General features: G+C 37.8%; 7 protein-coding genes and 4 non-coding genes across 19 annotated transcripts in view; 6 read left to right on the top strand and 5 right to left on the bottom strand.

Moving 5' to 3' along the window:
* LOC131367547 (inositol-tetrakisphosphate 1-kinase-like) overlaps positions 1-7485 on the bottom strand; it is an 8649-nt gene extending 1164 nt beyond the window's left edge. The window contains exons 1-10 of one of the 5 annotated variants that reach the window (XM_058412908.1): positions 7365-7461; positions 6183-6237; positions 6081-6105; positions 4755-4877; positions 3737-3854; positions 3306-3404; positions 1224-1264; positions 917-1082; positions 173-240; positions 1-12 (exon numbers count right to left, since the gene is read on the bottom strand). The exon at positions 1-12 is cut by the window's left edge and continues 151 nt beyond it. In XM_058412908.1, coding sequence (XP_058268891.1) covers positions 1-12; positions 173-240; positions 917-1082; positions 1224-1264; positions 3306-3404; positions 3737-3854; positions 4755-4859 — 609 coding nt within the window. In that variant the 5' untranslated portion in view covers positions 4860-4877; positions 6081-6105; positions 6183-6237; positions 7365-7461. Of the gene's footprint in view, positions 13-172; positions 241-916; positions 1083-1223; positions 1265-3305; positions 3405-3736; positions 3855-4754; positions 4878-6080; positions 6106-6182; positions 6238-7364 lie in introns of all 5 variants that reach the window. The other 4 variants (XM_058412906.1, XM_058412909.1, XM_058412907.1 and 1 more) reach the window with 4 other exon arrangements.
* A 17566-nt stretch (positions 7486-25051) lies between these two features.
* Positions 25052-29567, top strand: psma6l (proteasome 20S subunit alpha 6, like). The gene is made up of 7 exons (XM_058412939.1): positions 25052-25267; positions 26796-26890; positions 27422-27503; positions 27581-27736; positions 27887-28065; positions 28629-28723; positions 29277-29567. Exons 1-7 carry the CDS (start codon positions 25192-25194, stop codon positions 29332-29334), a joined length of 741 nt encoding a protein of 246 aa, XP_058268922.1. The 5' UTR covers positions 25052-25191; the 3' UTR covers positions 29335-29567.
* An 8757-nt stretch (positions 29568-38324) lies between these two features.
* On the bottom strand, positions 38325-41873 carry otx5 (orthodenticle homolog 5). The gene is made up of 3 exons (XM_058414144.1): positions 41777-41873; positions 39421-39572; positions 38325-38960 (listed from the first exon to the last, which is right to left on the bottom strand). Exons 1-3 carry the CDS (start codon positions 41871-41873, stop codon positions 38325-38327), a joined length of 885 nt encoding a protein of 294 aa, XP_058270127.1.
* A 12983-nt stretch (positions 41874-54856) lies between these two features.
* LOC131368450 (mitogen-activated protein kinase kinase kinase kinase 5-like) lies at positions 54857-88374 on the top strand. The gene is made up of 32 exons (XM_058414596.1): positions 54857-55185; positions 67958-68015; positions 68357-68447; positions 69833-69897; positions 71627-71682; positions 71947-71994; positions 72549-72591; positions 72707-72779; positions 73338-73469; positions 73566-73628; positions 73747-73828; positions 74418-74534; positions 74695-74776; positions 74905-74963; positions 75895-75953; positions 76121-76165; positions 76793-76813; positions 76899-76944; positions 77028-77190; positions 77313-77410; positions 79457-79489; positions 79572-79650; positions 80531-80607; positions 81065-81125; positions 81361-81460; positions 81913-81971; positions 83972-84075; positions 85830-86007; positions 87009-87077; positions 87442-87534; positions 87753-87879; positions 88092-88374. Exons 1-32 carry the CDS (start codon positions 55078-55080, stop codon positions 88186-88188), a joined length of 2586 nt encoding a protein of 861 aa, XP_058270579.1. The 5' UTR covers positions 54857-55077; the 3' UTR covers positions 88189-88374.
* A 651-nt stretch (positions 88375-89025) lies between these two features.
* On the top strand, positions 89026-99110 carry zmp:0000000529 (WD repeat-containing protein 20). The gene is made up of 4 exons (XM_058414017.1): positions 89026-89388; positions 94066-94248; positions 94466-95824; positions 96455-99110. Exons 1-4 carry the CDS (start codon positions 89038-89040, stop codon positions 96512-96514), a joined length of 1953 nt encoding a protein of 650 aa, XP_058270000.1. The 5' UTR covers positions 89026-89037; the 3' UTR covers positions 96515-99110.
* Positions 99111-101193: 2083 nt separating this feature from the next.
* Positions 101194-101265, bottom strand: trnaw-cca (transfer RNA tryptophan (anticodon CCA)). The gene has a single exon. It is a non-coding gene; the product is annotated as a tRNA-Trp (tRNA).
* A 158-nt stretch (positions 101266-101423) lies between these two features.
* On the top strand, positions 101424-101495 carry trnaw-cca (transfer RNA tryptophan (anticodon CCA)). The gene has a single exon. It is a non-coding gene; the product is annotated as a tRNA-Trp (tRNA).
* A 640-nt stretch (positions 101496-102135) lies between these two features.
* trnap-agg (transfer RNA proline (anticodon AGG)) lies at positions 102136-102207 on the bottom strand. The gene has a single exon. It is a non-coding gene; the product is annotated as a tRNA-Pro (tRNA).
* Positions 102208-102583: 376 nt separating this feature from the next.
* On the top strand, positions 102584-102655 carry trnag-ucc (transfer RNA glycine (anticodon UCC)). The gene has a single exon. It is a non-coding gene; the product is annotated as a tRNA-Gly (tRNA).
* A 2574-nt stretch (positions 102656-105229) lies between these two features.
* On the top strand, positions 105230-112933 carry efhd1 (EF-hand domain family, member D1). The gene is made up of 4 exons (XM_058414408.1): positions 105230-105672; positions 108476-108623; positions 110197-110331; positions 112296-112933. The coding sequence occupies exons 1-4, from the start codon at positions 105320-105322 to the stop codon at positions 112428-112430; spliced, it is 771 nt and encodes a 256-aa protein (XP_058270391.1). The 5' UTR covers positions 105230-105319; the 3' UTR covers positions 112431-112933.
* Positions 112934-114761: 1828 nt separating this feature from the next.
* kcnj13 (potassium inwardly rectifying channel subfamily J member 13) lies at positions 114762-132389 on the bottom strand. 5 transcript variants are annotated; one of them, XM_058414404.1, is made up of 4 exons: positions 119305-119887; positions 118244-118755; positions 116369-116947; positions 114762-115821 (listed from the first exon to the last, which is right to left on the bottom strand). In XM_058414404.1, exons 1-4 carry the CDS (start codon positions 119355-119357, stop codon positions 115811-115813), a joined length of 1155 nt encoding a protein of 384 aa, XP_058270387.1. In that variant the 5' UTR covers positions 119358-119887; the 3' UTR covers positions 114762-115810. The 5 variants fall into 5 exon arrangements, with proteins under 5 accessions (XP_058270387.1, XP_058270389.1, XP_058270390.1 ...); XM_058414406.1 differs by lacking the exon at positions 119305-119887 and adding an exon at positions 132216-132389 and having other exon boundaries at positions 114762-116947; XM_058414407.1 differs by lacking the exon at positions 119305-119887 and adding an exon at positions 122945-122968 and having other exon boundaries at positions 114762-116947.
* Positions 132390-144179: the final 11790 nt, after the last annotated feature.

The following is a 144179-nucleotide window of genomic DNA, read 5'->3' as shown; positions in this document are numbered from 1 at the left end:
GGTCTCATCCAGCTAGGTGAAAATCGCACAATGTTGTACAATATCATCATTGTTATACCTATAATTATTAACAGCATGTAATTAAAACGCTATTAATGAAAATAAGTCATTTGTTTATTAATAATTATGCTAACATGATTTCTATTAATTAGACTTAAAATAACTTGCTTACTGCAGTAAGATGAGAGCAGGACTCGGGTTTAGATACCTCGTGGCTGTTAAAGAAGATGGTTTTCCTGTCTAAGCACAAATGTACATGATACATGAAGATAAAAACCTATGCCTTCTGTCAAAGCATTGAGTAATATATTCTTTTTCTGTAGCTAACTAGCCTAAATGCTAATTCAGATTTCTTCTAATTATATCCTAAGTACCATAAGGTATCTTGCTAATGATCTGGCAAAATAAAATCTAGCTTACTAGCTTGCAAATCAGACTATATATTTCTAAAGTTTTCATTCATCAGCAGAATTGGGACTTTCCCAAGTATGCTAATTTATTGGAACGATTCCTCAGACCAACTTTATGGTCCTTGTGGTGCATCGATTCTTCAGTTCCTCATTTTACAAACTTTGATGACAACTACCCATGATTCGGTCCCATTTATGCACAAAATGGAAGAAAAACGTATAACTGCAGTGTATAGAGACATTCGAGTGAAAGTGAAATCTGTCAGTGAAGTTCAATACAAAGCCTAGCACAAACAATCACTTAGTGCACTGTTTCATTTAACTAGCTAACTTCACATGAGCGTTCAGAGCTAAGAAATTGCTCGACTGGCCACACCCACAAATGCCATCAGTAGGAACATAAAGTTGATAAAGTAATAGACCATTCCTCATGCTGACTTGATAATCGTGCAGTGAAAATGGTACTGAAATAAAGCCATGGTGTGATTGTGGTAGTGTGCACTCACCATAGGGTCCAGTGGGGAAGTTCTTGAGCGATGGCCGCTCCACAGTGAAGTGTTGCTCACCCACGACAAACACTTTGTGCAGCACGGCACCATGATTCACAAAACTCTGAAGCACGCAGGGAGGACGAGCGTCTCTCAGACCGGCCTGACTGAAGATTAGAGACATCTACAGAGAGAGAATACCCACAATGCACTGTGCTATTTGAAGGTGATATAATCTATGTGGTGAATAAGGTGATTTGGGACACAACCAATAGACCCGACGTGGTGTGTGGTGATAGTTTCACAGAATGACTGAGAACTTTACCTCATGTGAGCGGGATCCATGAGCCACCCTGGTTTTACAGACTACAAAACAAAACAAAACAAAAAAAATAAAAGTTAGCAAACAGGGAAAGGAAGTTAGCTAATGCAAGTCTCTCCAGGAAGCTTTTTTACCAAAGAATAGTGTTGTGAACATTAGAAAAATATCAATATTTAATATTTCGATTGAATATAGTCTCTTTTATTTGCTAGCATTGCTAATGATTCCTGATAACTAGCAAGTTTTAATTTTTTTATTTGTGACTTTAAAATATTTTTTATCCAGAATGTAACCTAGCAATATATGGAATATAAACAACAGGGATATACACTATATTGCCAAAAGTATTCGCTCACCCATCCAAATAATCAGAATCAGGTGTTGCAATCACTTCCATGGCCACAGGTGTAAAATCAAGCACCTAGGCATGCAGACTGTTTTTACAAACATTTGTGAAAGAATGGGTCGCTCTCAGGAGGTCAGTGAATTCCAATGTGGAACTGTGATAGGATGCCACCTGTGCAACAAATCCAGTCGTGAAATTTCCTCGCTCCTAAATATTCCACAGTCAACTGTCAGCTGTATTATAAGAACGTGGAAGTGTTTGGGAACGACAGCAACTCAGCCACGAAGTGGTAGGCCACTTAAACTGACGGAGCAGGGTCAGCGGATGCTGAGGCGCATAGTGCGAAGAGGTCGCCAACTTTCTGCAGAGTCAATCGCTACAGACCTCCAAACTTCATGTGGCCTTCAGATTAGCTCAAGAACAGTGCACAGAGAGCTTCATGGAATGGGTTTCCATGGCCGAGCAGCTGCATCCAAGCCATACATCACCAAGTGCAATGCAAAGCGTCGGATGCAGTGGTGTAAAGCACGCCGCCACTGGACTCTAGAGCAGTGGAGACGCGTTCTCTGGAGTGACGAATCGCGCTTCTCCATCTGGCAATCTGATGGACGAGTCTGGGTTTGGCAGTTGCCAGGAGAACGGTACTTGTCTGACTGCATTGTGCCAAGTGTAAAGTTTGGTGGAGGGGGGATTATGGTGTGGGGTTGTTTTTCAGGAGCTGGGCTTGGCCCCTTAGTTCCAGTGAAAGGAACTCTGAATGCTTCAGCATACCAAGACATTTTGGACAATTCCATGCTCCCAACTTTGTGGGAACAGTTTGGAGCTGGCCCCTTCCTCTTCCAACATGACTGTGCACCAGTGCACAAAGCAAGGTCCATAAAGACATGGATGACAGAGTCTGGTGTGGATGAACTTGACTGGCCTGCACAGAGTCCTGACCTCAACCCGATAGAACACCTTTGGGATGAATTAGAGCGGAGACTGAGAGCCAGGCCTTCTCGTCCAACATCAGTGTGTGACCTCACAAATGCGCTTCTGGAAGAATGGTCAAAAATTCCCATAAACACACTCCTAAACCTTGTGGACAGCCTTCCCAGAAGAGTTGAAGCTGTTATAGCTGCAAAGGGTGGACCGACATCATATTGAACCCTATGGATTAGGAATGGGATGTCACTTAAGTTCATATGCGAGTCAAGGCAGGTGAGCGAATACTTTTGGCAATATAGTGTATTTATTTTCTAGCATTATCTTATTAGCAAGCTTTGTCGATAGTGTTAGCTAGAATGTTTTTTGGTTAACTAGTTCATCATTTGTTTGTAGTGGCTAGTGTTCATTAGTTGTAGCTAATTGGTGAGTGTTAACTGGAAACTTTATTGATAACTTTCTCCAGGAATCTACCTTCGTTTACTTGCTAGCATTACCATGTTAGCTAGCTGTGGTTTTTGGTTTTTTGATCAAATAAGTTGTGGTTGCTTTAAAAAGTTTTTAAAAAGTAGCATGTTAGTTCATTTGTACAAGTGGGGTTAAGGCAAAAGTTTTCCTGGAAAGCCAGCTAGCTCTATAAAATTCATGGGCAGTGAGTGCTCTTAATTTCTAGCACTAGTCTGTTAGCTAGCTGTCTAGTTTGTGTCTGTGTTCATTTTGGTAGTAGATTTAAAGTAAAAGTTTATCAAGAAGACAAGCTAGCCTTTAAGCTATACATACAGACATGATGCAATGTTAATGTTAGTGTGACTGACTTAAGGGGTAAGTGAGCTGCTTCCTGTCCACTGCTTCCTGGATGGCCAACATGTCAGTGGTGTTAATTTCAAGATACGGTGGGCAGCAGATACTCTTTCCTGTATATGAGGGATAAAAAGGAAGAAAATTTTGAAGAAGAATATTTTTTTAAACCAAAATAAGCCACTGAAACAAATATTAATGATGTTTATGCTTAACATAGGAAACCTCACAGACCCAGACACACACAAATATAACATATCAGCTACATTTATTATAAACAGCTAACTAGTATGAATTAGGGATTCATGCAAAACTAGCGCTCTACATTGATGCTAATCTCACATTAACCCTGTGATAACTTGGATGTTAGGCAATTAGATTGGTTACAGAACTACATAGTTAACTTTGTTTTATTTTTTGCTTTAGCTCAATTTGGGGTGTGTTGGACCTCTCAGTGTGTTCTGTAGTTTGCTGATGATTCTGTATGAGGCAAAGCGGTCCAGTAACTGTTTCATGGCTGGCAGTGGATCCAGCAGGACAGTGCTAGGGTGTTTAGACACATAAGTCTGAAATAAAATAAACACACACACAAACACACACGCGAAGACAAAGACATAAAAATAGTAGCAACAATGGATGGAGGATCTAATTAAGAAGTGGATGATTTAATTACTTTTTGATGATCTGTTATAGGTGACCAAGTTGATCATAACCAGATTGGACAATTTAAGAAGATTATTTATTGAATAAACTGATAAGATGCCTTATTGGATGATCCAATTGGATGATCTAACTGGATAGTCTGATTTTAACCTGTTGAATCTAATCAGTCCTCTGATGTGATGGTGTGAACAGATCACCTATCGGATTACCTAATTGGATAAATAGATAATCTGAATGCATACCTTAACTGGAAGACCTATTCAAATAACTGATAGGATGTTTTACTGGATGATTTGATCTCATGATCTAATTGGATTAGATCATTTTCATCTGACCTGTGATCTACTAAAGCATCTAATTAGTTACTTGTTGGATCATCTAACTGAATAAGCTAGATGGATGAATTTTAGATGATTATTTGGTGATCTTTTTGGCATCCATTTGGATGATCCTGATTGGTGATTGGTAACTGTGGTTAAACAGTATGGCTGGTGGCATGTTAGTGGGTCTGATTGGACAATCTTACCGGATTAACCATTTAATGAATGGACTGGATGATTTTGGATATTCTGGTTAGTGACCTATTGGAGAATCACATCAATTACCTGTGAGGTTATCTGGTTAGATGATTAGGTGACATCATGAATTATCTAACTGATCTCAATGAGTTTACTTCAAATCTCACTTTCCAGAAACTGATGCTTAATGGGGTATAATTATTTAACGCAATATATTCATTACCAAATGATGCTTTGGTAAAATGTGGTGTATTAAAATTATACTCTAATGTTTGGCTGTGTTACCTGGAAGTTGTCTAGAAGCTCTTGTGATTGGCTGTCATGCTCCGCCTCTACAATCACATCGGAGAGTTTGTGTATGATGATGTCGAACGGGCCCTGAGACTCCATCGGCTGACTCAGGTCTATCTGAGTGAAAAAATAAATATGTGATTCTCAGACATTCAGCGGTTGTAAAGAAGACTTTAAGTATCAGTGGGACCTGTTAAAAAGAGAAAACAGAGCACAAATACACAGCACTAATCTTTACCTGTTTTAATCTGTGATCAGCACACTTTATTATCTTACACTGGAAATCAGTAGACATGGATTCTATTGTTTAGGACAATTAGGACAATTGGTGTGTGTGTGAGAGAGAGAGAGAGAGGTTGTGCAGGTGCCTGTGACAGTGAATACACTAATGTAAGCAGGACCACCTGCAAAAGACAAAGAGAGAGAGAGAGAGAGAGAGAGAGAGAGAAAGATTGTTTGTGTGTGTGTGTGTGTGTGTGTACAATGATATCTGTTTTTTAAAGCTTAATGACCAGTGATTGAAGAGGTGCTGGTGTCTCTGGTGTAACCATCCTGACACTGTGATCTACTGGCGCTCTTGTGATTAACTCACTGATTGACTAATTGTTTGACTCCATGTTGGGCTGATTCATTGACTGACTCATTATTTGACTCAATGATTGATGCATTGTTTAACTCACTGAATTTCTAATTCACTCACTGATTTACTCACTGATTTACTTGAATTGTTTAATTGACTCATTATTGGACTCATTGATTCACTAATTGTTTGTCTCAGTGGTTGACTTAGCAACTAACTTATTGATTGACCCATTGCGCCTCTCACAGATTGATTCATTGTTGGACTCATTGACTGACTTTCTGTTTGACTTACTGACCAAATGGTGACTTTGATTGCCTCTTTGATTGACTTAATGACTGACTCACTGCTTTACTGACGTAATATTTGACTCACTAATTTACTTATTAATTGATTCATTGTATGACTCATTTGTTTAATAATTCACTGAATGATTGACTAATTGTTTGGTTGACACTCTATTTGACTCACCAAATCACATTTAACTTTAACACATATTGATTGATTGCCTCACTGTTTATTGGCTCATTTATTTATGTATTATTTGACTAATTCATTGACTCCCTGTGTGACTATGTAACTTACTAGTTGATGTTTTGGATGATTTATTTATTAGTTGTTAATGAGTCAAAGCCTGATTGACAGCTCATTTCTAACTGAAGCAAGAAAAACTTTTATGTAATTGTCTAATTACGTAAGAAATGTAATGCTTAAACAACGATCCATTAACACAGACTTACCTCAACCACCTCAATACCTCTGCCTCTAAAGAGAGACCAAATGACCAAATTAATATCAACAAATCTTCTGTCTGTTGTACTTAATCTGTACATTACACATACCCTTTTTAGTCCACTAGATGTCCGAAAATGCTAATTGGGATTCAGCTCCATGTTCCTGATAATTGCAAAAGTATGAGGCCACTTGTGAGGATACTTTTATTTTGCAATACAATTTTTTTTTTTCCATTTGAAGTTATATCAGCAATGTGAGTCTAAAGTTCAATCTTCTTCAATATTTACATAAATTTCAGAACTTCTTAATATTTGGTATACCCCCTTTTTTGCATTATCAAACATCCTGATGTGAATGTAAATGCAAAGTCTGACGTTAAATCCTTCAAGAATGTCACCTGAACACCAAGGAAAGTGCTATCTGGCCTCTTCCACACAGATGCACACAACTGGCTAATGTTGCTGTGATTGACAGGGGCGAGAGAGATTAAGCCCCTCCCACTCAGCACATATTTCAAATTTTAAATAGAAAAAAAAATTCAGTGTGGTGTCAGACTACTGAACCTGATGCATATGCAGTACATATACTCAGAGGCTGGAGCTGAGTCCTAATTACTTTATTATTTTTATTTAATTAGACATCTAGTACTAATTATATAGGGTATATGTTTTAAATACTACATTATGTACTGTAAATAGAAACCACATGACCACATTAATAGCAGCATATCTGCTAATGTCCATTTTATATAATCTATCATAGAGAAATCTAGACACTATGTAGTGTGCTGGATGTCTAATAAAAATGCAAATATGGGCTTCAGCACCCTTCTGCCCAGAAGTGCCTTTTACAGGGTAAGTAATAAGTCAATATGGTCAGTAGGGAGTGTAAGCCTTCTCACTACTAGCCACAATCTATGTATGTGTATGTGTGCTACATATACTACTTATACGTACATACAAGCTGTATGAAACAATGACGTCACGCAGTCGTGCACGAGACAGTAATTCGAAGAATAATGTGAGTTTTAAGGACTTCTGCTTCTACTCCCTATTAGGCTTCCTGATCACTATAAAAGGCACAATACATACTATGTGCTCTATATGTTGCAGCAAAGAGTGTAAAAGTGCACATTAGCTAATTAATGCGCTACAGTTACATGTTCCTCCTTTCTATATACATGCATTAAATAGAATATAAAATGATTGATGCCTTATACGCCATGTAAAGCACTAACATTCCTCTAATTAACTTAAAATAAAGTTGAAAATCAAGTTTCCGGTTCTCACGCGCACAGGTGAGCGAACGCGCCCAGGTTCATCCTCCGCCGTTTCTTCACGCTCAGACAGAAGCCCACTCTCCGGCTCGCCATGTCCGGTCCGACCTCCACAAAAACACCAAGAGAAAGCAGAGGAGTGCACACCAAGATGCTCACGCGCTCACGACAGGAGAGGAGGAGTCAAAGGTTAGCTCTAATGCATATTTAAATTGATCTCAGTTTGCATTAACAGTTTACAGCGCCAGTACTGTAATAAGTAATAAAAAAGAATAACAACATATATTTTTTGTTATTTACTTATTTATATATACTTTATATCAGTGGCGGACTGTGCATTTCACACCTAGACCTTCACTGGTGTCCTTCCTGAATTAATCCAATATGATTGGATAAATACTCTTATCATAAATATACACTACTTGAAGCAGCGCAACCGAGAGAAAAGCTATGAAATGTAGAGAATTGACTATCGAGAATAATTTAATACACATTCATGGAAAAATATATTAAATATATTAAAATGCAAGTCAGTGATTCAGATCACTGCTGTTTAGGCCAGCAGAAAAGGCCTTGCTGGCCCTGACGGTCCGCCACTGTCATGTGACATCATCACGACACACATTCAGCCAAAGCCCTCTTCTATTCACGTGCATCAAACATTGAGTATGAATGCAGCTATCATAGAAAACAATTAGGTATGTCATCACTGGTAGGAGTTTAAAAGAAGGATCCTGTGCGTTAAGTTTTGCCAAATTCAAGTAGGTAATCATAAGTGATATATGAAATATGAGCATTTAATTTTTATACACCGTTCACAAATACTAGTAACCCAGCATGCATTTGTGAGAGCTACACACACACACAAGTTCATCAGTTAGTTATCGAGCTAGCTAGCTGCTAGTACACTTTTCAGTAACAGAGTCTCCAGTTGCATTGTTAGATTCTTAATGTGTTGTGACAGTAGACAAATCTGTGAAAATATACCATAGCATTTTGTACATTCTTCACATCAGTAAAGCAGTTTTAGCATGCAGGTCCCCAGGTGCCATATCATTCTCTAGATATTTGCATATTGGTCATGACAGACCTAAAGCTCTGGAGCTCATTCTGTGGCACAATAAACTGAGCTCATACATAATGCTTACTGAAATATCTTCGGTTAAACGTCTACATAAGGAGAAAAAAGTGAGATAATTAATTTTTAAAAAGCAGATTTTGGGATTCAGCGGTACTTTAAATCTAGTACACAATATAATTCTCTTTATTTAGTTAGCCTCACAGACGTGCGTGTGCTACAAAATATTGTCTTATACGTATCTATCTATCTATCTATCTATCTATCTATCTATCTATCTATCTATCTATCTATCTAGAAAAAGGACCCTTATATAAAGATTATATAATATTTTTAGGGCTGAAACAACAAATCGATAATGATCGATAATGAAAATCGTTGGACATTATCGATTAGTTGGCCGGCGCACGTCACCACGCGACATGTCGATGAACGAGCACATAAAGTTTAATACAGATTTGTCATGTGCCATACTTGTGTGCTTAATGTGTTGGTCATTCACACAGAACGTGTTTTATTCCTAATCCCTTTTCCATTATTTTTAATGAATGCGATATATGAATGTGTTTGATCGTTGCGCGCGCATCTTTTGCAGACCCTCGCGCGTCTCATGTTCAAATCATTTCAACTTTTTCAAGCAGCGCAGCTCATCAATGTCACTCACAGAACATTGGACCAATCAGAAGGCCCCAGAGGCGGGGCAAGCGTTGTAAGCTTCGTTTACAGTAGCAGGTTGTCATGGCAACTTCATGGCACCTGAGCCCTTGGAGTTCTGTACTGCGCTTTTTAAACCATTCCTAAACACCGAGTTTTGTATTTTGTAAACACAAACATAGGGCTGAAACAACGAATCGAATAAATCGATAATAATCGACAATGAAAATCGTTGTCAACATGACATTATCGATTAGTCGGCCGTCGCACGTCACCACGCATTCACTTATAGCGTTCCAGGGGGACATGAGAAGAATGGCGGAGAGTACAATCACGTCGGATAAAAGTGTGTGACCCAAGTCCTCTAAGGCATGGGAGCATTTCATATTAAATTCCGCGCGGAATGTTGGAACTTGCAAACTTTGCAAAGCGGAGCTTCAGTGACACGGAAACACGACAATGATGAACGAGCACATAAACCGGAAGTATGCGGGAATCACAGATGAAGGCGAAACTTGAAGACGGCAGCATTTAATGTAGATTTGTCATGTGCCATATTTGTGTGCTTAATGTGTTGGTCATTCACACAGAACGTGTTTTATTCCTAATTCGTTTTCCATTCTTTTTTAATGAATGCAATGTACGAGTGTGCCCCTCGCGCGTCTCATGTTCAAATCATTTCAACTTTTCTAAGCAGCGCAGCTCATCACTGTCACTCACAGAACATTGGACCAATCAGAAGGCCCCAGAGGCGGGGCAAGCCTTGTAAGCTTCGTTTACAGTAGCAGGTTGTCATGGCAACTTCATGGCACATCCTGAGCCCTTGTAGTTCTGTACTGCGCTTTTAAAACCCATTACTAAACACCGAGTCTTGTATTTGTAAACACAAACATACCTTCTGTGTGAATGCTTTATTCTGTGTGAATACTTTATCTGCATGCTTACAGTGTCCAGTGTTTATTGTATAAAGAGCGCTGTGTTACTCCTCATTCACAATGTAGATGATAAACAGAGCTAATAGTTGTAGTGCAAGTACTGTCAAATTAAAACAGTTTAATCAAAATAAACAAACAATATTTGTTTTCAATATCAGTATTTGTTACCAATTAAAAATAATGCAATGCAAAATTTCTGGAAGACTGAACGGATCATAACTTGGTAGTCTAGTAGTTCTGCCTCTTTAAGAAACACAAACAGTTTGTGGTTTAAGTTTTAAAAGGTCAAAAGTTTTCTGCTTAAAAGCTGGAAAAAACATTGTGGTAGTGTAAAGTCTTAGTTTTACTTTCATATTCGTAATTATATTGTATTTCATATATTTTATTTATTTTATTGTTATATTTTTATAACCTAACTTTTATTAGATTATAAGATGATTAAATTATTAGATTTAAATGCTCGAGTTGGAAATAAATAAACATACACAAAGTTTGTTCTCAAAATGTAATAAGAATTCAATCAACAATCAGATAAATTATTTACAAGGAGATTGCAATAATAGTGATGAGTTTATAGATATTTTTGATTGTTCTTCTTCTTTTTCTTCTTATTCTTCTTATTGCCACTTTTGAAAAATCCAATTCAATTCAATTTTATTTGTATAGCGCTTTTAACAAAGAGCATTGTCTCAAAGCAGCTTTACATGAGAAAACAACAAACATATAAACAGACAAACAGACAGACAGTCCTAGATGTTATCCCAAGTGAGCAAGCCTGAAGTGACTGAGGTGACTGTGGCAAGGAAAAACTCCCTTAGATGGTATGAGGAAGAAACCTTGAGAGGAACCAGACTCAAAAGGGAACCCATCCTCATTTGGGTAACAATTGTGTGATGCAGATACAGCATGTATATAGTGTTATGAAAATCAATAAGGAGGTTGTTGTCCATGGCGCTGCTTGAATATCCCAATCCTCACAAGCAGAACCCAGCTGTAGCTGGTCCATCTCCGGAGTCGCTGGAGCCGGCACAGTCTCTGTATGCCTCGGGATGGGTAGAAGAAGGGAAACAATGGAACAGCATTAGCGTAGCTGCTGTTCATAATATTAGCAGTACTAGATGAATGTGCATTTAATCAGATGTACTGGAGTACAAGGTTATGGGAAGTGTTAGATGTATGCCAGGCTGAAGAGATAAGTCTTTAGTCTACATTTAAACTGGGAGACTGTGTCTGAGCCCCGAACACTGTCAGGAAGACTATTCCAAAGTTTTGGAGCTAAATACGAAAACACTCTACCCCCTTTTGAGGACTTTGATATTCTGGGAACTACTAGAAGTCGATATTACACCCAGGTCTTTCACTGTTGTGCTAGTGGTAACAGTGCATCCTTCTAGATGCAAGCTAAATTGTGAGAGCTTCTGTGTACTAGTTTTTGGGCCAATAAGTAATATCTCTGTCTTGTCAGAATTTAATAATAGGAAATTATCGGTCATCCAATCTCTAATATCTTTGACACACTCAGTTAGTCTAGACAATTTAGATATTTCATCTGGTTTTGATGAAATATATAACTGGGTATCATTGGCATAACAATGGAAACTAATCCCATGCCTTCTAATGATGTCACCCAATGGAAGCATGTATACTGAGAAAAGCAGAGGTCCTAAAACTGACCCTTGTGGGACCCCGTATTTCACTGGCACTACACTGGACAGTTCTCCATTTAAATCTACAAAGTCGTATCGATCAGACAGGTAGGATCTAAACCATTTTAATGCCTGTCCCTGCATACCTGTGTGATTTTGTAAGTGATCTTTGAGGATATTATGATCTATAGTGTCAAATGCAGCACTAAGATCAAGCAGGACTAAATTCGAGATGCAGCCTTGGTCCGAAGCTAAAAGCAGGTCATTTGTGATTTTAACTAGTGCAGTTTCTGTACTATGATGGGGCCTAAAACCTGACTGAAATTCTTCAAGGATATTGTTTTCCTGTAGGAAGGAGCATAATTGAGCTGACACCACCTTTTCTAATATTTTAGATATAAACAGAAGGTTTGAAATCGGTCTGTAATTTGATATTACATCAGGGTCTAGTTTCGGTTTCTTAAGAAGGGGCTTAATAACTGCTAACTTAAGAGATTTTGGGACATGACCTAGAAATAACGAAGAGTTAATAATACTAAGAAGAGGCTCTCCAGCTGCATGTATCACTTCTTTCAGCAATCTAGTTGGAATTGGATCTAGCAAACACGTTGTTGGTTTAGCCGTGGTGATAAGTTTAACTAGCTCTTCCTGCCCTATGCTGGTAAAGCATTGTAGCTTTAAGTGTGGAGCTATAGGCTGGTCTGGATCACCGGATGTCGTCAATGGTTGAACATCCAATATTTTGTTCCTGATACTATCAATTTTTTAGTGAAGAAATTCATAAAGCCCTCACTACTAAACTGTGCTGAAATACTCTCTCCAGAAATCTGATGCTTTGTTAGTTTAGCCACTGTACTAAATAAGAATCTGGGATTGTTCTGGTTTATTTCAATCATATTGCTCAGATCCTCAGCCCTAGCAGCTTTTAGAGCCTATCTATAGTTGGCTAGACTGTTATATGCAATTCTAAAAACTTCTAATTTGGTTTTTCTCCACTTTTGCTCGAGATTACGGGTTGCTCTCTTGAGGGCGTGAGTATGACTATTGTACCATGGTGCAGGTGTTTTATCTCTGATCTTTTTTAGTCGGATGGGGGCAACAGTGTCTAGTGTGCTGGTAAAAATATTGCCTATGCTGTTGGTTACTTCATCTCGTGCATCTGCATTTCGGGGTCTAGTAAGAAGTTGAGACAGATCTGGCAGATTGTTTGTAAATCTGTCTTTAGTGGTCGGAGTTATAATTCTACCAAGTTTATAACATGGAGAGACATGTCTAATATGTTCTACAGGTAGAGTGTACACTAAGAGGTGATGGTCTGTGATGTCATCACTTTGAAGTAGAATGGTTATATCAGAAACATCAGTCCCATGTGATATAACTAAGTCTAGTGTATGATTAAAACAATGAGTTGGTCTATTAATGTTTGGTTTAACCCCAAAGGAATTTAGTAAATCTATAAATGCGAGTCCTAATGCATCGTTAGCATCGTCTACATGAATGTTAAAGTCTCCTATGATTAACACTTTGTCAAAACTGATCAAAAGATCTGAGAGTAAATGTGAAAACTCATTAAGAAAAACACCGTAGGGCCCCGGGGGTCTATACACGGTGGCCAGAGCAAGATATAGTAGGGATTTTTTATGCCTGTCTGAGAGTGCAACATTAAGGACAAGCACTTCAAATGAATTAAACCTGAGTAACGGTAAGAGAATTATTATAGATAGTGGCAACACCACCACCACGACCTGTCTGACAGGGCTCATGCTTATAGGAATATCCTGACGGAGTAGACTCATTTAGGCCAATGTATTCATTTGGTCTAAGCCAGGATTCAGTAAGACAGAGTGCATCAAAACTATAATCTGAGATCATTTCATTAATAATAAGTGCTTTCGGTGCAAGGGATCTAATGTTCAGAAGCCCAAACGTAAGAAATTGTTTTTCTTTACCTATTTGGTCTTTTTCAGGATTAATTGTGATAAGATTATTTCGAGAGTTATTAACGAATTTATCTTTTAATCTCACTAATCGGGGAACAGACACAGTTTCTATAGGACAAGCTATGTGTGAACTTGTATTAGTCTGGCAAGTTGAACAGTAGCTATTATAGACATAATCTGAGGAATGACTTACCAGTCAGATGGTGCACAGTGTCTTGGATATGTTGTCCGAGAGGACTGCTGCTCCAGCTCTGCTTGGGTGCAGGCCATTGTAATGGCAGAGCCTAGGATGCTCTGTTCTTGACACCAAGACTGTAACCATTCCTTAAATGCGAAAAGCCTACTGAACCTTTCGATTCCTCGCTGGAACGTGGGAAGTCGTCCTGACATGATGATCCTCGTCGGGGGCGATGTGGTGCGAACCTTCTCCACCAGGTTATTGAAGTTGTTCTTCAGGATCTCCATCTGCCTCAGCCTGATGTCGGTCGTGCCAGCATCGAGGACCACAGCTCCAGTGTTCTTGGTGAGGATCGCGGGTACCTGTGCAGCGACATCAACAACACGAGCACCAGGAAAACAACGAGTGCGCACCTTACCTTTACCCGCGGTAGCACGGACGTGCCAGACAATGGAGTCTTCGATGATCACCGCGTTGCGTGCCGTCTTGCGAAGCAGTTGCGGGTCGAGATCTTGAAGACGGGTGGTGGTGGAGGGGGAGAGGTCCTCGGCCGGGGCAAGGCGCATGTCTTCTGCTGCTGCTGCATCCAGGCTCCGTGGTACCCCGGCGCCGGAGTGAATGAAACCTGGGCGGGCTGCCTCCTAGCTGTGCTGGGCCTGGGCAGAGAAACACGCGGTGTTGAGGTTGTGGGAGTGACCGTATCATGCCGCGGATTTACCTGGGACAGGTGAGCGTCAGCCCGGGATGATTCCAGCGTGGCTCTCCGCTGTCGCAGCTGGGCTAGCTTCATCTGAAGGTCACGGATCTGCTTCTTCACGGCCTCCAGCTCCACATCCACCGAGTGAAGCTCGAAGGAATCCTCACCTGCACTCAAAGGCAAACCCACAACCGACATAGTGTTAAAATGAAGTAGAATAACAGAGATAATTGGTGAAAATGTAAAATCTAAACAGACTCGAGATAGCTGGGCTAGTGGGTTAGCGTGCTAATAGCAGGACTAATGGGTTAGCGTGCTAGTGGGCTAACCAGCTGTGAGCGGGTGTTCAGGAAAACAAATAAAACTAGTGATATAAAAAGCGTTTGGGATGAGAATGTTATGTGGCACTATCAGCTAGTGAAGATGTTATAAAAAGTTATGATCTAGGATAGAAAACTAGGAAACTTAGCCAAAATTGTAGGTCAGCTTGACGGAGCTCAGAAAAACACGTCTGAGCTCATACATTCCCGTAAAATCAGAGCCGGTCTAGCAGGACAAGAATTGTTAATAGAAAATCATCTTCAGGCTTTAGTGAAAGTCAAATGCAGAAGTCAGAAGTCATTTTTTAAAAATTCCTGTGTACATTGCGAATTGATGATATGATCCCTTTAAATATGAGTCAATATCAGCAATTTTTGATTAAAGATCCTTACCGGCTTGTAACCAGCTGCTCTTGCCTTCAGCAAGGCGTCCATTTTATCCACCTACAAATATACAAACACACACAATAAAGACTGAGGGAGTAGTAGGTGGGGCTTTGTTTCCAAATGACCCAAGCTAATACATCATGTCAAAGATGCTTACAAATCTAATTTCAAACACTTGCTATGTTGCTTGAATGTATATTTCTTGACTGTGTGTGTGTGTGTGTGTGTGCTCACCTTGGCTTGCAAGAGCTCGGGATCACTAATAATGTTCATAATTTCGAAATTGTTCTCTTGTTGAACAATCATCCATGTAATCTGGTTAGCATCCGTAGGGTGGATTTCTTCTACAAGTGGCAACGTGTAGTCATCTGCAGAGAGAGAGAAAGTGTGTGAGGTGTGTGTGGGAGAGAATAGAAACAGAGGCAGGTAGCATGGGTGGTGGGGCTCAGACTCAGACTTTTGTAAGCGCTAATATCAAGTACAAACAGAAGCGTGTAGAAGTTTTCAGTCAACATGTGACGATGAAGTCAGATAAAAGTGGGATAAAATGCTGGAGAGCAGGAGTGTATATGAGACAGATGTACAGTATGTGTGTGTTTTTGTGTATGTCAGTGTGGAACTCACGAGCCATCTGGACCTGGTCTTCTAGAGCCGCTGACTCTAGTATGTAGATTGTCAGCCACTTCTTGGGTGGTGGAAGACTGCTCCTCTGGAGCAGCTGTCTCAGCAGCTTCCAGACTTTCCTCTGGGGCAGCTGTTTCAACAGCCTCCACCTTATCTTCTGCCACAGTAGAAGAGGAAGTGGTGCCGACAATTCGGACAATGTCCTCTGTGGCAGATGCCTCGATTGTTTGGACGGTGTCCTCTGAGGCAGATGCCTCAATTGTTTGGACAATGTCCTCTGAGGCAGATGCCTCGATTGTTTGGATGGTGTCCTCTGAGCGAGGCGGCTCAACAACTGGGGTTCTCGTCTCGAAGCAGGGAGGGTTAGGGTTAGGGTTGACTCGTACTGGATGTACCCAAAGCCTTTTGATTCCACATCCTTCAGGAGAAACGCAGTGGGTCAACACACAACAACACACTAATCATGTAACACAGATATTCAGCTATTCAGAACAGCTCAAAGCTCAAACCTTGCATTACACAATCTTCCCGAATTTAGAGAAAGTGTCGAACAGGCAGATGCTGTTGACGGACCGATCAAGGTTCCTGATGAAAATTTTTCCCCCCTCGATGATCTTGGCTTTGGGTTCGCAGTTCGACCACATGATGCGCATGGGTCTTCCCAGGAGCAGTTCAGAATTAAACATATTTATAGCTCTCTGAGCTAAGGGAGGAAAAATAAGTCATTAATTACAATAAAAACATGTCTATTATAGTCTATATATAACTCATAAAAACATCATATCTTTTTTGTACCGTTTAAAACATGACCTTATCCATATAATAAAACTATAAGCTACTGTATAAATTACACATGTAGCCTCAAGTCGGCTGCAAAAACAGGTAAGAAAGTTTGTTTTACCATCATTTCCATAGCGGAAGTTGACGTAGGCGTTTCCTAGAGGATAACCCGTCCTCTTGTCCCTGCATATATGGACAGACTGGACATGTCCTGCATGGCTAAATCTTTTTGCAAGTATCACCTCTGTCACTTCAGGGTGTAGATTCCTGACAAAAAGGGATGCCATTGTAGAAGCTGTATAAAATACTTGCTTCTAAACTGCTGCTAAATTCACTGGTGAACTGCTGTTAAAAGCACCGGTAAACTGCTGGTGAAATCACTGGTAAAATACTGCTGAATTCACTGCAAAAATGCTGCTAAACTCACTGTAAAGTCTCTGACAATCAAGATCTGCTGTTGTTCTCTCGAAAGCTGTAGATGATCTCATAGAAACCAAACACATACTCAGGTATGTCCAGGGATTCGGTTGCATCTTTCTGCTTGTGTCTCCTCTCACCAAAAAATATCTAAAAATAAATAAATAAAAATAAAAACTACAACTACTACTACTACTAATAATTATTATTATTGTTATCATTATTATTATTATATAATAATAGCAACTGTTATTATTATTATGGAAACCTTTCCATAACAACAACAATAATAATAATAATAATAATAATAATAATAATAATAATAATAATAATATTGCCCCTCCCTGAACCGCCACCTTATTGTGGTGGAGGGGTTTGAGTACCCGAATGAGCCTAGGAGCCATGTTGTCAGGGGCCAAGTGCCCCTGGTAGGGGCAAATGGGTCCTAGGTGACGGGTCAGACTAAGAGCGGTTCAAATCCCCTCATGAAGAAAAAGAAAGCAAGGACCGTTACGTCGCCCGAATTGGCGTTACCAGGGCCCCAACCTGGAGCCAGGCCTGGGGCTGGGGCACACAGGCGAGCGCCTGGTGGCCGAGTCTTCGCCTATGGGACTTGGCCGGGCATAGCCCGAAAGAACGACGTAGGCCCGTCTTCCTGTAGGCCCACCACCCGCAGGAAGGAGCATAAGGGGCTGGTGCGATGTGTTTTGTGTAGCAGTCATGGGCAGGGGCCTAGACGACCCAAACCCTGGTTAAAGAATCTGGCTCTTGGGACATGGAATGTCACCTCACTGGGGGAGAAGGAGCCTGAGCTGGTGGGGGAGGCTGAGCGGTACCGGCTAGAGATAGTCGGGCTCGCCTCCACGCACAGCCTGGGCTCTGGAACCCAACTCCTTGAGAGAGGTTGGACCCTCTACTACTCTGGAGTACCTCATGGTGAGAGGCGGCGGTCTGGGGTGGGCTTGCTTATAGCCCCCCAGCTCAGCCGCCATGTGTTGGAGTTTTCCCCAGTAATCAAGAGGGTGGTTTCCCTGCGCCTTCGGGTGGGGAATAGGGGTCTCACTGTTGTTTCGGCTTATGGGCCGAACAGCAGTGTGGAGTACCCAACCTTCTTGGAGACCCTACGAGGGTCACCAGGACACCTTAGGCTGGAGGTCGATGATCGACTTTGTGGTCATGTCATCTGACCTTCGGCCATATGTCTTGGACACTAGGGTGAAGAGAGGGGCTGAGCTGTCAACTGATCACCACCTGGTGGTGAGTTGGATCCACTTGCAGAGGAGGATGCTGGACAGACTTGGCAGACCCAAATGTATTGTGTCTGGCTGAACCCTCTGTTAGGGAGGTCTTCAACTCCCACCTCCAGGAGAGTTTTGACAAGATTCCGAGGGAGGTTGGGGACATTGAGTCTGAGTGGATCATGTTCTCCTCCTCCATTGTTGACACAGCCACCAGGAGCTGTGGCCGTAAGGTCTCTGGTGCCTGTCGTGGCGGCAATCCCCGAACCCAGTGGTGGACACTGGAAGTAAGGGATGCTGTCAAGCTGAAGAAAGAGTCCTATCAAACCTGGTTGGCTCGTGGGACTCCGGAGGCAGCTGATGAGTACCGGCAGGCCAAGCGAGCTGCAGCCCGGGTGGTTGTGGAAGCAAAAACTCGGGTCTGGGAGGAGTTCGGGGAAGCCATGGAGAAGGACTATCGGTCGGCCTTGGGTAAATTCTGGCAGACTACCCGGCGCCTCAGAAGGGGTAAGCAGCTCTCTGCCAACACTGTGTATGGTGCTGGTGGAGAGTTGCTGACCTTGACTGGGGATATTGTCGGAAGGTGGAAGGAATACTTCGAGGATCTCCTCAATCCTACTGACACGCCTTCCGTAGAGGAAGCAGAGGCTGAGGACTCAGAGGTAGATTCATCCATTACCCAAGCTGAAATCACTGAGGTAGTCCAGCAGCTCATTGGTGGCAAGGCGCCAGGAGTGGATGAGATTTGCCCTGAGTACCTTAAGTCTCTGGATGTTGTGGGGCTGTCTTGGCTGACACGTCTCTGCAACATAGTGTGGCAGTCAGGGACAGTGCCTCTGGACTGGGCGACCGGGGTGGTGGTCCCTCTTTTTAAGAAGGGGGATCAGAGGGTGTGTTCCAATTATAGGGGGATCACACTCCTCAGACTCCCAGGGAAAGTCTATTCCAGGGTACTGGAGAGGAGAGTCTGACCTTTAGCCGAACCTCGGATTCAGGAGGAACAATGTGGTTTTTGTCTTAGTCGTGGGACACTGGACCAGCTCTATACCCTTCACAGGGTGCTTGAGAGGGAGTTTGCCCAACCAGTCCACATGTGTTTTGTGGACTTGGAGAAGGCATTCGACCGTGTCCCTCGTGGCATCCTGTGGGAGGTGCTCTGGGAGTATGGGGTCCGTGGCCCTCTGTTAAGGGCTGTTCGGTCTCTGTATGACCGGAGCAGGAGCTTGGTTCGCATTGCCGGCTGTAATTCAGATCTGTTCCCAGTGCACGTTGGACTCCGGTAGGGCTGTCCTGTGTCACCGGTTCTGTTCATTATTTTTATGGACAGAATTTCTAGGTGCAGCCAGGTGGTGGAGGAAGTTCGGTTTGGGGACCATAGGATTTCATCTCTGCTTTTTGCAGACGATGTTGTCCTGTTGGCTCCTTCAAGCCAGGACTTACAGCGTGCGCTGGGGCAGTTCGCAGCCGAGTGCGAATCGGCTGGGATGAGGATCAGCACCTCCAAATCTGTGGCCATGGTTCTCGACCGGAAAAAGGTGGTTTGTCCCCTCCAGGTTGGAGGGGTGTTCCTTCCTCAAGTGGAGGAGTTTAAGTATCTCGGGGGTTTTGTTTACAAGTAAGGGAAGGATGGAGCGTGAGATTGATAGACGGATTGGTGCAGCGGCAGCAGCAATGTGGTCCATGTACTGGTCTGTTGTGGTGAAGAAGGAGCTGAGCCGAAAGGCGAAGCTCTCGATTTACCAGTCAATCTACGTTCCTACTCTTACTTATGGTCATGAGTTTTGGGTCATGACCGAAAGGACAAGATCCCGGATAGAGGCGGCCGAAATGAGTTTCCTTCGCAAGGTGGCGGGGCGTTCCTTTAGAGATAGGGTAAGGAGCTCTGTCACCCGGGAGGAGCTCGGAGTAGAGCCGCTGCTCCTCCACATCAAAAGGGGCCAGTTGAGGTGGCTTGGGCATCTGTTTCGGATGCCTCCTGGACGTCTTCCAGGGGAGGTGTTCCGGGCATGCACAACTGGGAAGAGACCCCAGGGAAGACCCAGGACATGCTGGAGGGACTATGTCTCTCGGCTGACCTGGGAACGCCTTGGAATTCCCCTGGAAGAGCTGGAGGAAGTGGCTAGGGAGAGGGAAGTCTGGGCATCTCTGCTTAGACTGCTGCCCCCGCAACCTGGCTACGGATAAGCGGGAGACAATGAATGAATGAATGAATATTATTATTATTATTATGGAAAGTTTTCCATTTTTAAAGTCCAGAGTCGATTTATTATATATCTGATGTCAAAAGCTGGACTCAGCAGATGTCTTTCAAATAAAGTAGACATGACAGGCAAAATACATTATAGGTCGAGAGGTGGACAAAGTACAGAACTCTATCACTTGAGTCAAAGTATAGAGACTCATGGTCATATATTACTCTGATAGACCCCTGACAAGCAAACACATACAAAACAAAAAGCATACATTCCGACATTGCACTGCATTATCCATTATAATACTTACTTTAACTTGCTGGCTTCTTTCTTGTTTCCCCCCAATGCACTAAATCATCAAAGTTCAGCTTATTTAACAAGCTCTTATTCAGGTGTGACAGCATGTTGGGCTCATTTTAGTTAATTTTGAATCCTAGCCATTAGGGAAAAATGAACATGCAGTTCAGGGTATACAGTCTACAGAGTATTCAAGCATACAGTCTTGATGTACATTTGTTTTATAAGTGTGTTTATTTGACTGTCTTTTACAGCCAGGTTCTGGCCAAATTTACAGGCCAACTAACTTTCGAAAACCACATTGAAGCAAAAAGGTCCGAAAATGCAGGCATTGGAAAAGAGAGATTTTTTTTCTTTTTCTCATCCTTTGCACAAACAAGATCACATGGAACGAGGAAACGAGGTCAATGTAGTGCAGACACATTTCTGATGTATGGATATAATCAACTCCAAAATTTCACTTTGCCTCTCTCTATCTTTACACTATATCTTACTACATATATATTATAGATGAACCATTATAGCATAAGGCTTAGTAACCAAAGTGTTTTGGTTTGCATTTTGATTGTGAAATATGATCGATCAGAAGGGGTTGATTAATTTTCTGCATCTGATGACATTGGTTTCTATAGTAACAGCTTTCACAGGGACTTGTATGAGGGACACTTCACTTTAAGTATTTAAGCATGTAATTGTTTAAAAGATGTTTATTTATGATTTTTGAAAGGAGTCTCCAGTATCAGCACTTTGTGACAGTCAGTAAGTTTTCTAACATGGAAAACGTCTCAAGGACTTTGCTTTAGTGTCATTATTTGAATATTAAGAAGCTGCAAAATCGACTGTGGTCTAAAGACAATTATTATTTTAGATAATTGAGGATTTGAGGATCGCAGAGTTTGCTCCAGGTTTCCTCCCGGAGCTTTTTTAACATGGTATTTTAGCTACATGCTGTCTTAGATGGCTAGCTGACATTTTCTTGTTTTAATTGACATGTTTACCTCCTTTAAGGCTTTTTTTCTTTGGTATTTTGTGTTGATTCTTCACATTGCTCTTGCAAATGCTTTCTCTGATAATGCTTCATATAATAACAGTCTGAGCATCTGACTAGACTTTGAGTAATGCTTTGAACATATATATATATATATATATATATATATATATATATACACTATATTGCCAAAAGTATTCGCTCACCCATCCAAATAATCAGAATCAGGTGTTCCAATCACTTCCATGGCCACAGGTGTATAAAATCAAGCACCTAGGCATGCAGACTGTTTTTACAAACATTTGTGAAAGAATGGGTCGCTCTCAGGAGCTCAGTGAATTCCAGCGTGGAACTGTGATAGGATGCCACCTGTGCAACAAATCCAGTCGTGAAATTTCCTCGCTCCTAAATATTCCACAGTCAACTGTCAGCTGTATTATAAGAATGTGGAAGTGTTTGGGAACGACAGCAACTCAGCCACGAAGTGGTAGGCCACGTAAACTGACGGAGCAGGGTCAGCGGATGCTGAGGCACATAGTGCGAAGAGGTTGCCAACTTTCTGCAGAGTCAGTCGCTACAGACCTCCAAACATCATGTGGCCTTCAGATTAGCTCAAGAACAGTGTGCAGAGAGCTTCATGGAATGGGTTTCCATGGCCGAGCAGCTGCATCCAAGCCATACATCACCAAGTGCAATGCAAAGCGTCGAATGCAGTGGTGTAAAGCACGCCGCCACTGGACTCTAGAGCAGTGGAGACGCGTTCTCTGGAGTGACGAATCACGCTTCTCCATCTGGCAATCTGATGGACGAGTCTGGGTTTGGTGGTTGCCAGGAGAACGGTACTTGTCTGACTGCATTGTGCCAAGTGTAAAGTTTGGTGGAGGGGGGATTATGGTGTGGGGTTGTTTTTCAGGAGCTGGGCTTGGCCCCTTAGTTCCAGTGAAAGGAACTCTGAATGCTTCAGCATACCAAGACATTTTGGACAATTCCATGCTCCCAACTTTGTGGGAACAGTTTGGAGCTGGCCCCTTCCTCTTCCAACATGACTGTGCACCAGTGCCCAAAGAAAGGTCCATAAAGACATGGATGACAGAGTCTGGTGTGGATGAACTTGACTGGCCTGCACAGAGTCCTGACCTCAACCCGATAGAACACCTTTGGGATGAATTAGAGCGGAGACTGAGAGCCAGGCCTTCTCGTCCAACATCAGTGTGTGACCTCACAAATGCGCTTCTGGAAGAATGGTCAAAAATTCCCATAAACACACTCCTGAACCTTGTGGACAGCCTTCCCAGAAGAGTTGAAGCTGTTATAGCTGCAAAGGGTGGACCGACGTCATATTGAACCCTATGGATTAGGAATGGGATGTCACTTAAGTTCATATGTGAGTCAAGGCAGGTGAGCGAATACTTTTGGCAATATAGTGTATATATATATATATATATATATATATATATATATATATATATATATATATATATATACATTTTTAATTACATGTTTTCGCCCAATGAATAGGGAAACGTCTCCAGCATGTCAGTGCACAGTAATTGCCGCTCCAGTGTCGGGTTGAAGGAGAAATTGAAATCAAATAAGCATTTCTTGTGTTCAACAGGTTTGAATTATTCATAGGTTCATGTGTTTCCATGATTGTGCCTGTTTGGTGATAAGTTGTGATGGTTTTTCCAACGATACTAGAAAACGCTACTCTTATTGATACTTGATGTTAATGCTATGTGTTTTTAAGTTACTTTTATTTCCAGTTTTTATTTTTAGCAAATCTATGGCGATTACGGTCAAAAGCACTCAGTCTAGTAAAATGTAACACTTATATGAACATTCAGGCACCAGGTTGCATTTATTTACCAGATTCATTGAGATGTACTTGTTCTCCATTATTGTAAAATTCAGTGTCCTCACACGGTGCCAGGTTTTCAGTCTGTCCAACCCATGGGTTTGCCTATTTGCCAAAAACAAATAGGTTGGCCAATTAGAGACTGCCTTCTTCAGACTTACATATTGGCAAGTACGGGAAATTGCTGACGTAATCGTATGCCTGCTAGATGGCCCCAGTGATGCCAACTCGAAATCTGATTGGTTAATGGAATAGGTTCATTACCAGTTATTTTAAGCTTCGGGCACCTGCACTATTGATTCTGAAGGCCTTACGGCTGCGCAAACCATGATGTCAGCCACTAGCTGAAATATGATTGGATAAATACTCTTATCATAAATATACACTACTGGAAGCAGCGCAACTGAGAGAAAAGCTATGAAATGTAGAGAATAGACTATCGGGAATAGTTTAATACACATTCATGGAAAAATATATTAAATATATTAAAATGCAAGTCAGTGATCCAGACCACTGCTGTTTAGGCCAGCAGAGAAGGCCTTGCTGGCCCTGACGGCCCACCACTGCTTTATATGACATTACAGAGGTGTCAGTGCGGCACATAAAAAAATTTAACTAATAATTTATTTATTAATGATTATAAATAATTAATAACTATTTTAAAATGCCGATAAAACAAATGACCCTTAGATATTATTTTGCATTTTATTGACCTCTATTTAAATTGATCAGAATTAGTATGAGAACGTTGAGAGAAGGTTGCTAACAGCTTACCGTTTATTTATGCTAATGAAATCTATTGCATTTTGACTTTCCATATAGAATTAATGAATTAAGATTTTTAAAAGTAAGTATTTTTTAAAAATAATTTTAATTCTAACAATAAACAATAAAAATGCATAGAAACCTATTTATGAAATAAAAAGTGTGTTGCTCATTTTACGTTTGAATTTACTCTACAACATTAATATTCAAATGTAAAAAAATATATAAACAGATGTCTAAAAATAATTTAAAAATGATATAATATTATATAATATAATGGAATAATATTCATAATTCAGGGATTATAAAACTGATTCGACTCTTTATCTCTTTTGTACAGTTAACCATTTTATTATCATATGAAAAAGACTTGAAATCCTAGTAAGATTTCATTGCGTGGCTTAATGACGTCACTTTTTTGTTATTTGCATGTAATATAAAATACAGATTAGACAAATGATATTAAAGTTATTTATTCCTTCATGATTAAGCATGAAGACACTGGGTTATTAGTTAGGAATGCTTAATATCCTTAATATTTACACTTCCGTATAATACTATTAGACTTCCTTTTATTTTACATAAGAAAGGTTCAACAATTCATACTAACCTACTAAATAGTATACTCGTGCCCCACGCTTGCTAGAAACATGGCTATTATTCTGGCATACTGTCTAGTCCGGAAGTATGAGAAACACACTCGATAGAGGCGGTTAAAAAGAAAGTGAAAGTAAAATAAACAACAGGAAAGCCGCTTTGAGCACACAGGAGTCTCTCATCTCCATGCTTAAACTCTAAATTGTGTTGGATAAATCTGTGTTTTCTTTTTTGTTTTAACATTTATCCGCAATGTCCCGGGGTTCAAACGCTGGCTTTGACCGCCATATTACCATCTTCTCTCCAGATGGACGATTGTATCAAGTCGGTAAGATGGTTATGGGGTTATGATATGGACAACACGGTTTGCTCTATGCTTTAGGCTTTGTCTTCTTTCTTTTTTTTTTACCATTATTATAGCAAACATCAAATGTTCGCATAGCTTAGTTTTAGACTGTAAATTGTGCCCTGTGTGTTTGTGGATTAGGTGTGGCACTGATTATTAGGCAGGTGAACAAACACCTTTATGTGTCTGTTGTGCTCGTGCTCGTAGTGCAGAAAAAGCTCCAAAAACTCCGTTTATAAGTGCACTACATAACCAGGGAGCACGGACATTCTTGTCCTAATGCTTTTTTTTTGGTTTTATTTGTATTCAATAATATATGACCTAATGTCCTCTACAACTTTTCTGCTTCACTAAATATACCGTAAATCCATTCCAGTTTTTGGACTGTCATGTCATCGTCATGTTAGCTAGCCTAGCTTAGCCGGGTAGAGGCTAACAGTGTTAGCTTAGTCTTCGAACATGAATAGTTAGCTAGTAAAATTATTAGCAAGTGGCCAGGTAGTTTTATAAACAATGAGCACTAAAAAATGTCCCAAATATTAACATCAAAATCATTCATTTGTGACTTTGTGTGGTTAGCTAGATTAGTTTAGCTAGTTTAACAAAACTTTAGCTTAGCTAGCACGGTGAGGTTTTTAACATTTACAGATAACTCTAATGTTCAGCAAGTTGAGAAGATAAATCAGCTAGCAACTGAATTGTGTTTGGTTTGTGTTTAATAATAGTTCATTGGGTGAAGCACAAATGGATCCTTCACTCACTGTAGGTTCACTATTTAGATGAAATAATGGCTGCTGTGGCTTAGAATGGTGAAGGGGAAGGTGTACAAGACAGTGGCGAGATCAGCCATGCTGTATGGTTTAGAGACAGTGTCACTGAGGAAGAGACAGGAGTCAGAGCTGGAGGTAGCAGAGCTGAGGATGTTGAGGTTCTCTTTGGGAGGGACACGGTTAGACAGGATCAGGAATGAGTACATCAGAGGGACAGCTCATGTTGGACGTTTGGGGGACAAAGTTAGGGAGGCCAGATAAAGATGATTTGGACATGTTCAGAGGAGGGAGAGTGAGTATATTGGTAGGAGAATGTTGGACATGGAGCTGCCAGGCAGGAGGCATAGAGGAAGGCCAAAAATGGATGTAATAAATGAGGATATGAAGCTAGTGGGTGCAAGTGTTGAGGATGCAGAAGATAGGGAGAGGTGGAGAGAGATGATTCACTGTGGCGACCCCTGAAGGGAAATGCCGAAAGAAGACGAAGTCAGTCCACATTAGCTAGTTTTGTTAACAGTTATAATATTTGCTTAACCAGGCCTTAGCTAGTTAATTAAGTAATTTAAACAATTTAGTAAATGTGGAAAAAATAAAATTAAAAATTGCAAGCATTGTGGGGAAAAAAGTCCATTATGGATGGCACCACATCTTTTTCTGACTTCTTCTAGAATGTAAGAGAAGAAAATGCGTAAAATCATCTCGTTATTCAGCCGTGTGTGTGTGTGTGTGTTTTTCTTCAGAGTACGCCTTTAAGGCCATCAGTCACAGCGGACTGACTTCTGTGGGCATCCGAGGACAGGAATGCGCCGTTGTTGTAACACAGAAGAAAGTTCCGGTACATCTCTTTACAACTAAGTCCAGAAGTATCTTACTTCTTATTTATTCAGATATTGGGCCTTGAGTATAAAGCTAGATATGATCGCATTTTTTCAGTAACTGTTTTCTCAGAAAATGTGGTATTCCTGGAAATTATATTAGTTCACAAAAACATTAGTATCCATTGAAAGTTCCTGAGTTTGTGTATATTTATGTATTAGGACACTCACAAATGTGATTTGATTCTAATTCTGTAATTGGTGCTGAGTTGCTGCAGTTTGATCCAAAACAATCCAAAACAAATCCATCAGTTCAAATTAGGACAAAAGTATTAGTGCCTTATAAAAGGCCAACCAACATGCAGAGTAAGAAGGATAAGGTGTAGAGGTCAGTGTTTGGGTTTTATGTTAGATAAAATTGTTAAGAGGGATAGAAAGTAGAATGTTCTTGAGTTACATTCTGCAACAGAGTCATTTTGTTATGTAGTTGGTGTGTGTGTGTGTGTGTATGTGTGTGTGTGTGATGGGTTATTCTGTCTTCTGACATGTAGGACAAGCTTCTGGACGCTTCTACAATTACAAACATGTTTCACCTCACGCCACGCATTGGGTGTGTGATGACTGGACATTATGGTGAGGCTCTCATTTTCTCATCTTTCTTACACACACACACACACACACACTGACCGCTGTTGTGTTTTGTTCTGTAGCTGACAGCCGCTCTCAGGTGCACCGTGCCCGTGTGGAGGCCGCTGAGTGGAAGTATAAGTTCGGGTACGACATCACAGCGGACATGTTGTGTCGGCGCATCGCTGATATCTCGCAGGTTTACACACAAAATGCTGAGATGAGGCCTCTGGGCTGCTGTGAGTTCACTTTCTGTTCATTCTTTGCTGTGTCCTATTGATCCAGCCATCTACAAACACTAGCATGATTATGATTATTATCCTTTATGGATAATGAATTCCTTTTTATTTCATGTACAAACTCACAAAACATGTCTTGACTTGCATCAGGTATGATGCTGATAGCTGTGGATCCTCAGCACGGCCCCGTCCTGTATAAGTGCGACCCGGCTGGGTATTTCTGCGGTTTTCACGCCACGGCTGTCGGAGCCAAACAGACGGAGGCCAACAGCTACCTGGAGAAAAAAATGAAGAAAAGACCAGAGCTTACTTTCAACAGGACAGTAGAGGTAGAACAACATTAATATATTAGCTAAATAAAAAATATGTTTATATTATTATACATTTATTATTACGTCCCTAACGTAAATCAGAACCTATGATTTCACAAAAGGGCTTCACTCCCTGGTAGATTCATAGCTTTGTAACTGCAGGTACTTACAAACTTGCTTATTCTTTGCAGTTTCACATTAGTTATACAAATACTCCAATACTGCAGGTGGCGCTGTTACAATTGTATATTAATTTATAACGATGATTCCAGAAAAAAAACACCAACACTTTTAAAGTCTACATAGAAAAAATGCTTGGGATCACTTCATGTGCATCGACCAATCACAGGCTTATTCATGCAGTTAGTCATCTCAGTCAGTCTTTAGCTTGCTGACCTAGCAACACTTTTTATATGACTTCAACTGCATGAATGGTGAATGTGTTGCATGCCCATATTACAGCCATGAATTACACAAGTTTCACTTGAACACAAAAACTTTGCTGGATAAATTATGCTAAAAACAGTGTCAGCATGCCTTCTATGTATATTTGAGTGTTGTGTTCTCCTCCCGACATGTAGTTGGCGATCTCCTGCCTCTCATCTGTCTTATCGATGGACTTTAAGGCCGCTGAGCTGGAGGTGGGCGTGGTTAGTAAAGACAAGCCCAAATTCAGGTATGAAGCTAAAATACTGCGTAGGAGCAAACTGTCAATCAAACTCCTCTCACTTTTCTGTGATGAGCGATACACCTCTATTCCTTTATCCTTCCTCTCACTTTTCTTTCTTAATCATTTTATCCCACTGTATACATTACTGTTGTTCGCTTTATCGCACTCCCTTTCTCCCTTCATTTTTACCTTTATTTCTCTTACTTCTTTCTGTGTTCTTTTCTTTTGTTGGTCTAACATTTTTTCCTGATTTTCATTCCTTCAGTCATTCTTTCCTTTTTTTTTGTTCTCTTTTAATTTTCTTTCTTTCTTTCTTTCTTTCTTTCTTTCTTTCTTTCTTTCTTTCTTTCTTTCTCTTGCATTGCTTGTGGCCTCAGTGCTCCATTTAATGTAACTCTTTTAATAAATCTTCTTTAGTTTTTGCACCTAGTTTTAAACCAGTGAAATGCTTAACAGCTTCTACATTAGATGAATAAATGGGTCAGAATGAGTCTGTGGACATCTGTGGACTCTCTCTTCTCTCTCTCTCTCTCTCTCTCTCTCTCTCTCTCTCTCTCAGAACTCTAACCGAGGAGGAGATTGAGACTCATCTGGTGGCGATAGCAGAGAGGGAGTAGGCGTGTCTCTTTCTAAACCACGCCCACCATCCCAGTTGAACCTGCTGTTTCACTATAGCTGTTTTTTTTTCTAAAAATAATTTCTGATAAGAAACACTCATCATGTTGCAGTTTTATTCAGTACCAAATTACACGAAACATTTAAAAAATATATTTTTTATTAAAGAGTCCGTTTGACTTTACATATACAAATAAAACTCAACTCCTAGACCAAGAAATCGTCTCAGTGTGCAGTTCCTAGTATGACCACCAGGTGGCACCAAATGCATAGAAAAACATAACTGCACATTTTTATTTTATTTGCTTCCACAGGTGAAAATGGGTGTGTCAGATCAGTGGGTGTACCCCAAATTAGCTTGATACTTTGATCATGTTGATGCCCCTGATTTTGGTGACTATGAAAAACAAAGCTACACCCAAAGTTGGTGGAGCTGTGATTTTGTGACAGCTGTGGCAATCACAGCATGCTGTTATCAAAGCTTTTGTAATTAAAAAAATTATTATTTACCCAGTTTGACTGGTCACACCCCTTTAAAATCCATCTTGCCTCTAACTCCCTTAGATCTAGGAAGTGTACAGTGAGCGGTATGCCCACTGTGGAGGTAGTCAGGTAAGTATGAAAGTAAATATTTAGTCATACAAGCTGGGTGTACAGCCTACTTACACCACACAATGTATAACAAATATTAATATGAAATATAAAGTTAATTTCACGCTTTAACAAAATCCCTGCCTGCTAAAATCCTATGTTTTATAGAATCCATATGTACGTTATGTATTTTAAAACAGTATTTGTGTTTAGATGTGGTCCTCATGCAAGTTCACCTTCTCCAAGGTTTGTTTGTGCGTGTGTGTGTGTGTGTGTTTCCGTAGGCAGCAGGATTACCGGCAAGCCGTCTGTCTGCTTTTGCAAAATGCTGACCAACAGAACGCAGATTAATCGGCGAGTGAGTGAGAAAGAGGGTAGAAAAGAGGGCAGATGTCTAGAAGGGGGGTTGGAACAGGATGCTAAAAGCCCTGTGTGTGTGTGTGTGTGTGTCTGAGTGTACATTTCTTTTTGAGACAGAAAGATGGACAGAGAGAAGGGAGAAAGTGTGTGTTTGTGTGTGTGTGTGAGGGAGGGAGAGAGAGAGAGAGAGAGAGAGAGATTAGAGGGGCCTGGTGATTAGTACAGCATAGTGCACAGAGGGATTAACCTTGTTCAGCCACGAGCTCAACCTGCAGCTCTGCAGTCATGCCGCAACACACACACACACACACAATGGTACCAGTCAGGGACAAAGGCTCTGTGAGGACACCTCTCATAAACACTTGTGGGTTTGGTGTGTGTGTGTGGTCATGTCAGTTTGTGTGTGTGTTTGTGTGTGTGTGTGGGGTCATATATTTAACATTTTGTGAGCACCATATGACATGGTCTCCATAATGACTGGCAAACATGACACTGTGAAAACATTCAGATGGTACATCTAAGAAAAAATGCTTAAAAAAATTAACTATTGATCTACTAAATTATTTTTATTTCCTTCTTAAATGATTCTGTTCAGAAATATAAACTAATTAGAATTCTGTTTAATTCTGTTGAAGTACTTCACAAGGCTTTGTAGAAAAATGTAGATATAAATTTAAAAACATGAAGATATAAATAATTTAGAGGCCAACCCTGCAAGGATCCTGAGGCATCCAGAGATGGACCAGCTCCTAATGGGTTCTTCTTCGTGAGGATTTGGGTATTCAATGCAACGTAGTCAACCCTATGTGGACTTTGAGGACGACAACAACCTCTTAATTAATTCAGAAAGGACAATGTTTATAATCACACTCTCTGGTGTTTAGAATAGTTTATAATCACACTCTCCGCTGTCACCCAAATGAGGATGAGGTTCCCTTTTGAGTCTGGTTCCTTTCAAGGTTTCTTCCTCCTACCATCTAAGGGAGTTTTTCCTTGCCACAGTCGCCCCAGGTTTGCTCACTACGGATGATTTTGTCTAACATCTAGGACTTTTTGCACTATGTTTTTGTATCTCATGTTCTGTAAAGCTGCTTTGGGACAGCGTTCATTGTTAAAAGCATTATACAAATAAAATTGAATTGCATTAAATTTAGTTTAAATCTTTAATCAATATATATTTTTTATTTTTTTCCTAAAATTTCCCCAAATAGTTAATGTTTGTAAAGTTTTTATGGAATGCTGTATTTAAGTCCTTTCTCCTTTAGTCATGCTGAATATACTGTATAAGGGTGAGTCAAATGTAAACCGTACAAAATGTGCAACATAAATGAGAGAAATGTATAGTTGCAAAAGCAAAAGCTTACAACAAAAGTGTGCATCATTCTCAAGCCTCGTCAGACGAATGCTAATACCTTTAAATTGAAATGAGCATTTTATTTGTCACATACATATGAAATCATTTGGATTCATCCACATTTTCTATACCCACTTTATTCCTAATTAGGGTCACAGGGATCTGCTGGAGTCTATCCCAGAACTCATTGGGCGGAAGGCAGGGGTACACCCTGGACAGGTCACCAGTCCATCACAGGGCCACACATTTAGACAGACAACCACACACACTCACACTCACTCCTATGAGCAATTTTAGAATTACCAATCAACCTAATGTACATGTTTTTGGACTGTGGGAGGAAACCAGAGTACCCGGAGTAAACCCAGGGGGAGAACATGCAAACCCCACACAGAAATATAACCCCACCTGTTCAAATAGGTATTACCATAGTATATATAGCATTTACGGTGGCAGAGAAGTGCAAAACAAAACAAATCCGAAAACACAATGACAATTTCGACAAACAGGAAAAGTTAGGTATAGTTTATGAATGGAATTCTTATTGCTGATTGGACGAGATATCTGCCACTCAGGATATACAGGAAATACAGCAGGCTTCAGCAGTAGAAAGTAGATTGGTGTGTATATGAACACAGCTCTGCTCTTGTAACGCTCCTTACATCGTTTAATCTGGAACAGTATTGTCTTTAAAACATTCCCATGTTCTTTAGGTGTGTTTTAGAGATTGCAATAATCTTTACGCCATGAAACACTATCAGTATATCCAAAATCACGCCAATATAGACGTCCTTCCTCAAAGTAGCGCTGAATGAATTCCATTTTCTTATCAATATAAATATATATGTTTGTTATTTTCTTGAAAAGGCTTAAAGTTGCACTATTGAAAAAAATGGTTTAAAGTGAACACAGAACTCCACACACGTACAGGAAATAAAGTAAGACACAATTTCCTACTGCTTGTATATCTTGAGTGACAGATGTCTCATCCAATCATTCCATATGCAAACTATACCTAATTCTACTAATTGTCCCTGTGTTTTCTGATTTGTTATTTTTTCCACTTTACAGCATTATATATATATAACTATAAACAGTACACTATATTACAATAGGAAAGGTAAATAGTTTTTTTTTTTTTGGTGAAATTTGAAATTATTTTTCAGTTAGGATTTAATTTTTGCCGTGGAAATAAACATTTTTTTTATACAACATTATAATCTAGTCTGAATTTTTCTGAATGAAATTTGTCAGACTTTATTTAATGAATATGTGAATGAATTTCACAATGAGCCACACATTTGATATGATTACACTAAATAATCTAAAGGATTATTTTATTATTAAATTTTAAAGAACACTGTGTTGATAAATCAGTGAAAAGTCTCTATGAGCAAAAAATGGCCAGAAATTACAGTTAGCAAGCATTAACTGCTAAGTAAAGCTTCTGTAAAGACTTCTGAAGTTGTAAGAACATCAAGAATGGACTGTTTTGTGTCGTCTTGTAAGGTTGCGGAACATATGACCAGATTTAACCACTGGGGCAATATAACCCTGTGTGAAAATGGTAAAGTAAAGTAAAATGACAAACTCTTCTTCTCCATTGTGATTTTGCCACATCCCAGAAAATGTCACATTTCAAAGCATCATTGGAGAAAGGCAATTTTCGCCGAATCCAAATCACTTTTGACCTTCAGTCTTGAAAAAAAATGAACAAATAAACATGTTGTTTTGGAACTCTTCCACTCGCCAAGTACCCCACCCCCACAACCCCTCACAAACTAGATGCACCCTGATAGAGTTCTCTGATTGGACAAAATGGCCTGCACTCGCTTGGATTAGCGTGTTTTTCCCTCCGTTGCCACGTCTATTCCGTATCATGTGACACATTACATCACAGGATTGAGGTCATCACTGGATTAGATCGGTAAGATTGAAAGTGAGGAATGGAGGGAGTGAGGGAGGGAGAATAGACAAAAACAGGGGGGAAATAAAGTGGAAGGGAAAGAAAAATGGACCCATCAGCTTGAGGTAACCTTCAAATCTGTCATTGTCATCAATATTTTTGATTAAGTTATTCAATTGGGATCACATGATTTATTACATTTATATACACTGATCAGGTATAACATTATGAACAGTGAGAGGTGACGTGATCTCCTCATCATGGCACCTGTTAGTGGGTGGGATATATTAGACAGCAAGTGAACATTTTGTCCTCAAAGTTGATGTGTTAGAAGCAGGAAAAATGGACAAGCATAAGGATTTGAGTGAGTTTGACAAGGGACAAATTGTGATGGCTAGACCACTGGATCAGAGCATCTCCAAAACTGCAGCTCTTGTGGGGTGTTCCCGGTCTGCAGTGTCCAGTATCTATCAAAAGTGGTCCAAGGAAGGAACAGTGGTGAACTGGTGACAGGGTCATGGGCGGACAAGGCTCATTGATGCATGTGGGGAGCAAAGGCTGGCACATGTGATCTGATCCAACAGACGAGCTACTGTTGATCAAATTGCTGAAGTTAACGCTGGTTCTGATAGAAAGGTGTCAGAATACACACTGCATGACGGGTCAGGGTTGTTTTGGCAGCAAAAGGGGGACCAACACAATATTAGGCAGGTGGTCATAATGTTATGCATGACAAGTGTATAACTCAGGTTTATTATTATTGTTAAACTGCATAAAGCATTGCATCACAATCTCACAATCACACAGGTTTCTCCAGCATCAGAAGGATTTATTTCAAAGAAGCCTCCCAGATCAATCATGTTCCATATGTTCCGTACTTCTAATCAGGCTCACTAAAGTAGAATCTTCTGAAATGACAACCAGGCTGTTTATTGAAGAGCCACAGAACATCATTGGAAACATGAAGGCTAAATAGACACCAGACAATCACCTGCACCACACAGTCTTCCATGAGCTACTACTGGATTTACTATGAAAAGCCTAGAGCTGGAATCTGTATCATCTAGAAATCATCATTCTCTGGATCTATGAATAAGAAAGGCAACAACACAATGGAATCTAGCACCAGAAATTCTACATAGAGCAATTCTAGACCATCCAAACAGTCTTAGAGCTGTACAAAAACTTCTGGTAATCCCCAGAGCACCTTCAAATCATATCCTAATAAATAATCGCTAGAGAATTTCCAAGCTTTTCATGAGCAGATCTTAAACATCTACAACTGTTTCACATCTTCAGGATCTCTAGCTGCTTCGATTCATCCCCAGAGCAACTTTAGATCATATCCAGACCATGAAGCGCATTTAAAACCACCACCAGAGGGCACCTCTAGGGCATTTAGGGTAGTTCAAGAAAACTCAGAGCTAATATCAGATGATTTCAAGAATCTCTTGAGTTTTTTCAGACATGTCCAGCATCTCTTGATCTAATGATGCTCTCCAGAATCTCTGGAGCAGGTCTGGATAATCTACAGGATATGGGAATTCTAGATCAGCTCCAGATCAGAGAGTTATAAAACCACATAAGAAAATAAGAAAATGTGTTTATCATCTAAGAGAGCCAAAAAATGGACAAGTAGATCATCATGCAGATGGAGACAGGGACTTGAGGAAAATAATATTGGTTGCAAGACTGAGAAAAAGACAGAGAGAGAGAGATAGATAGATAGAGAGAGAGAGAGAGAGAGAGAGAGAGAGAGAGAGAGAGAGAGAGAGAAAGACAGAGTGTAATCCTGACTAATTCACTTAGTGAGGTGATGAGGGCAGGACACTAAGAGGATTGGAACTGTCTTTAAATTAGATCAGAATAAATAACAAAGCAAGAAAAGGCTGGGAGAGACAGAGAGAAAGACAGAACAACTGTTTTTATGACTTTATTTCAACTTTATTACAACTTTATAAAATAAAAATTTTCAATCAAGGGTTCTGGGCAACACAGTGGCTTAGTAGTTAGCACTGTTGCCTCACAGCAAGAAGGTCCTGGGTTTGAATCCCGGGTTCAAACAGGCATGGGCCTTTCTTTGTGCTCTCCCCGTGCTTGTGTGGGTTTACTCTGGGTACCCACTGGGAACCAATTCCCTCACATTGGTTGATTGGTAATTCCCATAGTGAGTGTGTGTGGTTGCCTGTCTATATGTGGCCTTGTGATGGACTGGCAACCTGTCCAGGGTGTACCCTTGCCCAATGTGTGCTGGGATAGGCTCCGGCAGATCCCTGTGACCCTAATAATAAAGTGGATATAGAAAATGGATGGAAACTACATCTGGATCTCCTCTTATAAGCTCAGGTGCATTTGTGGTAGTAGCAGCAGAGCTATGATCACTGTATAAGGTGGTTTCTGTATAAGGCTCATGTAGTTAACCTACATATAAAGGAAGCCTACAGCTACCAATTCACTTTATGCAAAAATCACTTCTAGCATGCAATTCTACTTTAAACCTTAGGCCACGCCTCTTTACTGAGTCTGAGTCTGGCATCGAGTGACACCTAACTATGTGTCTAATTAAAGAATGACTGATGCAACTTCACAAATCCAACTGAGGCAAGTCTGTGATGATTTAAGCATATCTCACTGAATCAAACTTTACATCCCGATTTATTTAATGAAAGTTATGCATATTTGAACAGTGTCTAGACAACTGCCTTTAAATCAGAACATTTAAGACAGAAAATGTGGACTGAAGAAGGAAACATTCCCTTTCTTTACTTTTAAATGAAACATGATGAAGCTGAACCTTAGGGCAGGATATTAAAGAGAGAGATTCTGGAATTTTGTCCCATTCCATCCATAACCTCTAACTCGTCTTCTTGTCCTTGATTATTATATCTTTTATTCTGATGAAAAAGCTATGGAAGGAGTAGGGATTAGAGTTCAGTCTCTCTCTCTCTCTCTCTCTCTCTGTGTGTGTGTGTGTGTGGTCAGGAAGATCAGACCATGGCCAGCTTGTTGGTTTTTTTTAGGGATTAGGGAGAAAAGAAATGAATTATATTTTTAAGTCCTTTGTGTCTCCATCTGGTCACATGCTGCACTCAGGGATTAGAAACCTATCTATCTATCTATCTGTCCGTCCGTCCGTCCGTCCGTCCGTCCGTCCATCCATCCATCCATCCATCCATCCATCCATCCATCCATCTATCTATCTATCTAAAGACTCTCCTGTATCAGTAAATTACAGCTTTACCTCTGGCTGTTACAAAGCGCTGGTGACACTGGAGACTCCTTCCATAATTACCACATAAATGTCTTCTTACAAAAAGCTTGACCATATCAGTGATGACATCCTGTCTATCTTCCTGCCAAAATCTATCTGGTTTACCTAATTACTGAGAAAGAACTGAAAATGGAAAGAAAAAACTGGAACAATCAATAATTCTTTTATTAGAACTTAATTTAACATCTCTAAACAAACAAACTATCAAAATTCTGATGGAAAAAAAAAGCAAACACAATGTCAGGGGAAAAAGCAACGAGAAGAAACAGCAAATGCAGAGAATTTTTAAGGATCAAAATAATAAGAAAGAAAATGAGGAAGAATATTTATGAGTAAAAATGATTCATTTATGGCTTTCACACACAACCATAACAGAGTTACATTTACAGGTTAACCCCTGAGTTTGAAAAAAAAGAGTAAAATCTAAGATCAATAATAAAATGTTGGCAGTTTTCTAAACATTGATTGAAACTATTATATTAGATTGATTGCCATTTTCAAGTACATTTTAATATTAACAGAAGAAGCAAGAATGACAGGAACACACACACCTATACACACACACACACACACACAAAATTAGCCAACAATTATTTTTTAAATTGATATATCAGCATTATCTTTGAACAACATGATGATATAATTAACAGGAACCAAATAAAGCACAGTTCAACAATTCACAATTGCAATTAAAACAACCCATTATTAGTCTACGCAAAAAAGAAAAAAAAGGTAAAAGATGAAGAAAATGAATTTATAATGACATACGATATAGAACGTTCGCTTCTTTAGAATTTTGAAGAATTAAAAGTCAGCCTGTAAGTGGAAAAAAAGTGTGAGATGTTTGCAAGCTTCTCAGATACCATAAAACATTTCAAGAAAATTTTTAGTGAATGCTGAATGAAATCAGTCATTTGCAGACTTTTGCAGCACTCTATATGGTGGAAAATTTCATCTGAATTAAGTGGTAAAAAAAATAGACACTGTTAAATCATCCTGTTATGAATTTTTGTCATTTTGATATTGTGTAGAAATACAGATAAATGATCTGATTTTTTTAAAATCCCATATCATTTCTATGCAAGCCCATTAAATGTTCTTATGAGATCACATATTAACATTTTAAGCATTAAACCCACCCCACACTTAAGCTAATGTTAATTGTAATTTTACATACAATTTAGACTGACTGAATTGTACAGATTTGCGACTATGAGAATGTGTTTAAACTTAATATATTGAATTTATTTAACAATTTAATAAAAGCTGAACTCTGATCAGAAGATTTTGAATTTGCATATCTGATGCCTCACCTTGCACAATTTCAGTGCAAACATTTTATATGTGTTGTATACCTTCATACTTCAGTAAAAGTGAGCGCCTGTTTATGCCATCGGCTGTTTTGCAATGACAAGAAACACGGGAGATCATGTGAATTATATGAAATCGAAGACACAATTAGAAACAATATTAGCTTGTCCAAAATTCCCTCCTGGACTGCACCCCCTGCCTATAACACCTGGAACTTCCAGGAATTCTGGTCCTTGTAGTCCAGGCAATCAGCTGCACCAAAGTTGAGCTTCCAAGCTGTTTGGTCTTTATTGTAGTCCAGACAATCTATGGTGCTAAAACCGAGGGAAGCAGGGCCATAACCTTGTGAGACCTGTGACTGACCCAGAGCCATGGAAGAGGACGAGCCTATAGGGCTAAGGGGGCCACTCCCAGTGGCTGAGAGTGGTGCGTGCATTGGGGAGAGGTACGAGCTGCAATCTAGGCCGCTGAAATAGGACGAGGAGGTTGCGTAGGCCGGAGCATAGGCTGGAGTCTGAGCGTATGTCATTGCATATGCCGTTTTACTCGACACGCAGAGTGGATCAGCCAATGGCGAGACGGACGCTGGGCTCCAGATAGAGACACTCGCGTTAGCGTTTGTGCAGGTTGAACTCGGAGTGATGGCTGTAGGTGGGGCTGGAGGGGGCGGAGCCACTGGACTGTAGGATGCATTAGCAGTAGCGTTAGTATTAGCAGGGTCAGAGGTCGTCTCTCGGGCAGGGGATGTTTTCTTTTTCGGAGGCCGAGGTTTCGGCTGTCCGCTGCTCTGTTGCTGCTGCTGCCGACACTTAGCACGGCGGTTTTTGAACCAAACCTGTAAATTAAAAAAAAAAATTACATACAATTTTGTATTTTTAAATTAACATACAACATACAATTAACACCACCAATGTTTTAATTATTTTATCACCAAAAACTTTTCCAGTAACCCCACACCACATACCTGATATCAGAATTTTTTACTTTTGAAAAATGACACATTATACTTTATTAGGAAATCTTAAAGCTATAGATTTACCGCTGACTGAAAGCTCTGATACTGGAGACTCCTTCCATAAAACCTTTTTAAACTGTTTATTATCAGACATAGATTAGGTACGTACTGTGAATGAACTGTTGCTATAGAACAGCAAATGAATAGAAACCTGTGAATTGCAGCTACACTACTGTCAGAGTTGGTGTTCTTTAAATTCATTAATTAATTAATTAATCTACACCTCTGGACTAATCACAATCCAGAAAATTAAATTTTGCTCCTTAACCTGAACTCTCACCTGAACTCTGGACTCGGGCAGGTTGATTTTTAGCGCCACCTCCTCGCGCATGAAGATGTCGGGATAGCGCGTTTTAGCGAACAGCGCCTCGAGCACGTCGAGCTGCGCGCGCGTGAACGTGGTCCTCTCACGCCGCTGCTTCCGGGGTGTGTCTGCAAAGTAAATAAGTAAACAAATAAACAAACAAACAAAGAAAATAAATATTTATTTCAGTTCGGCTTTCATAACCACTGATAACCATTAATAAAATGCTTTATATTTCTTAAAAATCATTTGTACAAACTTGTGCAAAACTTCAAAGTTACAAGATAAAACATCTACGCTGATACAATAATCAATAATTAATAATAACATTAGCATTTTCCGTTCTAATATACAATGTCTGTGGTGCAAATGTCTGTGGTTAATCTCTGATTATTTCACGCTGATATCATGCAAAAGGCTTTTTTGCGTATTTTATTATTATATACTTTCCACCTGCTAGTAATTTGTAAGTGGAATAAACATTATAACTGCTTTATAAAGTCAGTGATTTATAATGTGGACACAAAGACAGTAGATCTGCCATGACTTGGGCCCTTATTATAGGCTACACATAAACAACCAACAAGCTTTAGAGCTTATCTAAGGGTTTGTTAAAGGTCCTATTTTAGAGAATTGATGAATTGTTCATTACTTTTATATAGATAAACAGAATATTTGAATACGTGTGCCGTCTGCAAACCTATACACGACAACGAATGAATTAACACTGTGTTATTGTTATGCTAGCTTTATTAAGTACTGATTATATGTATTAGTAATTGCATCAGCAGTATTAGTAGTAGTGTGATTAAAATGGCATTAAAACACCCATTTAACCTCATATCTTGAGTGTATGGACACAAACTGCGAGTTGTGTGTTATATGTTTGTTAAATCAATCAAAATAAGCAAACAAAAACGCGGAAATATGTTATCAAAAGTAACAGCAGATCTGTATGGATTTTCCACATGGAAGGGAAACAATTAAAAAAACGTAAATGTAAGAGTAAATTTTTTCATTCTTACAGCAAATCTTTTAAAGTCATTTCAAATTATTAATAATACATTGTTTTTATATTGTCTTTCTTTTCCTGCTTTTTTTTCAAGAAGTGCTATTGTTGTTGTCGTTCTTGATGATGAAGATGAAGAGTTACGTTTCTTACCGAATACAATAGACATAAATACCTGCCTTTTCCTTATACAAATGGAATACTGAAGTAAATGTTTGTAAACTAGATTAATTGTACATAATGTAATTTTTCAACACATTTACGCTGCTCTAGTGAAGTAAATCGATTTAAGCTAATTCTAGAATCTGCTAGAATGTATGAAGTCCAATTCCAATCCTGTCTCCCAAACAAGTATAAACACGTGCTACGTTCAGATGCCAAAAATCCTCTTATTGTTCATCTTGAAAACTAAATTTTGTTTTCATCAGATGCTTTAAAAAATAAAATAAATAAGAATAAGAATATAATGAAGAAGATGAAGAATCACCTTTCTGAAACTTCACAAGGCAACAAATAAAAAACTAAGTACTGTAAAAGACACTTCTGTATTTTGCATACTTTTTTCAGCTAAATACTTTGTATTATTATTATTATTATTAATTGATTGATTGGTTGATTGATTGATTGATTAATTAATTAATTAATTAATTGACTGATTGATTGACTTACTGTTTTGTAATTTCCATAATAATTTTTTTCCACAATAAATGTGTTCATGTGTGCATCAGGTTTTTTTGTGACAGGTTCTTTTTTTGATGCCACTAAGATCAAAATAAGATTTTGTGCTTGGAAATCATTACTCAGAAATAAAATAATATAAAAAAAGAACCACACTGTGAGTAAACAGGGGTACTAGACTGTGTGCACTATTTCTAGGTATGAAGCTGTAATAACTAGAACTTTCAAGTGTTTTATATTTCGATGGTCCCTGGACACCACTTTATGAACCGCGTCTTTAAGAACAACAAATTATGGCACCTCTGTAAAAAAAGCTTTTCTTTTTAAGAGATATGAAACAAATGAAAACCTCTTCTTCTTCTGTGACATACATTAGGGAATCATTAGAGTACATTAAACTTGTATTTGCAAAAGTAACAACGTACTCCTGGCCAACTGCTTTAAGTAGGCCTAAATTCCATAATAATAATAATAATAATAATAATAATAATAATAATAATAATAATAATATTTGACATAACATTGACTCGTGAAAATTTGTGAAGATCTTAATGTTGAAGGTCAAACTTTGGAAATATTGGATTATAATAACAATAAAAACAATAAATCAGTGCATTTTGGTGAATTAAGTTAAAAATCACTCACTCTGGTAGCCGACGGCGCTGTGGAGGAGGTCCATGCCCGGGCCGGACAGCGTTAACCCGTTCACTGCGTAATGAGGCTGCTTAATGTAGGACATCATGCCTGCACTGCCTTTAATCTCTCTCTCTCTCTCTCTCTCTCTCTCTCTTTCTCTCTCTCTCTCTCTCTCTCTCTCTCCCCCTCGTTAGCTCTGCTGTTCGCCTTTTTAAAGGGAAAAACAGTTTCAGTCCTCTAAGTAAAACCAATTCTATACTATCTCACAAAAACGCACGAGCTCTTTCTGTCTCTCTCTCGCTCACTCTCTTTCTGAGTGTTCGTCTTGTCTCTCTTTCTCTCCGTCTGTCTCGCTCTCGTGTGCGTGTATCTCTCTCTCTCTCTGTCAGTGACTGAGGCGTGTGTAACGTTTGGGACACAGCCGAGGACTGAGAGTACCAAGAAAGAGGAGGGCTAATTAGAAGACAAGGTGGAGAAAACCCCTCCCTCCTCAAGCTCTCTCTCTCTCTCTCTCTCTCTCGACCTTCCTGGTTTTTCTCCTTCCTCCTCAATCCTAGTAATGCAAATTGTATTAAAAAAAACCAACAAAAAAACAAAACAAAACGGAAATTCACTATTCACTTCAACAGAGACATGATTAGGTCACTTGTGTTAATAGGAATAATAATCAGAATCGATGTGTTTACCATGAATTATTTTATTATTAATAATTAAATTATGTGATATTGTATCGGCCTGATATATAATCTTTACAGCCTTGATTACAGACACTTTTACAAAACACAGAGGAATATATACAGGTTAATTATTTTATAGAACTCACCCATGATTTCAATTTACTATTATTATTATTATTATTATTATTATTAATAATAATAATAATAATAATATTTTAAACCGTACATATAGGCTATGTTTAAAATGGCCGACACCGAATATATATCTGTTTTTTGTGGATACACCATGTGTGTACTTGGTATTTTGTTAAAAACAGTGTCTAATATTATTTAATTTTAATACTCCAGTCGAAATGGCCGCTACAGCAAAACTAAAGCTTTGTCCTTTTAAATGGAAAACAGAGAAAATAAGTCAAATACGCAAATTTAATGTTGAAAAATTATGAGCACATGGGGTTAAAGAAGAAGTAGAAGGAGAAGTACATTTTTTCAGTTATTCCGACCTGAGCCATGTTAAAATTCATACGAATAAATTTGTGCAAAACGACATTAAAACACTTCATCTAATCTTCATGTTAAATGTTGAGGCTTTGTACTGAGCAGAAGGTTGCATGTGAGTTTAAATCCCAGCATCATTAAAGTGCCCCTGTTGTATCGCTGAGCAACATCTTTAACCCGCAACTGCTCAGTTCTAACTCGCTTTGGTCAGCCAGATGAATAGCTTAATGTTAAAATGTGCACAATAAATACTTGTATTCAAATCAAGACTGATTTATTAATGTATTTAAACAGTGAATAATGTTAAAGTAACAATCATGTAAATTGGGGGGGGGCTTCTTAGTAACAAACAGCACAAAATATTTAGTCAAATTCAAGAACAAAGAACACAACAAAATAGAAAAAGGAAAATCAGTGCATTGTGTTCAACCCGCAGAAAAAAAACTAAAACTCAATTATAGAGAAAAGAAAAACAAATCACATGCTACAATTATGTTTTTTAACAATTATTACAACGTTAAATAACGTAAAAAATGTTACATCATGTTATAATTGTTGTTATAATTGCGTGTCAGTGCAACAACTACATATGCATGTCTATCTATCTATCTATCTATCTATCTATCTATCTATCTATCTATCTATCTATCTATCTATCTATCTATCTATCTACTAATATTTATGTATTGCAAAATGCAGAAATAATTGGAATTTCGGAGTCGCGCGAGGCAGCAGAGGGGGGAGGATTAGGACACACACACACACACACACACACACACACAAATAATAATAATAATAATAATAATAATAATAATAATAATAATAATAATAATAATAAACAACAACAACAACAACAACAATAATAATAATTATTATAATCGTTATTAAAGGAATAAGGCAGTGTTGGGTTTTTGTACACGCAAACACGCACACCCACATACACATTTACAAATAAAACACTTTAAATCACTAAAATTATTTGTAAAAAGTATTTGAGTGTTCGTTTGTATTTTTAGTATTATAATAATAAGCAATAAACTGAAAAAGGGGTTCATAACGACCGATAACACTTTTTTTTAAAGAATTCTTTGATTTAGCAAGCCTTTTCTTCTTCTTCTTCTTCTTCTTCTTCTTCTTCTTCTTCTTCTTCTTTTCCTTAGTAGTAATAGTAGTAGTAGTACTAGCAGTGAATCTTCCCAAAAGGAGAAACTTGTGCAGTAAAGTGGAGTTGTGTCCCGGAGCTCTGCGAACTGAAGCGCGTGCAAAGCCGATTCTCTGCGCTTTGTTAACTGAATCGGATTTATTAGAAGTTTAAAATCCAAACTGCAATAAGGGGTTTATCTGAATCTACAAAGCCACTGTGGACATCTAAACACACACACACACACACACACAGCTCTCTGACACAGCCTCGTTCACGGTAAATTTTCACATTTAAAACTGAGAGTAAGGTCTTTTCTAAACATCTGCAGCATCTGTTCGCGTGCACAGGTGCGAGGGTTTTATTTTTTAACCTGAGGAATTTATCCTGACCCACCTGGTGGAGTTCACACAGGTAAGCTGAGCTTTCATCTCCTCACTGGACGTATCCAAATGCTGCCTTTAAAAAAAATAAAATTAAGAATATACAATATGATTTGTAATAAAAAATATGAATCAATCGACAAACAATAAATTAAAAATAAAAAAATTAAATTATATGTTGAGCAAATACCCCAAATAATATGTATATATTGGTAATGTAGGATGAATCCATCCAAATGCTGTTTCATGTGGAAAAGATTGTGCTGAAAAAAAGTGACACAGAAATGTCAAGTATTAAATAAAATCCCTACATGTAAAAAATTACACTTGCTTCTACTTGGAATAAACATTTTTTTATTAAAAAGAACATTTGAAATAACAGCTGACATGGTATAACTGAAATATCACACCGGGCCATTAACTCACAAAAAGAGAAATTTCTTTGCTTCCGGTCATTTTTTTTTCGTTTTGTTTCTTCAATCACGTGATCTTTGCTATTTCGTTCGCCAAATATCCTGAGAGCCTATTGAAGGGCATATTCTTCACAATTTACTAAAATCTAGAGTTTGCTTTAAAGGAAATGTTTAAAACACACTGCTTTGTCTGCTTGATCGATGGAAACACAAACAGCTTTTGTTTTTGCACTCAAAATGTCCTTTAGTCTTTGAACTGGAGAGCATTAGGACCCAGCAGAAATTGAAATTAAGGACACGGCCACCTCATAAGAGGCTTACTGTATCTAATCTGTACACACACGCACACACATACACACACAATCCTGCCACATTTGCATCCATAATAGCAGAATCTATCTATCTATCTATCTATCTATCTATCTATCTATCTATCTATCTATCTATCTAACACCTGTGTACATTCAAGTTTTTTGAGCAAATAATACATAAACTCAAAAAAGTCAAAAGTCAAAGTCAAAGAAGCTTTACTGTCACTTTAACCATATATAGCTGTTGCAGTACACAGTGAAATGAAACAACGTTCCTCCTAGACTCAAACAAATACAGGAGAAAAGCTTCAGTTACTGACCACTTCAAACAACAGAATGGGGGAAAATGTGATCCCAGTGACTTTAATCATAACAAGTTGTGTTTTTTTTTGTTTTTTGCAAATAAGCTTCTTTGAGTATGTCAGAAAAAAAAAACTGTGATTTTCACACACAACTGTCTCTCAAATTTACACAGAAATTTGGCCCAAAATCGAAAAACCCTACAATGAGTGTCAGATCGGTGAGTAAAAATGCCTTGTTGATGAGAGCGATCAGAGTTCAGACCTGTTTGAGTTGGCTGGAAGGCTTTGGTAACTAAAATAATCACTCTTTACAGATGGGGTGAGCAGAAAAGCATCTCAGAATGCACGTCAAACCTTGAGGTGTTGACAACCATGCCATGGCCTCTGTGATCACACTGTTTTTCCCATCTGATGTCTGATGTGAATATAAAATGAAGCTCTAGACCTATATCTTCATGATGTTATGCACTGAATATGTATTCCTATTCATGTGGCCAGATAGATAGACAGACAGACAGACAGACAGACAGACAGACAGACAGACAGATAGCTAGCTAGCTAGATAGATAGATAGATAGATAGATAGATAGATAGATAGATAGATAGATAGATAGATAGATAGATACATACATACATGAATAGACCTATGGCATTTGTTAGATGCTCACAAGTCACACAAACACACACACACACACACAGAGTTCAGCCGATTTATCATAATGTGCTTTATCTGAAAAGTAAGTATCTTAACATGGGATAAAGAGAGGAAACGGCAGTTTGGACTCAGATTGACAGTGGAGAACAGGATGGACACAAAACAAGTTGTTAGATAGAGAGAGGGAATGGTAGGAAGAGAGAGATGGGGGAAAAGAGAGGAGTGTAAGATTTGAGACACAGATAAACTGTTTCATATAAGGGCCTGTAAGCGGAGCAGTGTGGAATGACTTACACTTTCAGATTATATATATCTGGAATATGGACAGATCATTGACAGATGGATGGAGTGGAAAGAAACAGAAGTAAAAGGAAGTGTCTGGAGGAGGACAGAAATGCATAAACAGGTATGTGGAGAACCTAGGAAGAATCTGTGTGAGGAAGTGAACAAATCAGAGAAGGAAGAGGGTCATTTGAAGGGGTTGGGCTTACTGCGATACATTATTGTGTGTGTGCTTCTGTAGAGCTCCACTTTCACTAATAAGTGATGAATATTACCATTGTGACGATGCATTTAGTTTGTCATGCACAATTTCTTCTCACTAAATAGAGTACAGTAACCCAAATTTATCCATCCATCCATTTTCTATACCCGCTTTATTCCTAATTATGGTCACGGGGATCTGTACACCCTGGACAGGTCACCAGACCATCACAGGGCCAAACATATAGACTCCTATGAGCAGTTTAGAATTACCAATCAACCTAATGTACATGTTTTTGGACTGTGAGAGGAAACCGGAGTATCCATGCAGGCAAGGGGAGAACATGCAAACTCTACACAGAAAGTTCGAACCTGGGATTCAAACCCAGTACCTGTCTTGCTGTGAGGTAACAGCCCTAAGCCACCATGCTGCCCCCAAATCTATTCAGTAATTCAGTATTTAAAAAGCAACCTTTACTGACTATCAATGTATTTTCTATTTTTGATTTAATTTTTCCACTTAAGAAGAGTAATAAGAAGAGTTGATGTGATGAAATACACTCTTTGCACATGCTATAAGTGTAAAAGTAGTAAAGTAAACATAGTAAACATTTGAATCTCAGGCAGCAGAACAAGTAGCTGTCATTATTCTAAAGTTTGTGATTGCTGTTCTTTAGAAACTGGCTGATGAGGGTGAATATTCTAGAACAATGATCAAACACATTTTCTGAACCTTTAGCTGTTTATAAAATTGTGTGCTTTCTAGAGATAATTCTAAAACAGATTTTTGAAAAAAACTAAAACAAACTTAAACATGCTTAAAGGGCAGCATGGTGGCTTAGTGGTTCGCAATGTTGCCTCACAGCAAGAAGGTCTTGGGTTTGAATCCTGGGTTTGAACAGGCAGGGGCCTTTCTTTTCTGGGCCCTGTGATGGACTGGTGACCTTTCCAGGGTGTTCCCCCTGCCTTTCACCCAATGTGTTCTGGGATAGGCTCCAGCAGATCCCCGTGACCCTAATTAGGAATAAAGCGGGTATAGAAAATGGATGATTCAGTTTTTCAAATTTTTTTTTTTCAAATTTGCAGTCATCAAAAATTTTAGGTCTGACTCAAGAGTTGTAAAATTTTCAGCTTAAATTTTCAGCTTAAAGTTGAAAATAGAATGTTAAGTCTCAGACAAAGAGAAATTGACTGATTAGAATTTTTCCTCACAGAAAATAAATCTATATAAAGCGTTAAAATTCACTCCCACTCATTATAGAATTTGCATAGAATTCAGTACTGTTGTTAATCTTATACTGTGTTTTTTCATACTAATGTATTATAAAAAATGTCAAATTCCATATCTGTAACATTTTAAGACGAATGTTTATCAAAAAGAAAAGAATCGATTGTGCTGCACTTTTGGATTTTTTTAGCAATCATTTCTTTCTCTATTGTTATTTATTTAATTTTAATTAAAAATGTTTTTGTTTTTCTATTTGAAAATCTATTTTGTATAAAGATCAGTTTCAACACACACACACACACACACAGCCCATCCCTGATGGATTGAAGCAGACAGATTGATAATCCCTGGCAGACGACAGCAGGTGGATGTCTGAGTGGGTCAGCATATCAGCATCAACTCTGTGCGCGTGTGTGTGTGTGTGTAGATTAAGAAGGTTAACACCTGTTGTGTCCAGACCTGTCCCCTCTCTTTCTCCCATATATGCGCCTGTGCTCTCCATTATGGTTTTATTTCTTTTAAAACCACCACAGTTTACAAACAATTGATTTTTTTTAAAAAAACAATAATGTAAATTTTTTATCCATTAATTTTTACATTTAATGACTTGTAGCACCTGCAGATCCTGTTCTCACTTACATTAAATCAGCTATAAACAGTTATTCCCTCACCAACCTTTCTCTTTTTTATTCTCTTGAAGATAATATAAAACAAAAAGTACATGTCCCTGTTACTATAGAAACGATAAGGTATAAGGATAAGCATATTCGTATAAACCTGCACTACTGTCAGAGCTGCTGTAATAGAACATAAACACCTTCTGACCAATCAGAATCCAGAATTCAGAATCAAATGTTTGAGAGAATGAACAATGCTAAAGATAGATAGATCGATAGATAGATAGATAGATAGATAGACAGACAGACAGGTAGGTAAATAGATAGATAGATAGATAGATAGATAGATAGATAGATAGATAGATAGATAGATAGATAGATAGATAGATAGACAGACAGACAGACAGGTAGGTAAATAGATAGATAGATAGATAGATAGATAGATAGATAGATAGATAGATAGATAGATAGATAGATAGATAGATAGACAGACAGACAGGTAGGTAAATAGATAGATAGATAGATAGATAGATAGATAGATAGATAGATAGATAGATAGATAGATAGATAGATAGATAGATAGATAGATAGACAGACAGACAGGTAGGTAAATAGATAGATAGATAGATAGATAGATAGATAGATAGATAGATAGATAGATAGATAGATAGATAGATAGATAGATAGATAGATAGATAGATAGATAGATAGATAGATAGATAGATAGATAGATAGATAGATAGATAGATAGATAGATAGATAGATAGATAGATAGACAGACAGACAGACAGGTAGGTAAATAGATAGATAGATAGATAGATAGATAGATAGATAGATAGATAGATAGATAGATAGATAGATAGAGTTTTCTAACTATAAATAATTTAGGTTTCAGCTAGATAGTAAGGTTGTTAATCCCTCACACACACACACACACTTTTAAGCATGTCACAAGCTAGACCCCGATTTCATGACCCCCGTAACCAGCGCTCCCCAAACTTGTTCTTATCCACACACACACACACACACACACACACACACACACACACGCTTGAATGCCATGTGTTCAATAATGTAGCACAAAATGACTGCATGCCTCATTACACATATCAGCTTTGTTTTGTGCTTGGCTGTATAGGTCTGTGTCTGTGTGTGGTGGATGTGTGTGGAGGGTGAATGCTTGGTGGAGTGCTGGCTAGGGGGTCGTGAGTTCATATGGGGGGTCGGGGTCTAGATCGTGGCACGTGCTTGAATGCGTGTGTTTGCGTGCGTGTGTGTGTGTGTGTGTCCATATGGCATCAAGCAAAGAGAGGGCACAGTAATGAGGGAAGTGGTACAGAAGCCTTAGCTGAATAATCCTCCTCTGCACTTAGCCACGTGCCCCCCCCACCAAAAAAAGCACAATAATGTTTGGCTAAATGTAGTAACACAGATAATACAAAATAATACTTTAACACCATTGTCATTAGCAAATAAATGCATTATATATTGTACAATGCTATAATAATAATAATAATAATAATAATAATAATAATAATAATAATAATAATTGTTGTTTTTTTGGTGTTTTATTTATTTCAGTAATAAAAACAGCAGTTAAAGTTGTAGTCTGTGTCTATACTGTATATGCAAATGCTAAAAACCTAAAAATAAACATATTTATAGTTCTAACACATATTTTATAAAAAAAAAGAATAAAAAAGAAAGGGTCTCTTTATGCCCTTATATAAATATGATTGCCCAGTATATTTACCCCCACTTTACCCCAAACCCTAATGAGCATGCCAGGCCAATAGATGCCTCAGAAATAACATTAAGAGCATTGCATTTTGTGGTAGAGATGGTGAAATGTGGAAAGCAATCTTCAGTACATAAATAACAAATCCAAAAACAAAACAACAGATCAGAAAGCAAAATAAAAAATCCAAAAGCAAAATAACAAATCTGAAAACAAAATAATAAATCCAAAAATGAATGAATACATCTGAAAACAAAATAATAATTTAAAAAATGAATTAATAAATCTGAAAACAAAATAATAATTCCAAAAATTAAATAACAAATCTGAAAACAAAATAATAAATCCAAAAATGAATGAATACATCTGAAAACAAAATAATAATTTAAAAAATGAATTAATAAATCTGAAAACAAAATAATAATTCCAAAAATTAAATAACAAATCTGAAAACAAAATAAGAAATAAAAAAATTAAATAAAAAATCCAAAAACAAATTAATAAATCTGAAAACAAAATAATAAATCCAAAAACAAATTAATAAACCTGAAAACAAAATAATAAATCCAAAAATTAAATACGAAATGTGAAAACAAAATAATAAATCCCAAACCAAAATAACAAATCTGAAAGCACCACGACAGTTCAGATAAAAATGGGAAAGGTTGAAATGGTTTTGAATGGAATTCTTAACGCTGATTGGAAGAGACATCTGTCACTGTTTATTTATGATTTAAAACGTTTAGATCGTATACTAAATGAATATTTCAGCTTGATTGATGAGAAGTTGAGAAGCTGATGAGCAGGTTTCAGATCATCCGTGTCTCATAAATTTAGGAACAAACTGGAGATGGACACCTCTACCATGAGGTTAAAGAAAATAAATGCTAATGTTAAAAAACTTGTTAGACCTAACTCCTGAGCAGTTCAACAGGTTAGCACTTAACCTTTAGCTTTTGTAGTAAACTAGCTAACATTTTAACTAAATACCATTATAGGTATTATAGGTATAGGTATAGGTATTGAACTTGATTGCACTCTTGCCCCCCCCACTCACACACACACACACACACAATGGTCCTCTGAAGCATAATTGGCGGTGTAATCTTGTGGAATGTGTCTAATTAGCACACACTGGTGAACAAGCTCTTACCCAACCATACAATGGAGCTCTGTTACACACACACACACACACACACACACACACACACACACTGCACAGGCATCATGTGCTATGAAAAAAACACACACATTTTCTTTTAGTTCAATTCATTACACACACACACACACACACACACACAGCTCAATAATCATACTAGCATAAAATTATGTTTAAACTAGCATTATAATAAACCAGCCCAACATTTAAACTAGCATTACAGCAAACAGGTTAACACGCTAACATTTAATCTATACACCATTATAGATTATAGCTTGTTAACTCTTATGCTAGTCAGTTAAATATTAGCTTGTTTACTCTAATGCTAATTCTTTTAAATGTTACCTTGTTTACTAAATTTTTTTAGCCTTTTTAGCCATTTCATTGAAAAAGATGTACATTTGGGTGTCAGAATTGTTTGTAAACATGAAGTGATGGATGTGGTGTGTGTGTGTGTGTGTATGTGTGTGTGAAGTGCTATATGTGTGTGCATCTGATGCATTGTGTGCATGTGCGATCATGGCACAGGGGATTATGTGTGTGTGTGTGTGTTATTAAGATTGACAGAGGGCTGTGTATTAGGAGCTGGGTGGCAGATTTCTCCAGCCTGTTTTAGACACACTAATCTGGTTTTATCAAGCAACAGTGTGTCAGCAATGGTACAGCCACACACACACACACACACACACACACACACACAGTCCAAAGTATTTAGAAATTTATAATATGAATGATTACATTGCTTAAACATTGCATGCGACAAACACACACACACACACGCACACACACACACACACTCACACACAAAAGAGTTTATTCCTAAGTTTTCTCATATCTTTGCTGCCATAGCAACAACCAATAGTTCAAACAGTGACATCATTACTGACATCAGATACATTATCTTTATATCTAACATTAAACATGAATGTGGTAATGATAATTATTAGGTGTATAAAATCAATATTTTTAGAAACTGGCTGAAACAAAAAGACACAGTCTAGGTCTGATTTAATTCTTTTAATTCTATAATTTCATCTTTAACCAGCAGAATTTTTTTATTCATAAAGTCTAACACTTGCCCTTCAGTTGGACTCATTTAAGAGAGTGAACTCTGAACTGAATAGGTTTAAGTAATCAGTTACCATGACAACAAGCACCAGGATAACAAGAACAGGAATTAATGCCCATATAAGGAAATAGTCTTTATTATTATTATTATTATTATTATTATTATTATTATTATTATTATTATGGAGTTCTCTTCCCTTTATAGTGAAGTTATTCTTTAGAAAATAATAAAGTTTCACTGTTGTAATTTTCCCTTGATAATTTTCACAAACAAACAAACAAACTTTTAGGGAGGCATCTACTATAATTTTGCTTATATTTTGTAATGTTATTTTGCCTATGAAAACTATTAGATGTCTGTTGTCAGTTAAAATATAAAGGATTAGAATCTAGAATTTCAGGATTTCTATAAATAAAATTATATAATAATGAATGAAATGATGAAGAAATGTAAATGTTGTTTTTCTTTTTATTGTTGTTACAGATCAGATCACCAAAGCTGCAACAGGATTTACATTTGACCTTCAGACTCTGTGTATGTGTGTGTGTGTAGCATTAGACACATAATTGCACTTGACCTCGCTGATACTTTGTGTTTTGTACGCATGATGCAATTTAATGAGAAATAACATCTTTGCAAGTGAAAATACCTAATATAATGTTTATAGTATTTCCTATTATAAGAGCAATAAGCCAAATCTAAAATTATTAAACTGATTTCTAAACATCTAAATTTTATATATAAAATATTTTATATTTAATATATAATATTTTTGAATTTTATTTGAGGAAAGGATTTCCTACAATGCCAAATAACTGGGACAGTGATTTCAACTTCATTCATGTTTGTCATAATGTAACAAACATTAATCTGTTTTCTTTGTATTTTTTATTATGTAGTTCTCATATTAGGATGGAAATTCTTGTGTGAAAACATGTAATAATATTTGTTCCAAATAACAAAATAAATGAGATTTTACATAAACATTGTTTTATATCCACTAAAGAAATGTTAAAAATCAGTAAATATTAATCTATAGCTATGGGCCTGTCATATACAGTATATTTAGTGTATAGTTAAGTAGCTGCATGCATACGGATCTGAATCTAAAAAGATTTTGTAGCGTTAAATGATGCAATAAAGTTTACAATTCTTTTAAGAAACATTTTATATTAGACTTTTACTCTTGTGCATTAATCCCCCCCAATTTATTTGTTTATTGTAGATTCTATGTGTGTTTTATTTGACTGTGTATCGCTTCTATTAGCTTGATGTTAATGCGTATATTTTATTAATAAGACTCAACACTTTTGCTGTTAAACAGCTGGATTAATAGAAAATCAACACGGTGCACTACTGCCCCCTATCGGTTGTCCTGACTCACCAATACATTAACACTCGGCTCATCACGGTGTTGTACTGTATGTCGAACTATTCTGAAGCATTTTACAGTTTGATGCTTTATCTGAGGAATAATTAGATTGTATCCTTTAACATAGAATTAAATAATAAAATAAATACTTCTCAACAGCGCTCTTTTCGCAAAGCTTAGGAAATAAAAGGGTAAAAAAGCCCATTTATTTGGAAAAACACATCCACATTTGCTTTTTTATTTATTTCATTAATAAGTAAATAAATATGTAATCTTTTATTTTTTTTTAAATATATGAATTTTTAAAAAATAACCAAACACTGATGATACCCACTATAGACCAACAGGTGGGGTAAAAGAGTTAAAACCATTCAGAATTTTTACTTGATTGTAATGCAGGCAACAATTTTAGTCCATCAGGTGAGCCTGAATTAAGAATACACAGGTTTTCTATTTTCTAAAATACCCTATATAAATTCAATGAATTAATAAAAAATTGAGAAAAAAGTCTGTTCCATAAATTTGTTAACTTGTTTAATTTCAGTTCACATTTTTCTTTAAACTATAATTAATCTTTATCTGTCTATGAAATAACATGTACGACTACTGTCCACTAGAGCACAGTTGAATGGACAGTAGTGTGTGTGGGTGTGGGTGTGTGTGTGTTGTGTGTGAGAGAGAGGGGGGGGGTAAAAGTGAGATCAGATGGAGTTTTTTTTTTGTTTCACTTCGCTGCACTACAGGAAACCCAAAATTTAGCAGTGCAGCTTTGCAAAGTGCACACACACACACACGCACGCACACACGTACACATGGCCAACTATGTCTGCCTCAAACCGTTAACAAAGGCTGAAACACTCACACTTACACATTAGCTGACACAAACACACACGCACACACAGAGATACACACACACACACACACACACACACACACATGTGCATGCCAAACAGGAAATAAAACCAAACTTGATTTAAATGAACCACATAGAAGGGGGGGATAAGTGTGTGTGTGTGTGTGTGGCAGAGGGAGGTTCCAGTGAGGAGGAAGAAAGCACACAGCTCATTTTTCATTTTTTTATGCGAGAGCAACTAAGTGGATCTGCTGCTCTAAAGAAGAAGAGAACATCTCTCTCTCTCTCTCACTCTCTCTCTCTCTCACACACACACACACATACACATACAAACACACACACACACACACACACACAGAGACTCATGCAGATGAGTGTGTGTCCAATGCGTGCGTGTTTGTTGGAGTGATAATGGACCCTCAGCACCGAGCAGCGCTGGACATCTCCACCAAAAACCCACAGGATGACTTCGAGATGCTGCTGCGGGTCGGAGGAGGGACGTACGGAGAAGTGTACAAGGTCAGAGGTCATGGAAATAGATGGACAGAGAACGAAAGATACAGAAATATAGACAGAGAGCGAGAAATAGGGAAACAGAGAGAAGTGTTGTATAGTTACAAAATTGGGCAAAAGAAATGTTTACTGTTCGTAACCTTCAGAGTCAACAGGAAAAAAAACTGAGCACTAATAATTAATAATAAAAAAAAACCTAAGGTGACAAAGAAAGAAAGAAAGAAAAAAAGAGAAAAAGAAAGATAGAAAGAAAGGCATACTTCCTGTTTTTATAACCTGTAGGCCGCATCTTCCCTCATATTTATTTTTGATCAGATACACAGCAAAGAATTTCAGCAAGTGAGATAGAAAGAAAGAAAGAAAGAAAGAAAGAAAGAAAGAAAGAAAGAAAGAAAGAAAGAAAGAAAGGAAGGAAGGAAGAGCAGAAGACTAGAAAGAAATGTTCAAATGTTTTATTTTAACCCAATATAGAACGGATGTGCTTGAAGGGTCAAACTCCAAAGGCATTTTCAGGTGTATATAAAAAAAGAAAAGAAAAAAAAAGAAAAAAAAAAGTGATATCATTTATTCATGATTTTATTTCCTTTCTCTGTCTTTCAGTCCAATATATATATATATATATGTATATATATATATATATATATATATATATATATATATATATATATATATATATATATATAAACATATATATATATAAATTGGACTGAAAGACAGAGAAAGGAAATAAAATCATGAATAAATGATATCACACAGCATGCTAACATGTTGAAGCAGAGGCTCTTAAGGAGGAATTTGTGACTGAAAGGAAGAATAGTGCACTTTGAGTGTAGGAGCGAGTTTGGATTTTGTTTAATGCACATTAAGTCAGAGGTCAAATGTGAGAAGGATAGAAGAAGGCTATAGAACATTATTTTGTAAAAAAAAATTTGTGTTTTGTTGCACATTTGTGTATCAGTGACCTTGGTAGCTAGACATGAAAGAAAGCAGGAAATGAATGGATCCGTCATAGCAAGGCTCTGTGTGTTTATAGATCTGTGTGGTCATTTCAAATGAACTAGACCATTAATTTGTTCCATTTTGATTCAAATTCTATCATCATGCATAACAAAAAGCTATAGACCCTTTATATTACTGCATGACCTTCTACTTCTTACCTTGCTATATAACACGGTGCTACTGCAACCAGTAGTCAAGTCACAGGTTTATCTTAATGCGCTTGTTTTTTTTTTATCGTCTCCATAGCAACAGCTCATTCACAGGGAGTGGATCGGTGACAATCGAAAAGTCTAATAACAAACAGATTTTACAAAGTTAAAAAAAAAATCACTGATATGGTGAAGCTTTCTGTAATGCAACCTGTCTTTAACATTTGAGGAAGGAGTCTCCAGTGCCAGGGTTTTGTATCCGTCAGTGAGTAAGGACAGAGGAGTAATGTGACCCGCTGAGTTCTGTTACGATCAGTTTAAGAGAGAGAGAAAAAAAGGTGCGTGAATGGCATACTTTTAATGTAAGGATTTAACTACGTTTAACTGTTAAATGTAACTAAAAATGGATAAAAAGTACGACGTGTCATAGTTGAATAAATGAAACCGTTGTAATTGTTGATAAATTGCTGCAGTAGAAGAAGGATAAAAAAATGTCAGGACATGCTGTTGTTGATGAATGCGGTAAGTTGGCTTGACCTCAGACCATTGTTGGTGTAAAAGATGTAAGTGAGTGTTTTCGGAGTAAAAGGACTTTCTGGCTGCACTGTCTCCAAGTTGAGCTTGTGTGAATTTGTAAACTGTAAATATTACTCATTTGTTGGTATTGTTGTTTCATAGCCATAAACTTCTCTTTAATCGCTCTTTTGTTTATTAATCAGCTACTAATCCCCAGCTCGTTACTAGTAACTATGCTTCATCACACTTGATCCTCATCACATCATGCTGGTGTTGATAATTTTCCTATAACAGTCGCTGCATCAATTTAGTTTTTCTGATTGACAGGTGAGTCCAATGAGACTAATCTTGAAACAGGTTTTAGCTCAGAGGTCAATAGCTCAGATCTTTACTTTTATTCCACCAAATCCTTACTTTAACGTTCGTGCAAAAACCCATTTACATGAACATGCCTTTAAGAAACCGTGCTTTAATATGTCATTTATTAGTCATTGTTCAACACCCATTGTTCGGACTTTCAGGGCCACCGATGCTGAACTTCTGGTGTTGCCTACAACCTAACCAGTGAGGTGTAGAGGTTTCAGTGCTATTTCCCCCAAATGTTTGGAATCTCATTCTCCAGAACCTTTGTGTCTGCTCTTTCTTCTCCCACTTCCTCTTTCCCTTTCTTCCCCCTACTAAGAATGTAAAAAAAAAAGTTCAGTTTCAGTTGATGTTCTGTGCATTGTTAAACCATGCCTCATCGCTTTATTGTGCTCTCTTTCTCTCTCTCTCTCTCTCTCTCTCTCTCACACACACATACACACACACACAGAGTTGTTCTAAATAGGTCTTAAATAAGTCAAATTAGGTCAGAGGCTGGTGACGGAACAGTGTATGTATATCGTAAAAAAAACTGTAACAACTAATAACAAGAAGTAACTTTGGAGATATTCATGCTCTGCAACAATAAACGTAATGATAAATAGATTAAAAAGCATGATGTATTAAAACAATGTAACTGGTGGCAAGCTGCTGTGGTGTAAGAGGAATGAAACGCTAAAAGATGTGCTGACAAATAATCGGTAACAGTAACTTCGCTTCACGTCAAGCTGCATCACACCAACCTAGTGTTGATTATTTTTTTTATAGAACAGCACAAATGTCAGTGTGTTAGTGGGTTCGTTTTTCTGCTCTTTTTGTGAGAAAAAAGAAGTCCCTTGAGACCTGTTTTTTTTTTTACTGTGAACTGAGGACTCATCCAAAAACAGGTCTTACATTCATATAAACTGTGATTTTTATTCTGTTCCAACCCTCAGTGTAAAGTCTCACCTCAGGACATAACTGAGACCGATTGCAGTGTACATCTGTGTGAAAACACATCTACAACTGTTACTAAGCCACTTTTATAGCAATGCGAATTTGTGCGTTGTGACTACTAGTCATGGATTCACAACTAACTAAGCCAAGAGTTTGGCAGAGTTTATATAAATACATAAAATGAAACTGAATTTGATTTTCACCAGAAAGCTCAAGAGTATGGCGTTTACTTGGCATCTTAACCAACTTGTGATTACTTTTGCATCTTTTGATCTTGTGCTAAATAACTATCTGGATGCTAACCGAAATTGCTGTTTGGACCCATTCAGTGTTCATGCTGTGAAAATGTTCACATGCATACAGGTTTTCTGTCATTTATATCATACTGTATATATATATATGTATATATATATATATATATATATATATATATATATATATATATATATATATATATATATATCAGCTTTTTCCGTTTAATTTCTGAGCTAGCAAGCTAGTCACTTCTTCTTCTTGACCCCCATTATTTCTTTAAATTGTTCGAATGAATTCATATTTTTTCCAAACACGTGGTGTATGGTGACTCTTTCTTACATGCTGGACTGTTCCATTATACAAGTGAAAGGGGGGAGTCAACCTCCAGTATTCCATTGGATGGAAAATCTAAACAGAGAACTCAAGGTACTTTTTAGCCCCTTCTGACTCTCTCCTCGAGGCCCCTGTGTGTGTGTGTGTGTGTGTGTTTGTTACAATCTGAATTAGCAATTTTTTTTAATCACTATTATATTTTGAGTGTTAAAGATTTTTTATTAAGGATTCCACTGAGGGATTAAGATTAGAATTTAGATAAACTGAGAGAATTAGCATTAGAGTTAAGTATTAATATTATGGCTGAGTGTTTTTAACAAGGAGTTGAAATAAGAGTTGAAATAAGAATTTAGGACTTTTTATTATATAGTTATAGTAGATGGAATTTAAAATGATAGTGAAATGTTAGAACAAGGGGTTCAACTTAGCATGTAGGCTGATGAGGTAGATGTTGATAGAGGTATGATAGATTTAAATGAGGTTTTAGAATCAAGTTAGTCTTTAGGATTAGAATAAGAGTTTATGATTAGATTTAGATGTGATGTGAGTTTAGGATTATAATTTGGGATTTGAGTTAGAGTTTAGGATTAGTTCTTGGGATTAGATCTTGGGATTTGAGTTAGAATTTAGGATTAGTTCTTGGGATTAGATCTTGGGATTTGAGTTAGAATTTAGGATTAGTTCTTAGAGTTACAGTTCAGGATTAGATCTTGGGATTTGAATTTAGTTTAGGATAAATTCTTGGGATTAAGTTTAGGATTGTAGTTAGAGTTTAGGATAAGAGTTTGGGATTAGAGTTAGAGTTTAGGATTAACTTAAGGGCTTTAGAGTTAGAGTTTAGAATTGAAGTTAAATAGTGGTTTAGAGTTGCGGGTTTTCTCTCTCTTTCCGTGTGCATGTATGTGTGTCTGTGTATGTGACAGGAAACTATCAGTGTGCAGTGCACACCTGTGCAGGTAAACAGTAAATTCCGAGAAACCGTAAAATCAAAAGCCCAAATGATTCATGCACTTCCACATTCGTAGGAAGCCTAATTGCCATGGCAACCCGGTGTCATTCGTAACGGTTTTAAAGGAGAGAAAAAAGCGTGAAAACAGCAGCGAGAGCAAATGCGAAACGATTACTGTTAGAACCTCAAGTTCCTCTTTTGCTAAATCACTTGTGGGTTGGTTGGGTGCAGTTTCATAAATAGCAATGTGTATAACATGTTGGTAAAAAGAAACCACTGTTTATTCACAGTAAGATGTAGGCTGTACATTCCACTCCCCTGAGAATGTAAAATCCCACAATGCACCACACACACTCCAAAGTAAGCACATGGAAATACAATAGCAATAATGTGTGTTTGTGGCCTGTATGATAGACAGGATGTACAGCTGATGGTGTTTAAGCGGTGACGAGTGGCTTGTAGAGTAAATAGAACAGAGATTAAAATTAAGTTTTTAGATTTGAGTTAAGAATTAAGATTAGAGTTAGATTGTAAATAAAGCTTGATTAGCAGAGATTTAATTAGCATTTATGTTTAGAGTTCTGTTTTATAATTAGTCAGTGTTTACGCTTACAGTAAAGGGTTAAAATTAGAATTCAGGATTATTTCTTTTATCCTTTTTTCATTTGTATTATGACTGAGACTGAGGGATTAGAGTTAGGGTTTAAGATTATGGCAAAACATCACACTATAGAATGACTTTATGGAGTTTATGTGACCTACATTTTAAACACAATATGTGGTTTGGGATAAATATAGTGTGGCTAATACATTGAATGATCCATGTGGTTTGGGACACTGTGTACCAATGACAGTGAGGCGTTTGTGATGTTATTTATGAGGCCAATATAGCAAAGAGGATACGTGATTTGGGACGCGTCAAATGTGGAGTATTTGTGTTGGTTTTTATTTGACCTAGAACAGTTTGAGTGTTTCTGTGAACAGCGTATGTAGTTTGGGGCACATCCATGTGATGGTGCCATTTTAAATGTAGGGTTAAACATTACTGTATTTTCCTTGTGAATTTTTTATTTATTAGAGAATACAGCAATGTTAAGCAGGTTCCCCTAAGTCCAGTATATCCTTTATTCTTCTCTCAATAGATATTTCCTTTTTCAGTTTATTCAGATCTTTTTCTTTCTTTCTTCTTCCCGCCACAACAACCTGTGAAAAGCAGCACACTCTGCAAGCTTGACTATTTTTACTTACTTAAATAATGATCAGTATAGAGAATACGTATAATTGTGGGACACTCTCTCATTAGCCTTGCTGATAAATAACTCTCTCATTATCCACGTTGCTAAAGTGCTAGCTGGAGGATGATAATTAGCACTCCATGTAATGTGTAGCGAAACTAGCAGTTCAGTAAGGAAATGATTAAGCTGAATGTGTTGATGAATGTAGAAGGAAGTGGTGAGGTCTGAGGGATAAATATCAGAGAAAAAGAAGGGCAGAGAAAAAGGAAGCCGTCTGGGCCAGAAGCCTTAACCTTTTATATATTTATGTGGTTGGGACAAGCCCACATTGAACTGAAGATCAAGAGATATTTGTGATGGTGTTTTTATATTATGAAAATGATGCTTGGTTTGGAATATTGGATATTTTTGGAATAAGTGTCATAGATCACAACTTGAATCTGCTTCAGATAAAATAATGCATACGAGTAATAATTAGAGGTGGGATTCTGTGAACTTTTTTTTTTTTTACATCCTGTACCAAAAAACCTTGCTGCATTTAGTAGTTAGTTTGCTAATGAAACAGTAGAGAAATGCATATACTTTAGAGTGAATATTTTTTTTACTGAGTACTTTCTACTCTTAACCAAGCTGTTTGGCTCAAATAGCCTAAATAGTCACTTTTACTTACCCTACCCTTAAACTATTTCATATATTATTCATAAGCTTTTCTTTATTTTTGAGATTCCATGAGAGTTATGAATTATAGTATAGATAGTATAGATACAACAGTGATGTATCAAACACAAGCGAGTGACTAGTATCTCCTTCAAGAAAAAAAAAAGAAAGACAATGAGCCTATTACAGATGAGAGTTTCTGTAGTCTCGTTTCTTTCTTTCAACCTCTTTAAGAGCTTTGTTGTGTTACAACAGTGTGCAAAATGCAAATGAGGGGATGTGGGACATTTTCCTCCCCAGAGAGAGAGACCGAGAAAAATGAGAAACTGTTCAGCTTATGACAAAAACTAATTTGATCATTAACCTTACAAATGTTAGAATTTGCATGCTGCCAAATGAAATGGAAGCAGATGATGTTGTAGGTCTGCGTAGGGACGAGGGGGCGAATGTTCTGTGTTTGGTTGGTTACAAAAGAGTGAAATTGTAGATGTTTTTGATCTGAGCTAATGCTTTTACACATGATATGTGTCTCAGTTCAAATGAATGAGAAAAGACCTGATATCATGACAGGAGCATATACTTTAAAGCTGCTCTAGAATTACAGCAAATGCTAAAATAGGCCTCGGTTCACTAGGCGATGCATAGCTTAATAGGATGTCACAAAAGACACTCACTGTTCAAGTTGTTAAAGTCAAGTGAATTGAATGTTTGATAGACAATATGTTTGACCAAAAGTTCCTTGTGGTTAATACAAATGAGGCTAATGATTCAGCTGTCTGTCGATTGCCAGAAAGTCTAATTTGTGGATAATGTAAAGTGACAGTGACAGCAAAAATAACTGACAAAACTGTTAATATGCTGAGAAAAAGACTTATTATTACATAAATGGCCATTTTAGCTAGCCAAGTCAATTATAAGGAAAGGGAAATGAATAGTGATTTTGGAAACAACACAAAAACATCAGAAAGAGCAACATTTCTCTCAGACATATTGGTAAATTGGTAAATTACTAAGACACAGTATAACTACAATTAGGATTTATATAGGTTAAATGTAGCCTTTTAGTCATTTAAGAACAATGTAATAGCAACATTACAGTGGAAATACCACAAAAATGTCTACAATGTCAAAGTTTCTCTCAGATGTGTAGGTTAATCAGCAAGAAAAGGCATCATATGACAAAAAAAATGACAATTCTTGCTACTGGAATGTAGCCAAGTCATTTATAAAGGCAATATAAAAGAACTGTGACATTGGAAATGACACAAAACCAGCAGAAATATCAACATTTCTCTCACATATGTTGGTAATTTGCTAGGAAAGTACACCATATGACTAAAATTTCAATTTTAGCTACCTGGCATGTAGCCAGTTAGTCATTTGAGGACAACGTAATAGCATAGAGACAGTGGAAATGCTACAGAAATTTCTAAAATGTTACCATTTCTCTCAGACATGTCAGTTAATCAGTAAGACTTCATGTGATTAACAATCAAATTTTACATAAGGGACATTGAAAATGGCACAAAACCATCAGACAACATTTCCCTGGGATATGTTGATAAATTGGTAAGAAATTCACCAATGTTGTTTCATTTCCCTCACTTGTGTTGGCAAATTACCGCCACCACCACCACCACAAATAAGAACAACAACAAACTCCACTGCATTTTTAACTAGCTAAAACACTAATAAAAAACAACTAATAAAAACACAGCAACAGTGTAAATGATACACTTGCTGTCAGGAATATCAATATTTCTCTTAGACCTGTTGCTAAATTGCTAAGAATACACCCCATATGACTAATATTACAATTTTAGCAAGGTGACTTAAGGCTATTTAGTCATTTGAGAACAATGTATAAGTGAAGTGACAGTGGAAATGATGCAACATTCTCTGGAATATCAACATTTTCCTCAGATGTGTTAATAAGTTGCTAGAAAATGATTCTAAATGAGACTAAATATGACTATTTTTGCTAGCTGCTAAGTAGCTAACTTGTTTACAACGACAGAAAAAATGAGACTGTCTGGAAATTCAACACCTCCCTCAGAAAAGACCCTATATGTCTAAAATGGCTGGCTGACATGATGCCTTTCAAGTCATTTGAGAACAATATAATGGCAAAGTGGCAGTGTAAATGACAAAAATGTCAGGAATATCGAAATTTGTTTCAGATTTGTTTATGAATTCCCAATAATAGATTGTGAATTCCCAAAAATAGTGTGACAAACATGATGACAGTATAATGATAAAATTAGTATCAAGTTCTGTCCAAACTTTTAAGGGTTAGGGCAAAACTTAGAATTGAGAAGTTGTGAACAAGACAAAAGTGAGATCATGTACAATCTTCCGACGAAGACACTGAGCACCTTTGAAACCACTTGATTGTGTTTTGGCTGCACAAAAAAACCCTGAATATTTTTTTGCAAAGTTTTGTATCTATATCTTTACAGGCTAGTTTTAGTGTTTGAATCGAGCTGATGTGGTTTCTTGTAGTTCACTTTTTACAGAAAAGATTAAAACAAGCACAGAACTGTTGTAAACTCTTATTCCCTCAGCCTCAGCTCCTAGGAGGTGTGGCCTAGCTAGGAGGTGTGGTCTAAAGCTTGTAGATAGAATTGTATGAAGTGATTCAGGTGATCATGTATTTTGTAAATGTTTTGTTGACTTCTTTTTTTCCATAAAATACATATTCTATTTACTGGTGATAAGGATCTAATGATTTAGATATGCAGATTGTTCACCTGGTAGCTTCATCAGCTTCAAAAGCTAAACCAAAGCATATGTCACACCGAGCATGTCTTTGTTCATTAGCTGAAATTGAATGGTGATACAGAAAGTCAGTGTGTTTATCCCAGTGGCCCAGTGAGATTTATTAAGAACTTTCTGTATGATTTCAGTTTTAATTTGTCTATTAAAAGTGCAGAAGTATTAAGAAGGGTAAAGGTTATTTTGCATTAAAACAGTAGAGGGCTCATTGTGACGCAGGTTTGTCGGACTGGAGTGTGTGTGTGTGTGTGTGTGTGTACAGAAGGAAACACCTATAGTGGGCTGCAATGAGATGTACGCATCTCCCACCACCTACACGGCAAAATATAATCTCTCCGTCGCCCACCAAGTTCACTTCTGAGTAAACAACAAACTAGACTCATCTAATTGCACAACAATGCAAGGAAAACCTTAGTTGGATTTGGTGCATTTTTTAAAAGCCGTTACACTTTCAGATTTTACTTGGGCAAAAAATTTGTTTTAGTTTAAAATCAAATGGCTTAACAACAACAAAATTGGATTTTACACAAATGATCATATGTAAAGGATCAGACATGTTGCACTAGTGTGTGGTGCCTGATTCGCATTCTGCACTGGACCTGCACTTGATGATGGAGATAACATGCAAATTAGTTTCTTGAAAGATGCACGTGAGTGCTTGTTCATTTGTGCAAATTAAGTCTCAGAATAAATATCAATAGAAAATGTTTTACACATACGATATAAATTCATGCTAAATAATATTGAAACTAGTGATACCACTGATACTAGTTAATGCATTAATAGTTGAATTAAACCTTAATTCATTATTAATCACACTTAATAAAACGGTATATTCAATTCAGTCTTATATATTATGTTATAAATTTCTTATAAATTTCAATGATCCATAATGCAGGCTAACATTAATTTTGTAATCAAGTGTGTGTGTGTGTGTGTGTGTGTGTGTATTCAGATATCAGCAGGTGCTCTTGGTAGAAGAAAAATACAGAAGTGAAATTATAATCTACACCAAGCCTATATATACACATCTCCCTCTGTCTCTCTGTCTTTGTCTCTGCCTCTTTCTCTCTGTCTGTCTCTCTCTGCCCACATGCCTGTTATTTTTAAAGAAGTAAAGGTCAAGACTAAATTAGACCACTAATGCACAGTCTGATACCCTTTCCATCATGGATACTCACTTTAAAAGTAATTTTTAAGTTCAGTTGCTCATCACGTTGAAATGCATGCTAATAAAAACTCATTAAATCTCATGCATAAATTAGTCCCTGTTGAAAAGCGCAGTGGAAATTTGGAAACGTTGGAATTATATCTCATTCCTCATTTCTCATTTGTGCAAACTTAATGCACATAATTATGCACATAATTATGCACATAATTACATATTCATGCTAACAAGCTTTATTAAAGCTTTATTAAAGCCACCCATTTGTAGTTTTGTTCATTCTTGTGCAAACAAGCTAGTATTACTTATGATATAGAAACTATAAATATTCCTTATACCACTAGCTTCCTGTTTTCTCTTCCTTGAAACTAATAAGACAAGAAAACTTTCATAATTTTCATGTTACAAAGAAGTCACAAGCTTTACCTTTCCAGGCTAACCATTTCCAGACTTTGACACTCCTTTCCACGACATTACATGATCTATTATATATATATACTTTTTGTTAACAGCATGACAGCATGATTTTAAAACCTATTTGTGAAAGACTTTGTCAAAGGAGTCCCTGTGAACTTGCTGGTAAAATGAGTTTATTAATATAAACGTGTGATTTCCAGCTACAGTAAGCGCTGCTGTTATAGAAAACACCATCTGACCAATCAGAATCAAGAAGTCAACAGCATTGTGGTTTCAAACTAGAAAAAATATCAAGCGTGATATGAAAACTTAACCTTCTGCCTTATGTGAGATCTGTAAGGTTCTCACCTTTTTTCTGTTTTATTTTTGCAGAAGAATAAACACCTCTGCCCTGACCTTTAACAAGTGGAGCCTGACCTCCAAAACATGTCCTCCTCCTGTGGTTTTCTCAGTCCGGTTTCTCAAAAAAATCAAATACGTCTTTTCGTTTGACGTTTGATGTCTTTTGCGTATGATGTATTTCATTTCACACTGGAGCTATGATGCAAATGTTACTTCAGCTGATCTTAGCTAACATCATAATGCATTCTATTTGTAAGGCGGCCATTTTGAACAACCAGAACACTGAAAACATTACTCTTCTCATCTTATTTTTATGACTGACGTGAACTTAGACTCATCTCCAAAACACAACTAAATGTTCCCAAAACCAGTAATGCAATTACTAAATTGCGTAATAATAATAATAAGCGAAATATGATTAAGTATTACTGCGTGGCTCGGAATCAAAAACCTGTTCGGAACATTTAGTTGTTTTCTCGGAGTCGCTTTGTCAGTGACGTGTTTTCATGGACACAGATGCGCGAGTGTGCGTCTGTGGTCACTGCTGACTTAATTGTTTGATTTTACCCTCTTGTTTGTCAAAAAGTCACTGTTTATCTGCATGTTTGTTTGTTTGTAGGCCACTCTCATCTCGGTAGCTATTTTTAAGTCATGGTTAACCCCCAGATCTCTCCGTCCTCGTCCTGAGTATGAACTATTTCATTTTCCACTCTTAAAGTCAGACATCTATTTTTAACTTGCACTACAGTGGGCGTTTATGCGGTCCGTCCCCATCGCTGTTTGTTTATGCTGAAGGCAAAAAAAAAAACCCATCATCTTCTAGATTGAAAAAAGATGAGAATAAAATATTGATTATAGAAGTCGAGTCGTTGTTTTAGGAGAACTTTTTAATTGAATTGAATGCGTTTCGAAATCTCCTCAGTGATCATACTGAGACCCAAAAATCACTTATGCTATAGTCATGATATGGAGTCACCTTAAGAATTTCAGCTAATTTTGTAAACAAAACTACAATGTTAATTTGTTCTTTAACATGGTCTCTAAAGACTTGTTTAGTCACTTCATATCAAAAGGAAACCAGGTAGTCAAAACCAGGAAATGAAACAAAAATAGTAGAACTAACCTGGCCTACACACTAAAAACAAGGAAATCATACAAGATTAAATATAACTGAATATATATTGAAACCAATTTCTGCTTTTAACATAGGAAGGTGGTTAAAGACTTAGGCAACTACGAAGTATATCTCCAAATATAGACTGGCTAATGACTAAGCTATAATGTAGGGATTATGATAATGTCATGTATAATGACTTTGTTAAGACATAATGTGGAAATGAGATAAACAGTGGAAATGAGATAAATCTGCCAGGAATATCAACATTTACCTTAGGTGTTCTACTAAATTGCTGCAGCAAAGTCAGTTATAAAGATAATGGAAAGGTTCATTGATAGTGGAAGCAAAATAAAACCACCAGGAATATCAGGTGTGTCTCGGCTGCTAATCTAACCCACATGGGAAAAGTTGTCACAATAAACCTTTTAACTACTGAGCTCGTGAATACTACAGAAGCTTCCGATTACTAGCAAAGAGCACTGAACTACCGCTGTGAAAGATGAGCAATCCCATACATTTCAAAACAGATAAGCTAATTATGACTATGTATCTCTGTTTGTGTGTCCTCAGGCCCGGAATAAGCAAACAGGAGAACTGGCTGCCATAAAGATAATTAAGATGGAACCTGGTAAGGGATTTTTTTGTGAGAACTAGTATGGAAATTACGTTTACAGTGACTCAAATAACACTGTAAAAGTTTGTTCAGCCACTAGTGATTTGAATATGAGATGCATTAGTGGATCTTTTGAAAGATGTAAAGTTTAAAATCCCCTAAACGTAATAATGTAAATTTATTCAAAATGACTATATATAAGGTAAGTACAGTACAGTGTGAGGTGCTTAACAGGAAGGATAAAAAAAATCCACTTCATGGATTTCTGACAAGTAGGGAAGGACCTTGTTCTAGAGAATCAATGGTGACACTTCTTCTCCTATTGATTATTTTTTTCTATTCCTTTTTTCCCTCAGAGGATGATTTCTCAGTGATCCAGCAGGAAATCGTGATGGTAAAGAGTTGTAAGCACCACAACATCGTGGCCTACTACGGCAGCTACATCAGGTCAGAGACAGAAGGACAGAAACTTTGTCCCATTGGGGTTTTTTTTGTTTAGAAATGGTGTGTTTCAAAAGTGGAATATCATAGAACCCAATAAAAATTTGTGTACTGTAGATTGCACAAAACAATCTTCAGAAAAGACTTTATCTTGGTCAGGATAAACCAAGCTCAGGATCAAACTGGGACCCTGGGGCTATGAGCTGGCAATAAAATGTGCTGCACAACCATGCCACACTAATAATAATAATAATAATAATAGTTATTATCATAATAATAATAATAATAATAATAATAATTATTATTATTATTATTATTATCATTATTATTATTATTCTTATCACATTTATATTTATCATGATATTTATTATGATATTTATCATGTAATTATTTATAATAATAATAATAATAATAATAATAATAATAATAATAATAATAATAATAATAATAATAATTAATTATTATTATTATTATTATTATTATTGAGATATAGAACCAAATAAGTTTCTTCAGAACATATTGTAGGCAGGTGCAAACAATAATAATTCCTGCTCAATTCTGCCCATTCCCTCGAACTCTGCTATCCCTCTGGGATTGGACAAGAGTGTTTCGAGGAGTTGCTGGGATTGGACAAGAGTGTCTGTGGGAAAGGGTAGGATTGGTCAGGAGTGTTTGAGGGAGAGGGTAAGATTTGTCAAGAGTGTTTGAAGGAATGGGTAGGATTGGTCATGAGTTTTTGCAGGAATGGTTTTTCAAGAGCATTTGAGGGAGTAAGTGGAAATTGTTAGGATTATCTGAGGGAATGAATGGGGTTGGTCAAGAGTGTTTAATAGACTACATGGAATTTGTCAAAAGAGTCTGAGGGAGTGGGTGGGATTGGTCAAGAGTGTTTGAGGGAGTGTGTAGAAATGGGCAAGAGTGTTTCAGGGAATGAGTGGGATTGGTCATGAGAGTCTGAGGGAGTGTGTGCATTTGAGAGGGTGGTTACATTTGGGCAAGATTGTATGAGGGAATGTGTGGGATTGGTCATGAGCGTTTAGCAGAGTGGGTGGGATTGGTTGAGATGGTTTGATGGAGTATTATTAGTCACGCGTGTTTGCAGGAGTGTTTGAGAGAGTGGGCAGGATTGGTAAAGAGTGTTGCATACTCATGTTGGTAGTTGAATTTAAAAAGATCAACACCAAGACATTATACTGAACAAAATTTGGAGCTTCCTAAATACTACAGATATGCTGCAAGATGCCAAATGCAACCTTTTGCTGTGTTACTACACAATTAGGTGTCATGGAAACTGTGTTTGGTGTTGCAAGACATTTACTATAAACCCCTAGCATGTATGGATACATTAATTGTATAGAAATTAATTACATTTGTATTTGTGTCTGTTGTAGGTCAAATAAACTTTGGATCTGTATGGAGTATTGTGGAGGTGGCTCCTTACAGGATATCTACCATGGTATGCGAAATCTATTGTGGCATGTGTTCTCACATTTTATTTTAAATAACAATGAACATCCCTTTACTCTAAATCATTTAGGTTAACCACAGCCTCCATGTTAAGGGTGGTTGTTTCATTGCCTTTTATTGGGGTTTATTGTTAACCTAAGTAAGTTTTTAAATAACCATAGATAACCTACCCAGAATATATGGGCCTTATCTTTTACTTTCTGAAAAACAGTTGATAAGTCGTGGCATTTGGTTTGCTCATATTTGTCATGTGCTCATGTGGTTTAGGCAGCCTACTAAGCTCTTCCACCTACACAAGACAGATGCAGTCTTTACTATATATGACTCAGGACACAATGTAAAGCAAAATAACTGGGTAAAATGCTAAGGAAATAATTTCAGTTACACTGTTTGTTTCTAGTGCCAGGTCAATAATTTACACATCCAAGTTGTTAGGTCAAGTCAGTAAAAACAATTAAAAGTATTAGAATTTAAGGCTTCTATAGAGACTTAGAATGGGAGAGAAATTAGAGGGGAAAAAAATATTATCTGTTATGGGGGCATTTATTTATTTTTGCTAGTATGGTCTAGGTCCACTTAGACAGAGGCTTTTGCCTAGTCGTATCCTAGCTAGTTTTCTAATATCATATGCTAGCTATCAACTGGTTATGACTAGCACTCTGCCACAATCAGAGAAAAACACCAGCTGCTTTCTTCTGCATTTATACACTCATAGTTGCCTCAATTGGCTAATGTTGCTCTGATGAGAGGAATATGAGATGAGTTTTGTTCTGTGGGACTCCCAGGCATCGATGGCTGTGACATTTTCCAGATATGACCTGATAAAAGAGCTTCTGACCCCATCCACAGCACAAGGCCTCACTGAATAATGGTTTGATGAAAACAATATAAATAGTATGCTATATGCCTTTACCCTCAACCCACCAGAACATGAAATTTCAGATTGATGGCGCTCTCCATCATTGTTGAAGCACCAATTGAGCTAAAATCTTTTAAAAAAACAATTTAAATGAGACTATTAAAATCCTTGCCAAGGTGCACAGAAATGGTTGTTTTGGTTTGAAGTATATCAGAACCTTATTAAGATATTGTACACTGGGTTAATTTGTCACTATTTGGTAATAGTTAATATGGTCTTACATTTCTCAATTTAATATATTCTATGTTAGATTAAAAAGTTGAACCGTTAAGATATCCATCCATTTTCTATACCCGCTTTATTCCTATTTAGGGTCATAGGGATTTGCTGGAGCCTATACCAGCACACATTGGGCGAAAGGAAGGGGTACACCCTGGACAGGTCACCAGTCCATCACAGGGCCACACATATAGACAGACAACCACACACACTCACACTCACTCCTATGGTCAAGTTAGAATTACCAATCAACCTAATGTACATGTTTTTTGGACTGTGGGAGGAAACCGGAGTAAACCCATGCAGACATGGGGAGAAAAATCAACATAGAAAGATCCCAACCTGTTCGAACGCAGGATTCGAGCCCAGGACCGTCTTGCTGTGAGACAACAGCCATGCTGCCCAACAGTTAAGATATTTAAGTTAGAAGTAATATAATGGGCACCTCACATTTCCACAAATAGAACAATTACTTTATCAGTTTTGGTCATTAATTTAAAAGGGAGTAGCCCTGTGGTCCGCTACATCAATCACCTCATTCTTTCTTTCTACCATTTATCTCATTTTCTCTCTTTCACAGTAACTGGCCCTCTTTCAGAGCAACAGATAGCATACGTGTGTCGTGAGATGCTACAGGTGAGCTAGAAAATATCTACACTGACAATTTCACATAACAGTAATATGAATATGCGTAATTTAAAGAAATGATTCTATAGTAACATAAGTAACTATGCATTTAGTCGTTTTTGCTAGACTAGCTAGATAACAAAGATTTAAAAAATGCAGTTCTTTTTTCTTGCCAATGCGATGTTCGAGTTTTGTTTGAATTTTCTGTTTTGTGTTAACGTTAATGCATTTTTTGGTTTCAGTTCTGTTCTGTTTTTGTTTTTTTTTAAACAGGGGTTAGATTACCTGCATAGCCAGAAGAAGATACACAGAGACATCAAGGTACATGCAGATGCCCAAGCACTGTGACTTATTTTCAGTTTTTGGTGCTAATCTCTGTAGCTGATTTTTATAAAATATGAAATCAGCAAATTCGTTGATGCTTTCTTATCATTTCTGTCAGGATCATGTTGGAACTTGGCACAAATGATGCAAAACAGACTTATACTGGCTTGCCAAGCTTCTAACTGGCTTATAGAGTTAGCAAAACCAGATGTATTAGCTTTAGATTCAAGTGTTTACTAGCTAAGAACACAGCTAGCTCGTTAGCATAGTCAAGTAAGAATGTTGTATCAAAACTGACAGTTAACTCATTAAATCATTGAATTTTCTAAGATATCTTGATAAGACTAAGATGACGTTTGTTCTCCAGATCAGTTTTTCTTTAACCTCCTGTTATAGAAATCTCTCAATAAACACAAAGTGAGATTGATGATAATAAGAATATTTTTTCTGTCCGTTAGCTTTTACGCCTGTTTTACTAAGTTGAAACCCTTTAAAAAGTCAAAAACACACAACAGAGTGAACAACAGAGCCATATTTATGTTTTCTTTCAGGGTGCCAACATTCTCCTGAACGACAATGGCGAAGTCAAATTAGGTGAGTGATGATTATTTACTGTATAGTGATAAAATGTAATATTAGCCACGTTAAGATGGTTTTGCTTTGCACTTGTGTTAGGTGTGCAGATTTAATCTTTCTCCATATTCTTTAGCGGATTTCGGGATCTCAGCGCAGATCACAGCAACGTTTGCACGTCGCATGTCTTTCATAGGGACTCCATATTGGTAAGCGCAAGTGAAGATACTACAGTATGTTGACTTTTTATCAGAATAACGCAGTGAAGGCAGCATAGACAGCTGTATTTCAGAACAATTGAGTTTTTGTCCTGTTAGTGGAACTACTGTATCATGTATGAGGGGAAAACTTATTAGCACTGTATTCTCTAAGCTCTACACACAACTCATTCCTGCTAGCCCCATTAGTTCCTGTTGGTCCATCTTGAGCAGGAGAAAAACAACTAAACTTTTTTTGTATTAAAAAAGCACAATTCCTGTTTTTTGTTGCCAAAATTTCATAATTTTATGAAATATCTGTCTATAAGTCAGGCTATGGAAATTTTAGTGTTATGCTCCTGCCATCCTGACAGTAATGTTAGCATTGCTCATGTGGCAAAAAAGTACTCTAACTCCTGGAATAGCAGGTCTACCTTAAATACAACAACAAATAGACTGGGTTATAGCTGTAAATACAATGGCAGACAAACCTTAGAGTCTAGACACCTTGTTAGTTTATAGTGTTTATATGTGTGTGTGTGTGTGTGTGTGCTGTGGTTCCTTGTGCAGGATGGCACCTGAGGTGGCAGCAGTGGAGATTAAAGGAGGTTATAACGAGCTGTGTGATATTTGGTCAGTTGGAATCACAGCCATTGAACTTGCAGAGCTTCAGCCACCGCTGTTCGACGTTCATCCGCTCAGGTGATTGCAGACACACACACACACACACTGTATTTTAAATGTTTTGATTTTTACTACGGTATATTTACATTTTTATTGTATTGTCCTGTCTTTCAGAGTGCTCTTTCTCATGTCTAAGAGCGGATACCAGCCTCCCAAACTCAAAGACAAGGCTAAGTGGTGTGTGTGTGTGTGTGTGTGTGCGTGTACTTGTATTATACTATCCTATACTCTATACTCCTGCTGATGACAATTAAACACTGTGTAATGTATCTGTGTGTTTGTGTGTGTGTATCAGGTCACCTATGTTTTATAACTTTGTGAAGGCAATGTTGGTCAGAAACCCAAAGAAGAGACCAAGTGCCAAGAAGATGCTCACAGTAAATAATACTACTATTACTACTACTACTACTACTACTGCTGCTGCTGCTGCTAACCTTACTACTAACAATACTAAAAAGTAATACTATTAGTATAATAGTAATACTAAAACTAATACTACTACTGCTTCTCACAATAATACTGCTAATAATATTAGAAACATTACTATTACTACTACTAAAACTACTAATAATACTGCTGCTCCTACTGTAACTACTATTACTACTTCTACTAGTATTAGAATTACTGCTGCTACTAATACTCCTACTAAAACTAGTAGTTCTGCTGTGACTACTAATATTAGTACTGCTGCCACTAATATTACTACTAACAATAAAACTACTACTAGTACTACTACTGCCACAACCATTACTACTACTAAAACTAGTACTACTACTAGTATTAGTACTATTGCCACTACTAATACTACCACTACTGCTACTACTACATCATTTAAACTACTAATACTATTATTATTACTATTCTTACTACTGCTGCTACTAATAATCTTTTCCTTCTTCTTCTTCTTCTTCTTCTTCTTCTTCTTCTTCTTCTTCTTCTTCTTCCCATCGTCTGTCTCTCTCTCAGCACCTGTTTGTGATTCAGCCATGTTTGAAGCGAGACTTAACCCTTGAACTGCTGGATAAACTCCGGCATCCTGAGAAACTTAAAGAGTGTTTACAACCGGACGATGATGATGTAGAGGTACACACACACACACACACACACGCACACGCACAAACACACTAATTCACAAATTAATTGAAGTGTATTTTCTATGTTCACTGGAACACTAATGTAAAGTAAATTCCAGTATTTAAGTGTGTGTGTGTGTATGTGTGTGTGTGATTTGATGTTCATACAGATGGCAGTACCGAATTCTCTGAGACGGATTCACTCCATCAACCGACACAACAAGGCTGAGAGGACAAACTCAGACATCAGCTGTAAGAGACTGTCTTTCTTCTGTCTGTCTGTCTGTCTGTCTGTCTGTCTCTCATTTTGTCTGTCCTTCTGTCTCTGTATCTGTTTGTTTCTCTCTGTCCGCTGTTTTGATACGTGTTTCCTGTTTCAGTGAATCAGATCTACACACAGAGACCAATGAACCGAAAACAAGAGTCATCAGATACAGCAGTAAGTGTGTGTGTGTGTGTGTGTATGTACATTGATTCATACAATCCAAATCCATTCCAAGAACCAAAGAAAAAATAAAACAGAACAAAACAAAAAACAAACCACAAAAGATATTAATTTTACAGTTTGATCATTAGTGAGTAAAGATGAGAATTCTTAAAATGACAAAATATTACATTCTAAAATCTTGCTCTTTTGCAAAAAAAAACCCCATACAAACAAACAAAACAACCAAACAAACAAACAAAAAAGCAGTAAAAAAGAGGCAGATATTATGGTAATGTTTCTTGCACCACTTATTATTATTTTTGTTTTAATATAGTTGTTTAGGCTTTCCTTTTTATTCATAAATAATAAAAATCTAATTTCAGAATTCATTTTTTTTTTTACTTTTTAAATATTTTTCACTTTTTTGTATTTGTTAACCTTTTTCTTTTAAAGATTTGTTTTGTAACTCTATTATTTTTGTTGTGAGTTTTTGTGTCAGTTTTTATATTTTCCATTCATATTTTAGTTAATTTAGTTTAGTGTGGGGCAGCACAGTGGCTTAGTGGTTAGCACTGTTGCCTCACAGCAAGGAGGTCCTGGGCTTGAATCCTAGGTTCGAACAGGCAGGGGCCTTTCTGTGTGGAGTTTGCATGTTCTCTGTGTGCCTGCATGGGTTTACTGTGATGGACTGGCAACCTGTCCAGGGTGTACCCCTGCCTTTCGCCTGATGTGTGCTGGGATAGGCTCCAGCAGATCCCCATGATCCTAATTAGGAATAAAGTGGGTATAGAAAATGGATGGATAGTTTAGTGTGTATTTATGCTCATGTAATGATTGAGTGATGCTTCAGCTTATGCTGTATATTTCTGTGTGTATTTCAGATACTTCTGTGTGTAAATTAAGCTCTAATCTGTTTTTGTCTTGTTTCTCGGTGTTGTTACAGACTTCATTTGGATGTCAGTGGATGGGTTCTCCGGACGCACGACTCAAAAGTCCGAGCAGGTAAACGTTTCTGTCGCTGAAACACTGATACTAAACTCTGTTTGAGTAAAATCATGCCATGATCAGAAAAAGCAACTGTAACATTAGTGTGTTGATGTTGTGTAGTGATGTATCATGTACATGATTGTGGTTATGTGTTGTTGATTGTTATGTGCTGTTTTTCACAGAGGGGACAGCACCGACAGTGATGACGATTATGACGATGTGGAAATGTATGAATTTTATTTTTTTAAACTTTTACTTTTACTTTTTTTTTTATACTTTTAAAGTATATTTTTGATATACCTATATAACATATAATTGCTGTGGTGATATTTAGTAGCTTAATTTGATTTTATTTAATTTGACTTAAATTAATTTTAAACAATTTTAACAAGCTGAACTCTTTTTGACTGTTAGTTTCTCAAATTTCAATTTATTTCCAAAAAACATTACAGGCTTCACCAAACACTGACTTTTAGTTGATATATTTTTGTTAGCGAAGTACAAAACTAACACATACACATGACTTTGTTTCTAACACAAAGCAGCTTCATTTATTTATTTATTTATTTATTTATTTATTTATTTATTTATTTATTTATTTTATTTTATTTACCAATGCTCATGTGTTTGTCTTGATTTTATTGGATTTTCATCCAAAACCGTTTTGAACACCGAATTCAGTTAGCAATAAACAAACAAATAAATAAATAAATAGTTTATTTGAATTGTCTAGTCATCATTCGACATCCTAAATGCAGGATGCTAATATTTAAGACGAAACAAAATTGACGTTTGTCTTCATGGATTAATGGTTAATGAAATTTTTTTTTCTGTTTTCCTACTTCCTCCTACAGCCCTTTTAATCAGTTCAGCAGGTATGTCCCCTACACACACACACACACACACACATGCACACACACACACACACACATTAAATCATTGTATTGCTTCTCTGTGCAGTAACTCACTGCCAGCTGATGAAATTCCTCCTCCACTTCCTCCGAAGGTAAATTTCAATTATTTAAAACAGTATTAAGTAGATTCAACAGTATATACACCAACCAAACCTGTGTGTGTGTGTGTGATCAGCCTAAGGTCTGCAGCAGTTCAGAAGAAAGTGTTACTGCAGATGATGAGCGAACCAAAGTTCCGACCCTCTACCTTCCGTCTCCATTGCTTAGAACCAGTAGCGGGACACACACACGCAGTCATCCTGTGCCACGGCCACGCTCTGTTCGTAATGTCAACTCAGGTGAGCAACACACACATATGAACATGCAAACCACACATGAACGACTTCCAGGCATTAATGCTATAATAAGAATTTGGCTCTGTGTGTGTGTGTGCGTGTGTGTGTGGGTGGGTGTGTGACAGACCCTTCAACATTTTCCGGCTTCAGGACAGACATCGCAGCAGAGCAGCCTCCTGTATTACCGCCCAAATCAGACAGGAGGCGTCGACAGCCTATTAAGGTTTGTCTTTAATGAACATTCAGAAAATTCTGTAGCTACGCTAACTTTTTTTTCAACGTCAATGAAATCTAGACTTCCTGACAATACCACTGAGTAACAGATAAACCCTGTTTGGATTATTTTCTCTGGATGTTATATGTCATAACATTTTATACAGAACTTCTCTTAGGAAAAGCCAAACAATTTGTTTATTATAACAGCGCATTTAAATCAGCCTACAAGATTCTTATAATTTTTTCGATTCTGTATTTAACATGGATACGCACACACTAGTGAATGTTTTTTTTTTACTTTTTTTATATAAAATTCTTTACACATAAGAATCGAAATCTGCCTTCAAATATGCCTTCACCAATATGTTGACTAAATCAGCAGATCAGCAGGTTGTTTTATCTGTAACATTTGCAAAAAAGAGAGAAAAAAAACACCAATGCAGAGTCACGATTGTAAAATTTCCCAAATACCACATGTAGATGTAATCCCATCCAAATAGGGCTATAGAAATACTTAAAAACTTCACATTTTTGAAAGAAATAGAATGTAAATAAACCAATCTTATAGTTCAGAAAGTGGCCTATCGGACACGAGACGTAATTTTCTAACAAATAAACTTGTACATAATCAAGATGGTGCTGGATTTTTATTTCATTTAGAAAACCACTTTATTTGTATTTTACTGGCCTGCAGTGGTCGATATCTAACAAAAGTGGTCCATGAAAGGAACAGTGGTGAACCAGCGACAGGGTCTATGGCAGACGAGGCTCATTGATGCACGTTGGGAGTGAAGGCTGGCCCGTGTGATCCGATCCAACAGACGAGCTACTGTTGCTCAGATTGCTGAAGAAGTTAATGCTGGTTCTGATAGAAAGGTGTCAGAACACACAGTGCATCACAGTTTGTTGTGTATGCGGCTGCATAGACCAGTCAGGGTGCCCATGCTGACCCCTGTGCATCACCGAAAGTGGCAACAATGGGCACGTGAGCATCAGAGCTGGACCAAGGAGCAATGGAAGAAGGTGGCCTGGTCTGATGAATCACGTTTTATTTACATCACGTGGATGGCCGGGTGCGTGTGCGTTGCTTACCTGGGGAACACATGACATCAGGATGCACTATGGGAAGAAGGCTAGCATTGTATGTAATGCTTTGGGCAATGTTTTGCTGGGAAACCTTGGGTCCTACTGTCTATGTGGATATTACTTTGACACGTACCTAAGCATTGTTGCAGAACATGTACACCCTTTTCCTGGAAACAGTATTCCCTGATGGCGTGGGTCCCTTTCAGCAGGATAAGGCACTGTGCCACAAAGCAAAAATGGTTCAGGAATGGTTTAATGAGCAAAACAACAAGGTTGAGGTGTTGACTTTGCCACCAGTTTCCCCAGATCTCAATCCAATCGAGCATCTGTGAAATGTGCTGAACAAACAAGTCCGATCCATGGTGGCCTCATTTCGCAACTTACAGGACTTAAAGGATCTGCTGCTAACATCTTGGTTCCAGATACCACAGCACACCTTCAGGGATCTATAGTCCATTTTTAAAAAAAATTAAAAACAGGGCTTGTACAGGGTTGGGACCAGCACTGAAAGTTAGGGTTAGTTCCTTGCCCAGGAATCAAACCCTGGCCGCTGTGGTCAATGCGCAAGTTTAAAATAATAAGCATAATTTCAGGTTATCATTAGTGTGGGATTGTTGTGTATGGAATTAGTGTGGGATTGGGTGATTACTAGTGTGGGATTGATGTGTATGGAATTAGTGTGGGATTGGGTGACTATTAGTGTGGGATTGATGAGCAGATGAATATTGACAGCAGATAAGTATTAACAACATTAAAATGAATTGAACCCTGTTTTCACTTAAAACCGATACACTATAAAAAGTAATACAGTTTGGTACATTTTATAATAAAAGATCAACAATACAACATTTATCAGTCATTTCACTAATGAACTAAGTATTAGAGGAGTGTACACACTGGAATCTGTGGTCAGTTATTACTATATGAATGAATCCTTCGGATTAAAACAACAGTTGTATTTTTACAGGAGCCGCCTGATCCAGTACAGAGGAAGTTACCGGTATGAATCACAACCCACCCACTCACACAGTCTCATAATATATAGACACACAGTCGACTAAATGCTCTTTTCTTCGTTATAGATTTTCTTCAGAAAGGTTTTTAACGGCTGCCCTTTAAAAGTCAACTGCTCTACGACGTGGGATCATCCCACCACCAAAGGTAAAAGAGAGGTTTCAGAGCTTATGATTTCCATTTTTGTGGTACTAGAATTCACCTTAGAAGCATTTATCAATGTTATCTTCAAGAAATATTAAGAAAAAAAAGTGTTTTAACTAAAGAAAGAGCAGTTGAAAGGTTTTGCATGATTTCTATGGATTTATTATTGTAACTATTATCAATGATGAACTGATTCAATTTGGGAACTGATCCAAACAGGGTCAAGGTCATAGCAAGGTTAAAAATATTTTAGCTTCCTACTCAGAAGTCTTTCTGTTACAAGATTAGTCAGGACACTGAAGAAGGTGTGAGCCACCTGCTGGGCAGGTTTCAACAATTCACACCATTAAACACTACTGTCACTACAGTGTGTGAACTTATCTGTATATTCAAGTAAGAACATGGGCAACAGCAAAAACAGGCAGAAAGTAAATTTTTTTGCAGATTATAAAGGGTATTTTTAATGCACAGATCAATAACAAAAAGTACTTGGCATCCTCAGTGACAATGTTGCCATTGAGTTTGAGAGAAAGGAAATATCGAGGCTGGTTTTTTATAATGTAAGTGAGAACAGGAACTGACCCTAAAACCCCTCTAAAAATAGCCTAGCGACGCCCATGCTGTGAACAATATTATGCATGTATTATAAGCGATTCTGTTTTTCCTGCCTTTCATGATATACATATTACTAGCTGCTTAAACTGGTGCACACTCAGTGGCTTATGGGTAATCCACATCGCTCCTTGGCTAACAACATTAGCACTCCTAGTTAGAATGGATTTCATTTTTCTTAAAACTAGACATGAACTAGCATTTTAACACACAGCTACCTTCTCTCTCTCCTTCTCTCTCTCTCTCTCTCTCTCTCTCTCTCTTTCTCCAGACCATCACCTGATCCTGGGTGCAGATGAAGGGATCTTCACATTAAATCTGAACAGCTCAGAGGCCACACTTGAGCTGGTGAGCCACAAAACCCCTCACACAGTCAGGATTTTAAAATAGTTTTGAATTGTAAACCTGAATATTTACTCAAATTTCCATCTTACGCCTCGTGTAGTCCCCCATCCAAAATGTAATCAGTATCTGAAATGGCCTTACAGCTCTAGAGCTAATGTACACTGCTATGTTGGTGACTGAGTGTATGCTGAAAAGTCAGAGTGTTTACCTGCTTGATGCTGTTTTCAATTATGATACTTGATACAGATAATTTTCTATTAATAAAAAGTAAACAATACATTGAATAGCTGAAAACATCGCTGTATTGATGGCCATTTTAGATCAGAATTGATTAACAGTGTTTGTTATAGACTAATAAAATGCTAATATGTGGTTGTAATATATAGTTTGTTATTTAGTTTGTTCTCATGAGTGACTTCCGATCTCTCTTTTTATCACTTCCTTTTTGTCAATATTAAAGCTTTTTCCAGGGAAGTGCATATGGGTGTACACCATCAGCAACGTCTTAATGTCTATATCAGGTAAGACTTAATCATGATGAAGTCCATTTTTAGTTCCTGGTTGTAACACTATAAAATGTGAAAATGGTCATTTGGGAGGGTGTAAATACTTTTACACTGTAACCTACTATTTTGAGGAGTCATTTAGCACTCAAATGACTGCACTGAGCAACAGTGCAGCAGTGCAGCTGACAGCTGTGTGTGTGTGTGGGTTGATGTGTGTGTGTTTGTGTGTGTGTGCATGTGTGTGTCTTAGGAAAGTCCTCCCAGCTCCATTCGCACTCTCTCAAAGAATTGTATGAGCAGGCTAGAAAAGAACATCGCGTGGCACTGCCAACACACAGATTGATACCCAGGTGACACACCACATACACACACACACACAGACACACACACATGTCCCATTTTCCCGAAAGTGAGTTGACCTTGATGTATATCAGAGCATAGTACTAACATTGTTGCTTTCTTTTTAGTTTAACACACACACACGGACACACACACACACGCTAATGTGAAGTCTGTTTTTTCACAACTCATTATAAACCGGATTCAGAATTCTGCTCTAAATTCTGCACAACCCACAAAAGTGGAAGCCACAACCGAATCATCTGCGCTGTTACTGAAACATCAGCGATGATGTGACCTAAATCATGCCATGATTACTTCTTGCAAGTGCAAATCAGCAAACACACACATTCACAAACAGTAATACACACCTACACATAACCACACATACGCATCTATATGCACAAAGGCACACAGAACCAAAGGAACTTAGCTTCTTTGTTCAATCATTTTGTTTTCACAGGAAGTTCACCATCACCACAAAGATCCCAGACACCAAGGGATGCCGAGCATGCTCAGTGGGTAAGGGAAGCAGGAAGTACTGCCAATTTCTGTGAAAATACATGGCTCAAATTCCAGTCAACTGCAACCAAATGTTCTCAAACTCAATTCCATCATTCTACAAAGAAGCAACAAAGCAAAGTAAAATGTATATTACATGATGCAAACTGTCTCAAATTTAATTACAGGTCCCTTTCCCACAAACTGAACCTGCATTACCTTAATTACATAAACTCAGATCTATTTTAATTTAAATCCTACAAACTCAAATCTACATTTCTCTGAATTCAACAATCTAAATTTTTTACATATCTTTAAATCCTACAAACTTAAATCCACATTACTGTAAATACCACAAACTCATATCTGTATTATTTAAATCCCAAAATCAAATCACTCAAATCCACACTACTGTAAGTCCCAAAAACTAAATTTCACATGAATCTAAATCCCATATAATCAAATCCACATCCACAATCTGTTACTGTAAATCCAAATTCAAATTCACTTTACTTTAGATGCTACAAACTCAAATCCACATTACTGTAAATCCTCAAACTAAATTTCAGTTGACTCTAAATGCCATAAACTCAAATTCACATTACTATAAAAATCCTGCAAACTCCGATCTGTATTATTTTAAATTCCAAGATCAAATCACTCAAATCAAAACTCAAATCCACACTACTGTAAATCCATCCATCCATCCATTTTCTATACCCTGGACAGGTCACCAGTCCATCACAGGGCCACATATAGACAGACAACCACACACTCTCACACTCACTCCTATGGGCAATTTAGAATTACCAGTCAACCTAATGTACATGTTTTTGGACTGTGGGAGGAAACCAGAGTACCCGGAGTAAACCCACACAGACACGGGGAGAACATGCAAACTCCACACAGAAAGGCCCCTGCCTGTTTGAAACCGGGATACTGTAAATCCCCGAAACTAAATTTCATAGTACTCTAAATCCTGCAAACTCCAATCTGTTACTGTAAATCCCACATGACTCAAAATCCTACAAATTCAAATTCACTTTACTTCAAATTCTACAAACTCAAATCCACACTAGAGAATTTACAAGCTACAAACCTCATTACTGATAAACACACTGATCTAAATCTGATCGACTCAAATACTGTTCTAAATCTAACAAATTATGAATCCCCACCAATTTACTCTACAAATACCAAGAAATACCCAAGAAATCAGCACATAAAACCTCCAAATTTTTCCTGAAAATTATTCAGAATCCATCCACCCATCCATCCATCCATCCATCCATTGTCTATACCCGCTCATTCCTAATTAGGGTCATGGAGGTCTGCTGGAGCCTATCCCAGTGCATAGGGCAAAAGGCAGGTGTACACCCTGGACAGGTCTTATTCAGAATCATCCATAAATTATTCAGAATTAAACATAAGTACAACAAACACAATTATACTTTATAGGTTGCTATACATTTCTAAAGGTAGGTGCTAAACTACTATTTCTTAACAAAATAAAAACAAAAATAAAATATTTAAAATAGAAAATCTGAAAATATGGAAAGATTCAAAATGTTTTTCGTTTTTAGCTACTGAATTGACGAATGTTTATCTCCTTTTAGGAGTGTAACTCTAAAGCATGTCACTTAAAAATCACACAAATTTAAAATACTTTTCTTTATATACACAGCAATTCTAGACATTTCATTTTTGAATCTTCAAATCTTATTTTATTTGCAGAAAATCTTGCCTATTAAAAGTATTTGTTTCTCAAAATTTCACAATTCAAAAACAATTCAAGCTTAAGATCAGTAAATATGTCTAAAATTATCTTATTTTTCATTTATCTCAGAATGAGTAATATGAGATCCTTTTGCCTACACTTGAGATATCTTTACTCAACATCATTGTCTGCACTGTGTATTGAATTCATACAATTAAAGCCTGCTATGTTGTGCTTGGAGATAATTCAAATATTTCTTTTTCCAAATAATATAATTAATTTTTTGCTGTTTTTCTTTCTTTAGTCCATAACAATCAGCGCGGCTGTGTGTTCTTGTGCGGCGCATTGGAGTCCAGAGTGGTTCTGCTGCAGTGGTACGAGCCCATGCAGAAGTTTATGCTTATAAAGGTTTGTAAGATTTTAACAATATAGCCTGAACATTTTATTAATCAGTGACCAAAATGTAGTTTTGCTTTCCAGGCGTGTTTTTGGTGCCGAAATTTTACTTTTTGATTGTTTAACTCAGTTCTTTGACAGTGGCTGGTTACATTTTAAGTCAAGATTTTCACTTCATGATATTTACAAAATTTTATCAATTTTCATATTCACTATAATTCACACAATCTTCACAATTTCAGAATAAACATTGCAATTTATAGCTTGTGTTATGCCTAGCTGGGAATAAAACGATAACATATTTGAACAAGCAGTTAATTTTGGTGAGACTTAATACATAACAACAGGTGCACTAGATGGGCAACAGTGAGACGAACCCCAAAACAGGAATGGTTTTACAGGTGGAGGTCACCCACTCATTTTTTCTGAAAGTTTTTCACTAGTTTTGCAATTGGCTAGGGTCAGTGTCACTACTGGTAGCATGAAGTGATATCTGGACTATAGACATTGAACTCCTCCAAGATGGCGCACCAATACCATTGCCAGGAGGTTTGCTGTGTTTCCCAGCACAGTCTCAAGAGCATGGAGGAGATTCCAGGAGACAAGCAGTTACTCTAGGAGAGCTGGACAGGGCCGTAGAAGGTCCTTAACCCATCAGCAGGACCGGTATCTGCTCCTTTGTGCAAGGAGGAACAGGATGAGCACTGCCAGAGCCATACAAAATTGACCTCAAGCAGGCCACTTGTGTGAATGTCTCTGACCCAACAATCAGAAACAGACTTCATGAGGGTGGTTTGAAGGCCCAACGTCCTCTAGTGGGCCCTTTGCTCACTGCCCGGCACTGTGGAGCTCGATTGGCATTTGCCATTGAACACCAGAATTGGCAGACCCGCCACTGGTGCCCTGTGCTTTTCACAGATGAGAGCAGGTTCACCCTGAGCACGTGACAGATGTAAAAGGGTCTGAAGAAGCCGTGGAGAACATTATGCTGCCTGTAACATTTTTCAGCATGACCGGTTTGGTGGTGGGTCAGTGATGGTCTGGGGAGGCATATCCATGGAGGGACGAACAGACCTCTACAGGCTAGACAATGGCAACCTGACTGCCATTAGGTATTGGGATGATATCCTTAGACCCATTGTCAGACCCTGCGCTGGTGCAGTGGGTCCTGGGTTCCTCCTGGTGCACGACAATGCCCGGCCTCTTGTGGCGAGAGTATGCACACAGTTCCTGGAGGATGAAGGAATTGGTACCATTGAATGGCCCCCACACTCACCTGACCTAAACCCATAGAACACCTCCGGGACATTATGTTTCGATCCATGACGCCCTGGTCCCGATCTGGAAGGAAATACCCCAGGACACCATCCGTCGTTTCATTAGGAGCATGCCCCAATGTTGTCAGGCAAGCATGTGGGGGCCATACAAACAACTACCATGTACCATTTTATAGTTGCTGCAATGAAATTTCAACAAAATAGACAAGCCTCCTGCATCATTTTTTCACTTTGATTTTCGGGGTGTCTTTGAATTCAGCCCTCTGTAGGTTGATCATTTTCATTTCCATCAAACCATGTGGCATCCTTTAATTCCTAACACATTACCCAGTCCATATTAGTATAGATATCCAGCATGATATTTTTCCCCATTGAGATCTGATGTGTTTTCAAAGTGTTCCTTTCATTTTTTGAGCAGTATATATTAGTAAATTTGTAGTATTTTATTTATATAAGTGTTTATAAGTGAACCTCACTGTTTTGCTGCAGGATTTCGACTTCCCGTTGCCGTCCCCACTGCGTGTGTTTGAGATGTTGTTGGCTCCGGATCAGGAATACCCGCTGGTGTGTATTGGGATCAGCAAGAATGCGAACTCTGCACAGCCTGTTCACCTGGAGATCATCAATCTCAACTCTAACACTTCCTGGTTCACCAGCACCGGTGTCGGTAAGCAACCGTAATAATTTTTTAGTCACGGTTATTAGTAGATTGACTAAAGTAACATGAGTTGTTTTATGATTTAGTGTCTGCTATTCTTCTCCTTCTTCTTCTTTTTCTTCTTCTTCTTCTTCTTCTTCTTCTTCTTCTTCTTCCTCCTCCTCCTCTTATTAAAAGTCCATCCCTGAGTTGCTTTGAGATTGTTGTGGCCAAAAATGCTTGATTTTGCTTTTTTTTTTTTTAATTTTTAATTTTTTTAAAAACTACTTGAATTCATTCTTCCAGTGAAGACGCATTTTGTAAATACTTTCTATGATAGTCTTACATACTTGATGTAAGATGCATGAAAAGCTTTGGCTGAATGCGAGTTGTGATGACTTCACACAACAAATCTCGATCCAAATCTGCAGAAAATCTGCAGTCATTTTGAAAAATCGCGAGCTCTGTTGGAATTTTGCACGTTTGCTTGTTTTTAATTTCTATACTTGAGTATTAGCAAAAATTTAGGATTAAAACATGATGGTGTGAGCTGTGATTGGAAAATAAGCAACAACAATGTGGTGCTTTTTATTTTGTAATTTTATTATTTTCAATTTCAACAAAAGATTAATGATTTAATTTTAGACTTTATGTATTCGTTTTTATCCCTAATGAACTTCAAAATAAATCATTCTAAACACCGGAGAGTGTAAACTTTCCATTAACATCATATTCTGAAGTGTTTTATTTCTTTTATACCTCTTGGCAACAATTACAATATTTCATTTATTAATGAAAAAATACTTTTTATTTATTTATAGATACATTTAACGTCTGTGAGGAATGTTAAATCATGTTGTCGCTTCTGTGATAGCAGCTATAAACCTCCATTACTTCAGCAGCCTCTCTCCATGTCCCTGTTTATACTGTACCAGCTCATCTAATGTGTATCAGGATTATGCTCTGATTAGCCACATAACCCCTGTGTGTCTGTGTGTCTCTGTGTGTGTGTGTGTGTGTGTGTGTGTTAGAGAACCGAAGCATGGAGAAAGTTCAGGTGAATCAGTTGGACTGTGACACACTCCTTGTTCTTATTGAGAGTAAGTGAACTTTTTGTATTCAGCATAAGATGTTCAGATGTTTAAATAATTAATAAATGAACTGAAAAATGTGACTTTTTATTTTACTGAGAGAAAAACTGTCAACCCATATCCGATTAGTGACCAACATGTACTTTTGCTTCTATTTTGACATAAAGAACTGAACTTGTTTTATATTTTTCTAATAAAAAAAATGTACAATCTGTTGGTATGAAAATTTATTTTATTTATTTAATAAAACAGGCAGCATACAGGGTTATTGAATGTTATCCTTTTAACAATTTTGTAGGAAGCCAAATCTTTTGTATAAGGAAAATCTCCTGAAAGTCTAGGATAAAGCTTTATGCACTCATGTTTCCCACAGACACTGTGCACGTGGTGAACTTGGACGGGGCAGTGAAGTGCTCCAGGAAGCTGCAGGCGGAAGTCAGCTTCCCTTGGGAGGTTGAATCAGTAGGTGAGTTATCAGTCGCAGTGCAGGAAGTAAATTACTGTCTAAACACGACTTCCCAGTGTTTGAATCTCCAGCACAACAAACAGCTAATGCAAACATCAAGTGGTATCACACTACTGTTGTGTCTAACACTCTAACTGAAAAAAGGAAGTAACTTGTGACAGATGTTTTACAATTTAAATGTAACTGTATTGTGTGTGTGTGTGTGTGTGTGTGTGTAGTGTATGTAGAGGACACATTGTTGGCTCTATGGAAACATGGCTGGCAAAGGAGAGGTGAAGTGTTCTCAGAAATCCTGCAGGACATCACTGAACCTAGGAAAATATTCCGGCTCATTGGGTCAGACAGGTATACACACACACACACACACACACACACACACACAAAAACGCACACACACACAGAAACACATTTTCAATTTCCACTTAACTACTGTAGGCAAATAATGCTATGCTACTAATAACATAGTCACTGTAAAGTATAGTATAGTATAGTATAGTATAGTATAGTATAGTATAGTATAGTATAGTCACTGTAAATGTATATATATTTTTTTACAGGATGATTGTGCTGGAGTCACGGCCGAGCGAGGAGCAGTCAGGATTGTGTAATCTGTATGTCCTGGAGATTGCTGAGCATATGGTCTTAATGTCATGAACACACACACACATACTTTATATGCATACCTTTTGCATATAAAAAACACTGACAACACAAAAGTGGAAAGCTGTGTGTGTGTGTGTGTGTGTGCGTGCGTCTAAATAAGATTGTGTGTGTGTATGTGTGCGTGTGTGTTTGAGTGTGTGTGCATATATACAGTATTCTGCTAATTAAAAACATAAAACACAAGCTCCATTTCTAAGTGTGTTCTTGTGTGTTTGTGTGGTTTATTAAGACTAAACTTCTCCACTCAATAAATGAAAACCAGGGACAGAGAAAAGGGCTGAATGGCCACTATGTTGACCTGTCCAGGGTGTACCCCTGCCTTTCACCCAATGTGTGGCTTCAGCAGATCCCTGTAACCCTCTAATTAGGAATAAAGTGGGTATAGACAATGGATGGATGGCCACCATGTCTGCTACAGGGGCTCTGCTCCAATCACACCAGACCAAGGGTGCTGATTTGATTGTGTGTATGTGTGTGTGTGTTTGAAACAGGAAGTCATTGTAGGATGTCTCCTTGGATTTTACTTTATTTTACACATATAATCTCAATCATAACAATCGTTGTTTTGCACAAATATCACATTTTTTCCTTCAAAACAAGAACAGACAGGTGGACAGACAGAGATATTGATAGAGTGTGCTTATTTCCTTCGTGTCTCGACGTGCAGAGTACACATTAGATCAGAACTTTAATAACCGTTTCCCTCCCGTTTTAGTAGTTTATTTGTTTGTTTGTTTATTTATTTATTTATTTATTTATTTATTTATTTATTTATTTTGATCGCGTTCACTTCCGTGTTATGTGCTCTGGACTTCCGGTGCGGCCTCGTTGGTGCTAAAGATGGCCGGCGATGGAGGCGCTCTGAAGGATATTAACGAGATCAAGTCGCAGTTCCGCACCAGGGAAGGTTTCTACAAGCTGCTCACGCTCTCGGACTCGCAGCAGCGGGCCGGGTTAGCGCGCGGTCCCGGTGCTGGAGGTGCCTCAGCCGGTGCCGCCTCGATACCGGGGGGCGGCGGCGGTGTGGTACCGGGACCCGGCGGCTCCTCTCCGGCTTCGGCGGGCTTCTTGCCTCCGGTGCGGGTCTCCATGGTGAAGCTTCAGCCGGAAGACCCGAGCGAGGAGTCCGAGCGTGTGTGCTTCAACGTCGGCCGCGAGCTCTACTTCTACACGTACACCAATATTAAAAAGGTGCGCATACACACCGAAGCCGTCTGAATCAATGAAGGGGAATATTTATTCTGATTTAATTCGGTATTCATCTACGTGATCACACCCAAGCATTCTTTGCTTCATTTTTGATTATTATTATTATTATTATTATTATTGTTATTATTATTATTATTATTATTATTATTATGGCGAACCGGAAATCTCAGTTGCATATAAACCTGTCATTAGTAGGGCCGGTCTGTTATACACCTGCATAATACATAATATAATAATACCGAAAAAATAATCACTATTCGTAAAAAAACACTTTTCTTATCTCTCTATAAAGCCTCTATTTGCTGTCAGGTCACAGTGTCGCCTCTGCAGCATACAGCAGCATCTTGCCTTTCCATCATTAATTATTTGTCTTCAATAATATTTTGCCCTTTTGCTTGTCTACTTAGTCATTTTAAAAAGACAAAACAAACAAATCGCTTGAACAATATTTCCAAAAATGTTTATTAGTATGATTAATTCCATTATTAATATTTAAATCAAAGTTGTTTTTATTTTTTCATTTCTCAAGATATGGTGCAAAATCTGTCAGTATTACAAAAAAGCAACCCTTGAGTTTCTTTAATGAATTAAATGTTAAGAACTAAAATAATAGTTATTATTATTGACAATTAATAATAAGCAAAATACTATTTTTTAATTAAAGAATTTCAGTAGCTAGTAATGCAAACATTTGTACATTTGGCTGTACTGTTTCTGTAGCAGTTTTTGTAGCAGAATATCAGCAAAACTGACACAAAATCATATGACCCATTCTAACAAGGTTTCTCACTTTTTACTCCAGACCGGATGTGAAAAGAAAATGACCTTGATTCTTGTTTAACAGTCACGTTTTCTTATTCTGTATGAGTAGTTGGCATTGTCAGCATCTTCAACATCATGTTTTGTTACTAAAGCCTTGTACATAATTAACGGATGTGAACAATGAGTGTGTTTATATTGACCAAGAAATCAGATGATTTCAAAATTCAGGACAATCAGGATCAGAATAAGTCGTTGTAACTCATGTAATGGAAATGATGTATTGCAGCCTGAACTGCATACAACTTTAGGGAAAAAAGCTTGATTTTTCCATTTTACACATGTGGTTGCTTCCCTTAATTTTAGCCTAACAGTACCAGGATTTAAAAAAAAAAAATTATTTGACAATGAAAAATATCGGAACTTTGCTCTAGTAAGGTTTTCTGTGAGAACATTTGATCCAAAACAGAAAAAGAGAGGCTTTTGTGAGGGAGCTAACATGTTTAACAGATGTTCTATTACAATCGAGGCAACTGTAAATGGATAAAAAGTATGACGCTTCATTCATTAATAAATGAAAAGCCGTAATGGGTATGTCAAAGAAATGAAAATGAGCTGTGTCATACTACCCATCAGTGATTTTTTTTTTTTTTTTTTCCCCTGTAACCTTTAAACTGTGCCGCTATTAATTAAAAAAATAATTTTATCTTTAAAAAAAATGATTTAATTGTGATCTCTTTTTTTTTTTGTTTCGTTTTGTGAAGGTAAATACAACTATAAAGTCACTAACATTTAGGTGTCCAATGTTCCTCATCTGAGAAAAGTTTTGGATCCTTCGGACAGAAATTGGTGCTTGGGTCAAATTTGTTAGTCCAAAAATCGTCAAACCTGAGACTTTCTCAGAAATCATTATGAGCCGGTTTCTGTGTTTAAAGTGGTATGTAGTGAGCTTGACAGTGATGTGATATGATGATGGTTAGCATGCTAACTCTAGTTAAATCTTTGCTTTGTGTTTTGGGTGGGAAACAAGGGGCTTCTCAAAACTATGCTCCACTTACTTAACCAACATAGACCTTATTTTGAGACTTGCATTTTGAGTAATTATACTTATTCACACAAGGTTCTTTATGGATATTTTGGCTAAGTAAGTGTTCTTACATTATTGGGGAAACACGGTTGCAAGGATTCACCCAAAAGTACGACCTTCTCTCCCCAATTTAGTTCCCACACACCAGTCAGCTATCCTCTGTCATACTACAGCTACCACTGAGAAAGTTGGTCACGGTGTCACCACCCGAGTGTATAAATGCTCTTGGTTACTGCTCAGAAGATTGAGACCACTGTGCTGCCAGTGATGGGCCCTTGAGCAAGGCCCCTAACCCTGTGGTATATGTGAAGAAAGAACATCTCTGTATAAATGGCAAATAAAGGGTTCTTCTTAAAAGATCCACGGCAAATTTTCCTCTGTTGGATCCCAGCTGTGGATGGATGCAGCATTGTCGTGATTTGAACAATCTTAGTCTGTAATATAAAGATTTTAATGCAATATGAGAAGGTTATGAGGGAGGCAGATGATGAGGCAGTGGTGATGTTATGGCTGTTATGGGTATGTGCCAGAAAAAACTATGAGGCTATGGGTCTTATTTCGGATGATTATTTGTAGATGGTCTGGCCAGAGAAACGCAGCTTTTCAGTTGTTCAGCTTTCTGTGCCATATATGAGCCTCTTTCATTATCTTTATTCCTGAGAAGCCCCATATAATCCTTTTAAGTGCTGACTCTCTTGGATTTTAGTCTTTTCCAAATCTACTTTATCAGTATATAACTGTTAAAAGCATGATTAGTTTCTAGGGGATTTTATGTAAGTTATTGAGTTCCTAACACAAATACAGCCTGTATGAGGTTTATAAACACCTGGCCATCACACCTGCAGTATAAATATGTCTCTGCTTTGTTTTTGTCTCCCTAGAAGGGTGGAGGTTTTTAGCTTTAACACCCAAGAGTGACAAAATTGTAGAATTGGATGTTCAGAAAACACTTTTGGGTGTGATGATTGTGTCCACAGACCTTTTGCATATACTATATACTGTATACAATGTCCAACATTTACTGACTTGCACCACAGTAAAGTACCCCTTTTGCATTGAAAAATGGATAATATACACAAAATATAATAATTGTGATTTTCCTGACTATAGCAGTCTGCAGTCCATTTTTTCAAAAATCCTAAGATAATATTACTTACTTGAAGACTCACTGCAATTTGTCTGCATTTCCCCCATTTTCCTTCATGATGCTGATGGTGAATAACTCAGAATATATCAGCACCATCTGCTTCCTGGTGCACATCGTCTTCCTTTTGTCAGTTGCAGCTGCAGTCAAGCTGTCCTCTTATGAAAAGTGCCTACCACTTTTTTGCCAAGCTGTGGTAGGTCCTGCTACCTCTTTGTCTCCATTTATGACATTGGGCAGGGGTGTCCAATCTTATCTGGAAAGAGCCGGCCTAGGTACAGGTTTCTATTCCAACCAAACAGAAGCCGCATCGGAGTCTACTGAAAGGCAAGGTCAACTGATTAAACAGGTGGATCAGGTTTGGCTCCGGCTTGACTGGAATTGAGAACCTGCACCCACACCGGCCCTTTTTTGGATAAGACTGGAGAACCCTGGCATAGGAGTATTTGCTAGGAAGTGCCAAACATCAAGTACTGTACCTATGCCTTACTATCTGGTGGGAGAATGTGTTGCTTGCCCCTTGTACAGTTGTGGTGAACCAATATCTTAGTGTCCCCAGTATCTGACACTGAAAAGCCTGGCTGCATGCCTCACTGCCCCAGCAGCAGCCAACAGTGCCAAAGCATAAACCATGTATTCCACCTTCTCTTCTGAAAAAGAAAATAGTCCTTTTTAACACAGGTAAGAATGGTCGATTTGGTTTGCTTTTTGGCACTACTACACTAGGTCTGAGGTAAATTGAAAGATGTTTTGGTAATTTTTTGTGGTTGGAAATGCTGCATATCAATTATTGTACATCACTGCACAGCATTATTAGGTTTAGATGTTTTGCATAAATTGTATAAAGCTGGATTTAGGGAGGAACCTTGTATAGTACTCTACTGTGACCATACAAAAGAACAAAATCAACTTTTGCTTGGGTGCATAGTAATATACTATATGGGCAAAAGTTTGTGGACACCTGACCATTGCACCTTTTTGTGCTTGTTGAACATCCCATTGTAGATTTAGTCTCCCTTTGCTGTTATAATAAGCTCCATGCTTTTGGGAAAATTTTCTACGATGATTTTCCAACGATGTTGGAGGCTGTGGCGATTTTTTCCTACAGCTACAAGAGCATTAGTGAGGTCAGGCACTGATGTTGGGTGAAGAGGCCTGGGGCTGCAATCAGTTTTCTAGTTTAACCCAAAAGTGTTCAGTGGTGTTGAGGCCATGGTTCTGTGCGGGACACTGGAGTTTTTGCACCATGTTTTTATGGAGCTTTCTTTGTGTATAGGGGCAAGGAACAGGTTTGGGCCTCTTAGTTCCAATGAAGGGAAATTGTAATGCTGCAGCATACAGCATTGCAGCCAATTGTGTGCTTCCCCATCTTTGGTGCAGAGCCACATTTCAGAACCGCAGATGGATAAGTGTCTGTAAACCTTTGGTCATTTAGTGTATATCTTGCTTGATTGATTTTATTTGGTCTGAGAAGAATGTGTACATTTGATTTTTTTTTGTTCCTTCAAGGCATGTTACAATATCTCAAATGAAGCTCGTTAGGTGAGAGATCTGTGCTTGCGAGAGGTTTTATTCATGCATCAAACCATCTTTGATCTTTTCCAAATGTGGTTAACACACAATGTACACTTTATCTATGGTGTTTGTCCTTTTCTTTCCCATTTCATAGGCGGTGGATCTAAGTAAGCCTATAGATAAACGAATATATAAGGGAACGCAGCCCACGTGTCATGACTTTAATCAGTATTCAGCGACTGCGGACAGCGTGGCTCTCATTGTGGGCTTCTCAGCAGGCCAGGTGCAGTACCTGGACCCCATCAAAAAAGAGACCAGCAAGCTCTTCAATGAAGAGGTGTGTGGGTGAGATTGTTCAGCGAAGGTCTAAAGTTCCAGAATAATTTGATGTTTTGTGTACTTTATTATTAACATGGTAATATTTATGGAATCATTAGGTCAGTATGACCCAAACTTGTGACATTGTACAATAACTGAATAATCATAATGTTGGCCAGAGGTGATGGAAAGTTACTAATATTCACATTCTACTGCTTTATCCCTTTATTTTACAGAGATTAATAGACAAAACAAAAGTGACCTGTCTCAAATGGCTCCCTAAATCTGAGAACTTATTCCTGGCCTCCCATGCTAGTGGTCACCTCTACCTCTATAATGTGGAGCACCCCTGTGGCACAACAGCGCCACAGTATTCTCTGCTTCGTCAGGGTGAGGGTTTTGCTGTTTATGCTTGCAAAACCAAAACGCCTCGCAATCCACTTCTGAAATGGGCAGTGGGGGAAGGTGGGCTGAATGAATTTGCTTTTTCGCCTGACGGTGTGCACATAGCTTGTGTCGGCCAAGATGGCTGCCTACGTGTCTTTCATTTTGATTCAATGGAGCTGCATGGTGTCATGAAGAGCTACTTTGGTGGCTTGCTCTGCGTTTCTTGGAGTCCAGATGGGAAATATCTGGCTACTGGTGGAGAAGACGACTTGGTCACTGTTTGGTCATTTGCAGAGAGTCGTGTGGTGGCACGAGGTCATGGCCACAAGTCCTGGGTCAATGTGGTGGCATTTGACCCCTTTACAACCAGCTTAGAAGAAGAGGAACCAATGGAGCTTAGCGGTAGTGAGGAGGATCTCCACCAGGGTCAGGGGTCATTAAATTTTGGTCGTGTGCGAACCAGCAGCACTTTGTCCCGTCTCTCTCGACACAGTTCTAAAGGTGGTGGGCCATCTGTCTCATACCGCTTTGGATCGGTGGGACAAGATACCCAGTTTTGCCTCTGGGATCTCACAGATGATGTCCTGTATCCTCGACTTCCCCTTTCCCGTGCCCTCACCAACACTTTCGGCTCCAATGCGCCACCTTCCATTAGTGCAGGATTGAATAGCACGAGCGGAAGTGGAGGGGTTGAAGGTCACCATCACCCTTCCAACACCCACCAGACAGCATCATTGCCCCTTCCTCTACCTCGCTCTCTCTCAAGGTCCAATTCCCTTCCGCACCCTGCTGTTGCAAATGCTTCAAAAGGCCAAGGGGGGACAGATAGTGGAGGGACGGCAGGAAGCGGAGGAGGAAGCAGTGCTCCCTTTAGCATTGGACGTTTTGCAACACTGTCGCTCCAAGAGCGCAAATCAGACAAATCCGCCACTGGAGGAGAAAAGGAGCACAAGCGTTACCACAGTCTTGGGAATATCAGCAAGAGCAACGACAAGATCAATGTAGCGCCGCGTAGCAACCGACTAGATGCCTCTAAGGTGCTAGGAACAACATTGTGTCCACGGATGAACGAAGTCCCTTTGCTAGAACCTCTTGTTTGTAAGAAGATTGCTCATGAGAGGCTCACAGTTCTTGTCTTCATGGACGATTGCATAATCACTGCATGCCAAGAGGGGCTCATCTGCACCTGGGCAAGGCCGGGCAAAATGGTGAGACCTTAAATGATGGTAATGTCTTTAAAGCATATTTATTTATTATTTTAATCAGTGATAACAAATTCGAAAAGAGATGGAGACATTTTGGACTCCATTTATGACTGATTTTATCATGCCTCTTTTTTAGATGGGTAAGATCCTGGTAAGACTCTAACCACATTCAGTTAGACTTGTAGTCCTACGTGTCTGCGGTTAGACAGTTTAACATTTGAATACTTTATTTATAATATTCAGTTAAGAACATGTCTTAACCAACGTCTTGCTCCTTGCTTCCAATTGTATTCCGGTTGGAAAAAATGTATCAGTTTTAAAATGTGCAATTTAGCATGTTATATTTCTGGGCTATTAACATTCCATAATAAAATGGCAGGCATGAATGTCTCATGTTAAGAAGCATTTGGCTTCGGGAGATGGATTAATTAACTTATGGCTAAAAATAAACATTATGGCTAAAAATAACCTTCCTTGTAGTTTGAGCGGTCAGATTTAAATTTTTTAATCTGGATTTGAGGCAAAAAAAACAAAAAGTGATTTGTAAAGTTTCACAAACTGACCAGGGGTAGACAATGGTATCTGTAGGTTTGTTTTCTCTCTCAAATTTTATTTGTCCTCTTCTTGTTGCAGCATTCTTCTCAACCATTATCGACACAAAACGGAAACTCACCCAGTGGAACGGTGGTATAGCTGGCAGCAAAGCTTTTTCACAGTCAACTGCACTGACACTTCCTGCTTCCTGTTTTCAGAGGCTTCACTTCCTATCCTTGAGGCCTAGAGTTGGTCTGGCAGAGTGTTACCAATGTTATAACCCTGTCTCATTTTCATAACCACACAAACATAAAACACACACATGCAGCTTATGTAAAGACAAATATACAAAGACGGTGACGCACACCACACAAGTGTAGATACTCTTATCTTCCATATCAGCTTCTCGATACGTTCCTTTCACTTTTCCTATGATGGAAAGGAGACTGAGACATTCCTTCCATCACCCCACCCCCTCTACCAAAAGGGGACGGGGGGGGGGAACACTGCAGATGCCACGGCCATTGTATCTTATTTATTTATTTTATCATTGAAACTGTAGTAATTTATATTGTACATATTCAAAATACTCTATAAAGGCAGAGGACGAAATGTATTGAAATAACAAACTCAAATAATTAATATATGAAAATCCTATATTGTACATAGTTATGTTTGAATGTCATGTTTGTGAAACGTAGGGGATCTAAAGATTTAGCGTTTCTGTATGCTAGTGCTCCCTATGCTGTTCAGGCCAACGATTGGGATTTGATGAAGTAGCTGCATTCCTTTTAGCCTGAACTGGTTTCCTGGCTCTTACCGAACATAGTCCTAAAGAGATACACGTCCAACAAGGTCGACATACCGAGCTAAAATGCTACTAGCTTAAGTTTGCTAAATAGCTGAAGCAAGAATGAGACATTATTCACAAGCTTTCTCAAATCTAAGCTTTCTCGATATTGCTGACTCCAGTTATTGGAATCATTTTATTCCATCAGTGAATTAAACTAGGCTTTGCAAATTAACACAAGATAATTTGCCAGCTAGTTAAGCTAGCTAGCCTAAGAAAGATATTTGTCACTGTAGTTGAGTAACATATATAGAACTATTGTAGCATCTACTAGGCAGCATTTTTCTTACCTGCTATGCCTCTTGCAATATTTTGCACAAATGAACAGTTTTGATTTTTAGCCCATTAAACAAGCACAGATGGTTTTCCAGAAGGTTGAATGGTTGAGCTAGCGAACTGTGTGTGTGTGTGAGGGGGGTGATTTCGATTTTGAGAAATGTAGAGCTGTATTACTGATTTTGGATTAATGTAACTCGGACTGTGGTGGTTTTCCTGTCATCATTCGTATAGAGTGTGTTTTTCTTGAGAGCTCACGTGTTGAGATAACTAGCTGTCTTGATTATGTTTGTAATGTTTTTGTATAACGGTGAGGTTTATATGTTGATGTTTAAGGTATTGATTAAGCTGTGTTCATTTATAAGGTTTTGCTCATTACTTTTTTTCAACGCATGACTGAAGAAAAACTACCGAACTAGCCAGCCATTTGTTCTTAGCTTAGCTAGGCAGCAGAACAGCTCTATAGGGAGGACCACCACAGTCACCAGAACAGCTGTTGAGCTAGGTTATGTGATTAATGAAACATCAAAAAATCAGCACTTCTCTTGGCTAGCAGGTTTCTCTGCATTTGAATGCCGTTTAATAAGCCTTCATCACCTTCCCTTGCCCTGTGTGTCGTCCTGTGTGTGAATATTGAGTTTATAGTGGGAAGTGTAATTAAAATGGACGACGTTCGACATTGACTGCGAATGTAGTGTGGATGAAATGATTTGCTGGGGGTTTTATGCACTCTGTGTATCCTTTAGCATACTAACTAGCTAACACGGTGAAGCTCCATCAGCTTTGCTTTTTACATTTGCGATTTTACCAATTTGTCCGTCATTTGGATTGAACTCCATTAGCTGACATGCCAACCTTCAGCAGTCGTCTTTTCCTCCCCTGATAATGCCAATCGATATCTGAATATCAGAATATGAAGTGACTGACAATCATGTAGGTGATTTAAACTGAGACACCTAATATTTTGGTTGGCTGGCTCTTCTTGACTGCAAGAAATTTCTAGTATGTTCCCGCTTGAAAGATTCAACACCCTCAAACATTTACGAGATCGAGCAGTGGAGGTTAAAGAAGTATATAGCTAACATCTGCAAAGTATAGTTATTAGCGATGTACTGAAATGTGGCCAGAAAACAAAGCTATTGATAAACAGGAATAAATGTTGCACGTGTGGGACCATTTCACGGTTTTGAGAAGAGATGCTAGACAAGTGATTTGTGAAGGCAAAAGTCTTGAAAAATTTACTGATCTGCATTCCCCAGGCTATTCCACTTTTACAGTTGGCAGATCTGCATCAGAAACTAAGCTTAGTTTACGTTGACACAAGTCAACTAGCAGTAACCGAGAGGCTCTTGAGACAACATCAGATGCAACGATAGAGAAACGGAAAGAAGGTGTCGAAGGTGTGTTTAAAACTAGTTCTTGAATGCAGGATTATTATTTTTTCTTTGTTTATTTGTTTTTGTTGCCCAAGCTACATTTAGCTACTGAAGCAAAGTGTACATTTTTTCCTGTATCTGTTATCATTCCTACCTGCTGAAGAGATGCGTTTTTCCAATGTGACCACATGTTTTAATCCTTGAGTTACATTCTGTACTTCTTTATCCCTATATATACATATATATATATATATATATATAAAATATATAATAAATTGCTCTTTCTTTTCTACTTCCACCTATCTATATATATATAGGTGGAAGTAGAAAAGAAAGAGCAGTTTATTTATATATATAAACAAACTGCTCTTTCTTTTGGACACCTTCAGGCTGACCTACTGCTTAACATAAATTCCTGGATTAACCTACTTAGTGTAATTTGTGTGTGTTGTGACACTAACTAGGTTAACTAGCTGCCTAATCACAGCACCACTCTATTTATGCTAGCTAGTGTTTGTTTACTGTGTAATTTAAAAAGAGGAGCCGGGGTTTCTAGCTAGCGTGCTGTCAGTAGGATAACAATTGTACCATGGAAGTTCAACCAGAATTTTATGTCAAGTTAGTGGTGATGTCAGGTACAATTTCCTCTTTATCAAACAAATTAATTCAGTGCATCTGTGTTTGCTAACATGGATAAGGCAATGGAACAAATCATTCAGCATATGTTGTAGCCTTGTGGAGTGTTTGAGCACAACACAAGCAGTGATATTGGCTGAGAAAAAAACAAAACATTTCATTACCCTGGAGTATGCTGGTAATCTGAAAAATGGCTGCCGTTTCTAGCACTGGTGTGTGTGTGTACGTGTGTGTACGCATCCTAACAGTCGTGTGGAAGAAAGTATTTACCACTATTTCAAGATGCCTAAATCTGTACACTAAAAAGACTCTCTTGCAGGAGCTGGCCCCTACATTAACATCGCTTATTGTTCAACGCAACTTCCATAAGCATGTGATTTTATTTCCGAGTATGTGTGCATTTAACACGGTTACACAGTAATGCCTGAGACCAACCAACTGGCAGTCGACATCACAATATCAAGTTTGTATATGGAGATCTGATATTAAAACTCTTAAATCCCGTGTCTCTTGTGATTATTTTTGTTCTGGTCTAATCCTGAGGGACGGACATCAAGTGCAGGATTGGAGATGATCTGGCTTGGCTATCCGAAGATCCTGAAATAATGTTGCAGAGAACATGAGATCATTTTAAAATAGCTAGAAGTAACAGCTTAAAATGAATCATTTGCTGACTGTAAATATAATTGTGATTTTCATTGAAATGTTTATATATAAGATATGTATAATTTGTGTCATATCTTACAAAAAGCCAAGTTCAGCCATATTTCTGCCTCATATAACACTAACTATTGTATTTCTTTGTCAGAAAGCTAACCCTAGCTAGCTGGGCAAAGTTTTTCTTAATAAAAGATATTGCTCAAAACAGTATTGAGGTTAAACATCTCAAATAAATTATAAGTTATGAGTGAAAACATATTTTATGTGTATTTTGCTGGTTGCTGATAACAGGCACATTTTCTAGGCAGCCAGTTTAGAAACTTGCTTTAAGGTTAAAAGTTAGCCTAATTTGCTAGCAGTATAGCTAGCAAATATTATTGAAATATTTTCTCATTAGCCTTAAATTATTTTAGCTGTTAGCTAACTTAGGTTTAGCTGCAGCTAAATTATTCATTAATCCCAAGTTTTGCTGTACTATTTCTGATTTGTTTAGGAAGACAAGCAATATAGATTTAAGTAAATTAATAGGATTTTGGTAGATTTTGTGTGGTATATACGTCTATGCAATTAATTCCAACTCATTCACCTGATGAAGGAACAGAGAATCTAGGACATTAGTAACATTACATTCACACAAGCAAGCAACAACTAACTTATAGCAAATCAAATTATCAAATATGCCTCTCATTAAATTTTTATAGAGACATTAATATATATATAGCTAGTACAATGAAGTTTAGCTTGCTTTGCTAATATGCCACTTGAGTTATTACAAAATGTAGCACATAAATCAAACAACCAATTTTCACAAACTCAATTTCAACCCATTTGCAACAAACTTGCTAGTGTAAATGTTAAACTACCACATCAGATTTGGTATACCTTTCAGTTAAACAGACTGATTGAAAGTCTGTTAGTCGTTACAATTTACGTTAAATTAGTCGTACAGACTAATTGAAACAATTTCCTCTGTACGGTTTATAATCGTGTAAAAAACAAAATTAGATCAAACAAAAAAAAAGTTGCCCATTAAAAGAGATTGACCCCGACGTGATTTGAACACGCAACCTTCTGATCTGGAGTCAGACGCGCTACCGTTGCGCCACGAGGTCTCTTACTGAATCAGCTGATCGTGTCACTTATATAACTCTGTGCACGTGTTCGGTAAACAAACACTGGTCATATTCGCAATACTAGATTAGCGCTTGGACTTTTGAGACGTGTTATTGACCGGTTCGTTTGCACTTGCGTTGCGTTTACCTTCCCGTGGGACCTCGTGGCGCAACGGTAGCGCGTCTGACTCCAGATCAGAAGGTTGCGTGTTCAAATCACGTCGGGGTCAGTGCTTTTTCAGCCTCTATTACACTGCAAGAATATTCGTTATGCAACATTGTTAATTTAATTGTCCATATTAAGGGTCGACAGTTATTTGGAACAAACACTGATTATACGACGTCCTGAACACCCAAAACAAATAAACAGACAAATTTTTTCGACCTCAAAAAAGTGTCATTCTAGTTGACATTCCCCGACCTATCATGCTTTAATCACCCAGTTTGTGTTTTTGTTCGATTGTGTGCGTTTGAATAAAACAAGATGTCGAGTGATTATTTAGTGTGCATGATGCTCACCTGAAGGTATCCTTCCTCTTAATTGTTTTATTTGCTTTATTTGCCTTATCGCACCAGGGCTAAAACTGAAGAAGGAAACCAACAACAGACACCAACTATTTTTGCTTTTATTTTGCACCAGGATCATTTACTCTATACAAACCTACCCATCTGTCTGCTTTAGCAACTACATTTGTACATTTAAAACAACTCAACAATCAACATGGAATATATATGCAGGTAAGTACCAATTAAACAGAGTTTATTTCAGAGTGATTATTTCTTTGTGCGAGTCATTACACGCAAATCAGCCTTTATTTTAAAAGGGATAAATAACAACCATTTTTTTGGAGGAAAAAGAGCAAAGCATTTGGGCTCGTCCGGGATTTGAACCCGGGACCTCTCGCACCCTAAGCGAGAATCATACCCCTAGACCAACGAGCCACACGTTTGAGAGTCACAACACCGAAATATAACACAAGTAAAATATTTCAGCAATTACCAAGTAATTTTGTTGTTCTTACTTGTGAATTCATGCACTAAAACCTCTTTTAAACTCTTTCGTAATTATCTGTCTATTGTAAACACTAGATGGCACTACTAAGCACTACTAACACTAGATTAGTAGTGCTTATTTAACATATCATTCGTTACATTAAGGAAGAGTTACAGAATTGAAGTTTGAAGAATTTAATCAAATTCTTTTGAAAAAAATAGGTAAAAAGGTAAAAAAAATCTTCAGGTAAAAAAAATACCTGAGAAATAGCCCAGGTTATGTATAAACACTGTTTTCAGTGAGGCATTTAGCGAAGTGTATCAAGCGTTGGTGGTATAGTGGTTAGCATAGCTGCCTTCCAAGCAGTTGACCCGGGTTCGATTCCCGGCCAACGCATCATCTCTTTTTCTCAACTCAACATCTTATTTATGCTTCAAATTCAAATTTTATTTATGACATACGAAATCATACACAGTACGACATGTAGTGAAATACTTCAACGACTGTCCTACATTTGAAGAAAGCAGAACTGTAAATTTAACAGTATGTGGACATGAAAAATATAGGGATATAGATACAATATTTAAAGAAAAATGAGAAGAATAAAAACTAACAGTAAAAATTAAGACATGATAAATTATGAAAATCCAATAGTTATAAGATATGCATATACAAATATATGTGTGTGTATATATATATATATATATATATATATACAGTATCTCACAAGTGAGTACACCCCTCACATTTTTGTAAATATTTTATTATATCTTTTCATGTGACAACACTGAACACTCTGCTACAATGTAACGTAGTGAGTGTACAGCCTGTATAACAGTGTAAATTTGCTATCCCCTCAAAATAACTCAACACACAGCCATTAATGTCTAAACTGTTGGCAACAAAAGTGACTACACCCCTAAGTGGAAATGTCCAAATTGGGCCCAGCTAGCCATTTACCTACCCTCCCCGGTGTCATGTGACTCGTTAGTGTACAAGGTCTCAGGTGTCAATGGGGAGCAGGTGTGTTAAATTTGGTGTTATCGCTCTCACACTCTCTCATACTGGCCACTGGAAGTTCAACATGGCACCTCATGGCAAAGAACTCTCTGAGGATCTGAAAAAAAGAATCATTGCTCTACATAAAGATGGCCTAGGCTATAAGAAGTTTGCCAAGACCCTGAAACTGAGCTGCAGCACGGTGGGCAAGACCATACAGCGGTTTTACAGGACAGGTTCCACTCAGAACAGGCCTCGCCATGGTCGACCAAAGAAGTTGAGTGCACGTGCTCACCGTCATTTCCGGGGGTTGTCTTTGGGAAATAGACGTATGAGTGCTGCCAGCATTGCTGCAGAGGTTGAAGGGGTGGAGGGGTCAGCCTGTCAGTGCTCAGACCATATGCCGCCCATATGCCGTTGTCCCAGAAGGAAGCCTCTACTAAAGATGTTGCACAAGAAAGCCCGCATACAGTTTGCTGAAGACAAGCAGACTAAGGACATGGACAGAACCATGTCCTGTGGTCCGATAAGACCAAGATAAACTTGTTTGGTTCAGATGGTGTCAAGCGTGTGTGGCGGCAACCAGGTGAACCATGGTGGAGGGAGTGTCAGGGTCTGGGCCAGCATGAGTACTGCCGGCACTGGGGAGCTACAGTTCATTGAAGGAACCATGAATGCCAACATGTACTGTGACATACAGAGCATGATCCCCTCCCTTCGGACACTGGGCCGCAGGGCAGTATTCAAACATGATAACCACCCCAAACACACCTCCAAGACGACCACTGCCTTGCTAAAGAAGCTGAGGGTAAAGGTCATGGACTGGCCAAGCATGTCTCCAGACCTAAACCCTATTGAGCATCTGCGGGCAATCCTCACATACATACACATACAACCAAGATCTGATCTCAACAGAGAAACTGAACTGTGCTGGACATGGATGGACACACACAACACACACACACACACACAGAAAAAAAGGAGAACTGTGTTCCCAACGAGAACAGAACTGTGCTGGACACAGACACACACATACAACTGAGAACTGCTTTCAACAGAGATCTATACTGTGCTGGTCACACACACACACACACACAAACAAACACACAATAATTGTCCTGTTTGCACGCATATGTCACTTTACATTACACTTTACACTTTATATTGATTCTGTATACATGTTAACTTTAATATTTACACTCACTGTCAACACTATTCTTTTGCACAGAGTCGGTCTATATGTTGTTTATCTGCACTGTCTTGTCTTGTCATCCTGTGCACTTCTGTTGTATGTCTAGTTTTCTTGCACCTTAAGTATAGTTTAGTTTTATCTCTATGTTTAGCTCTATGTTTGTCTGCGTCACTGTACTTTGTCTGTTCTGTGTAGCACCTTTGGTCTAGGAGGAACGTGGTTTCACTTCACTGTGTACTGCATCAGCTGTATATGGTTGAAGTGACAATAAAGCTTCTTTGACTTTTTGACTTTTGACTTTGACTCAAACGGAAGGTGGGGGAACGGAAGGTCTCTAACATCCACCAGCTCTGGACTCCAGTGGCAACCTGTGAAGCTCTGGTGAACTCCGTGCCCAAGAGGGTTAAGGCAGTGCTGGAAAATAATGGTGGCCACACAAAATATTGACACTTTGGGCCCAATTTGGACATTTCCACTTAGGGGTGTACTCACTTTTGCTGCCAACGATTTAACATTAATGGCTGTGTTGAGTTATTTTGAGGGGACAGCAAATTTACACTGTTATACAGGCTGTACACTCACTATATATATATATATATATATATATATATATATATAATATAAAATACAATATAATATGGGTATATAAATATAATATAGGTCTGAGACGTAAAAAAAAAAAATAAGAGAAATCGTGGAACTGGCAACACAGCCATGCAGCTTGAGAGCATCCCGATATAAATCGGCCTGTGATGCAGCGTGCAGCCCCGCCTCCTTCTCTCCCTATATCCTCGAGGCACCGGAGCCTGGCCTCGTCACCGACAGCTGATCGCAAAGACAGCATCGCCGCAGTTCACCGGACCTCCGCGATGGCGTCTGAAGAGCTCGCGCGGAAACTGCAGCGCAGGCTGGACGCCACGGAGCGGTCCGAGAGCCCAGCGGAGAGCCCGGCGATGAGCCCAGCAATGAGTCCGTGGATGAGTCCGGCGAGCAGCCCTGCAAGGTGCGTCACTGAGCCGCGGCGCGAGGGCGAGAGCAAGGACGCGGCCGCGGCTAACGGGGAGTCGTGCTCGAACGAGCTCGCGGAGAAACTGAACCGCAGGTTGGAGATCGACGGAGGCGGTGCGAGGCCCAGACAGATGATGAAGGTGTTCAACCCGTACACTGAGTTCAAGGAGTTCACGCGCAAACAGATCAAACAGATGGAGGAGATGTTCAAGAGGTGAGCGCGCGTCCGGCCTAATTCTCACACATCCATTAATTAAATTCCGTGAATGGACGTGTGTGTGTGTGAGAGAGAAAGACAATAAGAAAAGAGTGAAAGACCTGTCATTCTTGGATCGTAAATAAAATAGATGGATAGAGTAAGAGAGACAGAAGCGGTAAAGGGAGAGAGAGATAGACAGATATAAAAATTTGTGTGTATGTGTGAAAATGAGATGTATGTTTAATGAAAAGTGTGACATCACACACTAATGAAGCTGATTCAATCGTAACTCTGCTGCTGCACCACTTTCTCACCCCCCCAACCCCCCACCCCCATCATTACAGCAGCACAAGGGGCCACTTTGCCGAAGTCCTGCATCCCCACTGGCACTAACAATGTCAGCTTTGTGTGTGTGTGTGTGTGTGTGTGTGTGAGAGAGAGAGAGAGAGACTGTGATGAAGTATACACTAGACGTATGCAGTGGGTCTGGGATGCAGCAGGATGCATTAGCACAGTTTTTCATTCAGAAGTAAACAATTTGGAATGAGAGTTTACAGAGAAGTCACCATGAATTCTTTATTTTAGTTGTTAGCTGTCATGTTTAATTTACAGTGGAGGAGAATGTGGGTGTGGTCTGAGATTGTGTACAATTGTGTGGGTGTGGTCTGAGCTTCTGTGGGAAGGTGTGGACTCTACTTCCATATGGGACAGATAGACATGAAGAGGCCATGCCTCCTTCAGGGTGACTGACAAACATATAGACCATGCCTCCTTTGCTGGGACTGACGGACACAAAGGCCACACCTCCGTCAGTGTGACTGACAGACACAGAAAACACACCTCCCTTCACTGGGAGAAAGGTGTTTAAGATGACCCAGTTCAGCCTGGTTTTGCACTGGTTTAGCCAGAAAGGAAATCTGTGTCACTGATAAAAGGAAACCAGGTCACACACACACACACACATACTGAAGTATACATGCCTCGAGTCATGAAGACAATCTCGTCATTCAGGACCACAGTTATCTCTTTCTCATGAGCCTTTAAAACACACACACACACACAAACACAAACACACACAGACAGAGAGTCCCGTCGTGCTTTATGGCTACTGGGTTCCCATGGTCGCATTCGGCCATCATGTTTATGGAGTGTGTGTGTGTGTGTGTTGTGTTTGAGTTGTGCTGGAATGCGTTTGGCATGCGGTGGGTGCTGACATGCCAACCTCACCCTCCTTCTTCTCCTTTATTATTCTTTTCACTCTCTCTCTCTCTCTCTCTCTCTCTCTCTCTCTCTCTCTCATTGGTCAGTTGAGGTTATTTGGATGTGTTCTTTGTTGTTATGAAGTAATATAATAATATTTTACAAATTAACGTGGCCTTTGTTACAACCTAGTAGTCTGCAAAGATTAGTAAACATACCGTGGCTTATCTCTCGCCAACAACAAACTAGCGTTCTGTCTAATTTTAGCTGTTCAATGAAGCACTGCTTTCCCTCCAGAAATAACAGGATGGCTGATGATAATCGCCTGGTTTTTGCTCTGGTGAAAATCTGATGTGACCGTTGCTTAATTCATGTGGCATTTTTGTGTCTTTCTATTTTTATAGAACCAAACCACAGCATTTGTATAAAAAAACAAAACAAAAGATTTCTTTTTTGTTACTGGGGTTAATGTGAGCATTACACAAGTCAATAAAAAGGACTTTACACTGTGTGTGTGTGTGTGTGTGTGTCTGTGTGTTGACTAAAGGCCAGCTCACTGCCCCAATCCTTTGGTATCTAAAAATACCAGAGGAAACCAAAGAACACAATGAGAACGAACACACACACACACATACACAAACAATCTGGTGATGTTCTTTGGACTCCATGTGTTGCAGTGAGTGTGTGTATATGCCGTGTATGTGTGTGATTGTGATGATGATTGGAAATGAGTGGGCGGGGTTTACTGAAAATTACATGATCGGATTGGCTGGTTCTGTTTGATTGATAGATGGGTTGATTGTTAAATCGAGACACAATGTGGTATTTCTGGTGAGATGAGATTGGAAACACTATTCAAGATTGAAGAGTGAGACAGTGTGACGTGTGTGTGTGAATTCCTTTCTCCTTTCTTTTACAAGACTAAATCACCAAAATAACATCTGTCTCTCTCTCTGTCTATCTTCATCTGCCTGTATATCTTACTCTATCTCTCTTTATATATGTTTATCTCGCTGTATCTGTCTATCTCGGTCCATCTGTCCATGTCTGTCTGTCTATCTCACTCTCTTTCTGTCTGTCTATCTTGCTCTCAGTCTCTATTTTTTCTCTTTCTGTCTATCTCCTTCTTTGATTCTTCCTTTCTCTACCTGTCTTTCTGTTTCTGTCTCTCTCTATCTCCCTGTCTCTCTCTTTCTATCTGTCTGTCTCTCTCTCTCTCTCTCTCTCTCTCTCACTCTCTCTCACACACACATTTCCTTGACAGTGTGATATTAAAATTCCTCACTTCAGTTCTCCTCACACTCCCACATCTTCTGCTACTGCAATAATAAACTTCAAATTCCGTTCATGGAAGAGTTTTTTTCTTCTGTGGAGTTTTTCCTTACCCACTAACCAACACATCTGAATGTGTTCACATTTGTACGTTGACGTGAGTAGTGAAATGCAAGCTAGCTTATTTGCCTCAGTCGTAACATTTATGTTGGCTTGCAGTCGTGTTGCTTATAGTAAATGTACAAGCTATGATCGCTCATTAGATGAACAAACGATCTCTTGTGCTTCTTTTCTAGCTTTATTTTTCTTCGTAATCTTAGTCTTAGTGTATGTGTGTGTCTAACAGATTCGACTCGGGGAAGGACGGCTACATTGATCTGATGGAGCTGAAGATGATGATGGAGAAGCTTGGTGCTCCTCAGACTCACATCGGCCTGAAGAACATGATCCGTGAAGTGGACGAAGACTATGATGGCAAGCTCAGCTATCGAGAGGTAGGGGTGTGTGAGTATGTGCTATCAGCTATTTGTAGAACATCTTTAGGATTATGAATCAGAATCAGATTTAAATTGATTCTTTTGGTTTCTTGGCTGTTTGTCTTGGTTTAGATGAACAGTGAATGGAATTAAATAAACTGAAAAGCTAAAAAAAGATGGCTGAGAGGATGGATATGACTAAATGTCTTTGTGAAATGTGTTTATTCATTGAACAATTGAAAACAAAATCATAAGTGGATGTAGAAATCACAAAAAAAACACTGCTGACAGATGGTGCTGGAGATGGTGCTGAATAAATGGTTAGATATTTATAGAAATTAGTTTAGAAATACTCTGTTTATCAGATCCAGTGGTTATTTTCATTTTTCACTATAATGTTGCTCCAGATCTCTAGAGCTCATGGCATTCCTGTAGTGCTACACCGCGATTCACTTCAGCAGCTCGAATCAACAAAACAATTGCAGCGACACGTTTGAGTCACTTGAGTCGATTCAGAGCCGAATCGTTTGCAGTGAGAAAACGATTCGGCTCTGGAAAGATCCGAGACCATCTCCAGTGGCGCAACTGAGGGTTTCGGCTGTTGGCTGAGGGAGAAAACACACCGGTGTTGTGTTCCGTTCAAACAGACGGGACGCTGTGTACGCGAAAGCAAGAAATTTTACACTGCGTTCCTTTTTTACTTGAAATGTAACTGATGATTTGAGGCATGTTTTGGGGGTCGGAGGGTAGCACTCAACCCTGAACATCTGAATAATCTCAGTGGGGGAAATTTGGTACTCACAAAGTGCTATATATTCCTACACACACACACACAGGTGATAAGGGCAGCTGTGTGTGGAACACAGAGTCTCTGTTGTGTGTCGGTCTCCGCTCAGTTTCTCCAGTGACTGAGGCATTCCATATGGATAAGATTACACACACACACAGTCTCTCTCTCTCTTTATCTAAGATCACGATGAAATCAGCATTCACAATTAAGCTGTCTCAATCGACCCAGTTCTCTTCTGGCTGTCTGTCTCTGATCATTTACAGTCACCTCAGTTCAATAAGAGATCATACAGATAATATAAACGTTTCATTTTTTAATACATGTGTAAAGTATGAAACACTCTGTGTCATGGGCTGCTGTTTAATGAAGAGGAACCACTGCTCCTACACAGAAGTCAATTATTTTCGTAGGACCGCACATCCTTAAGTGATTTATTCCTCATACTACTGCAGTTTATCAACCATTAAAATAATTACTATCACGTTATATAAGTTACCACAAAGCACCACGTTCGTCCATCCTGAAGATTCTCCCATGGATTATAAAAGAATATAGAGCTTTACCTGTGAAAATGGAGACAGGAACAATCACCGTTATGCAGTTTTTCTTTTTGGTAAATAACCAAAAATGCTTTCGGGTGTAAATAAATGAATCAATGAATCAAGTTTTTGACCAAGCAGATTTGAAATTTCTTTGGTGAGAAAATCAACTTGAGTCAAATTAAAAAATAACCAGATAAACAAAGCAAATATTTCGTTCTGATCCTCTCTCTGTCTCTCTCTCTCTCTCTGTCTCTCTCAGTTCCTCCTGATCTTTAGGAGAGCTGCAGCAGGGGAGTTGCAGGATGACGACCCACTTATGGCACTGGCTCGTCTATCAGAGATCAATGTGTCCAATGAAGGTGTGAAGGGGGCACGTGACTTCTTTGAGGCCAAGGTGTGTGTCTGTGTGTTTTGAGAAAGTGTGTTTTGTTTTCCGTGTTCATTTAATGGTAGTTTATTTACCATGTGTATATATACAAACACACACATATGGGTATATAGTTGTATGTAGTATGTTATATGTAACATTTTATAGCATTTGGAAGACCCTGTTATCCAGAGCGACTTACATTTTATCACATTTTATACAACTGAGGGTTAAGGGCTTTGCTCAGGGGCCCAGCAGTGGCAGCTTGGTGGTCCTGGGATTTGAACTCACAACCTTTGATCAACAATCCAACAACTTGAGTGCTAAGCTACCACAACCCCTACCATAATAAATCGTGTGTGCGTGTGTGCGTGCTTAGAATTGAGGTTTCATGTAGTGTGTGTGTGTCTCCATCTAATGGCAGCTTTTGGGAGTGTGTACATATTATATATCTGTACAGGTGTCTCACACACACACACATACACACACACGTGTATATAGTTTTTATTTTATATATACACTATATTGCCAAAAGTATTCGCTCACCCATCCAAATAATCAGAATCAGGTGTTCCAATCACTTCCATGGCCACAGATGTATAAAATCAAGCACCTAGGCATGCAGACTGTTTTTACAAACATTTGTGAAGGAATGGGTCGCTCTCAGGAGCTCAGTGAATTCCAGCGTGGAACTGTGATAGGATGCCACCTGTGCAACAAATCCAGTCGTGAAATTTCCTCGCTCCTAAATATTCCACAGTCAACTGTCAGCTGTATTATAAGAACGTGGAAGTGTTTGGGAACGACAGCAACTCAGCCACGAAGTGGTAGGCCACGTAAACTGACGGAGCGGGGTCAGCGGATGCTGAGGCGCATAGTGTGAAGAGGTCGCCAACTTTCTGCAGAGTCAATCGCTACAGACCTCCAAACTTCATGTGGCCTTCAGATTAGCTCAAGAACAGTGCGCAGAGAGCTTCATGGAATGGGTTTCCATGGCCGAGCAACTGCATCCAAGCCATACATCACCAAGTGCAATGCAAAGCGTCGGATGCAGTGGTGTAAAGCACGCCGCCACTGGACTCTAGAGCAGTGGAGACGCGTTCTCTGGAGTGACGAATCGCGCTTCTCCATCTGGCAATCTAATGGACGAATCTGGGTTTGGCGGTTGCCAGGAGAACGGTACTTGTCTGACTGCATTGTGCCTAGTGTAAAGTTTGGTGGAGGGGGGATTATGGTGTGGGGTTGTTTTTCAGGAGCTGGGCTTGGCCCCTTAGTTCCAGTGAAAGGAACTCTGAATGCTTCAGCATACCAAGACATTTTGGACAATTCCATGCTCCCAACTTTGTGGGAACAGTTTGGAGCTGGCCCCTTCCTCTTCCAACATGACTGTGCACCAGTGCACAAAGCAAGGTCCATAAAGACATGGATGACAGAGTCTGGTGTGGATGAACTTGACTGGCCTGCACAGAGTCCTGACCTCAACCCGATAGAACACCTTTGGGATGAATTAGAGCGGAGACTGAGAGCCAGGCCTTCTCGTCCAACATCAGTGTGTGACCTCACAAATGCGCTTCTGGAAAAATGGTCAAAAATTCCCATAAACACACTCCTAAACCTTGTGGACAGCCTTCCCAGAAGAGTTGAAGCTGTTATAGCTGCAAAGGGTGGACCGACGTCATATTGAACCCTATGGATTAGGAATGGGATGTCACTTAGGTTCATATGCGAGTCAAGGCAGGTGAGCGAATACTTTTGGCAATATAGTGTGTATATATATATATAATGTATGTATATATATGTATGTATATATATGTATGTGTGTGTATATGTGTATATATATATATATATTATATATTATATATTATATATTATATATATATAATATATATAACAAACTATATACATGTGTTGGTGTGGGTGTATGTGTGTAAAATGTATAATATGGATATAGAGTTTGTGTTATAAGTAATGTGTGTGTGTGTGTGTTACAGGCTCAGGTGCTGTCAGTACGTAGTAAGTTTGAGGCAGAGCTCCGGGAGGAGAAGGAAGAGAAGCAGAGGATGGAGGAGGAGAGGAAACAACGACGGGCCGCTTTCAAAGAGTTGCAATCTGCATTCTGCTCCTGAACACACACACACACACACACACACACAGTGTACCTCCTACTGATGAATACAGAAGCACAGCTGTAAAGCCTCACTGTAACAGTAGCTAAAGTAGCTCACACACACACACACACACACACACACACTCACTCACTCACAGCTTTAACCGTGTGAGCTTCCTATTTTACTCTGACTAGCTCTATTTTTTGAAATGATGTTTAGTAAATAACACTATTAATGAATAATAAATATATAAATATAAATATAGAAACAAGGGTGTAAAGTATGAATATTTAAATGAGCTGCATGATGAACAACTTCATGACATCAGGTTTAGAAATGAAGGGAAATATGTGGTCACTATAATTTTTTTCCCAGAAAGTTGTTTTTAGAGTTTTTTTTTTTAAATCATGACCATCTTTCTTATTGTAATTTAATTTTTTAAATCTTAATTTTAATGTGTTTTTTTTACATTAGAATATGTGTTGAATTCCATTAATAATAAAATCCATTATTGAACACTTCCTAATGTATAAATGTACCAGAATAAGGGCTTTATTTTAATCTCTCTCTCACTTTCTCTCACTCTATGTCTCTCTTACACCCCCCCACAATTCCCCCTTTAAAGATACATTAGTCTATATATTTTGTTTCTTACCAACACAATGCAGACAATTATGTAGAAATGATTAAAACAATAATAGTTATAAAATATAATATATACACAGATTATATAATATAATAATAATATATACACCGATAACATAATCTGAAGTAAATAAGACTGATTATCTCCTCATCAGAAATAGAAAGGTGTCAGTATACACAGTGTATCACAGTCTGTTGTGTTTTGGCAGGAAAAGGGGGACCAACACAATATTAGGCAGGTGGTCATAATGTTATGCACGGTCAGTGTGTATACATACATATTTTGGGGTGGAGCTTTGTGTACATTGGTGGAAATGTGTGTCGGCTTAATGAGTAAAAAGCCCCATCCATTTTCCCATTAGAAACCTATTTCTCCAATAAAACACCTTTAACAGTAATTGTTCCACAAAGTGGCAGTAGTGAGCCAAGTAAGACATAGGCTAATACTATATACCATAAATAATTCAATAGTTAAGTTTTATTGTTAACATGAATTATTATTATTTAATATTATACAAAACTAAAATGTGGGTAAATAATGCTAACGATGCGATGTTGCAAATTTATAAATGATTTCATACGGCTTTTAAAACATTATAGACGACATCCAAGTCACCCAATCCAGTATGAGGGGCCATCAAAGAACATAATAGATACCACACAATATGTTCTCACACTAGACACTTCTTTAAGTCTCATTCCTGGATATGTATAGGACAGTAGAAGTGTGAAATATGCATATAAAAAATATTACCTGACCTTACCTCACGTTTCCGACCGGCCAGAACATCCTCAACAGGAACAAAGTGGCTGACATGAAGTTTTAAATCTGTTCTTCTCTTTCACAGCTTTGACCATTTGGATGCCGACATATGTTTCAAAATGAAACTCTCAGTGAATCGAGTACGTCATTCAGGTATTAAAACTATGGCTTCAAGTATCCTGAATACACTCCTGTACTAAATTGGTTCAGCTTTTCAAGTGAGTTATTGCACCGATTGGGACAAAATTGAATTACACTTAATAAGGTGTTGCTTTCAGATAAAAACTGACACCAGTACAGGTCACACTGGGCTAGCATAATAATCATGACTATCAGTTACTTGTGTGTAATGTGCAGATCTTATGAATATGAACACATGATGGAAAATACGATAAATCTCAGTTCAATGCTAATTATGGGAGTGGCATTATACTCTCCGTTTTTGTCTCGTGGTTTGATAGAAAGTTTAAATTAGAGAATAAACCACTTAGTGGTGTGCTGTTCATCATCAACGTAAACTGATGGTGTGATGATTCAGAGGTACCAAAGTATCAAGTTATAAAGTCTCTCTACCACATTGATTTGCCTACAACAGCTATTTTTTATTTATTAACAATGACATATCTTGTTTATCACTCAATACTTGTGTTATGACTGTGTGACGATTGTTTTTGTCAACCGTTCATACTTGACATGGGTTCCACTTGCTGTATTTGTTTTTGAAAGGTGGTAAGAATGATGAGCGGCTCACAAGTGAAAATTGCTGTGATGTGTTATGGAAGGCCAATGAAGACTGAGCTCATATAGATGACATGCTACATATAAAAGTACATATATCTTTGTAGTGTCTCATGGACATCGAATGGGGACAAAATCAATATTACAGTAATATTTTACATTTGGTGTTAATAGAAATAAAGCAAAAAAAAAAGTTATCAAAATGATTTTTTATGAATATTATTTTAATTCCTCTTTCTTGTTATATGTTACAAAATGATGGTAATTCTTTCACAGGCCACACAGGCCCTTCCGCACAGTTTAATGTACAAACAATAGTCAGTGTTTAAAAATGTCTTCCATTTGGTACGAAAGAAAAAAAAAGATCTTAGGGATCACAATGTTTTACACACATAAGCAATACTGATATAAAATTTTCTGATTTCTGATTTACAGTATATATTAGATTGATTACTTAAAGAGGAAAACGATGACTAAAATTTACCTCTGCTCATAAAATCCTTCAGAGCAAAGACTCAGAGAAGATAAGTACTTTAATAATGCAGAGAGTTATCTAGGTTTTAATAGGAAAGTAAAAACAGTAATATACAGTGTGCGACTATCAGTATAATCATGCAGATCTATGTGCGAATTCCGGTGATTGCTCATCCTTCATGTGGGAAAAAAATGTCTCATGACAAAAACAAAAAACTGTCCAGGCTTTGCCACTTGAGTAAATGGGATTTCACTACAGTGTTCTTAGCTTAGTGGTTAATAGCACTGTACATTAACACTTAGAATTGTGTATAATTATTTCCATTTTGAAAGATTGATCTAATTACTCGAAGCTAAATAAAGAGCTAAATATGTTGCTTAGGTTTTGTTTAAATTGTACAAAAAACAAACAAATGTGTTCCCATTCCTTCAAGTGGCTAGCTAATTGAAGTCTGCATGTTTCCAAGCTTTAATATTTGATGCTATTTTGCTAATTTGTACCACAATCACCTGGCACCTTTGACACTAATTTATTAGCTGTAAGCAGTAGTGTTTAGCTATCAGCAGTGTACTCTAAAATCATCACTTAATAATTGTTAATTCGCAAAACGTCACATAAATGTTCATCCACCCTTCTTGCTGTTCCTTTCTTTTTCAAGTCCAGATGGTGTGATATGGATACAGAAGAACAGTGTTGTTCAAATCCAGTCCTTGCAGGTGGAAAATACTCCTGGTTTTCTCTCCATTCTGCATCTCGATTCCGTGAAGGAGCTTATTTTCAAAGTTGACCTGGGCATTTCGGAGAAAGGAAAACAAAAAATGCTAAAGTTTCTGGCTGATGCCGGGAGGCAGATCTGAAGAATCACTCTGGACTGTGGAGTGGAAATAAAATGCTAGTGGCTTCACAGTGTATCTTTATCGCCGTGATTGTTATTTAGGAAAACAATCATGAAAAGATGTAAATGATCGGCTGTGTAGGATTTAACTTGTATTTAAGCTTGCTGGTTGCTTCCGTGCTTTTGATTAGCATCCTCCTAGCAATTCAGTGTCTATCAATTAGTATAGAATTACTCCACTGAGTGAAATAAGATGTTTTTTTTTAAATTGATGTTTTGAAATATGATTAAGATCCTAGCTTGTGATAAGCAATAAGAGAGGTACTAGCTAGTGATCTGACCAATTACTAGCTAGTGATTAGCATCAATGGAATGAAATGTAAAAGTTATCTGAATGTTGTTCTCAAATGAAATGCCCTTTCATGTGCACAGAGTGGATGAGGAAAAATGGAGGACACACAAAGACACACACACACACAGCTATTCCATTGCATCGTTACCGTCTCCGTTGACCTGTACCACACACTCCTTGTCCCGAGAGTTGCTGTAATTGTTGGGTCCCATAAGTGGGCAAATGTGCGTGTCGAAATAACGCATGGCTTGAGTGCTGTTTCGCCGCTCTCCATGCAGGACGGCTTTGGTGAAACGACGGCCATATTGGATCTCGTCAGCCAAATAGGACGTCCTCTTCTGGTAGGCGGATCCAGTGCCCTCTTGGGAAGCGGAAAGGAACACAACTAGCTCAAACTGTGACTGGCCTGACGGGGGCATGGCACGATTCAGGGGGCTATCTGGGGTCAAGGGGTGGAGAAAGGTCAAAGGTGACAGGAAGAGGGGACAAGGCCGCGAGCCTAGGCCATCCAACAGGAAATCCAAGGCAGTTTGGCGGATTGTGTGGTCGTCCTGTTCCTCATAGAGTACAGCACTTACACAAACGTCGACCAGTGGCCTTGAGAGCAGGTTACACACACGGAACATTAGACAACGTTGACCCTCGACTTCACACACCACAGCCTTAGGACTGAACAAGATTCCACTGCAACGCTTCTGTGGACGAGAGAATTTAGCCACAAATGCACCTGAGAGAGATTGAAAGAGAAGGAAAACAAAGAAATGGTAAAAAATCAAGTTTTTTAGACCCTTTTTCAGCAGGATCGCCTATATTCCTGATTATTCCAACAATTTTCCTGTCAACCAATCTCATGGCAGCAGTGCAGTGCATAAAATCATGCAAATACTGGTCACAAACTTCAGATGTGTTTGAGCTCTAGGTCTGATGAGACCCACTAGACTGATTTGAGCTGACCGGAACTCATATTATCTTTAAGCTATTGTCTAAAAACCTGAATTGTAAATAAACAAAATTTCCATAAACTATATTAGATTTATTTTAAAGCTATTCAGCTATATACAATTTTAATCTGGACTCCTATTGTTCCCAGACCCAGTGTTTACAATCTAAACTCTACATGTGAGCTATACATATTGTTGTTATTAGTCTTAGAGAATCTTTATAAATTATATATAGAAAAAATATGTACACTCACGTTGTGTATTCATAAATAACTGGACATATTGACAGTGACAATAGTTGAAAGAGCCAAAGAAAAGTAATTAAAATGAATGAATCAACTAATCAACCAAATAATCAATCAATTAATGTATTAATTAAAATGATGCTCATGGTCATTATTATAGTTGGTTAAAGTTAATAACTAATTTCGCCTTTTATTATATAGCCTAAATTTATAATACAGCTTTTGTACACCACCGCCACATAATTATTCTTGGTGTTACACCTTTCAATTTATTTGACATCAGTCACCATTTGCATCAAACAATTTTCATAAAATCTTACACATCTGTTGTCATAATTTAAACACGAGTTTACATAATGTATGACACTGAGAGCCACTAAACTAAAAGGTTTTCTGACAAACATATGCAGAGTCACTGAGAAAAGTGTCTGATTAACTCATTTACACAAAATCTGTGTGTGGGTTTTGTTTTTATTGGTTTATGGGTTACAAGTCAGCTGTAATGTTTAAATAAGTTACAGTATATGTACAGTTATTCAATACTTAGAGCTTTTTCTTAATATGTAACAGTTTAAATGATCCAGAAATGCACAGTTGGAAAATTATATTTTTTTGTCTTTCATAAAGTACTTTAAATACCAGTTTTATAATTTTACTTATTTTACTCACCTAAATAGAAGTTCTGGATATTAAAGTTATTTATATTGACAGAAAGTTCAACCCAGTGTGATGTTGCAATGTGGACCATCCAACAATCATAATAAGCAACATAACAATGAAAAAATCTAAATGATTCATTTTTGTTTATAGAATATAATTTGAAAAAAAAAAATGTACCAGTGATGAAGGCCTCAAGCATGAGCCCCAGCAGCATCTGCAGGGCAAGAAGGGCAATGGCAGTGGGGCAGTCAGCGTTAGGGTACATTGTCCCATATCCGATGGTCAACTGGGTCTCCAGGGCAAACGAGAACGCAGCAGTGAATCCCGTGACATATTTGACACACAGCGTATGCCCGGGTGGTGGGTTGTCATGGTCAACACCCAAATCACCATTGGCACGTGCCAAGACATACCACAGTACAGCAAAGAGAAGCCAGTGGAGGAGGAATGAGCCACAGAATGCCAACACCACCCACCGCCAACGCAGGGATAGCCATGCCCCCCACATGTCCTTAAATGCCCCAATCCATGTTTCCCGTACACCGGAGGCAGGGCTGCGCATAAGACTCCGCCCATCCTTACTAACCAATCTCTGATGCTGAGGTTTGGTTTTCATTAGTGGGAATGATGAGCTGCTGCTTGCCATGCCAACAGGGAGGGTAGGGGGTAATGAAGATGTTGATTTGGACCTGAAAAATGCAACAAAATAAGGTCAACTAGTTTGACTAAACAATATGGTGCAAAAATCTGAGACTATTTTTCAAATGTATTTTTCAAGGAGCTGCAGGGGCCAATCAAGATAGATCTCTGAACACAAAAATGTGTCTAGACAGATTTGTAAACTGGATTAAAGCTCACTAACATGAAACTGATGAAATTTTAATGGGGGCCTTAAATAAGTAGACCTGAGTATTTACCATAATCACAGGTTCCATACCCATATTAGTACTTCAAAATATAAATGTAACAGTTTACTTGGCCTAGAGGACTTCTCTACAAGTGTACTTACCAATGTATGCATGTAAAAAGTATACTTTTGTCATTTTTTTTTTCAAATATACATGGTTACTTGTCAGGGGGTGGGATATATCAGGCAGCAAGAGAACAGATGGTTGTTGAAGTTGATAGGATAGGACAACAGGTGAAACTGTGGAAACAAATGCTAGGCAGTCTAGTCCAATCCTATCAGAAGAGCTACTGTGGCACAAATTGCTGAAAAAACTAATGTCAGTACTCACAGTGCTTGGAGATGCATGGCTGCAGAATGCCCACACTGACCCCTGACCACCATGGAAAGCACCTACAAGCACTTGCTCAAGGTCTTTTAGTGATGTTTAGGCTGCTCCTGCGATGGTTTGAGCAGTTCTGACCTCTCACTAAAGAGTAGTGCCGAGATGCCAGACAGTCAAGCTTCCAAACCAGACTATCAAGCTGCTAGCAAGAATGCTTTCAATAATACCTTGTAGAAGTTCAAGGGCAGTCATGCTAAATTTCTTTAGTCGTCTGAGCAAGTACAGATATTGCTTTGAATTCCTTATTAGTTTCGTTGTAGGGCCAGGTGAGATCTTCGCTGAATATAAGACCAAATGAAGGTGTTCATTATCTCCAGCTCTCCAGGTATTGTTGTTCTGGTACCACAGAAGGAGGCATGTGAAGAAAGCCTAGAGTTAGGACTTTGCACTGTGCTTACAGTCTGTATGGTGAAGGTGCAGTTGATGATTCAGACTGACTGAGTTCTGTTTGTTACAAAGCCCAGGACTCCCAGTCTTGATGGAAAGACTTGTAATTGAATTGAAATGAATCAGCAAAACATACTCACACACAAATTACTAAAATGACTCTGGTGTTTCATCTCAGCAGATAAAGTAAATCAACGAGACAGGAGACCTAAATGCACACTGACCATTCGCGATTGCCAAAAATACACTGAAAGCACATTCTTCATGACCCTGAACCTACTCATTTTCACCAGGTTCTGCTGTGAGACTTCACTTCCAATCATTTCTGCAACATTTCACACCTACCTGATGACAAACTCAGGGTATGATAACTACCAGGACTCCCTGTGTTCAATAATCACGTGTCTGCTTAAAGCTTTAGATCTTTACGCCTTCAAATTATAAGTAATGAATATAATGTAAATAATACTATAATATTATTTATAATATTATTATATTAATAATATACTACTACTACTACTACTACTACTACTAATAATATATTTTTACACTGTAACATCAATGATGAATGTCTGGGGGGAAAAAACAACTGATGTTAACTGAAGTTAACAACTGAACTTTAATACAAATGTGTCAGCAATCAGTTTTGTTTTAATGCATTCTGTGAAATTTAGTTAATGCATGAAGGAATATAACTAAAAATATTTTTGGGTGAAAAGAAGTGAGAGAACGAGAGAGAGAGAGAGAGAGAGAGAGAGAGCACTGCTAATTTAATTAGTGATGTTTTACAGCTGTGTGTGTGTGTGTGTGTGTGTAAACTTTAATCCCTTTTCTCTATAATAATTGGGACATTGGAGTGAAACATTGCAGAAGTGATTTGTACTGAAAGCTGTGTTTATCTAAAAAAACTGGAGCTAGACAGAAATCGAGATAGTGACACAGCAATAAAAAGACAGACAGACAGACAGACAGACAGACAGAGAGAGAGAAATGTTTCTCTGTGTGTTTTTTGTGTTTCCTGAAGGTCTAAACATCATGTGAAGATCCCATGATGCATCTTATAGAGACAATGCCTATGGCGGTGTGTGTGTGTGTGTGTGTATGTGTACGTTTTAAACAAGTAAAGCTAGTAATCATGTGATATAAAGAGCTCAGAGCTCTAGAGTAACATCAGTGCTGCATGGAAATTAGTTGATATGATAAACTGAACCGGTTTAAACCAGTATCACGGTTCTCAGTATAACACAGAACCTGGACGACATCAATGTCACATAAAACCATCTACACCAGTATAGCAGCAGGATGGAGGAGTGTAGTATAGTGTATAATAACCTGTATACTACTGAATAGTATAGTACTAACAACTACACACACACATATACACACACTACACAATTATACACACTGACTTGAATACACAAACACACACAGCACAGTTACACACACAGACCTGAAAACACTCTACACTATTACACACACTGACCCGAACACACACACTGCACAATTATACACACTGACCTGAACACACACACACATACACACTGCGCAATTACACACACAGACCTGAAAACACTCTACACTATTACACACACTGACCTGAACACACACACAGCACAATTACACAAACAGACCCGAAAACACACTACACAATTACACACACTGACCCAAACACACACAATGCACAATTATACACACTGACCTGAACACACACACATACACAGTACACAATGTTACACTCTAACCTGAACACACAAACACTACACAATTATACACACTGACACAAACACACACTGCACAATTTTACACACTGACCTGAACACACACACACACACACACACTACACAATTACAAACACTGACCAGAACACACACACACCCACTGCACAATTATATGCACTGACCAGAATACACACACTGCACAATAATACAGACTAACTTGAACACACACACACACTGCACAATTTTACACACTGACCTGAACAGACACACACACACACACACACACTGCACAATTTTACACACTGACCTGAACACACACACAGACACACACTGCACAATTTTACACACTGACCCGAACACACACACACACACACACACTGCACAATTTTACACACTGACCTGAACACACACACACACACACACACACACACACACACAGGACATGTGTCCACTTTCTTTCTATCCATCCATCTCTTCTGTTCTTTGTTATTCTCTCTCTCTCACACACAAAGAATGCCCATGATGCCCTGAGGGTGATGAACAGAGAGCTGAGACCGCTGAGAGAGAGGAGCATGCAGGTGTGTGTGTGTGTCTCATGTACAGTACATATACTTCATGTGATGCACTAGCTGCAACGTGACAGAGGATCACTCTCCCCCTGTCTCTTCTTCCCTTCTTTCCCTTATTCACTTTATTTCTTTTCTTCCTTCCCACCGTCACGCAGCTTAACCCTCTCACTGGTTCTCCCCTTCATTCTCTTCTAGCTCTCTCCTTTTATTTACATTTCCTGTGTCTTCTATCTTTCCTGTGTCTGTTCTTCTCTCCTTCTTTCACTGTTTGTTCCTGCCACCTCCCCTGTATCTTTAAACTCATTCGTTCTCTTGTTCTTTATTTCTGTCCTCTTTCTTCTTTTCACACACTTTCCATACACCTTATTTGTTTTCTTTCTGTCTTCCCTTTCTTTCTCTCTTCCACATCCTTTCCCATCTCTCTCTCTCTCTCTCTCTCTCTCTCTCTCTGCTCTTACACAGTAGTGCTTGACCTGTCAGCACTGATCAATCACACACTTCATTCATACTTATAAAAAAAACCCCATCATTTTAAACTTTCAATAAGAGCATCTGAAGAATATTCTAGAAATGATTAGATTCCTGATGTTCTATGATGACAGCAATCAATAAATAAATAAATAAATAAATAAATAAATTCATACCTTCAGTATGCTGGAGTTTTTTGTGAGAGCAGAGACACACACACACACACACACATACACACACACTTTGGTCCCTCAGTCCTCTCTGTCCTCTTTATATAAGGATGCACTGTAACTCTGTAACTCTGTATCTCTCCATACAAACAAATAAAGCACTATTTAACATGTCCACTCATTGGACAAAACCCAGTACAAAACCCCACCCCCTTTTACCCCACCATACAGGGGAAAAAAAGAAACACTTAAAAGTCTGTCTCATTTGTGTCACCTGAAAACAGAAGCGAGGATGTTAATGGTCTTCAGATTTTCTCCTTCTGAATGAACCGAAACAAAGTTTTTGTTCAAGTCCTGCAGAGGGAGCCTAACACTTTCTCTCAAACACACACACACACACACACACACACTGAGTGTATCCGGTGCTGTTTGTGTGTGCTGAGAATACCAAAGCTGGCTCTTTGCACGTGTGTGAGTGTGTGTCTGTCTGTGTGTGTGTGAGACATATGTGACTCAGCAAGTCTGCAAAGTTACTTCACAAAAAATGCACACACATGCATGCACACACACGCACACACACACACACACACACACACACACACTTGTAGCACTCTTGTAGCTAGTACGTCAAAATCCCGCCTTTTTTTTTTTGAAAGGATACATGAATTAATTCTAGAATTGTTTAAAGTCGTTTGTAAATAAAACTATGAGTATATGTTTATATTTAAAATGTTTATATTTATGCAGCATTATCAATCAGAGTTTTCAACAATTACAAATCTTTGATTATGTTTACAACCAATTGGATAAATGATAAATGATGGGGTGGGGCTTCGCAATATATCTTTGTAACTTTAATTTCTTATTTATTTGAAGTTTAAAAAATGATCCAATATGAAAAATTAATCTTGATGTGTGTAAAATTATTGTTTCATTGGTGATGGAGGACTTGTTTACATTCACATTAGAAGCTTGAAGAATCACGCTTTCCGATTTTTAATTTTTTTTAAGATCAGTGAAATTTTAGTCTTCTTATTACAACTACAAATCCTTTCTGCAATTACAAATCAATCAATATTTATGGACCACTGTATATTTTTTACTCCCGATTATGAGCCATCTCAGTACTGCTATAATTTGAGGGGTTGGGGCCAATTGGATAGCTCTAGATAAATAAGTGGGCGGGAAAAAACTATAAAAAGCGAATAACATACAGGTTGTACGAAAATATGCAGGTAAATATCCAAATCTGCAATTTGCCTTTTAATTTCGTTTTAAATTAACATAGTTTTTATCACGTAAGCTGTAAATCATGCTTTGTTTTAAGATTTCTTTCAGTGATACAACGTTTGACATGTTAGTTAACATGAAAAAGACAAAACATGAACTAAATGAACTAAAGACACAAAACGAACTACAACACCACAAACAAGCTTCTCTATTACTTGGCTCATTAGCTGAATATGTGCATTAACAAATGTTCATATCATTAATTTTTAAAATTGTTTAAACATAGTCAACATCTTTAAATTTCATCAAACAAACATAAAAAAACACACACAGGTTTATAACGCAGTAAATAACATTAAGTTAAAAACTCAAGTAAGGAAAAAAACACAAACAGAGTGTGGATGTTACAGGAAAACGATCAACTGAAAATCAGTAATAAGTAGAATACGTTATTCAGTTGTAGCCAAAAATCATTGATGTTGCTGTGTTTTTTAAATGGAAAACTACTTAAATTGGTAAAATCGCAAACAGGATTCTTCTGTGGTCTCTTTTTTAAAACTCTGCGGTCATTTTTTAAAATGAAGAGTTTCACAAAATATTTTAAAATATTAATATAATATAAATTAAAGTAATATTTTAATATTTAATATCTAATAATAAACTAATTACAATAATAGTTCAATATTAAATATTTATTTATTTATTTATTTATTTATTAATTAACATTTGGTTCATTTGATTTTGCATGAATTTCAGATTATAAAATCCTGGAGGGACTGATTTATTTAAACAGTAATAAAATGTACAACAAAGCTGAATATTATCCATTATAGCTACGTTGAACGTCGTGGAACCTCCATGAAAGAAGCTACTTCCTGTTCTCACTTACGTTATAGCAGCCTTCCTCTCACTTTTCCTCTGGTAAAGTTTTACAGCTTTACGTCTGCTTACAGAAACCCTCACAAATTTTTTTAACATCTGTCCTTCAATACCTCATGCAAATTGTTACTTTAGAGATGCTAACGTGTTAGAACGTGTGGGTCATCAGAACGATGAGGTGTCAGCTGATTTTATTGAAAAGAAAAGAAAAAATAAATCCAGACCAATTAGAGATTAAATCAGTAAATCCTGACTGGAGCAAAGTGCAGTGGAAGGAAGCTTTTGCCTTCATTATTTTCTTGTGCAGCTAGACTTTTTGACGTCTGCCATGGTAAGTCCGGTGGGTCCCTCACAGTTTGATCCTGTCATCCCCCCCTTCCACTGTTTTCACAATGTGACCACTGTGTACAGCATTACGAGCGCGTTTCCTGACCCGGTTCCAGCTCTCTAATATTTGCTAAGCATGTCGTTGAGTTGCAGAACTTCTTGTGTGTTCCTGAACAATTGCTGCTTGCACTTGTCCGTTCTTGAGCCAGGTTTCCGAGTCCCTCTTGCAGGGCCTGCGGAGGCGAGCAGAGAGTGACGGATGGAAAAAAAAGGCTAGAAAAAAAGAACGAGTGAAACGATTGACCCTGCTCCTCGGCATCTGTCAGACACACGCAGCTGAGCTAATGTTTACCCGGGCTGCCTGCTGGGCCATACAGCATGGAACTCGCTTAGCGTGGAAAAATCACGGCAAAATGGACTCGTGTGAATCCTTAGGCCTCTGAGGCATGATGCTGGACGAGTATCAACTCGAAGTGCTTAAGCTTTCGATTCTCTTTTAATTATAATTGTTAGAATATTTGATTTATGGCAAACAATGAGTGGAATTCTCAAATCTGACATGTCAGAAGATGTTGATTAATTTTCTAAAAAAGCAGCCCACAGGTTTATATTATTGCGCTATGTTATAGTTTATGTAGCATTTACATGGTGGACATGCCAATAATCTCAATCTAATGATAAACACATTTAAATATGTGCTCATTTAAATATGCTTCTCCGTGACATGACACTTTTCTTGTCTTTTATAGCTGGCTTGTTCTGCAGATGTTCCACAAAGTTAAATACAACCTCAAATGGATAAAAGCGTAACGTGTCATTCACTGAACAGTTAACTCTCTTAGTTCTCTCTAATTCTCTCAGTGATCACTGATACATTTTCCAAAGAATTAAAGACTCTGGGGTTGTGATGTTACAAATGATTTTAACTCTGCTTTATGAAATGTGATCTAAATGTGTTTGTGTTCAGTGTGAATGAACTGTGTGTGTTCTCTGCATGAATGCACAGTGATACATTCATGTTAGTTTGTGTAATGTATAATGCAGGATTATGCAGGTGTGTGTGTGTGTGTTTGTGTGTTGTTTAGTCACCAATTCACTATTATGACTGTTGCCCTGAGTGTGAATGGAAACTTTAGGCTACAGGTGTCTATTTGACTTGGCTGTGTGTGTGTGTGTGTTTTGTTCCAGTATTGGTTTCAAATACTCATCTATGTAGCTATAAATTCAAATTACTGTACCACGTATTACACACACACACACACACACACACACCACACACACAGTGGTCATTGTCTTTCAGCAGACCATGTGATTGTCATACACACATGCACATATGCAGAATGTATGCCCTGGGGATCAGTGGTTTGTCTTAGATTTTTGTGTGTGTGTGTGTGTGCTTTTATATATATGTTGATGGACCAAACGTCCCCATAAAGATCTTTCAGATTTGACTTTGTGAGAAGTTTTATTAAAAGTAAATTAATAAAACTTAGAGATCTTAAGGTTCAGGTTAGATTTAAGGTTAATGCATATAAAGGATAGTAAGACAAACGTGTGTGTGTATGTGTGTGTGTGTGTGTGTGTGTGTGTGTGGGTCTGTGGTCATGAGGAAATTTCTTTCCTCTGGCAAAGTGAAAATTTCTATAGTGTTTTATTATCCACACACACACACACACACACACACACACACACACACACACAGGATATAATTTAGAAATCATTTTAAAAATAACAATTACAATGCTGTATTATGATGATAACTGCCTTACTTTATTATTATTATTATTATTGTTATTGTTATTGTTATTGTTATTGTTATTATTATTATTATTATTATTATTATTATTATTATTTGAAAAGGCCTTGTGCTACCTTTATTATTATTATTATTATTATTATTTTTATTTATTTATTTATTTATTTTACGATTTTTGCACTACATGAAGCTCTTCACAGCTTCACACTAATATAAAAATTCAGACTTTTATTTATTTATTTTTAATATGGGTTTTTTTGGGGGTTTTTTTGTACATGAGGAGAAGTTCCACACTATTCCTGAGAGATCATGCTTTAACTCATAGAACAGTTTTTGAAATGGATATGTGATTCATATCATTATAAGATAATGATTAAATATACAGTATGTCTCTCCTGTAGGATATTCAGGTTGCTAATGACGATGATGATGATGATGATGATAATGATGCATGTGTTCATTATAAAGGAACAAAAGAACCAAAAAAGGCCCTGAAATCTTACATATACATGTAAAGCCTTTGTCTGAATGAAGTGCAGTAAATATCAGGAACTATACTATAATTGATTATATAGATCTACATCTAAACTTTACATTCTAAAACAAACTGGAGTGAAGATATAAAATACTAGGCAACAGATTAAACTTTTATTCTAGATTTTAGTCAGAACAGTTGCTCCTGTAGCTGCTCGTTTAAACACACAATGGTGGTCAATACCGACTGACTGATCTACTGACTGATCTTTGTAACGTATTTATCAACTGTGATTAGTTACTGTAGCTTAGGAGCTTTCCCTAGATATCAGTAGATATGGAGGTGTTTAACACTTAAATGCAACAAATGGATTGAATCAATTCTTAATCAGATAGTGCTTAATGGGATTTAGTCCTTAATCAGATCAGCAAGTGTGTTTCAGAGATTGTAAATTTCACCAGTTAAATCCTCATTTCCTAAAGCTACGACTCTGTACATGCGTCTTTACACTCATTACACGACTAGCGCTAAAAATATACACACTAACAACTTTCACACTACATTCCCAATTAACTGGTTAATCAATCAGCTGAAATGAAACAGAAACAGCCTTTATTTGTCACATATACATTACAGCACAGTGAAATTCTTTCTTCACATATCCCATCCTTGGAGGTTGGGGTCAGAGCGCAGGGTCAGCCATGATACGGCGCCCCTGGAGCAGAGAGGGTTAAGGGCCTTGCTCAAGGGCCCAACAGTGGCAACTTGGCAGTGCTGGGGCTTGAACCCCTGATCTTCCGGTCAGTGACCCAGAGCCTTAACCACTTGAGCCACCACTGCCCCTCTAGCTCTCGATTTTAACTAATAAAACAATCCAATAATCAGGTTTGATCATTCATTATGTTGAACGCTAAATGTTTGGGAGATGATGACACTTAATTATATGAACATGTTTCCCTGTCTCACGGGGACATGGTTTCTTTCTGTAGTAGACACCTTTTTCCTGAGAATATGAATGTGGTGTATTATTTTAAATCTGTTTTCATTAAATATCGTACTAAATGAAATTTTACTGCATCAGCAACTGTTGGTTCCAACAGTTTTAAAAACGAGGTATGTTTTTGAATCGTTTCAGTTTTTAGTGGAGTAAATGAACACACTAATATCAAAGTCAAACCAAGGAGCCGATAAATATCGCCAACTTCAAGCTAATGTGTTCTGCTTCTGTAAAACTCAGGAATGAAAGCTCTCAAAATGTTCTAATAACTAACTAAAATTATTATTGTACATGCTTAGAGCTGAATATGTAAATATTTGGAAGATAAAGAGTTCCTACAAATAAGACTACAAATAGTACTGATCAAATATTTGCAATTATATTTTAATAAATATATATATCTTGATTTAAAAGCTGTGTCCCAAACAATACATAGTACAGTAGAGTACACACTATTTAATTCACCAACAGCACTGGAGAATTTTGCCATATTTAACACAAAGTATGCAGTTCAGCACTACAAAGCTCTACAGTCTTTATAAACCATTTCACTTAAATTTTATTTCTTCCAAACTTAATTTCTACCCACAGCTTCTAAACTAATCTCTTAAAACTTAAAGTATCAATTAGCCAATTAATTCATTTAGCCTCTTTTAATGCTCACTTGACTCAGTGAAACAACGAGTCGATACTTTCAAGTTGATTCTTCAGTGTCTAATCTTTCGAGTCGAATCTTTTAAACAAACAGCCCAAATGCTGAAATACAGTTTCTGTGGAAGCGAAACAGCTACTGAAGCTGAAAGAACGCCCAACTAATAAAGAAAAAAAAGAGCTCATGTAGGCGAGTCGACTCATACACAAAAGGCACATCACTAAAAAAGATATGGCACACGGTTTCCTGCTGGTTCATGACAGATATAGAATTACTTACTATCAGAATTTGTATTTTGTAGCGTTTTGTGATTTTTGTTGAAACTGTATGATGTCACAAACCAGCTAGTTAGCTAAGTTTAAGGTTACTTGTTCAGAAGATGCTATCTGATGCTAGGTTTTGCCTGCAGTCTGCCTAATCTTAATGTTTACTGTAAATCTAGTAGCTGAGTCTTATAACAATCTAGGATTAAGGTTAGGCTTAATTCACTCTATTTAGTTTATTTGGGGAAGAATTTCAATTCATTCAGAATTTCTGTTATTTTCAGATTACCTACAGGATGCTGTAATGATAATTCTGGTGTAACATCATGCTAATTACTTATTATGTAGAATGTACCATGTTATTTTTTTCCGAAACGACTTGATTCATTAAATGAATTAATGAATAAATAAATAAATAAATAAATAAATAAATAAATACAATTAGTAAAGATAAATGATTTTGTCTATGTTACGCATCTTCAAATCGGTCTGAAATAACAACAAAAAAAGGGGGGGGGAATCCCTCACACTACATTTATGCATTACAACAAAAGCTTTACTAACCAAGCAATAACCAAAACTAACAGTAATATGCTGTATTAATATATATAGTATACTGTATACTGTATTAATTCAATGAAATTAAGATTAAATAATAAAATGATACAGCAAATAAGAAAAAAGGTGTAAAGAATAAGACATGTTCTGTCGCAAAAGTGATCCTCAAATTGTGTTTGTGTTGTTTCTTAGGATCAGATTTACACAAACAAAAGTTGTAAAACACTGGAATCAGCCGTCAAGAAACTAAACTGCTGGAACGTTGTACATTCAGCTTGTACAGTTCAGCCCCTTCAGGATTTCTTGACTTTGCAATCGCATAAAATTCCACAAAATCAAGCAAACTTCACAATATTCTGAGGAATTATTACCAAAAATTAAACACCCCAGATTTCCCCCCCCAAAAGCAAAATGATGCCACAAATTTTGAAAAATGCTAAAAAAAAAAATCAAGCGTTTTTGGCTACAACAATCACACAACAAAAGTCTTGGGGACACTTAGGGAAGTGCTGTTATAGGAAAATAATCCACAACATGATCCAATTCAAAGCAGGGTCACTGTTACCACCTTAAAGTTGAATATTTTAGTGTTTTATTCCTTTGATACTACAGCAGTTTGCCAATTTTTCCAACAACACAATTGTTTTTTTGTTTTTGTTTTTTATATCTGTTTTTCAAGAACTACGTTACTAAAAAAATCCACAACTTTCACAAAGTCCAAATGTAACTTGAGCTTAAAAAACAGAAACTTTAGTTTTACTGGTCAAAAAGCACAATTTAAAAAAAAAAAAAATTATTATAATATTCTTAAATATATATGTGTGTATGTGTGTGTGTGGTACATTTACCTAAAATAATCTTATGATTATATGTGTCATATTTTTGTTGACGAGTTGAAATATTTACCTTATTTTTAAGAGTTTCCAAAATTTTTAAATTTTATAGATATTTTCTGTGGGGTTTTTTTTATTCCTGTTTACATTTTGGATGTTTCCTCGACCGCCTTTCCTTCCAGACTCTATATTTAGCTAACACACATGATTATTATGGTTTAGCTCAATAAACTGCACATTTAACGCCTGAGCGAACTGCGAGGTGCTTGAACTTGTTCCAGGTTTAAAAAAAGGATGCTGGACTTCACATAACAATCACTCATGTAAGATGGTTAGGGAAAATACTCGATCCTGATTGGCAGAGGTCCAGTGTTTTCTAGCAAGTCTGGCTATAATTGATCACTTGAGCATTTGAGTGTCAACATTAAACTCTGGTGTGTAATATTTATAACAATTTCTAATATTTATTCATTCTAATTAATATTTAAGTGCTTCAACATTAAACTTCAGACCTCTGTGCTGCATTTATCACAGTAAATTATTACATTTACTACATTACATTACTACATTTTTAAAAATTAAAAAAAAAAAACACAAAAATTTCACAAATCCAAACCATTTCATCCATCCATCGTCTATACCTGCTTTAATCCTAATTAGCTCTGCTGGAACCTATCCCAGCACACATTGGGCAAAAGGCAGGGGTACACCCTGGACAGGTCACCAGTCCATCACAGGGCCACATATAGACAGACAAACACACACACGCAATTTAGAATTACTAATCAACCGAATGTACATGTTTTTGGACTGTGGGAGGAAACCTGAATAACCCACCCTTTCCTCTACACAGAAAGGCCCCCTGCCTGTTCAAACCCAGGATTCAAACCCAGGACCTTCTTGCTGTGAGTCAACAGTGCTAACCACTAAGCCACCATACTGCCCCCAAAACATTTCATTTGTTCTTTAAAAGTTTGTTTCATTGTCATAGGCAAATCAGATATCAGCCTTTTTATGAGTCCTCCTTAAATTTTGAGCAATTTATTTGTACCCCCCCTCTAAAAAAACAAAACAAAACAATAATGCACTTTTTCTACTAGCCTAGATTTTACTATATTGTATTTTTCTTTTTAAACCAATAGTTTGGACTACAGCTTACATTTTTTACTTTTAAATACTCTTTTTAAATTGATAATATTCATAACCAGGTTTTCTTTAGTGAGGTAGAATTGCAAAACATTATTTTAAATAAAATTAAAAATGAAAGTGTAAAAAAATTGTTTACACTGTTATTTCAAATACTTTTTGTTCAGGCATTTTTAATTATCTAGAATTTTACACAAAGTCAAACTTTATAACTTATAAATATATATTATATAATGTAGAAACGTTATGTTATTTTAAAACAGATGCAGATCATTTCACTTTCTTACCGTTTTGTTTTAGTGCCTTCACAAATATAAGATTATCAATAAGGATGTTTCTCCATCACTAATATTTCCTAAATTTATTTTTCTTTTTGGACATAACGACATGTCCACATCTGTATGTGTGTAGAGATATGGTGTCTCTCACCTCTCTGGTCTCCTCTGGATGCTGCTCTGTCTTTTGTCCCAAAAGTTGAAAGTCTAAACTTTAGTAGAATTGTAGGTCCAACTGTAACTCAGCGAGTCAGAGTCTTCCAAAAACTCTTTCTGTACAGGACACAGGGAGCCTGAGATACCCTGATCAGCTCCTGAGCACACTCACACACTCAGGCTGACACACACACACACACACACACACACACAGAAGAACGCCAGCACAGCAGCCCATTGGTCACATTACTCAGCGTGTGGCCAATTAGGAGTGCTTGAGAAAGAGACAGAGAAAGAAAGGAGAGAAACACCTAGAGGCTAAAAGTGTGTATGTGTGTGTGTATGTGTGTGTGTCTGTGTGTGTGTCAAAGGGGACAGCTGTTGCTTGAAAGTCTTGGAATTTCAGTATTTGTTTTGTGTCTTCATGTTGTCCATTGCTGACAGACTGTCTGTTTTATGTGTGTGTGTGTGTGTGTGTGTGTTTTATGTGTGCATGTGTGTTTGTGTGTGTGTATATGCTGGCTTAACGTACAAACCCTTCTGCATTATTTTATTAATTCCAGTCTGATGTCACATTCCGTCTCAGGTTATGCAATATTACTCGTTTTGTGGAATCTGCATGCTGATTGGCTTCCCGGAATTCAAGCAGACCTCCGATTGGTCCGTGGTTCAGGGTCAGAGGTCATGCATCTCTCAGAGGTCAAATCACCAGAGGGGAGAGAGAGAGGAAGAGAGGGAGAGAGAGAGAGAGAGAGAGAGAGAGAGAGAGAGAGGAAGTTTCGCAATCAGCAATCACAGGTCTCAGCTGGGTTTTTGTCATGGGTGAGAGCAAAGGGTCAGAGGTCAGAGGAATGCCAAAACGTCAATCAAGATCCCACATTCTTCACATTTTCGCAAAATCTATGTCTTGAGGAACAATATTCCGGTCCATTCGACAAAAATTCATATGTAAACATCGAGACTTTCTTTTGCCATTCACAAACCGCTCTCTTAAAAATTGTTTGTTTAATTTGATTTGATTTGATTTAGCCAGAGTGAAATGAAACACTTCCTCACCATCTCAGTGGTGTATCGCTGCAGACGATACACCAATGCATGCTTTATTAAATATAAGGCTAATACTATAAAGATAACAATAACAATAACAATAACAATAATAATGATGATGATGATGATAATGATGATGATGATAATAATGATGATGATGGTGTTATAATTATACTTATTATTATTATTATTATTATTGATGATAATTATTATTGATGATGATAATAATATGTAACATTATTAATAACATTTCTTTAAATTAGTAAAACAGCATATTCAATAAAGATAAAAGTAACTATAAATGTGTTACTCCATTGTTTACCTCATGCCAGTTTACCAGAGGATTTTGAGCTTAATCTTCACAAGATTTTTGAGAATATTCTGCTGAGGGTCCGTCTGTCTATAACTGCTCTAACATAAACGCTAACTTGTTTCTTGGACATTCCACACCTTTAAAAATAACCATAAAAGGTATAAAGGTATAAGAGTTTAGGCCACGCCTCCTCCCCGAGTCTCTCACTACTTTCACCTATACAGGTGAATATTATATCAGTATGTATGAGGATATCATACATGTTCAGTGACGGTGACCGTTAGCGGCTAGATGTGGGCGTGTCCATATTTGCATAAAACAAGTTGAGCTTTATGCAAATATGGAGCGACTTTTATACTTTACTTTTATACTTTACTTTAATGCTGTAAATATATACACCTGGAGAGTCAGCATTCATCTCCTCCGGTCAAAAATGTTTCCTGTCCCAAGTGATGACACTGGCATCTATGTAAATATTTTTTTATAATACTTCATTATAATAGTATATACACTATATAGATTCGTATCCATACATTTTATACACGTATAAAGTATTAATAATGTATAAGTAAGTGCAGTGTATACATATTTGTGTTTATTGTATAAATAAATGATCAGATTTAAGATCAATTAATCAGGTAAACCCATTCACATCATTCTACCTCCATCCTCGCCGCAAATCTCAGCATATTATTGTGGTAATCTGGAAAGCCACCTTCGCAATGGCGCCATCTGGTGGCTAGAAATATAACAAAAACAAAATATCGCCTGTTGTCCACCAGAGGGCGCCGGTAATACTTCTGCTTTAATCTAAATAAAATAAAAAACAAGTCTAATTGGTGTTCACTTCATCTGTGATGTAGAAATCGCGCTTGCTCTTCCATTACTATGTAGGTCAATGATATATATTTTTGATATATATTTGCTCACGTCACAGAGCAGAGATTTCAGGAGCAGTGCAGCCTGTCATTATGACGCTGTAATAATAAAACTAACAGGAAAAAAACAGTTTTTTAAAATAAGAAATATATATATATATATATATATTTTAAAATGCCACAGTAATATTTATTCTAGCTATGATTAAGCTAGGAAAGAATAAAAACTGGTTAAAAATGAACTGTCCAAATAAATGTATACATTTGTTCTGATTTTCCAACAATTACAAATTCTATTTCTCTGAGAAACCTTCCCTCTCCGTCAGGTTTCAGCATCAATCTGTAAAATGTTTATGCTGATGAAAAGTAGAGCAGCTTTTGTGGAGTGTAGCTAGCTACTTCATAAGAAAAACGTAGGTTGTTTGGTTGTTGCTTAGATATTTTAAATCCTGAGTAGATTGTGCCATATAGCTAGCTAGCTAAAGTACTAAAGAAACTATAGCTAGCTACTTTATCGAAAAGGGTAGTTTAGCTGCAGGTTAATTATTTTAATCATGGGTAGCTTACTAACAAGCTAAAAGTACTAAAGCTAGCTAAATGTGTAGATAGCCACTTTATCTAAAATAGGTAGCTTGGCTGTAGCTTAGCTATTTTTAAATCCTGATCAGCTTGTAGCTTGACATGACATCGACATTGACATCCCAACAATGGACTCTTTTCTCTGTTGCATTCAGGGAAGCGCTTCCGCTCCATGAAGGCAAACACAGAGAGAATGAGGAGGAGCTTCTTCCCGCAGGCCATTCGGAGTCTGAACCAGGAAACACCTAGATCCTGATACGGATACAGGGACTCTCTCTGCTTTTTTTCATCACTTTTCATCACTTTGCCCAATCTCGCACATTTGCACAAACCGACACTTTGACACTGGACTGGCACAAGTCACTTTATACAATTATTCCAGCACATGGACACTTTAATGATAAACACTGATCAATATATGCCATATACACATACTGTACATCCCTTCATGTTCATGTCTGCATTTATGTGTATATATGTGTATTTATCACTTTGTTTGTGTATGTATATATATACATACATATATATATATATATATATATATATATATATATATATATATATATATATATATATATATATATATATATATATATATATTTATCTACTTGCACCTATTTTCATATTTTATTTTTTATTTATATTAAATTTGTATTTACACTTACATTTTCATATTTTATTTAATTTTTTTTATCTATATTATCTTATTTTACTTTAATTTCTATTTTCTATTTTTATACTTTTAAGATACTCTAGTTTTATTTTTATCTTTATTTTTTATGGATCTCTTTCTAACATACTTTTTATAAATGTTTACATGCCGGACAGTCGTGAAAAAACATTTCACTGCATGTCGTACTGTGTATGTAAATGTATGTGACAAATAAAATTTGAATATGAATTTGACCTACAGTCACACAGCTGCTTCTGCAGCACAGTTTGTAGTATTTCGGTAGTTTAATGACTTTTTTGTGGGACAGGAAATGAAAGTTTTGTACATGGATTCAGTCTGTGCTGTATATGAGCGTGCGTCTGCCAAGCTGTGACATGATAAAATAGATGTTTAGACGTTCACAGTGTCAGGATGTCTTACTATAAACATTCTGATGATAAAATCAAGGTCAGGCACAGATGAAGATGTTGTACACACACACACATACACATACACACACACACACACACAGTATGCAGCTCTGGAAAAAAAATAAGAGACCTTTTTTGCAAAAAGAGTGTTATAAAATTACCCAACAGCAGTGTGATACACTGGCAGAGAGCATCGAGCCAAAACGCATGCAAATTGGGGTTATTCCACCAAATACTGATTTCTTAATGTTATTTAGCCAAAGCATTAACACAATTTGTTTACAAATGATTTGCATTTTGTTTTATTTGAGTTATTAAAGCTCTGCAAATACTGCATGATCTTGGGTTATTTTAATGTGTTGTCATTTCCTTTAAATATACACTCTAAATAACAATAGTTATATTATATACAGCAAAAATGAAACAAAACTGTTCATCACACCAATACATGCACCTGTAAGAAAAAAACATAAACTGATTATTTTGCAGTAGTCTCTTTTTTTTTCTCTTGTTTTTTTCCAGAGCTGTATATATATATATATATATATATGTGTGTGTGTGTGTGTGTGTGTGTGTGTGTGTATTGTGTGTGACAATTTCCTGCTGAGAAAATGTATTGAAATTAATTAAATAAAAAAAAAAAAGACAAAAATCAGAGAAAATGTTTAGATTTTCAGAATCGTAGCTACTATAACAAGGACAAAAAACCCCAACTCTAACTGTTATTCACTTAATTTATGATGTAAATTGGTATTATCTAGGTCATATTTTGTAAATAATGACATAATTTTCTACAAAGTAAATTTATTAACATTATCAGTAGTTTCGAGAATTCATAGTAGTCTAGAAACTACTAGACTTCTTAGAAGACTGCTGATGTTTTGGACGTGATTTCCACAGTCTCTGAAGAGCTGCCAAATTTCCTGTCAGAGTCACAGAGGAAATACTTTACCTTTTCTAATTGCATATATACAGATGATTATGCAAAGGGGTTTTTTTTGGTTGTTTGTTTTTCCAGTGAAGTAGAACCAGTCATCTTGTTAACTGGGACAAAAGGGGGGAAGCTGGAGGACGTGATGGTAGAGAGGGACTGAAAAACAGATGAGGATTTGGAGCCACAATTACACAAAATGTGTGCATGGGTTTTTTCCAGATTATTCAGAAAAATATGCCATAAAATTTACCAAAAATGTCCCCCTGAAGGACCCTGGTAAGCAACGGGCTTTAACTGATTATACTTGTAGAACCTTTTGAAGTCCTTTTTCTTACTGTTCTTGGTGCATACCATAATATTGCCGCTTATCATGTGTAGAACACCATATGACCTCAAGCAAGTGTTTTATAGAGCAAACCTGAACTCTAAAATAAACTTCAGTTCCTCAGTACATATTCATATTTATTCCTTTTTACAGATTTATTTCAAGACCGTCATTTTTACATGGATAATAATATTTGACATATACACCATTTTTTGTGAGCCCTCGCAGGGCAGTAAACTTTCCTAAACCGCTTCAAATGTGAATAAACATAATACTGGCCACACTGTAGGAATGTCCACTTAGAGAAGAAGATGCTGACCTAACACACACACACACACACACATTTACTCAAACTAAAGTGCAGTTGCTTCTATTACTTGGATTATCGTCTGATCCGTTTTCTGTCTGGTAAATCAGACAATCCAGCAGTGTGTGTGTGTAAATTTCTGATCGAATGAGGAAAGTTCTCACACTCGGACACAAAGCCACATTTTGTTTCTGGATAGTTCTACTGTTACTGCGAAATCAGGTCACACACAGAGGGAGTAGTGTGTGTGTGTGTGTGTGTGTATTTGTGTGTGTGTGTGTGTGTGTGTGTGAGACAGAGAATAAGAGACACTTTAATGGATGTGGTTTTGGAGCACAGGTGAACAGAAGAAGCTGACAGGAAGGTGAAAGCCAACAAAAGTTGGCTTTATTCTGCTTAACAGCATGTCAGTACAATTCATGTCTCCCTCATGGTTTACTCAGGAAATTCTGATGAAAAAAATTACTGTTGAAAGCAGTTGGTCACTTCCCCAGATTAAATGATTTGTTTCAGCTAAGGATCTGCGTAATAAGCAGCACTAATTCAGCGGCCACGATTATGGTTTACATCTGCTTGGAGAAAAGGACTCTGTTTTTTATTTTCGGGATTTAATCTAAACTCAAAAACAAAACAAAATGTCTGGACATGTGAGAAGCGTCATTATGGTAATGTGAGTTAATAAGATCCTGGTGTGTCCTTCACTAGAAGAAAATGTCATCTAAACATTACAGCACAGTGAAATCCATTTTTTCCCCCATTTCCCAGCTTATTAGAGCACAGAGTCAGCGATGATGCAGTGCCCCTGGAGCAGAGAGGGTTGAGGGCCTTGCTCAAGGGCCCAGCTTGGAAATGCTATGGTTTGTACCACCAACCTTCTGATCAGAGATTTAACCAATACTGGTCTCAGAAAAACATCTTTCTTTTAAAAGTCCTTACAAAAGAAAAAGCCTTTATTTTTTATGAGCACAGTGAAATTCTTTCTTCAGAGCTTTCTTATAGCGTCAACCATGATACACTACATGATACCCTGGAGCAGAAAAGTTTAAGGGACTTAGGAGAACAGGAGAACAACAGCAGCAGCTAGGCAGTGAACCCCAACCTTCCAATCAATAACCCAGAACCTTAACCACTTAAGCTACCACTGCCCCATGAACCCAAGGAAAAAGAGAACAAAATTCTCCTTTGGATTTGAGATTTCCACATTTCAGCGCAAATTAGCTATGACACAGCAAAGTACAATAATCCAAATGTTTGGTTTTCTGGAAATTTGGATGGTTCCTCGCACCAGTTTGATGCCGTTGAGGTTTGATCAGTTCCTCACTCACCACTTTAGTTACCGTGTGCAATTAGTTCCTATTTATGGTTTGATGCACAAAATGGATGAAAAATGTATCAACTTATCTTGTCATACACAACATCTCATTAAATATTATAGACATAAAGGAAAGCTTACAGAGATAAATGGTGCTTGATAACACCTCAGGACCAGGATCAGCTGTGTTCCTGCATCTGAAGGACAAAGAACACACATGTGAGGACTATAAGGTTTAAATCTTGGACAAAGACATGCTTTGAGAAAGGAGTGAAGAAAGCCATTTTTATCCAGGTGAAAAATCCTTTTCTCAATAGAGGTTAAGGTCTTAGGCACAACCTGTCTCCTATTTTTCATCCATCCCTAAAAAGATGAGGTCCACCAGGAAAGCCACAGCTAAGGACCCCTCATTCACACTCACATTCTCTGATCATTACCCCTAATAATTCAATACACTCTCTTCCTACTCTCCTTCTCTGGGGTCATTACATCCTAATGACTCCACTTACTCCTAACGCCTCCCCCTACTCTCACCTTCCCCTTGTTCTCTTGACAAGGCTATTCAGTATGGGGACCATCCTTGGCCCTGGAGAATACAAATTTGTGGAATCCTTCAGACTTAAGAAGATTCTCGGATGAGTAGTAAAATGTTTTGATCAGTTGATATGACTCAACGTCCAGATAACCGCCACCAGAACACAACAGACAATTTTACTCTACTGTATGTCAACATTATTCTGTTTTTTTGTTCCAAACATTTATTAGATTGCATATAAACACTGCTAATGTAAACTGCTCAAACCCTGACTGTGGCACATTATATTTATGGCTTATTTTGGCCCAGTGATGAGTCCAGTGAACAAAATTTAACCTAATTGGTGGATCCACCCAACCTGAGAACACTGGTCACATTGGTGAAGTCTATTTATTATGGATGTACCACCAGGCAGGGTTCCATGCTCAAAATCACCAGCTGGAACCAAAAAATTCTGGTACACAAAGAGAACTCAGAGAACTAAGCACACTAGCAAACAGAGGAAACTTGGAAACTAGAGATTTAGCCAAACACTGGTTTAATTCTTACAGGAATTCTGTGAATTGAATCTGTGTTTTAGGGGTTATTTGCTTTACTGTATCCTTGCCTGTTGGTTGCAACATTTCAAATTTAGAACAAAAACTGTTAAAAAATCATGTAACAGAAGTTTTGATTTAGACATGACAAGATATAAATCTTTAAATTTAGGGTCAGTGTGCATGGAGAAATCCTCTGGTGACATCCTCTGTCTTCTGAAGCTTGTCCTCTGAAGGTTGTCCTTTAGAGACTGTCCTCTGAAGGTTGTGGAGTGAGAATGTTATCTTTGAAGGTGGGAAGAGGGACTATGGCATCGTCTACCATGGATGCAGATAGTCAACCTCCTCTGTGAAGACTTGGGAAGGGGATATATAACGATGTCATCTGCAAAGGAAGCAGGTGGATCAACGACATCCTTTGCAAAAGCAGGTAGTGTAGAGATGACACCTTCCATGAGGGCAAGAGGTGGTGTCCTCAGCAAAGGTTTGGGGAAGAGTTGGATAGTTTACCTTTTCTTTGAAGGCAGCAGATGGTGTGATGGTGTCTTATTTGGATGCAGGAAGCAGGGAGAAAACATTCTCAGAAAAGCATCAGGTGGTGTGACAATGTCCTTTGTGAAGGCAGGAAGTGGAGAGATGTCACCTTCGGGAAAAGGCAGCTGGATCATCGATAATGTCCTCAGCGAAGACAGGATGTGGACAAACAATGTCCTTTGCAAAGGGAGAGTCAGAGCCAGGCAGAAAGTGGAGTGTCAATGTTGTCTGCAAAGGCAGGATGTTGATCTTGGGCATTTTCTTGCATGGGTAAAAACAATGCTAAGGCGGTGGCACTGGCATACAGTTCGGAAGGTCATGAGTTCAAATTTCTGCATTGCCAAGCTGCTGCTACTCAGGACCTTGAAGGGAATGACTCTTCATAGCTGCAATAAAGTAAGAAAGGACAGAAATATACCACAGCTTTAAATGTAACTATAAATGGATAAAAAATATGACATGTGATTCGTTAATAATTTCATATTGCAGCTGTTGGTGATTTGCTGTAGCATATATAGAAAGAACAAAAAACGCTTTTCCAACCAAGAGTGGTAACAGTAACTCAACTTCATCACATCGTTGATAGTCTTCCTGTGACATCACAATGAGTGTTTTCACAGCCATCATTCTGACTGGAGGCCCGGCTTGGTTTGTCCCCTAATGCCTCCTCTGTATTTGAGTTGTCTAGACAAATAAAAATGTCCTGTCCTTTTTTTAGAGCTTGTGTGTGTGTGTGTATGTGGTGTGATGTCATGCACTTGGTCTTGCTTGCTTGCTTTTAATGAAATGTTAATGTAATAAAAATGTTTGACTTCACCAGACAGACAGCAAGACACACACACACTCTCCCTCCCTCTCTCTCTCTCTCTCACACACACACACACACACACACACACATACACCCCCACACAGAAATGGTGTTGCTGTGTCTCTTATAATCTCTCTTTCTCTGTTCAGCCCTTTTGTTCTCTTTGCTTCTGTTCATTTGTCACTGTGTGTGTGTGTGTGTGTGTGTGTGTGCACTTGCATTCCAACAGCGAACAGCAATGAGAGAAAGTAAACAATGATGCAGCAAGAAAAGTGCGAGAGAAAAACAGAGAGATCCATAGGCAGACAGACAGAGACAAGTAACTGAAATGACTGAAAAAAATGGAATGTAGGATGAATTACTGGGGATTAGCCAGAAACTTAAGTAGATCATCACAGTGAGAGAGAGAGAGAGAGAGAGAGAGAGAGAGATTTCTATTCTCATAGTATTTTTGTCTGCCCTCCATCACATCCAGATGCTCTTACTCTGTAATTGAGTGATTGCTGCTGTTTTAGGCCAGGAATGTTCACACACACACACACATATTTTCCATGCAACAGCTAAAGGATTTAACTGTATAAGAGACAAACGACTGAAAAGTTGGAACAGAGAAGAAGAAGAGACACAAAGAGAGAGAGAGAGAGAGAGAGAGAGGGAGAGAGAGAGAGAGAGAGAGAGAGAGAGAGAAAGAGAGAGAGAGAGAGAGAGAGAGAGAGAGAGAGAGAGAGAGACAGAGAGAGAGAGAGAGACCCATATATAGAATTGCTGTCTCTGGTTTCAGGAAGATCTCAATATGAAACTTTAATGGCATTTTGAATTATTTAATGTTTTAGCCACCACCCCCCCCACACACACTCACACAATCTCGCTCTATATCACACACACACCTGTTCCAGACAAGATGACTTTTTTTCTGACTTTCACTCACTCTGTGGATTAATGCACAGGCTTCCCAAGGCTCAAAGTCATAGTCTTAAATCTTGTTTAATAAAAGCCTGGAAATGAAATATTTAAATATTCAGTTATGAGTGTGTGGTTCTGGATTATTTCCAATAATGACAGATGTTTTTGAATAATGACAGATGAAGTTATGGAATAACAAATTTGACTGGTGATCCTTTGTATAGGGTTACTTTCTTTAATCCAATAAAATTAGTTCTTTCCGGCTTAGTGATTCTCCCAAATCAAAGAAAGTGATTCATTCATCTTCATTATTTCTGGCAATTATTTCTATAGCTATCTATCACACCTGAATTGGTCTGAGAAGATATGTACGCACTGGAAGAAGAATGAATCATTGTGTCAATTGTGAATGAGTCGCTTCATTCAAGTGACTCCTTTAAATGATTCATATGAGGCAACTCACATATAGGAGGCTTTTTTTGCATAACTATGAGGTACCACATGTATATTTTACAATTTAATGGAAAGTAATGTTTGTAATTAAAATCTAGCATAATACCTATAAAATTTGTCTAGAAACAAACTGTAAATATATTGTGACGTTTTGGTGTGAGGATGAGTCAAATGATCTGACTCACTGAAATGATTCTCACATTGAGTGCTTATCCATTCATTCATTCATTGTCTATACCCACTTATTCCTAGGATTCCTAGGGTCACGGGGGTCTGCTGGAGCCTATCCCAGCGCACATTGGGCGAAAGGCAGGGGTACACCCTGGACAGGTCACCAGTCCATCGCAGGGCCAGTGCTTATCCAGATTATCCATATTTTTTTACTTTGATAGAAAATGTTTTGGTGTAAACATAATTTGGCAGCAGGTGTAAACACATTATACATTGTATTGTGTGGGTGTGTGTGGGTGTGTGTGTGTGAAGGGGGGGGTGAGAGAAATAAGTGTGTGTGGTAAGTGTCAGCATGCTGCTAATGTAAATTGTCAAACTTTATTCCAAGTGCTAAATATCCAGCATTTACTTACTTACTTACTTACTTACTCAAAAAAGATTACTGTTACTTTCTCTTCTCACCTAAATGGGTCTTGTGAGCCAATAGAAAAGAAGGCGGGACTTGTGTTTTTAAACAGGAAAAAAAGGGAAAATGATTAATAAAACAAACAGTGCATTTATTATTTATTATTATTTATTATTTTTATACATTTATTATTTGTAATATGTACCAGAATTCATTTCACCACCTCCCTTAAATGAACACAGCAGTAGCTGGTGTGTTTATGTGTGTGTGTGTGTGTGTGTGCACACACAGTGAGTATCTGTTTATCATGTGACACGATTAAGTAAATATGAGGCTGTAATACTTTTTATAACACAATGATGTCTGGCACTTCTGTGCAATCTGTGCTGCCCAAGTTTGTTTACTCAGCTCTCTATGAGTACTGGCACACGCAAGATCAAATCTGTGTGGAAAAAAAAATTAAATAAAGATTACAGAGTGGGGAAAATGAAATCAGAGAACAAAACAAGTAGGAGAACAATGAGCAGATTTGTATCAAGGTCCAAGTTTGCCCTTGGACATCTAGCTGGTGTGTGATTTCACCATGAACACACACACACACACACAGTTTGTGGGTGTTTTTCCACACATTAAACACAGAACTAGCACATATTACCCATCTTTATTCTTGTATTGTAAATTGTGACATTTTGGCAGTTTATGGGGATACCAACATCCTAGCAGCCACCTGGAACACTGTAGCAACTATCAAATAACACCCTAGCAACCACCTGAAATACAATGACAAGCATATAGGAACAAGTATTCTATAGTAACCATCCAGTCACACACCAGAAAC

The sequence above is a fragment of the Hemibagrus wyckioides genome, linkage group LG17 (assembly GCF_019097595.1).
Source record: "Hemibagrus wyckioides isolate EC202008001 linkage group LG17, SWU_Hwy_1.0, whole genome shotgun sequence".
Classification (NCBI taxonomy): domain Eukaryota; kingdom Metazoa; phylum Chordata; class Actinopteri; order Siluriformes; family Bagridae; genus Hemibagrus; species Hemibagrus wyckioides.
Note: the sequence above shows the minus strand (reverse complement) of the source record. Positions and strands in the feature narration are given on the sequence as shown.

What these genes read in the sequence shown, in the direction of transcription:
- LOC131368450 (XM_058414596.1), top strand. Translation starts at nt 55,078, where the DNA reads ATGGACCCTCAGCACCGAGCAGCGCTGGACATCTCCACCAAAAACCCA. An exon ending in AGATACACAGAGACATCAAG is followed by an intron (nt 71,995 to 72,548) that starts GTACATGCAGAT and finishes GTTTTCTTTCAG; the next exon opens with GGTGCCAACATTCTCCTGAA. An exon ending in TTCATAGGGACTCCATATTG is followed by an intron (nt 72,780 to 73,337) that starts GTAAGCGCAAGT and finishes TTCCTTGTGCAG; the next exon opens with GATGGCACCTGAGGTGGCAG.
- zmp:0000000529 (XM_058414017.1), top strand. Translation starts at nt 89,038, where the DNA reads ATGGCCGGCGATGGAGGCGCTCTGAAGGATATTAACGAGATCAAGTCG. An exon ending in CGTACACCAATATTAAAAAG is followed by an intron (nt 89,389 to 94,065) that starts GTGCGCATACAC and finishes CCCATTTCATAG; the next exon opens with GCGGTGGATCTAAGTAAGCC. An exon ending in GGGCAAGGCCGGGCAAAATG is followed by an intron (nt 95,825 to 96,454) that starts GTGAGACCTTAA and finishes TTCTTGTTGCAG; the next exon opens with CATTCTTCTCAACCATTATC.
- otx5 (XM_058414144.1), bottom strand. Translation starts at nt 41,873, where the DNA reads ATGATGTCCTACATTAAGCAGCCTCATTACGCAGTGAACGGGTTAACG. An exon ending in CAGCGCCGTCGGCTACCAGA is followed by an intron (nt 39,573 to 41,776) that starts GTGAGTGATTTT and finishes TTTACTTTGCAG; the next exon opens with ACACACCCCGGAAGCAGCGG. An exon ending in TGCCCGAGTCCAGAGTTCAG is followed by an intron (nt 38,961 to 39,420) that starts GTGAGAGTTCAG and finishes TTTAATTTACAG; the next exon opens with GTTTGGTTCAAAAACCGCCG.
- psma6l (XM_058412939.1), top strand. Translation starts at nt 25,192, where the DNA reads ATGTCCCGGGGTTCAAACGCTGGCTTTGACCGCCATATTACCATCTTC. An exon ending in TAACACAGAAGAAAGTTCCG is followed by an intron (nt 26,891 to 27,421) that starts GTACATCTCTTT and finishes TCTGACATGTAG; the next exon opens with GACAAGCTTCTGGACGCTTC. An exon ending in GATGAGGCCTCTGGGCTGCT is followed by an intron (nt 27,737 to 27,886) that starts GTGAGTTCACTT and finishes GACTTGCATCAG; the next exon opens with GTATGATGCTGATAGCTGTG.
- kcnj13 (XM_058414403.1), bottom strand. Translation starts at nt 119,357, where the DNA reads ATGGTGGTCAGGGGTCAGTGTGGGCATTCTGCAGCCATGCATCTCCAA. An exon ending in GCCATGCATCTCCAAGCACT is followed by an intron (nt 118,756 to 119,304) that starts GTGAGTACTGAC and finishes TGCATTTTTCAG; the next exon opens with GTCCAAATCAACATCTTCAT. An exon ending in GCTTGAGGCCTTCATCACTG is followed by an intron (nt 116,948 to 118,243) that starts GTACATTTTTTT and finishes AATCTCTCTCAG; the next exon opens with GTGCATTTGTGGCTAAATTC.
- efhd1 (XM_058414408.1), top strand. Translation starts at nt 105,320, where the DNA reads ATGGCGTCTGAAGAGCTCGCGCGGAAACTGCAGCGCAGGCTGGACGCC. An exon ending in ATGGAGGAGATGTTCAAGAG is followed by an intron (nt 105,673 to 108,475) that starts GTGAGCGCGCGT and finishes TGTGTCTAACAG; the next exon opens with ATTCGACTCGGGGAAGGACG. An exon ending in GTGACTTCTTTGAGGCCAAG is followed by an intron (nt 110,332 to 112,295) that starts GTGTGTGTCTGT and finishes TGTGTGTTACAG; the next exon opens with GCTCAGGTGCTGTCAGTACG.